The following is a 141,129-nucleotide window of genomic DNA, read 5'->3' on the forward strand; positions in this document are numbered from 1 at the left end:
TTAATACTCTTAAATGTTATTTTGGGAGATGTTTTTTTCTAGGAATGCTGACATACATCTGGATATTATTCATGCTATGGATTCATCTGTCCAGAGGCCTGAGGACAAAGCCTCTGCTATGGAGCTGTCTGGCCTGATTGCTGCGGAGCTGGCAGGTTCCTGAGGGATGGTCCAGCTCCTGCCCTTGGTCTGTCAGTTATTGCTGTGCTGTTGTTGCTGTACATTACAGTGTTGTTGTTGCTGTGCCATTGCTGTGCTGCTGGTTTTTCCCCTTGATTTGTCAGTTATTGCTTGCTATCAGTTTCCCTTATCCTGTCAGTTATTTCTGCTAAACACTATGGGTATCTTCAAGACAGGTTACAAAATGCCATGGTTATTCAAATTAAAAATTAGATACTAAGGTTAATCTTAACAGACTTCTTGATACAGCTGGAGAGTTGCGCCCCTGCAATCCCAGATTATTAAGCAATTGTCTAGTTATCTTCAAGGTAATTGGACTGGAGAACTTACTAGTTCTTGTTAAAATCGAAAAAAGGGGGAATAATGGAATTGCCCCCGATGCCAAGAATGGCTATTGCCATGGCTCTGTTCACTATAAATTTTTTAAATGGCAGCACGGCCTATACCATGGAAAACAAAGACCCTCAATCAGTTATCTACCACAATGGCTACAGCCCTGGATCAGCAGGCTACCATAGATACATCTATTAGAGATAAAATAATGGTTCTTAATCAAATAATTGACTTAGTACAAGAACAGGTGGATATCTTATGGCAGCTGCCCAATTGGGCTGTGAATGGAAAACTCCAGCCTTATGTGTGACCAGTGTACCATATGAGAACTTTATAAAAATGGCTAACTTGTCCCGAGAATTGTCTTTGTATCTTACAGGAGAATTTTGATGATTTGCTGTCCTCCTTGAGACGGTCCATCGTGACAATCAACTCCACGCGAGTGGACATAAGCCTGGCCAAAGAATTCCAGTCCTGGATTGTGTCCTTCATCTCCTACTTCAAAGAATGGGTGGGGGTTGGAATGTTTGGAACGGTCCTACGCTATGGAATAGTGTTTCTCCTCTGGATGGTCTGCTGACTCAAATCCCAAAGCCATAGGGATAAAGTGGTTTTTGCTCAGCGCTGGCTGCCCTAGAACAGGGAGCCTCTACTGATATGTGGTTATCTATGTTAAAGCAGTAAGGTTTAAGTCAACCAGCTCCTGCACCCCTAGGACTGTGGTCCATGGCACAGGGTGGAGTGCTTGGCTTAGCTAGCCCTGAAGGTTGTCGAGCTGAAGAGCATCGCACAGAGAATGGCCCTCTCTGAGAGATAAGTCGCTCTGCATAAGGGTTTCCTGCCGTATATTCCCTTTCCCAGAAAAATGGCAGAGGGCAGGCCGGATAGGTTCCAGGTGTCATGAGCCTAGGGGCAGATTCCATATAAGCCCATTTTAATGTTTCTATTTTGGGAAGTGCGACCTCTATCTTTACCTTCCGAGGGAGTTGCCTTTCTGCAAAGAAGTAAAATTAGGGGGAGATGTAGAAGGCCGCAGCCACATTCTCCATTATCAAGATGGCGCTGACATCCGGCTTCACCACCAGGTGAACGCACATGTGCTCGGTAATTTCCCACTGAGTCCCCGCCTACTCCCGAGGCATTCACCTGGGATTATGGACAATTGACCAATCCAAGAGTGACACGTTCCGAAGCAGGGTCTGTTTCCTATATAAGGGATGGGTTCCATCTTATCTGGGTCTCCGCCATGTGGCTTATGCTCTAGCTCCCAAGAGGATTAAAGCCTTTCTGCAGAAGTATCCTATGTGTCCCGCGTGGTTCTTGCAGGCTTGCTGAGGATGACTCTGAATTCCAGATCCTCCAGCCTCTAACTCCCAACTCCTGGGATCACAGGCATTCACAACCATGCTGTTCTATGTGGTGTTAGGAATAAAACTCAGGGGTTTGTGCATGATAGATAAGCATTCTAACTGAGTTCCATCCCCAGCCCTGGACTTTTAACTTTTTAAGAAAGATACCAATGGCTAGACTGTGTTAGTCACACACATGTAACTACATGTGAACATAACTATAAAGTCTTTAAATTATGTTTAAGGTTATTTTCTTGCTGGTCAAACTGTCATTCCTTTTCTGCAATTTCAGTTATAGTTTACAGTCTTTTTTTCTTTTATCTTCTAAGTCAAACATTTGCCGAGGAGTGAAATTAAAACATTATGTGTAGGTAATATAAAATGCAGGGCAGTGCTCCGAAAATGCTGCGTTTTAGCTGTTTCAGGACTAACTTTAGAAGATCATCCATCACCTGACTGCTCACAGCGTTGGAAGTGCTGCCTGTAATTAGGTTACAAAAGTATCAGCAGAGATAGGCTGTGCTTGGCAGATGTGTTATTTTGTTTGTTTGTTTATTGGTTTTTCAAGACAGGGTTTCTCTGTGAAACAGTCCTGTAGACCAGGCTGGCCTTGAATTCAAATTTTTTTTTTAAAGTATCCATTGGAAAATACTGTCTATTTCAAAAATTTGCTGGGGACAAATAACTTCACCAGGCCTGAGCCCACAGCACACAGTATTATTATGTGATGAGTTGTTGCTGAGTGTGTGCCAACCTCAGAATCAGCCTCTTACAGCCCGGGACCAGGGATGATTGTTCAAAACAGTTGTACACTGTGTGTTCTCTCTGTCTGTCTGTCTTTCTGTCTCTGTCTATCTGTTTCTCCATCTGTCTGTCTGTCTCTGTTTTATGCTTGGTTGGTTTTGAAGATGGTGTCTCACTACGCGGCCATGGCTACCTGGAACTCATGATATAGACCAGGCTGGCTTTGAACCTGGGGGAAACCTCTTGCCTCTGCTTTGTGAGGGTTGGGATTACATGTGTGTGGCATTACTCCTGGCCTTAAAGAAGTTGTGGTTAAGAATTAAATGACCTTAAGAAGGTCATTTGATGTTAATAAATTAACAACTAATATTCTCCAGTTATCTGTGCACAGCTGAGCTAGCTGGTATCACACACACACACACACACACACACACACACACAATTTCAGAAAGGTTTTATGCTCATTATAAAGGGGTGCTCTGGTTAGCCACTTCATCTGTCTCCAGGCATAGTAGAAAGCACTGAACTGAGAGGAACTTGGCTTGAAAAAGAATGTACTTGGGCAAGACATTTAACCTCTCTGATTCTGTTTCTCTCTTATAAAATAGCGATACTATCTGCTCAGAGGTACTAGAGACATTAACATTGTAAACAAGATTACTAATTTAATGGTATAATATAATGACATGTACACTGTGTAACAATATAACATGCTGTATGGTAAAACACTGCATAAATCATTGACAAGCAATTATCTTCTCATTTTCCCTTAACAGCTTTGCTAACTTTGAAGAGTTAGTCCTAGAGCCCAGGGGAATTAGAGGCTGATTCCTAAGATCACAGTTGTTCAGCACAAAACTGGTGCTTTATACCGCTATGTGGTACCTTGCATTGATCCTGTCCTATATGGGTGGTGTTTCTCACAGAAGGCCTAGGCATCAGAGAGACCCAGGGGAAGTTATTCTCTGACTTTGCCTTACTGCATCTACCTCATCACAAATACATGTTTAGCTGGGGATGTAGCTCAGCTGTTGCTTGTATAACATCTATGGGTTTGATCTATAGCACTTTATAAATTGGAAACGGTGGCACATGCCTGTGATCCCAGAGGCAGGAAATCAGACATTCAGATAGATATTCAATCTCTCTCTCTCTCTCTCTCTCTCTCTCTCTCTTTCTCTCTCTCTCTCCAGGCTTTCTTCTGTGTAGACCAGGTCTTGAACTCACAGAGATCCATCTGCCTCTGCCTCCCAAGTGCTGGGATTAAAGGCGTGTGCCACCACTGCCTGGCTCATTCTTTTAAAATGATCTATTTGTTTTTATGTTATGTGCATTGGTGTTTCGCCTACACGTATATCTGTGTAAAGGTGTTGGATCCCCCAGAACTGGAGTTACAGACAGTGGTGAGCTGCTATTCAGGTGCTGGGAATTGAACCCAGATATTCTGGGAGAGCAGCCAGTGTTTTTAACCACTGAGCCATCTGTCCACCCTTCAAGGTCATCCGTGATCCATGGCAAGTCTCAAAACACAAAACAAAAACCATCCCTGCCTTCTTCCCTGACCCTGCAATGTGTCTCACCGGCTGTGAGGTCAGCTTCTAGGCCTTTTGAACTGTTTTCTATTACCAAAAATACCACACTGACTTTTTACTTCTGATCCCTCTGTAGAATGGCTTCCCTTCTCCCCTCCTCCCTGCAGACCACAACCTTATCATCCCCCAGGAAGGCTGGCTTCCCTGAACCCCACGCTCGAGCTCGGCGAGGTCTTTCTCAGCTAACCCTGTGGTGGCTGGACACTGCTCATCACTGGTCTCCACTGGTCCCATTGCTATAGTTTAGCAGGGAATGTTTCTTAAAGGTCTATGTATTAGAGTCAGCTGAGCACTACTGGCAAGTACCAGACACTTAATGGATGGGGATTAAGGGGTCATTTTACATCATTGAGGGTATGCTTTGTAATGGACTGTGGAACACCAGTCCTCCCGTGGTTTTTTTTTTCTTTTTCTTGTTTGTTTGCTTTTTGCTGGCTGCCCCGAGCTGCAATCCACCCTACCATGAGTTCTTTGCCAGGATCTACACCACTGCCCAGAGAGAAGGCCTATTAACTGTGTACTGAAATCTTCCCTTAGAAACAAGCAAACAAGGCCGGGTGGTGGGGGTGCATGCCTTGGGAGCCGGAGGCAGAGGCAGGCGCATCTCTGTGAGTTCGAGGCCAGCCTGGTCTACAAGAGCTAGTTCCAGGACAGGCTCCAAAGCTACAGAGAAACACTGTCTTGAAAAACCAAACCAAACCAAATAAAACAAAAACCAGACGTGTGTGTGTGTGCATGCGTGCATGTACACGAGCTCATCTCCCCACAGTGTCTGTGCAGGTGGCCATGGAGGCTATAAGAGGCATCAGATTGTGAGCTGCCTGATTCGGATGCTGGGAACCAAACTGTGGTCCTCTACAAGAGCAGCAAGGCACTCTTTACCTCTGGGTCCTCTCTCCAGCTCCCTTCCCTTTTTATGAGTTGGTTATCTCGGGTATTTTGTTACAGCAATGGAATGTTGACTAACATATCCATTCTAAATATTTTGTAGTACTTTGGGGCTTAGCAAGTACCTGGAACAGAACTTTGTGCACCTCATAACTACCTTCTGAACAACATATATCCTATATCCTATAAAAATTCAGGTTAGGAAACAAGCTGAGAGGGGCCAGTGATTTGTGGAAGGTACATAAATCCAAGTAGAAGCACAATTCCTTTGGAACCAGTTTTGTAAGTTTCTCAGGGTTTACAGGGTTGAACACAGTGAAGGGATACTCCACATAAAAAGCATTTCTACTTTGATTTGACTCGACTATAAACCTCTGCAAGGCAGGGATTCTAATTCATAGGCACCATTACCGCCGGCACAAAAAGAGAGCGCGCTAATGGGGGTGGGAAACCAGTCTAGTATCTCTGAAGCCAAGGGCTCCCTCTGCTCTCAGCCTCTGAAATCCGACCCACAGTGCCACGGCTCATTTCTCAACAGATGTGTTTACTGGTCCCTCAGGTGGGTCCTTGCTTGTCACGCATTGGCCGCTTCCCACATCGGAGGTGGGACTGGGGCCACAGAATGGGGTCCAAGAAAACGGCAGAGGCTGCTTTTCTGATGAGGCACACAGGAATGCCAGTCATCGAAATAAACTTCCACTTTATTTTACCAAATATAATTTATCAGTTAAGTCGACATTTGTCAATTCAGTTATAGCAACTATAAATAATTCTCTTAAGACACAGTTCTGTAATTTTTGAAGGATATGAAAGTAAACTAATTTTGTTTCTTCCAGTCAGGCCAAAAGTACATGCAATAGGTGCAACTGGGGGAAGAGATGAATCTTGACTGAAGTCAACTTCCCTCTCACGCCAGTCCTCCTCTGCTCACGACTGCCGAGTGGGTGTGCCTACCTTTCTGTTTTCTGGACAAAGAGGGATGATCCAGTCTCTAGACAACCTGATGCAACACCAGAAATCAGGACAGGGGAAGTGGCTGGGGAGCCTGGGGTCACAGTCTCGGGGTTTGGTGCCTATACAAGCCTGTGTTTTGAGGTGGAGTTAGGCCAGAGGGAAAAGCAGAAACAAGCCCAGATAGGTATTATTCTGCTCGACAGAACTCCAACTAGAAGACCCTCTACGATTCCTTCCAATTCTAAGGTTCTATAATTCCAGGTGATGTGGGAGGAACGAGGGTGCGAAGTTTCTGTAGGTCCAGGCACAGTTTAACCCTTTTCATGCACGGCGATCCTTAGGCTGCACAGGGGAAGTCTATGAGCTCCCGACAAACAGGCCAGTGAGCAGCCCAGTTGCTGAGCTGTTTGGGGCAGTGTGTGGGGAAGGGACTCCAGTTTCCTTCTAATCATGTACAGGCAACACCAAAGCAGCCAACTAATATCCAGCTTGCTCGTTCCAAACCCTCCTCTGAGTGTGTGGTGAGATGTATTGGGCGGGGGGGGCGGGGGGGGAGGGAGAGGTTATTTAGGACACGAAACTGCCGGAGCAATGGGGCCGGTAATCACTGCGGAGTCCGTGTCTAAAGAGGGAATGAGGCAGACCTTGCCTTGAAGTAGGCACAGATACCTACAGCGAGGGAACGTTTACTGCCAGACTGAAAGGGGCACATGGCCTCTGTAACCTAGGGAATGAGGTGAGGTTAGGGCTGTGATCCCCTTAGCACTGGCTAGTCAATGCCTGGCACTGTACCTAACGGTAGGCACCCCATGGCTGTTGCTCAATGGAGAATTATCGCAGGCCATGCTGCGGACAGGCTCATGGAGGCTGAGATTTGCTGAATGAGTGAATGGGTAACGAACGTCAGTGGACAGGCGCCCAGGGAAAGGCCGACTGACCTCTGGAGTGACAGATCGAGTGCTTCAGGAAGCAACAGAGGCCAAGACAAACCATGTGGATAAACAGTGGTGAAACACCCCAGACTGCACCGGTCTCATTTGCCACATTTCCTTGTCCTGTCCTCAAACTTGGAAGCCATCATCTGGCAAGCTGTGGGGAAAGGGAGTGCTGGGGACAATCAGAGAGGAGGCCCGAATGGACACTAGGGTCTCTAGACTCAGGGGGCCTTTGGAAACCTGCGGATGACATTGATCCATGCAGAGCCCAGGCCACCGCCCATTAGGCTGGAAAGCAATCAGGCAGTTGGGCAAGGCACATGTACGCAGACGGAACAGTCGGTTCACCTGACTGCGTGCAGGCTAGCCTGGAACAATGGGGCTGTGATTCCTAGGAGCTGAAGCGGCTTTCTCCTGCCCAGTGCTTTGAAGTTGGTCCATTTCTATAGAAGTACATATATGTGTGGGAGTGTTAATTATCCCTCATCCCTCTGTTCAACCAAACTGAAAACACCCCAGAGCCTCCTTACAAAGAGTTTCTCGTTAGGGCCAAGGCTGAGGTTGCTAAAGCTAATCCAAAGGTCCCCAGATGCCAGACAGAATGCCAAGGTCCCAATCTACCTCGCCAGGAGGCACCCACCATGGAATTGCACTTGGTGATTGTCTCAAAAGTCTACTTTTCCTGCTTATTTCAGTCCATCTGTCCTTCCTGAATTCTTGCTATCCAAACTTGGCTCAATGTATAAAAATTCCCATTGAAAATAATGAGAATTTGGTATCAAAGTGAAATCCCAGAAAGATGTGGGAGTGTAGTGTAGGGTGGGGTGGGGAGACAAAAGGGAAAAAAAAATCCAAATAGAAAGTGCAGAGGGGTGGGGAATGGGCTGAACGGCTAAGCTAGTCCCCAACATCTGTGTCTCTGTCCCCAATGAGCCAGAGGACATGGAAGCTGAGTGCTAGGAGCCCAGTGCCAAGCAGGTCCCCCAAAGCTGTCAAGTATGGGATGGAGAAGTTGTCCGGGTCCAGGCCCCGACCCCACATCCAGTGCACCATCCAGTCTGCGATGTATAGGAGAATCAGCACCTGGAGAGACAGAAGGGTTCTGCCTGTAACCACCCTCCACCTGCAGGGGGAGCCACAGGCCACATGACTGACCTGTTCAGTGTATCCCAAGGCTGGGCCAGTCACAACCTTTTTGCCAGGACAGCTCACACTAAGCCAGGGGCTTTCTAAACTAAATCCTGCCCTTACAGAAACTCTGTCCTTGCCTTTAATTCTAGATCAGACCATTCTCGAGTTACTACAATTCCTGCCATGCTGGCCTCTCCAGGAGCCTGGTAGGGGCTGGCAGTTAGAGCCAGTTTCTCGCACAAGCATCTTCCTCCGTCACCTGGGTAACAGCTGACTATCTACGCTGCTTTCTCTTCACCCTTGCTAACCTGTTGTGGCCTCAAACAATCTAAGTTTATTCTAATGTTCATCTTTTAAAAAGGTTTATGAACAAATCAGCTAAATATAAAGTCAGTAATAATGCATAGCAGTTCAAAACTTGTTTTGGATTATCTACTACTTTGGGTTTTCTGTACCTTTTGTACCTTCTCTAATTACAGACAGTTGAGAATAGCCAAGGCCAGAATACTGGGTCCAGAACCAGTAGCATCAGCTGCAGTGGGGGGTGTCACAACACCGGGATCAGCTGCAGTGGGGGGTGTCACAACACCGGGCCTTCTGAACAGGAGTTTGCGTCTTGGTCGGATTTACAAGCACTCTGCCACTGGAGCCGCACCTCATCTAGAGCGATAGTGCCTGGCGGAGGGGCCCCCACATGACCATGTCTGTATGAGAATGAGATTCTTTCTTTCCTTCTTTTTAAATTATTTATTTTTATATGCATTACTGTTTTGTCTGCATGTATACATGTCTGTATGAGGGTGCCAGGTCCCCCAGAACTGAAGATACAGACAGCTGGAAACCGCCATGTGGGTGCTGGGAACTGAACCCAGGCCCTCTGGAAGAGCATTCAGTGCTCTTAACCGCTGAGCCATCTCCATCTCTAGAGTTCTCCAGCTCTAGAGAACAAGACACTTTCTAATGGTTAGGCTCTGCCACGGCCAACTGGGAACATTTATTCTTGTACGTTGTAAAGACTATGGTATGCAAGCTCTGCCTTAGGGGACTCAGGTGCAGAAACCAGAGATTGCTATTCTAGGGTCTTTCACATCCGCCCCTGCGCTGTGCACAGCTCCCTTGGATTCCCGTGGCCCTGGCCCTGGCTTTGCAGTCCGGCCTCCCTGGAATGTCACAGCCCTTTTGACAGCTGCAGCGGAGTCCCACATTAAGAGTGTGACGAGATGCACTAGGATGGAAATGGCAGCAGCTGTCTTCACATCTAACCTCCTGAGTCGCACAAGGACACATGCCAGGACAGGTGCACAGGGACCTGGCAGAACTCTGCTTCGCCACAGATTTAGAGTAGGAAGCACAGCTAAAACTGACCTTAGGGCATTCATAGGGATGAAGGTCTGGCCTCGCACCTGGGTGAAGGGATGAACTGAGACAGCCAAAGCAAGCCCTTGGTATACCTATGCTCCTTTCCCGTCACTGGTGCACCTGATGACATTTGCAAGGAGCAAGGTGATTTGGGTAACTCCTGCTGGGAAACAGCATATGGCTCTTTCTGAGATTCCTAACACACAGCTTTCCTAAGGACTGAGTCGGGGGTTTGGAGAGATAACTGTTTACAAACAGGAGAATGGCTTAATCAAATCCAGCAATAACACAGGGAGAAAGTAGCACAGCAGTACGGAAGAGCAAGGCTGGGTGAGTCTTGAATCTGAATTTGTCTCTAAAGTGGTTTGGAAGCTTGTTCTAGCTGTGTAGTTGTGGAGTCCTTTATTTAAACGAAACCCGGAATGCACAACAGTCAAGTGGAGTTTTGTGGCTGGCCCAGCAGGATGCAGGTGGTGCAAGTCTCCCTGTCAGGCACCCTATAACCACCTGTCTGAAAACCCTGCCACTGGTCCATTCCTCTCTCTTTGAAAATGTATCACTGAGGCTGAGAAGGGACTCGACTAGGCTAAAGTCACACAGCCTGGCAGTAATTCTTCCAGAGCCACTGCCTATCCTCCTGAGTCCTGGCTAGTGGCGGTCCAGATACAGAGACCATACCTGGAGCAGTGCAGCTGTCATGTAGAAGATGATGAAGATGAGTGTGAGCGTGGTGTGCCCACCCTGCATACAGCTGATGGTGTAGAGGAACACCAGGTGCCCTGGGACCACGAGGAGGAAGAGGACCCGGGCTGAGCGTGAATTCACGTCTGGAAGAGGAAAGAGGAAGACAGGAAGGTCACAGGATGGTCAATGCCATGTTCTAGATCAGCACACAGTTGCGTCTCCGGTGTTTCAGGAGAAGACAATGTCTCCTCCGGGCCCGACTCTTCAGAATAGCAGGCACGGCCCAGCAGAAAAGAACCTTGAACCGGGGGCCCCAGGTGACTGTCTGTAGACCCCCTTCCTCGAAGACAGGAATGGACCCGGGAGGCTGAGATGCTGTGCTTACCAGGGCTGAAGAAGGTGGTGCACGGACTGGGGCAGCGGCGAGGAGTTGGCTCAGAGTTCTCCCCGGGCATGCCATTCATGTGGAGGAAAGTGGAGATGCGGCTGGCCTGCACAGCCACCAGGTTGCCCCCGACACCTGCAGAGAGACACATAGGACTCAGACGTGGAGTAGGAAGGACTGGGAGGAAACCACCTTGTTCTCTGTCTTTTATCTGCAGAGGCCCTGTCTTCTGCTTTCATTAGAGTCGATGCAGACATTGCCCTTGCCCATGTGCCAGGAGAACAAAACGTGACGGAAGAAGACAAATATTTCACCGCTTCTTAGGAATCCTCTAGGCTCTCGATTTTCCTTACGTGCAGGCGTGACGGTTCCACGTGCCCTGGAAGTGGCTCTGAGTGTGTTGGCAGGGAGATAGCCTGACTGTGTAGCACAGACACCTGCTTGCTCTGGAGCTGACCCAGGCACCCAGTGCTCACAGACTCAATAACCAACTTCCAGTGGGAAGTGTGACTTCTAATCTGATACTGTCCCAATAAACTGCCAGTTACTGTGACTTCTAATCTGATACTGTCCCAGTAAACTGCCAGCTACTGTTTGCCTCTAACGTCACACCCCACCCTAGCCTCTGCACTTCTCGGCTTTGCCCTGAGCCCCGAGCGGTGGACGGCTGCAGGCCTCACCCCAGTCTCCCACGCTGGATGCTTTTACTTCACTCATGCAGCGGGAGGCACCAGGTGAACAGTCAGAGGGGGCTAGTGGTTTTTCTTCCCTAGACCCTATCCAGCTTTATGGCAAGAGCTTACTCTTGCAAGGGGCATCCTGGAATTCTAACTGGACCCACAAGATGATTTCTGGGTCCCCTTGGCCCTTCATGCCTAGAGACGTCCATGTTGATAATTTCTGGGGGCCTCATGGTCCCATTGCTCATTTTACCCCGCCTCTGTCTTTAAGTTTTTTTCTTTCCGAGTTAGATTCTCTAGCCTGCTGGAACCCCGATTGACACAGAGGCTGTGTCCAGCTGTCCTCCAGCAACTGATGCTAAGGCCTCACCGTTAATCACAGGTGTGAAGACAGCCATTCCTGCAAAGTTGGGGTCCGAGACAGTCTTGTCCAAGATGAGGCCGCCCACACTAAAGAGACACAAAGACAAACGACCTGAAGACCGCTGCAAGGTTCTGCTCTAGTCTCTAGGATGAGAGCCATAGGACTATCTTTTTTTTTTTTTGAGTTATACATTTTTCTCTGCTCCCCTCTTTTCCTCCCCCTCCCTTTTCCCCTCTCCCGTGACCTTTATGCTCCCAATTTACTCAGGAGATCTTGTCTTTTTCTCCTTCTCATAGGTCTATCTAATGTTGGGGACAAGAGCAGCCAAGTGGCTTCCAGGAGTCTCTCCTTTCAGTCTTGGGTTTTCTTGCAGGCAGCAGTAGCTGCTCATAATCTCCTGACTTGGCATAGTGACGCCAGTACAAGGTGTGAGTGGAACCACCTTCCCGTGAGGACCACGGTCGCACGCCTGTTCAGCACTGATTCCTTCTATGGTAACGGCACTGGCTCCGGCTCTTTCACTCTGTCACTGTGGTCCAGGTAACGCTGCTGCAATTGTGGCTAATCTCCCCATCCAACCAGACAGCTGCATGTCCAAGACCGAATGACTGATTCAAGGACAGAACTGTGACCAACTGAACAGGAAGCAATGACATTCTATACTCGCTCTTTGTGCATCTGTTGGGGGAAAGCCTCTCTCCTCTTGCTGGAGCTGGGAGGAGCCAGAGGGTGGAAAGCTGGATTGCTGATCACCACAGGGAAGGCAGAGTGGTAGAGTCCCAGAGTCTCGATAGTACTGCCTATGCCCCTGGATACAGCTGCCTTTTGTAGTTCCCAAGGTCAGTACGTCCTGCTTTGGAACGAAGCCTAAGAGACGGTTCCTGTCACTTGCCATAGAAGGACACATGCCTGACACTACGGATGCATTTCCAGTATGTACTCCACTTTTCCTGCCCTGGGATTTCAGATGGGGTCTACGGTGAGGTGGGAGGGATACAGGGGGTACACTCGGGGCCCCAGCCTACCTGCTGATGGCCATGGCAATGATGACGGGCTCCCAGCCTGAATACAACACCTCCCGTGTGGCGGGGCTCCTTCGGGCCAGCATGACCCAGATAGGCAGCAGGGCCACGAAGAAGGCACACACGAGGGGGTAGATGTATCGCCAGTGCTCTAAGAGGGTGGAGAGCAGAGGGAGATAAGTACCAGGGCCCAGTCCTCAGCTCCCCCAGCTCAACCCTTCAACCGTAATTCTACCCCGGATGCCTGGAAGTGCATCACCCCATCTCATCACCACTGCGCACCGAGGAGGCAGCGAGGCCAGAGGAAGAAACGAAGGCAGAGAGCTCTCATTTTCTATCTGAGACAAGGCCTTGCTACGTAGCCCAAGCTGGCCTTAGTCTCATTCTCTTCCGGTTTTCATCTCCGAGTGGCTAGGACCATAGGTGTGCGCCATCATGACCAGCTCGGGCAGTAAAGTTAACAGAGGCAGACGCCAGACTGTGTGTGTCTTGGTCTGATCCCAGAAATCCCTCCCCTCCCCCTGCTTCGGTTTACAAGCAGATTTTAGTCTTCCATTCTTTTCTTTCCCCTTTCCACATCTCGTCCCTCCAAGAGAAACAAAACCCCTAGGATGAAGCAGGGATGAGTTCTGAACCTCTCCCTCCTGCTGCCTGCCTATGAACTGAGATGAGAGGACTCGGGGGTGTGACAAACTGTTAATGCAATTAACAGTACGGCAAAAATCTTCACGTGTTTGCAAAATGGTCCCTATCTCTTCCAATGCCACCACGGAGTCCGCCCAAGCCATTCTCAGTGGCCTCAGCCTTACTCAGTTCCAGGTAGAGTCCCCAGCTGATGCCTGAAAGGAGTGCCAAGGTGATGAGGTCGCCCAGGCTAGCAGCGATGGGCGTGGCCACGTTGTCTGGGTTGATCCCAATTTTTCGAGACCCAATGATAACTCCAATCATGATCATACCTAGTGAGAGGCAGGCCACATGGGGTGAGGAGAAAAAGAGGAGCCCCAATCAACAGAAGATAGCACCGAGATGCCGGGCAGAGTCAACACCCTGGGAGCAGCATCCTCACCCCTGTGCCTTCTTTCCTTTCTTACCCAGCACCAAGGAGGCAATGAAGGCTGTGGCCACGCTGCTGGCACACAACAGGAAGGCATGCGGGATACTAAAGTGGCCATCGGGGATCCAGCCAAAGACAACGGCGGCGATGGATGCCAGAAAGCCCACCACCGTGGCCTGCACCTGGGGAGAGACGTGGTCACGTGGAGAGCCTGGAGCAGAGTTCCTTGGTTGAGGTCACCCAGTGGACTCTTCCTAACTCTTAGCAAGCAGGCAGGACTGGACTCTACAGTCCTTGCAGGTTAGAAGGAAGCCTTTATTTTGTTTAAGTCCTGACCCTAGTACAGGGTAGTGCACTGTGCAAAAACTCAAGATACGCTACTGGCTGATTGGAGATAGGGTGAGAATCAACAGCCCAGAGATCTAAGGGGGAAGACATTAGATCTGTGTGGCCTCCGGGGAGATGGGACAACACTGGCAGAGGACACTCCAACACTCAGGAGTCTGATTCTACTGCAAAGACTGGTGCAGGCTCAAAAGCCCCAGAACCACCTAGAGCCTAGACATGTGACATGGAAGCTGCTGAGGTCCTCCCTATCTTGGCCATTTTCCTGAGTAACTAGTCACCTCCTAGCCTACTTTGCAGGATGCTGGAGAGCCACTTAGGAGCCTGCTGGGCTGACCTAAGCGTTTCAGGGATTCCTGACTAAGGGGATGTTTAGCCTATTGTCTCTGGTGCATGTTTTTTTACCTGGATGAGGGCCATATTCCCCGTGATCATCCGCCAGAGTTCCTTAGGTGTGTCCATTTGTCCAATATTGGCCTGGAAGAGGGAGGGTAAAGGGTTGGAGCTTTCTGCATGGGACCTGGGGTTCTATCTGTTATCTGCATGATGCTGCTGAAGCAGCTTGTTCTCTTAGGGAAGGCAAGGTCAGTTGTTGGTCCAGGCCTGAGGCTGCCAGTATTTGGATGGCACCAGCCAGAAGAAAGGAAGAGCAAGGGGTGCGTTAGGCTGGCTGCCCTCTACACTGTCTTCTCCAGAACTGGTCACAGATGGTTATGCCTGGTCTCCTGACTTCTAACCCTCTTGCCTCCCAGCCAAGGCCGTCTATTGGGCCTAGCCCACGAATGGCTGTGGCAGATAGGAAGGACTGTGGGAGATGGAGATGCCTATTCTCTTGCAGAAGAAGCTGCGATGGGGAAGGGGGATGGTTTGGAGGGCTGCGGGGAGGGCCTGGCTCTGCTCCTGCCCAGCTGCAGAGTAGGGCTGGAGATCAGAGGAGGCCCCCACCTGTGTGGCTGGAGGGACCAGCGTGATGCCTGCCTGTCAAAGCTGCACAAACAGTCACGAGGCAGGTTGCAAAGCAGGAGGTGGGGGCAGGCATCCAGGGATGGCTGGGACATCCAGAGTCCAAGCCTGGGAACCATTCTGGGCAGGGAGCCCCTGCCTGGGGACAGGACACCCAGTCTGGGATCTCCTTCCACGGCTTCCCTTCCCTTCCCAGGCCCGGGCAGTCATGTGGACACCTAGTAGTCTCTGTGTTACCCATGATCTTCTCCTTGCCCCTCTCCCCTGCTCCCCACAGCTAGGACACTCACTGCAGTGGACAGCCTCGACGCCAGGGTCATCTCCAAGTTCCCTTTGAGCCCCAGCAGTGCAGGCACCAGGATGAAGACCTCTGTCACCTTCTGGAAGACCTCCCAGTGCTATAAGATAAACACAGAGCCCAAGAACCTCAGTACCTCAAAGGAGCGGCATTGAAGCTGAACAGAGTGTGGGGTCAGGGGACAGGAGGGAGAAACAGGACCAGCAGGGGCGAGCACACAAGGCACCTGAGCTCCCTGCGAGAGGCCTGGGAGTACAATAAGCCCAAGAATTCCAGGAAGCACAGTCCAACTCCCCCCAGAACAGGAGAAACTCCTAGTCTGGTTGTTCCTCCTGTATGCTTTCGTGGGGACACACAGGGGAATCACCCCGAGTTGGCTTTGCCTCAGAACCCCTTGGGAATGTCCTTTCAAACAGCGCTCTGCAGCCCCCTTGCCTTCATCCAGTTTCTCTGTGGCCTCAGCCTTGGGAGGTGTTGTCTCAGCTGTGGAGAGCTGGGCTCCACAGGACTGGGGCTGGGGTGACTAGAACGTTTGTTTGGTTTCTGTTTCCAAGGGCTTTGGGACTTAGCCACAGTGACTACTTTCCTTAGCAAGCTCTGCATTTAGAGGGTGCTTCTCCTATCGTAGTCGGCAAGAGATTTTTTGACTCTGCTCTATGCTCCCATTATCCTAGCTAACAGAAGCACATATACCCCTGTTGGGAGAGACTGGGCCTCAGGAGACGTGGGTTCTAGTCCTAGGTCAGTTGGTCCTGGTTCTCCCACCGACTTCTTTGGCTGACATATGTTAATGTATTTTCTTATCTAGTCACCTCAACAAGCCAATGAAGAGCAATTTTTATTCCCATTTTGCACATGAGAAAACCAGAGGTTCAGAAAAGTACTAAGAGGCAGCTGGATCTCTATGAGTTTGAGGCCAGCCTGGTCTACAGAGCAAGTTCCATGACAGTCAGGGCTACACTGAGAAGCCCTGTCTCAAAAAAAACCAAAACCCAAAACCAAACCAAACCAACCAATCAAACAAACAAAAAACCAAAAAGAAAAAAAGGAAAGAAAGTTCTACCCCAGTTACTGTAGGAATCCAGGCTGGCGACTAAAAGTCCCCTTAGCTGTAATCAAAACTAAGGCTTTCCTAAAGAAGTCCAGGTTATACCTCCCTTCCTGGCCCTAAAGGGCTATGGGCTTTAAGAATGGAAAGTCTGCAGGTTTGTAAAGGGAGGAGGGCGAACAGCAGGTGGATGAATGAAGGCTGGTTTGGGTGTCTAGAGACAAGGTGTTGTAAGGGGCAGGAGCACAGAAACAGGCGCACAGACACCGGCAGACAGATACAGGTGCACAGGCACAAGCACACAGATACAGGTGCACAGGCACAGGAGCACAGATACCGACAGACAGATACAGGTGGACAGACACAGGCGGACAGATACAGGTGCACAGACACAGGCGCACAGATACAGGAGCACAGGCACAAGCACACAGATACAGGTGGACAGATACAGGCAGACAGATGCAGATGAGCAGACACAGGCGGACAGATACAGGTGCACAGGCACAAGCACACAGATACAGGTGGACAGATACAGACGCACAGATGCAGGCAGACAGATGCAGGTGGACAGACACAGGCGGACAGATACAGGTGCACAGGCACAAGCACACAGATACAGGCGGACAGACACAGGTGCACAGGCACAAGCACACAGATACAGGCGGACAGACACAGGCGCACAGACACAGGGAGGGTTCTCATGCTGTCTTCTCAGCATGCTTCCTCACAACGGCCAGCTGGGCCCTCAGGTTCCGAAGGCATCAAGTTCTTGCTCGCGCGTTCACTTCAGGGGCCGGACTAGAGCCCAGCAGGCAATCCCAGTCCCTCTACTCTAACGCTAAAGAGCAAGGCTGTAAATCAAAATCACAGTGAGATGTCACTGTATACCTGTTAGGACGGCTAAGAGGATAACACCACGGACTGTACCGACATGGAGATCAGAACACATCTGCATTATTGGTGGGAGTATAAAATATAGCTTCTATGAAAACAGCATGGCAGTTCCTCACACGGAAAATGAGTTGTATGTGGTGGATATGCTTGTATCCCCATCTCTGGGGAGGTACAGGCTTTGCTGAAAGCTCAAGGCCGGCTATCTACATAGCAAGATTCTGTCTTAAAAAATAAACAAGCATGGTGCATGTCCTTAATGTCAGCACTTGGGAGGCAGAGGCAGGTGGATCTCTAAGTTTGAGGGCAGCCTGGTCTATAGAGTAAGTTTTAGGACAGCCAGGGCTACCCAGAGAGAAATGCTGTCTCCAAACCAAACCAACCAAACAAGCTGGGGAGATGGCTGTCAGTCAGATACCTGTTGCACAGGCCCAAGTACCTGAGTGTGGATCCCTAGACGCACATAAAAAGCCAGGCAGTGTCGTGTATGTCCATAACCTCAGTACAAAGACTTGCGGGGCCTTGAGGATCACCAGCTTAGTCAACCAGTGAACTCCAGGTTCAATGAGAAATTCTACCAAAAAAAAAAAACCCAAAAAACCAAAAAAACGTGGAGGCAGTCTGGAGAGGTGTGACTAAGAGCACTGACTGTAATTGCAGAAGACTCAGGTTCCTCAGGTTCTAGTCCCAATAGCCACATGGTGGCTCACAACCGTCTACAACCCCCAAAATTTGACACCTTTTCTGGCCTTTCCAGGCACAAAGCATACACGTGATACAGACATAATGTAGGTAAAACACCCACACACACACACACACTACAAAAAAAACCCAAAACCAAAACCAAAACCAACCAAACAAACAAACAAACCAACAAACCCAACCACAAACAGGTGGAGAGCAGCAGAGAAAACGTCCCATGTTGACCACTGGTTTCCACGTATGCACACATACCCATATAACATGTACCTAATTCATATAATACACACACACACAGTAAACCAAAGAGTGATTGTGAGCTAGCAATCCTAGTACCTCCCCTGACTACTTTTACCCCCAAGTTCCAAGTGTTTATCCAGAATAACTGAAAGTGGGATCCTGAAGGAATACACTCCTGTTCAGGACAGTCCAGAGGTGGAAGCGATCTAAGTGTCCATCAGCAGCTGAGTGGGCCTAAGATACGGCAAACAATACCGAAGTATGACTCAGCCTTGAAAAGGAAATCCTGTCCCGTGCTACAGGAGGACTCTTGAGGACATTATAGCAACCAAACCAGCCACAACAAGGCAAATATTGTATGATTCCACCTATTCCACGCTGGAGTAGTCATCGAATTCATAGAAATAAAAAGAGAATTGTGGTTGCTAAGGACTGAGGGCCTGGAGAAGGGAATTATATGGATGCAGAGTATACGTTAGAGAAAAGGGAACTGAGAGCACTTTACACAAGTCAAGGTCAGAGTGTAGTTTCACGTTGTGTGACTTCCTGCAACATTAAAAACAAACAAACAAACAGGGGCTGGAGAGATGGCTCAGAGGTTAAGAGCACTGACTGCTCCTCCAGAGGTCCTGAGCTCAGTTTCCAGCAACCACATGGTGGCTCACAACCATCTTCAATGAGATCTGGTGCCCTCTTCTGGCACACAGACAAAACACACAGATAGAGCATTATACACATAATAAATAAAAATCTTAAAAACAAACAATCTAGATGGTATGTCTGTAATTCTAGCACTCAGAGGCTCAGGCAGGAGGATTGAGAGTTTGAAGACAGCTGAAAGGACAAAGACAAGAGTTTATCTCAGAAAACAAAACAAAGCTGGGCAGTGTGACATAAGCCTTTGATCCCAGCACCGCAGAGGCAGGCAGGTATCTTCAGAGCCAGCCTGGTCTAAAAAGTGAGTTCCAGGACAGCCTGGGCTGTTAACAGAGAAACCCTGTCTCGAAAAAAAAAACAAACCAAAACCAAAACCCAAGTTGCATGAGGCCATCAGAATGGACTGGGGAGAGGGAGCAGAGGCTAAAACACTGGGTGGCTCTGTAAGGCAAAGACCTTGACTTTTTGTTAGTGTCATGAGGTGTGTGTGCCGTGAGTAGGACCCAGAGAATAGTTCATTTCTTCAGGGCTAGAGCATTCCCCTGTCTGAGCTCCTGGGCCCAGGATCCTTTTTAGCTTCTCCTGAGGGACCTAGGCTCTCTGAAGACTCCTGTGGGGGAAAAGCACTCCCCTCACCCCCCCCACCCTCCCTCACTCCCCTCCACAGCAGTTCCCACCTTTCCACTCTTGCCTTTCAAATGCTAGGGAAGGTGAGTATCTTCTCCTGCCCAGGCAGCCCCTGGGAGGTGACTCATGAGTTCTGGGAGTGTTACTCTGGGACAAGGCTGGAACACCCACCCCTACGGATTCAGCTTCCTTTAGCTGAGGCCCAAACAGCCTTGCCCCTCTCAAACTGGATAAGCAGCTCCAGAGAAGGAAGAATTCTTCCCCTCCCCTGACAAGTGTGCTGACTGTGGGCTTTTGGAGCGCTCTCAGAACACAGCCCCACACCTTATCCTCACCCCAAATGCTTGCCTACCTGTGCCCAAGCTGCTAGCTCTCTGGAAGCTCAGCTCTCCAGACAGCGAGGGCGATGGGCATATGCCAGTAAGGGAGAAAAGTACCAGAAAGGAATACCCAAAGTATATGCAAGGGACATTTTCTGAACTGTCTGTAAGGAGTATAGCATGTCTTTATTTTATATATATATATAAAGGTGCGGCGGGGCCTGGTGGTGGCATATGCCTGCCTGTAAGTCTGCCATTCAGGATGATGAGGAAGGTTGTGAGTTTGAGTCTAGCCTGGGCTACACAACAACACGATCCTGAAGAAAAGAATGTATAAAGTTCAGTTAACCTGCCCCTAGCTGCCACCATGAGCACCCCTAATCTTCTCCTTCCAATACATGTGTGCTCTCTGCTTTTAACTACAGGGGGATCTAGAACTTGTGGGGGTTTTGGAAGGGATGAGATGGGACAGATGGGCAAGGAAAAGGACCAGGACCAGTAGAAGTTTTCACACTCACAGAATACAGCTTAGAACTCCCAAGACCTGACCTTTTGGGGGCTGGAGAGATGGCTCAGTGGTTAAGAGCATTGCCTGCTCTTCCAAATGTCCTGAGTTCAATTCCCGGCAACCACATGGTGGCTCACAACCATCTGTAAGGAGGTGCCTTCTTCTGACATTCAGAATATTGTATACACAATAAATAAATAAGTATTAAAAAAAAAAAAGACCTGACCTTTTGACCCAGCAAAGCCCTAAGCTGGCACTTGGGACAGAAGAGCCAATCCCTACATCTATTTTTCCTACCCACAAAACCCTCTTGAAAATGTACGCCTGTATGGATACATGGGAAGCAGAGCCAGCCAGAAAGCACGGCAGTCCTGAGGTCAGGGGCTGAGGACGGAGTGGTGTCGATGAGGGTGGCTTTTCTTACTTGCGCGGCCTAATTCAGGCTCATCCTGTTCACCCTGACTTGGAGCACCTGCCCCTGAAGCCAAACCAGTCAGCTAAGCTGTCAGTCAAGTTACCACCCACACCTCCCTGCATCAATGGGGAAGGAACACGGTCCAGCAAGCTGCTTGGCTTGAAGGTTAGAGAGGAACACTTATGGATTTTTAGTTGCTCCTCAGAATCCGAGCCCCTCTTCTCTTTGTTCTCTTCGACCCCTGATATGCGATGAGACAGCAGCCCCCACACTCAAAGCTCACCCTGACCCAGAACAGTGGCCAAGCCTCACAGCTCACAGGCCTTGCTGTGACTCCTTGCTAGGCCATCCAACCTGCTCCTCCACCTGCAAACTCATCCGGTAGAGCCTCCTGCTCTGGAAACACACCAGCAAGAAGCAAAGGCAGGAAGAAAAGGAACGAAGGCATTCAATGGGCCCAAACTCTGATTCTAGGGCCAGGCACCATTTCAGGTCAGGCTGGACCATCGCTTCCATCTGCTAGAGCCTTTTCCCGGGCATTCAAGCAGAGGGCCTCAGGGCACTGCCTGAACGGACAGAGCTGTACACAGCACACAGTGTGACAAAAGGAAATGGCCCTGAGAGCACACGGGAGGCAGAGATGGGCAGAGCAGAGGTGATCAAGGGAAACAGGATCTGAGCGTCCTGCCCAGGGGCTCCAGTCGCCTCCCACACCTCTTCTCCAAGGCCAAGCTGCCTTGCACTTCCATCTCCGAAGATACTAGAGAAGGGGCCTACTTTCTGTGGGTACTCAGCAAGTAAAGACTGCGTTAAAATGAGAGGGAATCCCCCTCTTCTATCTAGTTGAGAGGTCTAACGGAGATCACGCACCGCCTCCTGCCACCCATTCCTCACCAAGGCTGAAGACACTGGACGTGATGCCCTGCAGGAGCCCAGGACAGAGCTGGGGGAGAGTCACAAAGCACGGGCAGCTTGAGGCTTCCATGCAGTCTTTTTCTGAAGCCAACACTGGGCTTGGTCCTACTTCCCTTGCAGATACCGGCTGCAGTGGGCAAGTCACAACAGACTACAGTCTCCTTCTCCTTTTATATTCTGGAGAAAAACCTAGGCTCCTTATTTCACTGTGGAGGCTACACGGAGTGAAGCAAGGGGTCCGACAAGAGATAGGAGCGGGTCTTCTAGGAAAAGCCCAGTCTTGGTTGCAGTGGAACCTTGGGCCAGGGAGGTATCTGTACTGAGGTGCTCTGAACAACAGGGACCTTGAACAACCACCAGAGGGCCCCATCTTGGGCCCTTCTAGACTGTCTCACAGCAGGTTATTTTATTCTGTGAGGGGAGAACACAGGTGTGACTCCTGTATCCAAGAGCATCTGTCACCCCGTCACTACCCTGGATGTAGAGTGGCTCCCTGTCCTGTCCTCCCATTCACCAGCTCCAGACATCTTGCTGTGCTCATCTGTGGGCCCTGCTTTAGCCCTGCTGTGGTGGGACTGGAGGGGGAGGGGCCCAGGAACAAGCTAGTCTTTGCCATCGACAACAACTGAACCCTAGCTTTTATATGAGCCAAGATGTCACACCCAGGGAGATGTCAGCCCTCTGTGGGCATGCTGGGGGGTTTCCAGGTTCCCCTACTACCTAAGTCTCTCAATGTCTCAGGTCCATGGGCATAAAGTGAGACATCAGAGGACTATTCCTTTTCTGGAACCTTGACATGTGGGAGGGCAGGGACTGATCCTCCCGGCCCTTTGGCTCTGGTTCACTTTAAAAGCCAATACCAACTGTCCTGGTTCTCAGTCTGCCCTGCTCTTCAAGATAAGACAAAAGCAGCAGGCGCCTCACAGTCTTAAGCCAGGTTGCAAATTCCAGCCATAACGAAGGTTGCTGACATAGGCTCTGGGGGAGACGAGCAAGCAGCGTATCTATGGCTCAGTTTCCCATCCAGAGAACTGAGATCGATGCCTTTTGCCTGCTTTTTAGGCTTACAGAAAAGCCCCCCTAACACCCCATCTCACTATCATCATCATTATCCAGAAACTAAGTGTCTCCTTGTTCACCCCAGGATGCCGGTTCTGTAGCCCCCTGGTTTTCGCCTTGCGGTGCTGGGGATGGAACCGGGGGCTTTGTGCACGCTGGGCAAGCACTGTACCACTGAACTACACTGACAGCCCTGCAGCTCTTTAGGGGACTAATCTAGAACTCACAGAGTGGTAAGAATGAGAATGAGGGCCTCAGAAAGGAGAGGTGAGGCAGACTCCAAAACCAGTCTCATGTCTTTCCTCCTTCTTCCTCCTCTTGCTCTGGGTCCCAGGAAGAAAAGCGACCAGCAGGGGAGGATTGGCCTCCTAACCTCCGTATAGGAACAGTTCTCACAATAACAGGTCTGAGGAGAGGGGAGGCAGCCAGCACCAGGCACTCTCGCCAGCTACAAATATCTGGCTCATTCGCTTCCAAAGCTGGAAGGTTCTCCTCGAAGACTCAGGGTCTACAGGCACATTTTAGACAGCACCTACAACCAATCTCCTTCAGCCCCCTGAGACGGGCCTGGGGACCCCTACAGCAGCCTCTGGGTGCACGGTGTGCAGCAGGAGCTGGGTGCATGGGGACGGCATAGTGAGGGAAGCCTGGATGGGGGAGGAGTGGTCCCCATGGACACGGGCCTAAACACCTGCCTCTGTACTTGGATAGAGCCAGTATCTAGCAGCCACCAGCCATATCCTGACTAACTCAGCCGAACTCAGCACTGGGTAGAAAGCATAGTATGCCTCCCTGAGCTTCAAAAACTTTTACTTAGAAACAAGACTTTCTCTCTCCAACCTGGAGGCTCACTGGTAAGCCCTGACTCACAACACACTCAATACAGAGGGCCCCTGCCATGGTTCTCAGCACCCAGGTCCTACCAACTCTTACTGTTCCTTCTACCCTGTATCCCGTGTGTCAGACAAGGAGAGATGGTTCTGCCCAGGTCTGGTTCCGTTTCGTTCCCATCCCCAGCACTTCAGCCTCTTCAGATCTCGTGTCACATTCCCAAACCATCCTCACTCACCAAGGAGACCATGCCAAGGATGCACGAAGATAAGCAATACAAAATGCCTTAAGAGCTTTCCCACTGGATCAGAGACTCTCCTGACAGCTGAGTAAATTCCTGCCCAGCAGGGGAAGGGAAGAGAAGGCTTGAAAAGGCGCTTTCTATCACGAGTATCCTTGAAACCGCCAATAAGGGGACGGGAAGAGAAGGCTTGAAAAGTAAGAGAAAGCAGACATAAAGGGAGAGCCATCTCAACAGCTCTGTGGGCATCATGGCAAGCAACAGCACTGCCCCTCTCTCCTCCTTTCAGCCTGAGAACTGGAGTTTCATCTGTTACTGTTAGGCAATACTGCCCTGACCCCCTCCCTGGGGCTACTTGGCTTCTCTGTAGAAAGTAACAGAACCAGCGATGAAGCCAAGGGTGTGATCCAAAGGGAAGCAGTATAGGATTCTAGGAAGCAGCAGCTGCTTTTGACACAGAGATGAAGAGGAAGTTCCAAGAGTCAGGTTCCCAGAAGGCCGAGGAAGCGAGGGCTCGCACGAGCAGAATCTATCCTCCTCGGGTCTTACCTGCACAATGTCCAGCACCATGCCAGCGGCCACAGTCCCAAACCCCGCCAGGAGGAAGGGGAACAGCACTTGCAGGCCAATGGAGAAGGAGGTCTCCTTGAGCGGGGAGGGTGGCGCGGGCCCCCGGTCGGTGCTGACGTCGTCACTTTCGTTGCTCTGGCTCCCATTCTCCAGCAGCGCGTCCTCCTCCCGAACTCCCTTGGCGTTAGCTCGAGACTCAATCACCACCACCTCCACCCCAGCCCCATCGGGCCCCAGGAACTCTGAGGTCCCAGCCAAGGGCTCTCGCCCAGGGCCATCTGAAGAGCAGGGTGAGGGAGTAGGGCCAGTACCATTCGGCTGGTGGATGTCCTTTGGCTCTGGCTTAGAGGACATGACAGGCAGGGAGGAGAGGAGGGGAGAATTATTTATTTTTCTTTCTCGCTCCGACTCTAACTTGGGAAAGAAGTTAGTCTTGGGTTGAACCCAGGCTTGAGTGCCGCAGGACTTCTTCCCACGGCTCTCCACTCCTGCCTGGCACTGTAAAAACTGATCGACCAGAAGGCAGCCCCATCAAGCAACGCAGCCCGGGGCTGGAAGGAAACAAACTCTTCACTCCAGACACAGCAGCTGCTACTAAGGGGTGCGTGTGGGTGCCTACCCTCAACTCTGCACTATGTTGGGGAGGGAATCTTTGGTTCTCAATGGCCAGCTCCTCAGAGCAGGGGCATGCAGAAGAGAAGGGCTCAACCTGAGTCTGGAGTGCCTGATACTGCAACCCTCTCTTGTGAACGCTGAATGAGTTCCGATTGTTCAGAACACAGCCTCAATCTGGGGCTGAGGCTTCTTCCCACTCCTGCTGGGTGCCTTCAGCTTCTTGCAGCACCTTGGGCTCGGCTGGTCCCAGGACAGTGTCTGCTGTCTTTCTCCTCTCTCCCAGAAGGCTCCTCCCTTCTTGAGAAGATCTTGTACTTTCTCAGTTGCCTGGTCCTTAAAGTCACAAGAATTTGTGTGGAACACCTTATGTGGGAGGAAGGGAAAGAGAGAGAGAGAAAGAGAGAGAGAGAGAGAGAGAGAGAGGAGAGCATGTCAGTACACAGCAAAAACCAGTTCTTACTAGGACAAGATGTAGTCTGTTACAGAGGTGGCTATTTTCTCCTTTTTCCCCCCCACTAAAATTACGCTGTCCTGCCCGCTTCACGTGGAGGCCCAATAGGTTCTCGTCCCAACAATCCCCCGCCAGACAGCAAACCATGACTCCACAGGAAGATGCTGTGTAGGAGACTTTGGCATTGCCTTCTGAGCCACCTGGGGTGGGTAGAGATGTTCTCAGGGGTTGTCTTCCCAAATCTTGATCAGAACTCAGTGTTCAGTGTAGCTAACTTACTTACCTTAGCGGTAAGTGACAACTCCCCTACCCCAGTCACTATTCTGTGAATGACTTATCACAAGACAGCAGCGGCAAGGCAGGGCAAGCAAACAGGGAGACTGATTGGCCAGAGAAGCATCCCCAAACCTCTAATTGCCCTGGCCCCCAAGAGGGAAAATGCCAGCAGGACTCACCAGGCAGCGGGGCAGGGCAAGCCTGCCAGACCAAGGCCAAGAGCCAGAGGCCTACTTACTACCTACTCCTGCCCTTGAGAGTCAACAGCATTACAGAGACCTCAGAGGCTGGCCTTGGTCTGGGCTCTTGTCTGTATTTTTCTCTCTCCCTCTATGCTTGGCCGAGTGAGCTTGTCAGCTAGGACAGGGCAGTTAACTTGGTTGAAGAGACAGGGGGTAATAAAACTATCGGTTATTACCTGCATGTTTTGGTTACCTAGGCTCCCCCAGTTCCCGAGAGTTACTAACAGCTGGACAGAGTGCAATTCTTAAAAACAAAAGTATCAGTAAAAGGTGGAGAAGGAGGAAAGAAAAACAAAGGAAGGCAAATCCAAGTGTCACAAGCTAACTAACAAGCATTCACTCCCAAATCATGTGTCTGTCTTCCCTGCTCCACTTTTCTTAAAGGAATCCCCAGGCCTTGATTCCAACTTGTTGCATTTCACCAGCATGGCTCTCAAAAGAAAAAAAATTCCAGAGGGTTTTGCAGGTATGATGAACAGGCTGTTAGTATTCCAAACGCTCGCGATTAGTCAACTCCGGTTTGGTTAAGGCTGACTCAACTCCAGGGCCCAAGTTATGAGTCCTCCATCTACTCGGTCGCCAGCCAAGCCACCTTAACACAGCACCGTTGTTTTCAAAGATCCTCACTGTGAGTCCACAGCGCCCATGCCAGAAAAGTTTCTGAGTTCGTTCGTTAAAACCTGACACCACTACCCCTCCCATCTCGCTGGCAGGCCACTTTGACCCGAAAGGGGGCTAGCAAGGAGGCATGCCAGTCCCTCAACTACATCACCAGTAAGGCCACTACCGATGGGCCCGAAGCCCTAGGACGCCCCATCTCCTTCCCAGGCGGGGATGGACAAAAAGACCTGTTTGGGCATCCCCAACTACAGGGGTGGGAAGGAAGAGTAACTGGCCGGCTTCCGCCGCCTCCCAGCAACTCAGACTCTGCAAAGGCGCTGCGTGCTAGAGTCCCCGCTCTCCCCCCACCTAACCCCAGACCCAACAACACTGACCTCAGCCTCGATGGGGATGAAGGGCGCCTGGAGAGTGGCAGCAGGGGCCCGTGGTATCGGGGGGTGCAGGGTACCCCCTCTTCTCATCACTCCTCCCCCTCAGCCGTCCTCCTCGAGCCCCAGCGTGTGCCCCGCTACACTCCCAGCTAAGGCGAGCGTCCAACCGCGACACCCGGCTCGCTACATTTCGCTTCTGCCTTGCTGCGAGGCCGCCGCTCCGATTCCACGATGGGGAAGTGGCCTGGAGTGCAGGATATTCCGCCTCGGGCCGGCGAGGACCGGACGGGGCCTGGGGTGCCGAGCTCGCTCACCCCCAATCGCCTCTTGCCCACGGACTTGGACAAGAGTGGTTGGCTGTCGGTGGCAAACGTGATCTGGGGCAGAGCGGGTGGCACCCCCCTCCTCCATCAAAAAATAGATTCAGGATAGACAACTGCATCAGCCAATCAGGGCAGGAAGAGGGGCGGGCCCCGCCCAGGCCCCGCCCATTTCCCGCGCTCCGTGAGCGGGGGCGGGGGGAAAAACGCAGCAGAGCTACGGGAACTCAGGGTGGCGTGGGCTCACGGTGCTCGGGCGCGCGGGCCGGTGGTGCGCGCCTGAGTTCTCGTGGCCTCGCAAGGCGAACGCGCCTGTACACAGGTACCCCTGCATCTTGACTGTCTCTCGTGAGCCTCTGGCCTTCCGGAAGACCCGAAAACCATCCCCGTTGGCCGGCCAGCTGGCGATCGCCCGTGCCCGGCAGCCATCGCGTGTTCCTTCCCCGCGCCCAGTCCCTACCTTCTTCTTGGGCACAGTTCCTTTTCCTCAGACTCGTCATCTCTCCCTCCAGGTTCTGGGTTCCTCTCTGGGCGTCTGGCCGAACCCTAAACGAATCTGCTTTAATAAAGTTTCAGCCTTCAAAGGGGGTGGGGATGGGCAGGCTGGAGGGAAAAATTTGTTAGACTCACGGCTGGGGCCACACACACCACCCGAGGTAAGGGTGGAGGGAAGCAGGTTTGCTTTGACCAATTCGTGGCCCCATGGGAGAGATGGCTCCATCCCGGGCGAAATGAAGTCCAATTTTCCCTGACGCACCTTGTGGGATCAAAGAGGAAGGAAGGAGAGTGTTTTCACCCTCGCCTTTTTTGCCACTTCCTCCCTGGGGTGTCTCCACCTCATCAACCCCAAATCAGTATTAGTTTTCTTTGGGATGTTTTTGTGCAGGGGATGTGACCTCGCCATAAAGGAACTCCCACTGACAGGCTTTCCCCTCTTGTAGGTGGAATCTGTGACCAGTGGTTCCTACCTGCCCCCTTCCCCTCTAGAAAGGAGCTTGGGGGTTATTGAACATACCTTTGAGTGAGGATAGGAGCAGAGATTATCTTGCTGGCAACCAGGCTTTTGGCACACATGCTCTACAGCAACCTAAGCAGGCATTTCTTAAGATGATGATGACATAGGTATCCACAAATCCTGTCCCCACCTGCCAAACTGCATCCCTGCCTCAGCTCAGCTGCTGGGATGTCAGAGCCCTACATTTTTTTAAGCACCCAGCAAAGCAAATGTCACTGTAGTCGAACCCCAATTTTTTCTTAAAAGCTGAGCCTGTGTTTGGATACAGAAGTTATTCCTTAACTGGGCAATACTAGGTCTCCTCACAAAGGATCAGCCTTGGGAATAGTGAGTATAGATTGGGAGGGAAATTAAGACTGGTTGATGTGCCTGCCCAGCCTGGTGGTGAGTGTTGGTAATCATAGCCCTTGGGAGGCAGAGGCAGGAGAATCTCTACAAAAAAAGGTGGGGTGGGGGGCATTGTAGTCTACAAAGAGAGTGCCAGGATAGTCAGGGCTATGTAGTTGAGATTCTGTCTCAAGAAGACTAAAAATTTAGTCACAGTGGTGGCGCACGCCTTTAATCCCAGCACTCAGGAGACAGAGGCAGGTGGATCTCTGTGAGTTTGAGGCCAGTCTGGTCTACAAGAACTAGTTCCAGGATAGGCTCCAAAGCTACAGTGAAACCCTGTCTCGAAACCCCCCCCCCCAAAAAAAAGTAAAAGCCTTTACCCAATGACAAACAACTTACAAACACAATCTCTCTCTCTCTCTCTCTCTCTCTCTCTCTCTCTCTCTCTCTCTCTCTCTCTCTCTCTCTAAATCCCCTCACTTTTTATCTGCTTGAAAAGTCTCTCATTTCAGTTGGAGTAAACCAAACATATGGGCAAGCACATAAAACCTGTTGTATAGAACAAGTTGAGACACAGTGAACAGGCTCATGTAGCCACCACTGAGAGGAAGAATTCAGTCATCACGGCCACCCCAGAATCCCCCTCGGTCACTGCCTCACCCGTCTCTCCCCTAAGATAGCTTCAGTCTCGCACCATTAGCTTTGTCCTCCAGCTTTTGGACTTTATGCAATGGAACCACTCAGGAGAGATGAGTGGTGTCTGTGCCTGGTTCCTCTCACTCCTGCAGCCCCACGATAGCATCAGGGAATTCACCTTTATTGCCGTGTAATGCCACTAAGCAAGCATACGCGATTTGCATCTCTTGATGGACATTTAAGTTGTTTCCAGGTGTGATTATTACATAAGTTTATTATGTGACTATTATATGGCATCTGGATGCCACTGGGTGCACTCACATTCTTGTTGGTCTGTTTTTGCAGCAGGGTCTCTCTGTGTAGCCCTGGCTAACCTAGGTCAGGCTGCCTTGAACTTCCAGAGATCGGCGTACCTGTGCCTCTGCCTCTTATGTGTTGGGATGAAAAGCACGTGTGCCACCACACCCAGCCTGCACTTGCACATTGGAACAGGATGGAGTCACAGGGCAGGCAAGCGTTCAGCTTTAGTAAATGCTACTAAGTGATTTTCTAATGTGCTTTTACTAATTTATAGTCTTGCTAGTGATGCCTTATTGCTTCATAACCTTATTAATACTGGTACTATTAAGCTGAAAAGATTAAAATTGTAGCTATTCAATCTCAAAGGCCAGGACAAGCTGCTCTCTATGGGTTCAAGGCCAGCTTGGTCAATAGAGTGAGTTCCAGGTCTGCCAAGACTACTGTGATGAAACCCTGTCTAAAAACAAACAAACAAACAAACAAACAAACAGCACAAAAAATTGTAGCCATTCTGGTGGATGGGTGGTGGTAGTTCACTGTGGCTTAAATTTGTATTGCCCTGATAGCCAATGAGGTTGAGAACTTTTCCCACATATTTCTTTGTCATTTGAATAGTTGTTAAGTATAATGTCAATTTTCCACTGGGCTTTTTGTCTTTTCACTTGCCAGGAGTTCATATATTTTGCATATGAGTTCTTATAAACATCTTTTTAAGACTTCAAGTACAGAAGACCTTACTTTGGTCAGGACCGGTGGGACAAGATTATGACCTCCATGTTTTGATCACTTATGTATCTCTGGTACCTGGCACACAGTAAGAACCCAGTGAAAATGATGAATGACTGATGAATGAGACAGAGGAGATTTGCCTAGCTAGCGTGGCCTGTCACACTGACTCCTAGGGTAAACAGCAAGAGGGCCTGGGGGAAGCCCATTTCCTTCCAGTCCAGCCAGCTGGAACCTTGGGAAGAGGAAGGCATCTCACCCTTCTCCACTGAAAGAACAGAAATAGCTATAATCTGTGAAGTGAGAAACACAGATGTGGGGGGGGCAAAGGTCACAGAGGCAAAGACAGGAATTAGCAGCAGGTAGCAAGCCAGCCAGAGTTCAGGCAAGACCCAGTCATGAGTGGCAGGAAGATGGGAAGGTAGGTCTCTGAGCAGTCTTGCAGCCCTTTGTAAGACAAGAACCTCCATGTGCACAAGACGCTCCCATGCTCCTCATCTGGCCTTGTGGATGTCTCCACTCTTGGGCCAGTGAAATGGCTCAGTGAGTCAAGGCCCCTGCTCCCCAAGCCTGGTGGCTGAGTTCAATCCCTAGAACCCATGGAAAGGCAGAAGGAAAAGGACTGACGTTACAAAGCTGTCCTCTGACCTCTGCACACGCACCTACCCATATACTAATAATAAATAGATAAGTTGAAAAGTCTGTTTTTAAAAATTAAAGTGTTATTTTTATTCAAAATTATGTGTTTACGTGTGTGTGACTGTGTGTAGGTCTGAGCCTATGTAAGTGTAGGTTCACATGGGGTCCAGAAGAAGACATGAGATCCCCTGGGGCTGGAGTTACAGACAACTGTCAGCTGATGTGGGTGCTGGGTACCAAAATCAGATCCTCTGCAAGGGCAGTAAGCAGTCTTCAGAGCAGATTCCCTGACACTTTGGAGACTGTCTCAACACGGCCTCTCATTGGAGACCTCCCTTTTTCCTGTTTAGATCTGTCTTTAGCTGCTGCATGGCCTATAATGTTCATTCTGAATGAAGAAGCCCATTACTTCCTACAGAGTCTTTCCGCAGGCCTGCTGTCCTGTGGAGCACTTCTCCTGGTGCCTTTCCCTCCTGCGTCTCTTCCTCCGGCTTCAGCGGCAGCACTGACACAGGTCTGGTTTGGAGTCTCTGAGTCGTCCCCGTCACTGTGGGATTGAGAAACTGTCCTACCAAAATGCTGGGATAAACTCTCAGTGTCCTCTGCTGAGGTCCTCGAGAAGCAGAGTGGCATTGATCCAGAGGCTAATAGTAGCTCCAGAAATTTTCAACAGGATGAATTTGGGACAGCAACTATGTTGAAGAGAGGTGTCACGGCATTGGTGTAGAAAGCACAGAGTTTTCTTTTGGGGGCATGGGGAGGCTTATGGGGGAAACAGAATTGTTGATCACAGTTAGGGTCCTGTGAGGAGCCCACAAGGGGAAGACGTCTTGGAGTAGCCTTCTTCAGACTTGGCACTGGTCCTAATACATGGCGCATTTAGCCTTCTGTTCTGCGGTTCTCCCAACACCACGGTTTTCCCTGGGTCCAGATGCTGACCACTAAGGGCTCCTTCAAGACCAACTTACAGAGTCATCTTGAAGCATCATAGCATTCCGGAGTCCCTCGCCAGTGTGCCATGGTCACAAGACCAGCCCGGCATGGCTGGAAAGTTTCCTGACTGTTGTTTGTCAGAGCACGTGTGCCCCCTCCCATTTTTCCCCTGCTGCCACCCTCCCAGAGGTCAACTTCTTTCCTGCCGCCTGGAGCTGAGGTGATATCCCCTTCCGGCTCCATTCAGTTCTAAAAGGATGTAGGAATGCGGGCGTATGGGGAAGTATGGCCATCTGTCCTCAGAGCTGGGTGCTGTCACGTTTACCTTGGCTTCAAAATGAACTCTGGGTTCCCAACCCCTCCTTAATACCCACACAGAGATTTCTTCAAGCAGAAGAGCTTGAGGTATTTTACAGCATTTTATTGAGCACAGCAGGCAAAATTGTTCAGTGACTTGTAACAGGAGGCCGGAGGCCATGTTGTCGTTTGCTACACTAAAACAGTGTAGCAGGGCAGAATGTGCCACAGCTCTGAAATTACCTAGGTTGAATCATGCTTAGCCACATGTTAGGTATGCGGTTTGAGTGAGCGCCTTTATATTTCTGAGCCACATCTTCAATGGGGAGACTTGACTGCCTTTCTCAGAGATTCTGGATCGGTGGTAACTTTGCATTTGGAAAATTCCCTCACACAGAAGGATTGTTCTGATATCACTAGAAAGAAAGAGCCAAAAGCAAGCATGAGACATCAGGAAGGGTCAGCTCACACTCTCTGAGCTTCATGTTGAATTCTAAACTTTGCAGGGTGCAAAGAATTAAGGATGGATGGTCTCAGAATATGGGTGCTGATAAGCACCTAACGGGTCTGCACTCCTTCAGTGAGTCACAAGCCAGAAATGGGAGACATCAAGAAGAACATATCCTGCAAATCAAATGATCTAGTTTCAAACTATCCTCCGTATTTATTCTCCTTTACTTACCTAGCTTTAGTTTACTAAACTGGCCTGGTCGTAGGAGTCACAAAATAGGCACTTGTTTTAAAATAGAGATTTCTGACTTCCCGAAAATTTTAAATTTTGTTTATAAAACTTTGGGGAGACATACCAGAAAAATCTATTCTTATAAGGTACCCCAGATAACACTCACTCATGATTTGACTATTTGGATCTACTTAGCCCTTGCTTAGTGGCTCTCAGTCCTGACTTCATATTAGATTCCCCAGGGAACTTTCAGAGAAACATCTTTTAGGAAGAAACCCTTGCCTGTGCCTGGGAGGACTCAGCCAGGCTCAGAGAATTTCCGGTGGCAGAGTGGCTCTCTGACCAAATCTGACAGCGGTGGTTCATGTGAAAACCCGTTGCTCTCAGTAATCACACTATGACAATGCTTGCTGCAGAATAAGGCACAGAAAATGAAGTCAGCGGTTTGAAAACAAGATAGGTAGATTTCAAGAGTAATTGAAGTCAGTCATTACGGAAATGCAAATCCAAACCACAAGATAACACGTTGCATCCGCTACACTGGTCATCTAGGTCGTGGTGGAGGAACAAACCCCAGAAAGTCACACCTGCCGGGGCAGTCTTCTGGGCAGGTGATCTGGTCTTGGCTTCTGTAGTGAACACGTGGTGTTTTCCCAAAGTTAAGCACAGAATTTCCACGTGACCAAGCATCATTTTCACTCCTAAGTGCCTGCCGAGAATTGAAAGCGGTGGCGGGGGGTGTCATTCTGGTTAAAAGGAAAATACTGATGACAGGCAGACAGGCAGGCGGGCAAGGGAGAAGGTGGCAGATGCAAGGGGCAGCGTTGAGTGTGTGGCCGGGTGCATGTGGAAGAGTACAGATGCAAGATGGCCACTTACACAGCTCAAGATTTCTCTCATAGATGTTTCTTCTTCATTCCTTCCTTCTCCCACTCCCTCCCCACCTCTTCTCTCAGTTGCTGGGGATTGAACCCAGGGCTCCATGCATGCCAGGCAAGCATGTGTGTGTGTAGGAGGCTGGGCACAATGTGCCACACTGTGTATGAAGGTCAGAGGATTACTGTGGGATTGAATTCTCTCATTCCATCATGTAGGTCCTGGGGACAGAACTCTGGTGGCAGAGCGTGGCAGGAAGCACCTTTTGCCCACTAAACCATCTTGCTGGTCCATGAAAGTCTTGTTTTATTACATTCATTTTGTTTCCCAATCTACATTACAAAGTCTTCGAGCATAGACATGCATATATTTTATATTGTGTACATTAAAATTTTTATAATTAAAATTTTCCGTGACGTCATTTTTTGAGTCAACAAAAAGATGTTTGAACACCTGTTGTTTTCATTTCTCTTGACCACATACTTTGAAGGGGAATGGTGGGGTAATATGGTAGTTCTCTGCTTAGCTTTAGAGGGAACACCAACCGTTCACAGCTGCTGTACCATGTCACATTCCCACCAGCGAACGCACGAGGTTTCCAACTTCTCTACATCCTTGCCAACAATTGTTATTTTCCACTTTTTTGATTGCGTCCAACCTGGTGAACATAAAGCTCACTGCAGTTTTAATTTACATCTCCCCAGCGACTAGCAACGTTTACATTTACAGATCTCTTTCTGTTCCACTGCCTGTTTCCCACTTGTTACATTGTAACAGCTTACTTCCTACATTAATTGTATCAGCACCTATTGCCTTCATATATCACAGTGCCTCATTATAGTAAATTCTGTACAAGGATTAGAAAGAAGGACCTGAACTAGACAGGACCCAGGAAAGGGTCTTTGCTGCACTCCCCCCGACCCCCAACTTAAAAGGCCCACACTGGTGTCATTCATTTTTCCGAAGGCCTCACATGCGCATCTGCTTCAGCATCTTAGCCTGCGCTTGCGGTTCTTTGCCTGGTTCTCATTCAGCTCTGAGGTCTCAGCTGCAATAGTGAGCTCTTCACTGTGGTGGCACCGTGACACATAAAGAATAGGACTTTGTGGTGGCGCACACCTTTAATCCCAGCACTCAGGAGGCAGAGGCAGGCGGATCTCTGTGAGTTCGAGGCCAGCCTGATCTACAAGAGCTAGTTTCAGGACAGGCTCCGAAGCTACAGAGAAACCCTGTTGCGGGAAACAGAAAAAAAAAAAAAAGAATAAGGCTTTATCTCTTACTCTTGGAACAAAAACACCTCACCTGGGCTTCTTGCTTTAGAATGAGTCATATATCATAGCCCTGATGTGTCTAACACTCTGTCCCTTGGCACTTAATTTTTGGTGTTGATAGAGCAGTTAATAACTGCTGAACATACATTCCTGAGAGATTAGGAAAGATTTCTTTATCTTGCCCTAAGTCTTCATTTAAATTGATAAAATAGGATATATTTTGGTCTATCTTGTAATGTTTTGAAGTAGGTATACACTAAAAATAAGAGGGGCTGGAGAGATGACTCAACGGTTGTGCTCTTCCAGAGGACTAGAGTTTGATTCCCAGCACCTAACTTGTGGCTTATAACTATCTATAGCTCCAGTTCCAGGGGATCTGGTGCCATCCTCTGGCCTCTGCAGGTACTGCACACATGTGGTGGGCAAGCATCCATATACACTAAATGCCTATACATATAAAATAAAGGAAAATTAATTTTAAAAGTAAGGAATATCTTATAAACTCCACGCAATCCTTGCAGGGTGGAGGGAGGCACACTAATCTTTGTTGGCATCTGAGTTTGGTGTATGTGCTTGCCAAAGCAAGCATGCCCTTCATCTTCAGCAAAAGTTGATGCCTGGTTGTCCTAAAGGCTGTGGGTTGCTGTGAACTAAAGGCAGGCATGGATTTGGAGTACAAGGTAGATCTGAGTTGTCAAAATGCTTAGGACAAAAGGACAAAGGAAAGCCTGTCATACCCTCCCTTTGGACAGAAAGAGGGCAATGATCCTTGTGTGACATGTTACTTGCTAGTAGTACTGAACGTCCACTGTCTTGAAGGGCTTTGAGTTCTGATCCCTGGTTTGGGGTACTCATGAGTTAGTGTAGTTTTTACACTATCGCAGAATGGCCAAAGAATATTTCTTAGTATTAAACAATTTATTCAATTCTGAAATTTTTATATTAGTAGATCTCAAGGTAACATATGCAAAGGCGAAAAAGAAAAAAAAAGGAAAAAAAGAAAAAAAAAGAAAAAAACATATGCAAATGTGCAAGTTCATTCTTGACAGTGTGCTGGACATCAAACACAAGAATTTCAAGTTGTTTCATTTCAATTAAAATATTTATAGTTCCAAAAACATTTGGTGAAATGTTTAGCTCTTATTGGAAGAAAAGAATACTAAATCAGAGGTGGTAGTGCATGCCTTTAATCCCAGTATTCAGAAGGCAGGACAGTAAATCTGAGGCATTCAGAAGGCAGAGGCAGGAGGATCTCTGTGAGTTTTAAGCCATCCTGGTGTACACAGCAAGTTCCTGAACTTGTCTGTCTTCTGGTCCCCCCTTCTATCTTTTAATGGGGTACTGTGTGATATTTTGACACATGTATTCACGGGCGATGTCCAAATCAGTTTAAACGTGTCTATCTCCTCAAACTCTCTTCTTAAAAAGTCATCAGTAAATCAAGGATGAGGCTCAGCCCTGAGGGCCTTGTCTAATCCTAACAACCCCACAAAGACAGACCCTAATCGGTTAGGTTTCCTCCCTCGGGATACTTTTCTCATAGGATTAAATTCACAACAGACAAATGTGGGGGACACACTCACGCCTCAGTGGTTGTTATGGGAATTAAATAAGACATCAGTGGGGAGGAGGCGATGCAGGGTCAGAGGATAGTGGGGAGTGTGGGAGCCAGGTGACGTGGGTTCGAGCCACTGTTTCCAGCTAAATGTGTAATCCACTCAGGATCAAGTCCTTCCTCTGTAGGAAGGAGTAACAACAGCATTGTCACAGGGCTGAGATGAGGTGTAGGGAACTACCCTGTACGGCTCTGCACCAAAGTGAAGGATTATTTTTGCTCTTAAGCTTGCCCTCCAACAAAAGCTGAATAAGTACTGAATTGGCCAAAAAGGGAGAGTGAGGGAAGGAATGTGAATCTTAGCAGGAGTAGAAAAAAAAAAGCTTGAATAATTCGCACCCTGTTTCTAACACTGACAATTAAACCAGAGCTGCAAGGAGCAGTTCACATCCATGGGAGGAAGGTAAGGACTCCAGAGGGAGGGAGATCTGGGCTTCTGAGGGAGCAAGGAAACCCAGTGCTATCAAGCCCACAGGAGACATGGAAAGTCTCGCTCGGAGAGGGAAAAAGAGGGAGTCTTTCAAGTCCCACTTCTGTGTCTCCCCTTGTGACCTCGACTCCCTTGTGATCCACAAAGCACAGATCCTGGCCCTGAGTCAAGAAACGCTGCTGCCCAAAGCCCCCCACCTAGCAGCTACTGGACAGAACCAAACTGCCTAGGGTTGGAGTCCAGAGAGAAGGCAGGAGCTCTGTTATCCACTAATGAAGGCTCCTCACCTTGCCTGTCTTACCCAGGGAAGAGCAGCCCCTCCAGCCACCCCCACATCACCTTGCCCTCCACTTCCCCTTGGTCATTCTGAAACAGGATATAGTGCCAGGGCCAAGGCTCTGCTGGTTCTGGGCTCCAGTGAGAGGCTGTGCCAGGGAAATGTTTCCACACATTAGTGCCTCCTGGGGTGGGGTCACCATAGCAGGTGGCAGGAACAGGGCAGGGAAGGGAGCAAAGTTCCAGGAACCTAAGGAGAGCAGCTTGCTTTTCCAGGCTCCAGCCTCTGGACTCAGGGGTGTGGGGTGGAGACTGTGAGAGACACTGGTTAGAAACCAGCTGACGCCACACAGGCTGACAGTGCTTGTGGGAGCTTCCCAGTCTGACTGAGGTACTCAGATGTGGAACAGACTGGAGAGGGGAGGAAGGTAGCAGAGACAGGAGAGGCAGCTCCCACATCCAAGAAGAGAGTGGAGGTCAGGAGAATGGAAATCCAGGAAGGCAATCCAGCTCAAGCACCCTAAGTTAACATTCTATCTAGATAAAACTTTCCTGAGATTTTTCCAAAATCTGCATTTGTTAAGGCAGGCTGGGAAAGCAGACTAGTTAAATAGGCGGCATGAGACAGGCCAACACCTTCTATGGCAGGACAGAGGCAGCTGAGGCCACTCGGTGGGAGAGGGCAGGCTGGATTCTGCTCATCTCCTCCTCCTTGGAGCTTGGTCTCTGGAGAGTGGAGGAGGGAGTCAGGCAGATGAACTCCTCGTTGCAAGGTGTTTCCACCAAACCTTTGGTCAATACCGGCTCTGTGTCTCCCTGTAGGTTAGTTCTGTCCAGTGTTGGGCATCCCTCACCCAGCTGCATCCTGGCCTCAGAGTTCATGCAGATGAGGAACTGGCTCCTTGTAGGTGTCAGCATTCTGGATCAACTCAAAGATGAACTTCACCTGGTTCTCGTAGTTCCGCACGGAGATTTTCTCGTTGATTCCATGGATGCTGAGGGAAGAAGCATTTTGTGGGGGAGGAGATAAGAGTCAAATGCTGTAGCAAAAAAGCTGGTCCAGAACACCCTTCCTGGTCTCTCCCCGCCCATGACTGATCTTTGACTCTCCTGAGGGCCACGGTGACAAAAGTCATTAGTCAGCTCATGTGTGACACACCCATTATTTCTCAAGGACCCCTGCTCCCGCACGGGGGTGGGGGGGAACAGTGAATAACTACTGGGGAGTTTAGCCTAGTCCTCTCTTTTGAGGTCGGTTCTCCTATGGTAGAATTATCTTCCTAATTCTTATGTTCTTGGAATAGAGTCTCCTGCTAGAGTTTTTCCTGAGGTTTTGCTCACTAGGGATAAGGGAGGGCAGGAAGGCAACAGCTCAGGGCACCTCTCCAGCCTCTACCTAGGAATGCTGCTATAAGATCTCATGTTTACCCCCAAAGTGCAAAGATGGCAGGAAACAGAGAGGACACTTACCCCCAATTTTAACAACTCCCCAAACATAAACACTATGCTTTTTGTTTTTTTGCTTTTGCTTCTGGTGTTTTTTTTTTGTTTTTTTTGTTTTTTTTTTTTTGAGACAGGATCTTTCTATATAGTCCTGGCTGTTTGGAAGTTTGCCATTAGACAAGGCTGGCCTCAAAGTCACACAGATCCTCATGCCTCTGCCTCCCTTGCCATGGACTACCATGCCTTGTTTAGTGAGGGCCTTTTTTTCCTCTTCTCTTTCCTTCCTTCCTTCCTTCCTTCCTTCCTTCCTTCCTTCCTTCCTTTCTTTCTTTCTTTCTTTCTTTCTATTTTCAAGACAGGATTTCTCTGTGTAGCCCCGGCTGTCCTGGAACTCACTCTGTAGACCAGGATGGCCTGGAATGCATAGAGCTCCACCTGCCTCTGCCTCCCAAGTGTTGGGATTAAAGGCATGTGCCACCACTGCCCAGTATGAGTGCTATTCTTAAAATCACATTCAAACATTTTTATTCTGTTTCAAGTGACTTGTGGTGAGGTCTGAGGTAATAGATTGCAGAAGGCTAAATGGAAACTATCTTCTCAAACTTTGAGAGTTAAAATTGCCTGAAGAATCAGAATAACGGTCGTATTTGACAGTTAAAATCGATACTCACATTTTGGATTTCCACAGTATTTCTTCTGAGAAGGCCAGCTAACATGCTCACCTTTAAACTCGTATGTGTTTGCTTATCAAAGAATGCTGGAGGGTCTCCTTATTTTATAGGTGGAGGAAGTGAGGTCCAGGGATGAGCATTCTCTCAAGGTAAGAAAGACTACCTAAGGATCCCCTTCTTTCCCAGACATGGTTTTGTCACATAGCTCAGGCTGGATCTACGTTTGGCAATGCATTAGGCTGGAGAGATGGCTCAGCAGTTAAGAGCACTGGGTATTCTTCCAGAGGACCTGGGTTTGAGTCCCAGCACCACATGGTGGCTCACAACCATCTGTTCTGGGGTGTCCCCTCCCGACCCTTAAAGGCAAGGCATGCAAATGGTATACAGCTATACAAGCAAGCAAAGCATTCATGCATAAAATAAGAATAAGTAATTTTTTAAAAAAATGGCCATCCTCCTGCCTCAGTCTCTTAAGTGCCAGGCTTATAGGCTACTACATCCAGCTTTACCCAAGGATCTTCTTCCCAACAAGCTCTCATGAGTCACTTGACTGTCTCCACTTGTTAAGAGAGGAGTGTGCATGGGGGCAACCCTCTCGATTCCAGGAGCCATGATGCCAACTCGGGTTCTAGAATCTCTCTAATTTGTCAAAACCTGGCTTTTCTCTATTCTGTAAGTCACCCAAAGGGGAAGGGACAGTTGAGATACATCTCTGGTAAGCCTTGCGGCTTAACCCTGTTCCACTTACCTACTGAAGCCCTGAGGCTGCAAGAAAACGGGGTTGAACAGATAGATGCCGTTGGTGAGGTTGGCATAGTGCCGGCTGTCTGTATTGGCGATGCAAATACCTAGATGGGGAAGAGTAAGGGAAAATGGGCTTCGTGTGAGCCACCTGTTCAGTGAAGTAGGGGAAGCTGGGTGACTGACTGGGAGCCAGATAGGACCTTGGGTCACTGTAGAGTGATAACTGGGATGTCCTAAGAGCATCTGCCTAGGACTCCCCCCCCTCCCCGCTACTCCCCAGATAGGGTTTATCTGTGTAGCCCTTGCTGTCGTGGAACTTACTTTGTAGACCAGGCTGGTCTGGAACTCACAAAGATTCACCTGCCTTCGTCTCCCGAGTGCTGGGCCTAAAGGCATGCACCACCCAGCACCTAGGACATTTATTGTCTAAGTTGCCTCTTTTCAAATCCTTACAAAAACTGTAACTGTAACCAGGAACATAGAACCTCCTGGAAGTACGGGTGAGATATCCTCAAGTGACCCCAAACTAAGCTGTTCTCATTAAATGATGGCCAGGGAGGCTTTTCATTTTGTTTCCACAGCCAAGGCCATTTGCTGTGTGAGGACTCATGAGTTTAGAGAGATCATTTGTTCTGTATTCTGCATCACTTAAGGCAGAAGCCAACGACTGTGGGGGCATTTTACTGAGGTAAAATGGAGCAAAGCTCTGCTGGTCTGTGGGAAAGTCCGAGGAAACTCCCTCTGGATGGGTCCCCCAGCTGGGCTTGGATTTGCCCTGGATAGGCAGGACCTCTGGGAAAAGCCATTCCCAGCCTCAGTGCAAGGGTGGTGAGATAGTGCAGGATGGTATTTTGTGTTTTGTTCTATTTTCCTCTTCTCATTTTCACTGGGTACCTGGGTCTAATCCCATGCGTTGTGGATTTCTTCCTGTTGGCTTTCTCTACCCCTATTGCAGTCTGACCCAACTGCAGGGATGATGACCAGGGACAAGGATGGGGTAGGGAGAGCCTTCGAGGCTGAAAGAGGAAGATGTGGACTGTGAGAACCAGGGTGCCTAGATGTTCACAGAAAGCCACAAGTAAACCCGCATAGAGGGAACTGGACATATGTCCACACATGGAGACCAGAGACCTGGGGACTGCTTGGTCATCACTACACCAAAATCCTCTGGTAGCATCTTTCAAAAAGGCAGATTTCTGCTGGAATATGAGAGTGGGCCCAGGTGTTCTACATTTTATGAAGTTCCTGGGAGGACCACTGCCAGATTTAGACGGCATTTGCACAGGCGGGGGAAATGCAGAGGGGCCTGCAGGCGTTAGACCCAGGAGGAGCTCTGGTATGGATGTCATGGGCTCAGAGGCTTTTCTGGGCGGTTGTTCTAAGTCCTGCTACTCAGCTGTTATGCTAGGTCGGTGACAAGGTAACTCCTCCAGGAGAGGTATATCTGAAGCCAATCCCTCCTCTATGTCGGAGGGACACAGAACACTACTGCCCTAGGTTAAGCAAGGACCCATCCTCGGCTGACCTAATTTATTGTTTCTGTCCTTTTCCTGTTTCCCTTCTCACTTCCACCCCGGGGGGAAAGTACAGTTCCAGGGACAGAAGCAGCCAGCTGTTTCCAGGATGAATGGCTGGGTTGGGGGCAGGGAAAGGAACATCAGATAGGAAGCGGTCCCGGCCACCACCACCCACCAGCCACAGCTGATGAAGTCATTACCGGGGACAACAATATTGACTTCCGGGAAGACGGACTGTATGGTCTGTTGAAGCAGCTGGTAGCCTATGGCCGTGGCATCGGAGGGGCTGACGGGCAGGGGCTCAAAAGACCTCAGCACATGTAACTGGACTCGGTCATCAGCCACGATGTTCTTGACAAGTTCGAGGACCTTCGGGGTAGAAACCAAGAGGGTTACAATTCTCGTTGATCTGCTACGTAAGCACCAAGTTCAGATCTTTCGTTTCAGCAAGGTAGCACTCTAGAGTTTAGAGCCAAGACTTGGTTTTTGCAGCGGGACCCAGCTTTTGCTGCCTGGCTGTGAGTGATGGAGGAGCTGGCACTTCCTAGAAAGCATGGCAGGATTCAGCTAAGTGTTTAGGAGGATTGTCTTACAGCTCTGAGTCAGACGGGGAACTGGATAATCTGGAAATTGGTTTCTTCCCCCTAGGGTCGTGTGAGCCATGGGCTTAGGTAAAGTATATGAGATAGTAGGCTGAGAAGAATCTCAGCCATCTCGAGAGGATGACCCTGCTCCAACCTGAGAGCCTTGGCTGGTGACAAAGGGCACAGGTTTCCTTTTCCTCTCTTGAGCTGCTGCCTGTTTGTAACCAAACACACCAAGCAGAAACAGGAGCTCAACACACACAAGATCAGGAGTGCGGTGCTGCGGCTGAAGGTTTTCCCTTTGTCTCTTTTTATTGAGAAGGACCACGAGGAAATTCCCAGAAGAATCGAGCCTGAGGTGACTAGGGGGTATCCAGTGGAAATCTCTGGTCCCAGGAAGGGTGCAGAATGGACCCGGAGGCTTCCAGTGGTCCCCAGCCAGCCCAGTCAGCTGCAGAAGGAAAACCTCATTTGAGCAGCGGTTAGTTTGAAGCTGCTCCTGTTCTACGAAGGGCTCTGTGTCACCGCTGGAGAACACCCACATGGGAGAACTCATTTTAGGCCCATGGCCCCTAGACGTGTGACAGAAGCTGCATGTGCAGCGAAGGCTCCCACTTCTAGCTCAGAAACTCCATCGGAATCAAAGCAAATGCCCTTCGGGGAGGGGTGAGGCTTAGAAGAACTCATTTTCAGCCAGAGATCAGTTTCATCCCAGCACTAGTGAATTCACCATGGGTATGGCTCAATGGTAGAGTGCTCGCCTAGCATGCACAAGGCCTTAGGTTCAAGCCTCAGTACCTTAAAAAAAAGTATATCTAGTCCTCACACATTGTTTTGTCCAGGGCAAGGCTCCTAAGTTATCCCCTGTGCAGTAGAGAGAGGCTGTGCCTGCTGTTTCTTGCTTCAGCCACTCCAGAGGTTTCTGCATCTGGAAACTGAAGAAGGTATGATGACTGAAAGGTTCCTTTCAGTGAGAGGCCGGGGCCTCATTCAGAGGCAGGGACCATGTCAGCCTCACTCCCTTATCTATAGTATTGAGCAAGTAAAAAGCAATAATGTGGGCTACTTGAGCTATAAAAGACAAGACCCAATGAAAATGATAAGAGGCGTTGTTCCCCTAAGTACCTGGCCCACCATATACAGTCAGGAGTACTGGGATGAGTGTCTGCCTGATTGCCTAAGGAAGGTGCTCTGCAGAGACCCGAGCACAACCTGAAGTGAGGATTAGATAGAACAGCATTCTTCTTAGGTGTGTAGTTTGGTGTTAGGAATCTCGAGTCTGAAGAGAGGATATAGTACTGGTAGGGAAAAGGCAAAAAAGATTCCTCAGGTGGAGAAGGATGGGTTAAAAAAAAAATGAGGCATGACAAAAATGTTGGTCTCTGGATAATTCTTCACAGTGGTGTGGCTTTGGGCCAGGCCCCCAGACCTCTCTGTTATCAGGAGCTGAGACTCTTCTGTGGTTAAGACGGGCCTAGCATTACGTCCTGCTTAGTGCAGTGTGCCCAACGTGGACGAGAGGAATGGGGCCAGGTGTTACAGGAAGCCACGCCCCAAATTCAGCACAAGGAAGAGATTCATAATCAGGATGCTAGAAAAGGGGACGGTCTCTGTCGAGTGGCAGCTTGTCGTGGGTCTTCTTCCAGTAAGCAGTAATACAGCTGGATGGAGGCTGGACTCACACCAGAAAGACATGATTAAATTTTGAGCAGTCAGTGTTCTTACCATCAACAAAGAGAACACACAAACAAAAGGGAAACATCTCGACACACAAAAGAGACACCATAGACTGGCAATGTGCCGGAACTGTAGATGGAGAATTAAAAGGTCAGGCTCTATAGCACCCTTGGAGGCCGCTCTCTCCATTGGTAGTCCCTTCTTCTAGTCCCGTTATTGTGCCTCTGATTATTGCTGGAGGGGTCGTGTTCCTTGATTGCAAACAGACACAAACAATTATTATAGTCCAGAGTAGCCTCTGACTTACTATCTTGTCTCAGACCTCTTGAGGACAGGGATAAAGGTCTCTTCTGGCTGGGTGTGGTTGAGCATAGCTTTAATTCCAGTGGAGGCAGGAGGATCTCTGAGTTCAAGGCCAGCCTGATCTACAGGTGACTTCCAGACCAGTGGCAGGCTACATAGTGAGACCTTGTCTTAAAAAAAATGGCCTGTCAATATGTCCTGCTAATACTTCACTGCCCCTGCATTTAACTCTGCTCATGTTTCCACTGACACTCCACAATCACTGTGTGACCCAGCAGCCTTTATACTACTTAACAGCTTATGTTACTCTGTTCATTCGTTTGATTGCTTGCTACTGCCCCTTCTCACTGGACCGCAAGTACAATTAGAGTGGGAATCCTGTCTTTCTGAATTACACTATCCCAAGTGCTGAGAAGAATGTCTAGCTGGGTCTAGGGGTGCAAGCCTGTAATTCTAGCTGCTTTGGAGGGTGACAAGTTCAAGGCCAGCTTGGGCAACTTAGCCAGGCCCTGTTTCAAAATAACAAAGTTGGAAAAAGTGGGGCGGGGTCTTGCCTGTGCGTGTGTGACCCCAGCCGCCTACCTCTACCTTGTGAGGTGCAGACAGAAGAGGAGAACTGTGGCGCCCACGCGTGTTCCCACTGGACCCAGCATGACGCTCTGAGCCTTGGCCCCTGGACAAGAGTGACCAGGATAAATGGGTCCTTTGAGCTTCCTAAAGAATGGAGGTTTTCCAGGATAGCCAAAACAATCCTGGGCAATAAAAGAACTTCTGGAGGCATCACAATCCCTGACTTTAAACTCTACTACAGAGCTACAATACTGAAAACAGCTTGGTATTGGCCTAAGAACAGACAGGAGGACCAATGGAACTGAATAGAAGACCTGGATATCAATCCACACATCTTCGAACACCTGATCTTTGATAAAGAAGCAAAAAATATCAAATGGAAAAAAGAAAACTATTTAACAAGTGGTGCTGGCATAACTGGATATCAACAGTAGAAGAATGAAAATAGACCCATATCTATCACCATGCACAAAACTCAAGTCCAAATGGATCAAAGACCTCAACATAAAGCCAGCCACACTGAACCTTATAGAAGACAAAGTGGGAAGTATACTTGAACACATTGGCACAGGAAACCACTTTCTAAATAGAACCCCAGCAGCACAGACACTGAGAGAAACAATTAATGAATGGGACCTCCTGAAACTGAGAAGCTTCTGTAAAGCAAAAGACACAGTCAAAAAAAAAAAAAAAAAAAAAAAAAGCAAAAGACAAAACGACAGCCTACAGAATGGGAAAAGATCTTCACTAACCCCACATCAGACAGAGGTCTGATTTCCAAATTATACAAAGAACTCAAGAAATTGGACACCAAAAGATCACATAATCCAATAAAAAACTGGAGTACAGACCTAAACAGAGAATCCACAACAGAGGAATCAAAAATGGTTGAAAGACACTTAAGGAACTGTTCAACATCCTTAGTCATTAGAGAAATGCAAATCAAAACAACTCTGAGATTCCATCTTACACCTGTAAGGATAGCCAAGATCAAAAACACTGATGACAACTTATGCTGGAGAGGTTGTGGGGAAAGAAAACACTTCTGCATTACTGGTGGGAATGCAAGCTGGTATAGCCCATTTGGATGTCAGTGTGGCAATTTCTCAGAAAATTAGGAAACAACCGTCCTCAAGACCCAGTAATACCACTTTTGGGTATATATCCAAAGGATGCTCAATTGTGCCACAAGGACATTTGCTCAACTATGTTCATAGCAGCTTTGTTTGTCATAGCCAGAACCTGGAAACAACCTAAATGCCCCTCGACTGAAGAATGGATAAGGAAAATGTGGTACATTTACACAATGGAGTACTAGAAAACATTATTTTGAGCAAGGTAACCCAGACACAGAAAGACAATTATCACATGTACTCACTCATAGGTGGTTTTTAAACATAAAACAAAAAAAACCAGCCTACAAATCACATTCCCAGAGAACTTAGACAACAATGAGGACACTAAGAGAGACTCACATAGATCTAATGTACATGGGGAGGAGAAGTAGAAAAAGACAAGATCTTCTGAGTAAATTAGGAGCATGGGGGACCTTGGGGGAGGATTGAGAGGGGGAGGGGAGAGGCAGGGAGGGGAGCAGAGAAAAATGTAGAGCTCAATAAATATCAATAAATAAAAAAATCTCATAGAGGTGATGAGTGAAAAGACCCCCCCCCAAAAAAAAAATAGAATGGAGGTTTTCCAACCTCACTGGGGCAGGTGGTCAGGATGAGTTCAGGAGATTCCAGGAATGTCATCAGATAGACCAGGAGGGAAGACCTTTTGGCTAGGAGGACAGAGTGTGCCAGGACCAGGGAGATGAAAGCCCTAATGGGTGGAAAACGGCCTTTGGAAAAGGATGGAGTTTGAATGGGCTAAGGGAAAAATGGGTGGAAAGCTCAGCTGACTAAATCCAGTGATTTCCTGAAGCTACAGCCTGCAGGGAGAGCACAGGGCTGGCACCTGCTGAAAAGCAGCCAGATCCAGGATTCACACTGAGCTCAGACCCCTTCCCCGTTAGGCAGGCTGTTAACCCACTCCTGAGTCCATGAGATCGCTGGGCCTATATAGTTGGCATAGATTCTTGTATATAGATACAAGTTAAATTATATTTGTTATTTCTGTTTACAATATTTATACACCTATGCAAAGTTATTTTGTCAGATTGTATACATGCATGTTTCTACTTCTGTTTAAGACATTTTATATATTGATACAATTTTTAGGATATATTTATCATATTATATAATATATTTCTATCACTGATCAAGATACTTATACATTGTTTACATTTTAAGGTTATTGTCCTCATTTACTGCACAGTTGTTTACAGATTATTTAATATTCTGATATGAAGTCTTAGTCTTTAAGTTATACAGATATTAAGTATTATAAGTCAATAGTCATTCATGTTTGTTATACATATAGTTAGATTAATTAGGTTCTTTAAATACATAGATTGTATTCTGAATAGATAGGTAATCTTCAACCACTTTAAAGAGATATAAAACATGGCATTTAAATAACTTAGGGTTTTGTTGACACAAGACACAATTGCTCCTGACAGCACCAATCTATTCCCGAGAGAATGTTGAGCACCAAAGATACTCCACTTGGAGTTTCTTTTCTTTTTGCCACAACTGGTCTTTGGACAAGAAACTGCCCATGACTCAACCACTGACAAAGTGTATGGTATCCGTACTAAATAAGCAGGATACATACACACACAAAAGACTGCCAAACCTTACCAAAACATGGTAAGACGGTTCTAAAAATTTCATGTCTCTAAAAATGGTCTATCAGTTACTCTAGCCCTTAGCCAAAGTTGGTTGCTTCAACATTGCAAATGAGACTTTGGGTGATTGCCCAAGTAGCCAGCTGTCTCTGTCATCTACTGCACATTTTGGAAGCTGCTTGATTGCACTTCCTGCCTACTCAAGTAATATTATCTCCCTTCTCAGGCCTTCTATGGGGTTAAAGATTAGACAGATGTAGTTATCTTCCTTTTGTGATTTAGCCAAGTTATTTCCAATGCAAGACTTAGACTCCTTAGGATAAAACATTTAGCATATGTTCCTTGCTTAATATTGTTTATGCTGGTTGTAATCCTAATTTTATACTTGATATTTGTTCCTAGTATATATCGTTTTGTATTGGGTTTGGAACTCTCTTACTTAGACAAAAGGGAAAGGTGATGGGGAACCTCCTTTAGTCAATGACCTTTAAGAGGTTGGACCAGGTTAGAGTGTGACCTTTGGGTACCCAGAGAAAACCACCAGCCCGCCCAGGGCTCTCTCTCTGGTTCCCGTGTTACACATCTGAGGTTGGACTTCTCGTTCCTGTTCCATGAGTTTGCCCCTTATAATAAAGAATTATAACTGGAATCATTTGGAGTTAGCTTGGGATTCTTTGACTAGCGTCCTCACCCCCTTCTCAGTAACAGGAAGAACTCTCAAAAACTAACAAGTAGGAATCTAGGTGTGTCTGACCCTTGAGGACATGGGCCAGAGTCCCTACTGTGTTCTAGAATGTATTATCCATCTCCCAGATGCTGGGTTGCCCTCTTGGGGTTTTCTTTCTTGCTGTTGTTATTGTTATTTTGAATGTGTGCGTGTGTGTGTGCGCATGTGCATATATGTTCCTGTGCGTGTGTGATATACAGATCAGAGGTCAATGTTGGGTGTCTGTCTCTATTATTCTCTGCCTTAGTTTTTTATTTTATTTTTGAGACAAGATCTTACTATGTAGCCTTGTCTGGTGTGGTTGTTTTAATAAGAATGATCTCCATAGGTTCATATGTTTGAATGCTTAGTCATCATGAGTGGCACTACTTAGAAGAATGAGGAGATGTGGCCTTGTTGGAGGAGGTATGCCACTAGGCCCAGTGTTTCTCTCTTCTGTGGATCCAGAGGTAGAACTTTCAGCTATCTCTCCAAAACCATGTCTGCCTGTGTGCCACCATGCTTTCTGCCATGATGAGAATGGACTAAGTCTCTGAAACTGTAGGTGAGCCCCAGTGAAATGCTTTGTTTTATAAGAGTTGCAATAGAACACTGATTAAGAAAGACATCTGGCTTGGGACTCATTATATGGACTGGGCTGGCCTTGAATTCAGATTCACCTGCCTCTGTCTCCCAAGCACTGGGGTTAAATGCACACACCATCACATCCTGGTCCACCTTATGTTCTTAGGACAGGGTCTGAACTTAGAGCTCACCAGTTCAGCTAGACTGACTAGGTAGCTAGCCAGCTCCAAGGATCCTAACTCTGCTCCTCAAGTGTTGCATTAAGGGGTGCACTGTTTACCCAGTTTTTTTCTGCGGGAACTAGGACTCCAAACAGATCCGTAGGCTTACATGACACATACTCACCCACTGAGCCATTTCCCCACCTCCTGTTCTGCTCTTCATTGAGCTACTTGGTTTTTACTGAGAATTTCATATGAGTCCTGTATTTTTATCATTCCACCCTCTGACTCCTCCCACATACCCCCACTCTTTTTCAAATCCACGCTCTCTTATTCCTTAATTACTATTGTCTTACATACTCACCCCCCCCCCACACACATCTACAGTCAGCTGAGTTCATTTAGAATTGCCCATCTGTGCTGCTGCTACTTTTGAGGCAAGGTCTCTAGCCGCGGCTAGTCTCAAACTCCTATTTTCTCATTTATCCAACTCTTCTTGGTCTTAGCAACATCCTAAGGGTTCTTTAACACCCAGTTCAAATTTCTATTGTAAGGAAAGGCCATTTTGGCCTTGGAGGTAGCTTTGCAGGGCTCCTGGGGAGACTCTTCACCCCGACTATTACGGCAGCAGCAAAGGGTTGCAGATGGTGGCAGCCTCGGAGCCAGATTGTTGGATGTGTACTCACAGGCACACGGCCTACCAGCTCTGTTGCTCTGCAGCCCAATTTCCCTTAGCCGAGTGAGGACAGCAGAGACCCTACCTTACTGGGCGGTGTAAGTGCTAAGGAGTGAGAGTGTGCATCTGTGTACACAAGGATGGAGCCAAGCACACAGCAAGCCCATTATAAATATTTACTACCATTTATTTGTCCTTGTGTTTCAGCCTTAGATTCCAAGTTTTCCCAAACCAGACATGTGCTATCCTATGTTGCTGATGCATAGGGGATTTTGGGAAACAAAACAAAATGAAACAAACCTCATATGGTAAGGGTCCTACTTCTTGATGCTGGATCTGCTCTTTGGAACATGGGTACATACCTCACGAACTGTCTGTGAAGGGTGAATCCGGAAGTTGATTGTAGCCTGAGCCAGCGGGGGGATGACATTCACCTAGACAGGGAACCAGAGATCTGGCCTGAGCCCTCCTCATGTCTCCAGAGCTGGCCCCTGCCCAGGAAACACTAACCAGGAGGAGGAGAAGCAACTGCTCTGGTTTAAGGAGTCAGGGCTTCATCCCAAGTCGGCCCTTGATTTCTCCCGGCCCTCCACCTGCTGGCACACTCACTTTTAGGGTCTCTGCTTTAGGTGAGATCTTTGTGTTTCTTGGCCCTGGAGGGGTCACAGAGCAGTTCAGAACAGGACTGTTTTGCCTGTGACTGCCCAGACGATTCTCTGCTGTGCCATCGGAGCCCTATGTGTGTGTTCCCAGGACACCCTGGGAACTTCCGTTAATATTGGGGCTTATTTGTGGTGGAACACCCAGGGTCTCAAAGGTCTCCATAGCACACTGCGTTCAATCCCTGAAGGGATGGTAGTGGTGGTTGTTTTGCATATCTGGGTACAAAATCTACCTAGTTTTTGTCTGAACCTATGATTAGTTGGAGAAGACAGGCTACAGTGGGATATTTCCTTGATGTTTTGAGAGAGATTTCCTTTATCTTTCTTTGAACTGGCAAGATGCCCCAAAGCACCAAATATAATAACATACTGGGCTGTTGCAAACTGGCAGTGTGATTTCTGAGTAGCTATTACTTCACTGCAACTCTGCTTCTCCAGCTGGTAGCTGGAGCAACGCTACTGCACAGTCCTAGCGGTGCTCCCGCACCGTCCTAGTGATGCTACTGCATAGTTCTAGAAGAATCAAATGGATATCCCCCAGCCCTGGTGGACAGAAAACCACAGGTCAAATGAGGAACGTAATATGCTGGTGCTAAAGCAATAGCTGGACATGTGTGACTATCCTGAACTGCAGCTGGGGAAGATTATGCGGGCTGGCTCTGGTTTGTTATGCCAGAAGTAAATTTGGAGGCATCATCTACTTCTATCAGAATTTGAATTTGGGATCATGTGTGGTGGCACACGCCTTTAATCCCGGCACTCAGGAAGGAGAGGCAGGCAGGTATCTGTGGGCTTTAGGCCAACCTGGTCTACATCGTGAGTTCTAGGTTATCAAGGGCTACACAAACAAAATGGCAAGCCCAAATCATCTTCTTTTCCAGATTAAGACCATATTGTACTTGAGGAAAATGGTGGCCCCTGAAGTTGTGCTGGGGTGGGTCTAACTTCCTTTAAAGCCCTATGCCTCCTTGGGCTTGGTCCTTTAACAAGAGACACCCCTTAGTAGACAGGGCAACTGCAAGTGGGCCAATTTACCGAAAACTCAAGGCTTTCTTTATAGAATAAAAGCTTATCACATTATTGATTCTTATTTCTAGAAGAGTAAGGCTCATATAGAAATGATAGTCACTGAGGCAGACTTTGGGAAAGGATATAGATTTTACGAGTGGCAAATGAGTGAGTGTGTCTTTGAACTTACACCAGGGGAACGCAGATCAATCACCCATCGAATTAGTTCAGTGGGTAAAACTTTAAAAAGAGACACTTTTAAAAAAGATTCTATGGCTGGGTGGTGGTGGTACATGCTTTTAATCCCAGCACTCAGGAGGCAGAGGCAGGCAGATCTATGTGAGTTCGCAGCCAGCCTGGTCTACAAGAGCTAGTTCCAGGACAGGCTCCAAAGCTACAGAGAAACCCTGTCTCGAAAAAAAAAAAATCTATTTGGCCAGTGCTGTTGCTCAGTGGTAGAGCATCCACCAGGGAGAAGGCTATAGGCTTGATTTATAGCATTACAAAAAGTAAATGAAGAACCAAAAATAGAGACCTTTGATGGTAAAAGGGTTTGAAGGTTTTAGTCTATATGACCAAAATGCTAGGAAAATATAAAGCATGCAGAATTACATTCAGGGCATGGGTTAGGAGACCCAACCCCCCAAACCCTCTCTAGACATGCATAGATAGATGCCGCCACACTCTTAGTGGGGTGTAGACTTTGGCTGGAGCCTTTGCTCTTGAGGCTGACCCTACTGAGGACAGAACAGTGGCACGGGACGACACTGCCCCTTCCATTACTATGGCCACAGCAGGAGAGGAAAGCCCACATACAAACTCAAGGAACCGAGGTGCAAGGGCAGCTGGAGGAGCCAGATGATGTTACCTTGACTCCTGCATTGAATATGGTGAGGGCGGTGGTGGTTCTGACCAGGGCGTTGGTTATGTGATTCCTCTCCATTAGCCTAAAGCGAAAAGGCTATGGTTAGACATCGGGAAGAAGTCATGGAATGTCACTCTCTGTCCTAAACCCTGGAGACCTTTAAGGCCGAGAGAGACATCAGCCTATACGTTAATAACACGAAATATCTATGACTGAAAGATGACTGGTCAGGCCAGGTAAGCCAAGAAATGGGGGGGGGTGGAGGGAGGGCATCTGGGGAGGGAGATTTCGAGGAAACAAAATACGTTACCTGCTTACAATGGGCTGAAACAGCCACAGGTTCCCAAAGAGTATATTGGTGGGGAAGGAAAACTGAAAGGGAAGGAACAAGGTCAGCAGGAGCGAAGGGGTTGGCATGACAGGGCCGCTGCTGCTGAGGCCTGAGTCTCTACTCCAGGGCACAGTGCTCAAGCTCCCCTCCCCCACCCCACCCCAATCTCTGCTGGAGTGAGGTGTTTCCACCTGGGTGGGCATATATGGCTATCCCGAACAATTGCTCAGCAGTCACAAGATGCATGGGAAACAGTTTTCGAGGGAACCTGGGCATGCTAGGACCTTGGATAAATCCTATCAGCTTCGGACAACACATCCCTTCTCGCTCAGCCGCTGCTGGGACTGGGTAAGAACAGGCAGAGACCTGATTGACATGGTGACCCTCTCCACAGCTCCTTCCCACCCACTTCTGCTCCTCATCTATAGCTGGCCGGGAGCACAGACGTCCCTCCCATACCTCTCTCGACAGCAGCTTCAGTGTCTGCTTCAGCGGCCCACTCCCAAACATATTCGGCATTGGTGTCTGCTCCAGTCTGGAAGAGAAAGAGTTCTCGAGACCAGGCCTCCCCCAGGACCAAGATCAGTGTCCTGGAGCTGAGGGAGATGGGTGCAAGCTTCAACGAGCCTGCCCAGTTGTCCACCTGCCTACCACCGCCAGCAACCCGAGGTGAAGACCCAGAGCATCAGCAGGAGCTGGGGCCGCAGGGGTGAGTCAGGGCCTCACTCCTCTCTCACTCTGCTCCTCTGCTTTCTTAGGGCCAGGGGCCACCTCAAGGGTTACTGTATTCCCTGACACAAAGCAGCTCTCTGTCCTTCCTAGTTAGGGTCACTATCGCTATGACCAAACGCCAACTGGGGTTTGAACGCCACGATCCAAAGCAACTGGGGGAGGAAAAGGTTAATTCAGCTTACACTTCCACATTGCTGTCCATCCTTGAAGGAAGTCAGGACAGGAACTCAAACAGGGCAGGACCCTGGAGGCAGGTGCTGATGCAGAGACCATGGAGGGGTGCTGCTTACTGCCTTGTTCCCCATGGCTTGCTCAGCCTGCTTTCTTATTGAACCCAGGACCACCAGTCCAAGAATGGCCCACCCATCATGGGCTGGGCCCTCTCACATCAACTGCTAATTAAGAATATGGCCCACAGGCTTGCCTACAGCCCCATCTTCTGGAGGTATTTTCTCAAGTGAGGCTTCCTCCTCTCCAATGACTCTAGCTTGTGTCGAGTTGATAAAACCAGCCAGCACTCTTTCTTTTTACTTTGCTAAGAGAACCTAGATACAGGTAAGTGGTGTTCTTGCAAACCTTGGTCTCTATCCACAGCCAGGGCCCCTTATTTATCTTTGTGCCCCTGCCAGATCAGCAGGAGAATTAAGACAGTGTTACCAGTCCCTGGCAACTTGTAATTCTAACTGCTTGGCCGAGCTCCGGACTACCCTGTGCTCTGACTTGGTTTTTGTCTTCTGGCTCCTGCACGTCCTCTAGTTGTACTGACAGATCCTCCAGTCCCAGTCCTGTTCTGAGTATTGGTGGCCTTGTCCCTCCTGCAGCCTGCACCTCTGTTCCTCGGGCCAGCTTGATGGCAGGAAGCATAGGCAGGCTGGATCCTCAGTCTCAGAGTGGCCAAGTGCCAGGTCGTCCATCCCATGCAGTCCCGGAAGAGGAGCCAGGAGCTGCTTACCGGCTGACAGCGGCAGAAAGGATGCCAATGCTCGTCTCCTTTGGGGGAGCTGAAGAGTGTCCTGGAGTCATGTTTACTTGCAGCATGAGATCAAGGGCACCCTTCTCTGCAACTGAAATCCTGTGGGAGAGGATCAGAGAGGAGTCTTCAGACTGCTTCCCACTAAACTATTCCGTAGACCCACAGGCTCATCTACACGGTGGCCTGGTGGTCTGGGAGGCTAGCTTCATGCTGTCTGAAAACAATTCAACACTAGAAGAAGGCTATGGGGGGAAGCCCAGGACATGGTGGTTAATAGAACAGAATATCTGAGTGTGCTTACAGGGGGCAGGCTGGATAATTTCAGATGCAGTGATAATCTTTCAGGGTGGAAGGTGCGGTGCTTCACTTACATAGCAAAGGGCTTCTTGAGGTTCGGAAGAAAATCTTCCATGATAAAGCTCCCTTCATCCACAAGGAAGGCCAGCCGAACGCCCCTAGCCTGTAGGAGTGCTGAGATCTTCTGAGCGCCCTTTATCCCAGACACCTATAGACAGAGAGCCCAAAGTACAGTCCTTCTCAGCCAGGAACGGACAGACAGACAGACAGCGACTGTAGGCTCACTCAGCCAGGAACGGACAGACAGACAGACAGTGACTGGACTCACTCAGCCTGCCACCTTCCTTCTAGTCTTTTTTTTTTTTAAATGGGGCAGGGCCTGAGATAATTCTGTCTCACAGAATTGTCCAATTTCAGAGTCCTGCTAATTTCACAAGAGAAGGAACTGGGAACAGTGAAGGACTGGGTAAGGTTTAAGGCAGGTGGCATCACTGTGAATGAAACACCCAGTTCTCTTTCTGTTGTTCTTAGGTTTCCTGGGGTAGAATTGCCAGGCTATCTTTTGGCTTAGATAGTACCAGGGAGTTTAATGCCGGCACACAGAGAAACTGGCAACAGCCACAGGATCTCATGGAGCCCCTGCATCTGATGGACATACTGGATCCAGGTAAAGCACCCCACCTCTAAGAGACCCTGAGACAGGTACTGGGCAGACAGCTTACCTCCTCATCGTGGCCCAAAGCAATGAAGAAAGATCTTCTAGGGCTATAGTTTCTGATCAACAGGAGCTCCAAGGCCTGCAGGATAGCCTGGGATTCAGAAGAGGAGGAGGACTCACTATCGGAGTAGGCTGAAGTCAGAGTCATTCATCACTAATGGTGGAACTAAGATCAGATAGACTGGCTTTAGAGAGAACAGCTTCAGGTGGTTCAGAGCTCGGTAGAAAACCCTTACTCCCTGAGAAAAGCACACATTTATCTGTGCCACCTGAAAGGTCCCTGTGCAGCCGCGGGTTATCTACCGCCAACTCCTCCACGGTTGAGAAATCAAGGCCCAGAAAATGAAGAAATGAAGGGAAAAAACTGATAGCTGTCATTCAGGCCTTCTACAGCCAATCCATGTTCTCTCTGTCTCTGTCTGTCTGTCTGTCTGTCTGTCGGAGACAGGGTTTCTCTATGTAGTCCTGGCTGTCCTGGAACTTGTTCTATAGGACAGGTTGACCTTGAACTCAGAAATCTGCCTGTCTCTGCCTTCTGAGTGCTGAGATGAAAGGCATGGGCCACCACTGCCCAGCTCCAGCCAATTCTTTTAACCATAATCTCCTCCCTCTCCCAGAGTCGTCCAAATTCTCCCACCCTGGAGCAACTTTTGGGCTCTAAGGAAGTTATTAAGCACAGCACTTCAGACCATCACAGAGTTCTTGTTGTCCAGTGTGCCCCGGCCATGGATGAAGCCATCACGCTCCAGGCCTGAGAACGGGGGCACGTCCCATCCTTCTTCAGGGGCTGGAACCACGTCAAAGTGAGCCATCAGCATGTAGGGCTGCAAGCTGGGGTCCGAGCCTTGCACGGTAAGCAGGTGGCTGTACGTCCCCACGACTTCATGTCGGATAAGGCTGCTGTGGAACACTGTCGGGAAGACTTGAGGCAAAGGAAAGGGATGAGAAGCGGTGAGAACGTCAGGGCCGTAGTTTCCTTCTGGTTCCCTCCCATTCCTTGCTCCTAAGTCCTTTTCTTTTCTTTATTTTTTGAAAATGAATTCCCCTTACAGATATAAATCCTGATCTGTCTATTTAGTTTCTGAAATTCTTCTTCTCTCTCTCTGTGTGTACATTATCATTCCCTCCAGGATCAAAGCCTTCCTATTTTAATGTGCTATTTAAAATTGTACCATTAAATATCTGGAGATATGGCTCAGAAGTTAACAGTATTAACTGCTCTTGAAGAGGATCTGAATTCAATTTATAGCACCCATATGGCGACCCACAATCCTCTGTAACCCCCGTTCCAAGGAAATCTGATGCCCTCTCCTGGCCTCTGAGGGAACTGTCTACATAGTGCATAGACAAACATGCAGGGGAAACCACCATACCCTCTCTCTCGCTTTCTTTCTCTTACACACACACACACACACACACACACACACACACACACACACACACAATGGGTAATAGCTGAAGATCTGGCTCATTCTAGCCTAACATATTGACATCTTTATAGATGAGGGTTGTGTTAAAATCTGAATGCAATAGTTCCTAATATCCAAATTATTTAGAGGAAAACATAATCACTATCTCTTTGAAAAATTCTAAGGTCTTTTCCTTTTAAGAAAGCACCATGGGCATGTACCTGCAGGAGGCTGAGGAAGGAGGGCCTGAGTTGGAGGCTAATGGGCCACAGAGACGGATGCACGCAAGTATCTAGTTAGAGCTACCGTCGCTGTGATGAAAGGCCACGAGCAAAGCAACTGGAGGAGGAAAGGGTTAGTTTGACTTAACTCTCACATCTGTGGAATTTGAAATTTGACTTTCACTGTCCATCACTGACGGAAGTTAGGATAACTCAAGCGGGGCAGGAACCTGGAGGTAGATGCAGAAGCCATGGAGGGAGCTGCTTACTGGCTTGCTCAGCCTGCTTTCTTTTCTTTTTTTTTTTATACTTTATTTTTATTCATTCTTCATGCCTTTCATGTCATGCTTCCAAATCCCACCTCCCCTCTCATCATGGAGGCTGCAGTGGACACAGTGAGTCATGCAGTATACCCTTTAGCCATCCTTTTTTTAAAGTTTTTCAAGACAGGATTTCTCTGTGTAACAGCTCTGGCTGTCTTGGAACTAGCTCTGTAGATCAGGCTGGCCTTGAACTCACAGAGATCCGCCTGCTTCAGCCTCCCTGAGTGCTGGAATTAAAGGCGTGTGCCACCACCGCCCAGCTACAGCATGCTTTTTTATAGAATCCACAGCCCAGGAATGGCACCACCCACAATGGGCTGGGCCCTCTCACATCAATCACTAAGAAAATGCCCTACAGGCTTCCTCACAGCCCAATCTTATAGAGGCATTTCCTTTTTTTTTTCCCAGGGTGAGAGGGGGTTGAGACAGCGTCTCTCTGTGTAACAGCTGTCCTGGAAGTCCCTCCTTAGACCAGGCTGGCTTTGAACTCACTGAGATCCGCCTGCCTCTGCTTCCCTGGTACTGGGATTAAAGGCGTGTGCTACCATCACCACCTACAGACATTTTCTCAATTGAGTTTCTCTCCTCTCATATATATCAACTTGAGTCAAGCAGACATTAAACTATTCAGGACGTAAGATTTTCTTTCCTTTTCTTTTTTGAGGCATGCTTTCACCTCATGGTCTAGGAACCCATGATCCTCCTGCCTCAGTACTCCAAATTCTGGGATTACAGGTGTGAGCCACCATGTCTAGCTTCTTTATAATATTTTCAGTCAAAGGTTGGTTGAACCCATGCATGAAATCCATGGATACAGACAGCTGTGTTTAAGATTTTAAAAATTATTATTACTTTTACTTTTTAAAGTATATGTGCATTTTGCCTGATTGTATGTTGGTGTGCCTGCCACATGTGTACACCTGTGCCTGGTGGTCATGGAGAGAGGAAGAGGGTGTTGGATCCTCTGAAACTGGAAGTACAGATGGTTGTGATTCACCATGCGGATGCCGGGAATTGAACTCAGGTCCTCTGGAAGAGCAGCAAGTACTCTTGAACCACTGAGACATCTTTCCAGCTCCTGTACTTTGCTTTAATTGACCATCTGTGAAGTGATGAATATTTGGGATTTTCCATTTGAGGCTATTACATATCATATATTTATAAAAAATATATAAATACATAATGCTGCCATGAAGAAAGAAAACAGTGTTTTCAATATTTGCATTTTGTGGAGATAACTCTGCTGTGTCCGGCCATACTTCTTTATGTGGGAGTGGATGTTCTCAGTGCGGATTATTCACATTACTGGCAGGCCTCAGTACAGGTGGTCTAGCTAATCCCCCCTGGGCTGTCTGGGAAGCATGCACTTACTCCTTTGTGCACATCTAAATACACACACACACACACACCAGACACACAAAAAAAAACCTGAAGAAGAGTGTGCTTCAGTCTGTCACCAGCTTATTTAGTTTACTGTCACTGTATATATTAGTTCTCGAAATTGTTTTTATTTTTAGAGAGACACAGAGAGAGAGACAGATTTGGGATTGCATCCAGGGTCTTGCAAATCCTAGGCAAACACTCTACCACGGAGCTCTATCACTAGGCCCCTAGCTTATTCTCCCTCTCATTCCCTCCCTTCTTTGATAATGACTTCTTGCCTGACCTCTGGTTTGGTGACAATGTTTTAGTCCCAGATCCATTCGTCCCAGCATGTTAGAGAGGGGACTACTTGATGCTCCGAAGCTGGCTTCTCCCACCTCTGACATCTTGAAGGGGGGGGGGGTCCTCCCTATTCTCCATTAGATTTTTTTTTTCACTTTAAGATTCTAACATCCTCCCCAATCCTTTCTTCCCAGCTCTGGGCTCCACGGTCATAGGGATGAAGGAAGGGGGAGGTGCTAGGATAGGTGAAGAATGCTGGCTGCCAAGAGGCTAAAGAGGGTGTTAGTAATCAGTGTAAATGAGCCCACTAGGTGGAGGGCCTTGAGCTGTATGAATGGGTCTGTGGGAGGAGGAGTGGGAGGTGCTGGAGCAGAGTTCTAGACATTTGCACACGAGAAGGAATCCCTTGTTTTACCTACTAATGTCCAGATCAGACAGATACATATGAGAGAATCACAGCTAGTTCTCAGTTCTTCAAAGGTGAATTACATTACAGTCCTCACTTTATCCTCTGCTGTGTAACTTTCAGAGTCTCCCTTTCAGACAGCCTATGTCCAAAGTAAAAAGCACCCCCGCAATGTGACTGTCTTCTATTAGAAACAAAATGCATTTCCTGTCACTTTGTCAAGAACACAGTCTCTCGTGTGTGTGTGTGTGTGTGTGTGTGTGTGTGTGTCTCTGTCACCCGTTGCCCCCAGTTTGCAGCTGACCTTTACGCATGTATTCTCCAAACTCAGCGAGGGCTGTGGTGTTGGATTCCTCATGGCTGAAAGACACCGTGGGAATCTGGATGGCACCTGTCAACAGAGATGGAGGATTCAAGTGGATAAAGGTTGGATATTTCTAGTAAAAATCTGAAACCACCAGGTGTGGTGGCACACGCCTTTAAAACCAGCACAGAGGCAGAGGCAGGTGGATCTCTACATTCAAGGCCAGCCTGGTCTACAGAACTAGTTCTAGGGCAGCCAGGACTACATAGAGAAACTCTGTCTTGAAATCAAACAAAACCTGAAACCATAGCCCGAATGTAGCAGTGCACACCTGTAATCCCAGTAGGCTGGGATAGCAGAAAATGTCTCATACAGAAGACAAAAAAAAAAAAAAAAAAAAAAAAAAAAAAAGTCGGGCAGTGGTGGCGCACGCCTTTAATCCCAGCACACAGGAGACAGAGGCAGGCAGATCACTGTGAATTCGAGGCCAGCCTGGTCTACAAGAGCTAGTTCCAGGTCAGGCTCCAAAGCTACAGAGAAACCCTGCCTCAAACAAAACAAAACAAACCAAAACAAAACACAAACCAAAACAAAACAAAAAACCAAAAAAAAAAGAAGACAAAGAAAATGAAATAAAATTTTTTTTTTGAGGGTCAACATAACATTAAGAAAATTTTGGATTTTAAGTCACTTAAGTTTTGTCTGAAAGACACAGTCACCTCTAGCTAAGGATGAACTCTATCACACCACAGCCTACTACCCAGATGGGGAATTTTAAGTCCAAAAAGATTAAATTGCCCCCCTGAGAGCAGATCCAACATCTGACCTTCGATGCTTTGCATCTTGTTAAGGAGTTCTGTGCCATGATGCTATGAGGTCCTGCTAAGCTTTTGTTTTCTTCTGTGCAAAGGGACTCTGCCACAGTCCACCGGTCTGCAAAGGGCTATGGGCACGATGGGAAAGCTCTTCCCAGGCCATTCCAGGTCACTCCAGGATAAGCACAATTCATCTCCCACGTGGGGGCTAGCATTTGGTCCCTGTGTCGGCCTGCACATGTTTGCGTATGCAGGTTTTATTAATCCAGTATTTAATGAACGGAAAAGAGGAGTTGAGCCCAGTGGTCACAAAGCATTACGTGAGCTCACATAAATGCTCCTCTTTCCTCCTGAAAGGCACAGGCCAATGAGTTGGTTGCCTTGTTAGGTTCCTCGTATTAGGGGGCAACTAGATACATATTACACGGCAGGAACAATGCTTTCCCCTCAGAGACAGCGAGTCCCACGGATTCTTAAATGTTGTTACCCAGAGCCCAGTCCTTGCCGGAGTCCTGGGAAAGATCATTTAACAAAGCAAATCACTTTTAAGATACCTCGGAGATTTAACAAACATGATACCTTTCAGAGGTCGAGAGAGCTACAAACCACTTGTCTGAGGCAGGCAGGGGTAGGGTGGGTGCGGGCTATGCCCAGCGGAGAGAAGCTGGAGCCTCCAGGCTAGGCAAGGGGACACCGACGAGAGGGGCGTGCCAGACCCGTGCACCGTGTGCCGGGACGTGTGCGGGAACGCTGACCCGGCCAGCCCGCGGTGTGGCGGGTGGAACTCTAGCCTGAGCAGCGGTAGATTCCTCTGCCAAGGGAGGAGATAGATAGTCCGGGGATGACTGGGAACTGAGGGACCCACGTCTGAGCCCAAGGGGGCGGAGGTTCACCTTTCAGCGCCTCTTTAATAGCGACGCGCTCCTCCTCGCTGAACTGGGAAGGGATCCGCGAGGCTCCCCAAATTTCCCTGCTGCTAGGGCCGGTAGATCCAGAGACGGTGGCGAGTAAAATCAGGAGGGCAGCTATCAGGGCCCGCCCGCTCACGCACCGCCCAGCCATGTCTCTCCCGAGGCCTCGCCAGTCTGGCCAGAGTTTGGACCTAAAAGTCGAAAGCCTGACTCGCCGCTGACCAATCATCGCTTGATCTGGACGGCCGCCAACCAATCAACAGAAGGGCTCCGCCCCTGCTCCGCAAGGCCTTTAGGGGTGTGTGTTTTCCCAGGGTAGGCGGGAGTAGAGTCAGGAAGCAAATTGAAGCAATACTGGGCTCTAGGCAAAGGTTAGGTCTTCACTGCTCTTGAGATACTGCTTGGAGATGCTGTGAATCTTCTGTGTATGAGAGCAAAACAGTTCAGTGAGTGTGTCAACCAGGTTTATTAGACCTCAGTCTCTCTTTTTAGATTTATATTTTTGACTTCTAGTCCCTAGGTTCTGTGGAGGAACCCGGTGGTTTCCGGTTTTAATTTCATCAAAACCTGCCACAGCATGGCTATTAACGGATAGTGTTTTGACATACCAGCTTGGGACAGTTTGCTCCTGTTTAGGAACCTTGCTGGAACTGTTTTAAACCGTTTCTTAGTGTAACTGTACACAATAATGTGCAAACAATGGAACCTACCTGTAGTTGGAGATGTGACCTTTGTTTCTCCTTATTACGCCCAGATCACGGAGCTCCTCCTCCCCCAAACCAACTAGGAGACCGAGTCCTGTAAATAAAAGCAAAGAGTCTTTATTCTTACACAAGTTTGCAAACTCAGTCTCTCCTCCATGTGTCCAACGTGATAGGAGTGATCGGAGAGCCCTGAGCTCAGAGTTGGGCTTTTATAGTAGCAAAGGTGGGGGTGAGGGATTGCTAAGGTTCAGGACCCCTGATTGGCTGATATTTGTCTAGGGGTGTCCTAGTGAAAAGCGAAGGTGTGTGCTGGCAGGTGATCTTATCTACAACGGTTAGAACGTTAGGAATTTCCTTTGGATGGTCTATTCCTGGGTGGTGCCTGGGTAGTCTCAGTTTGTGATTTTTTATCAGAACCAGGTATTGCCTGCCTCAGTGCAAACTACTGAGACTCAGGCCTTTTTTGAGCTTGTGGTTGTTGAGTCCTACACTCCTCAAGGGCTAACCCCGGGCAACAGGCCCCTTCCCCACAGCTTTGAATTTAAGCTTTCCTGGGGTCTTCCTTTAAAATTCTCCAGCTTCTGTGTGTGATGGTTCTTAAATTCTCTTTTTAATGACACCAAGAACCCCAGAGGAGATTCGAATTTCCCGGGTATGATGTCTCTGCTGGGGCTCTGAAATTTTTCTGGTAACAACTCTTTCCTTCTTTTTAATTCTTAATTGAAACTGGGCTGTGGTGGTGCACGCCTTTAATCCCAGCACTCAGGAGGTAGAGACAGGAGGATCTCTGAGTTTGAGGCCAGCCTGGTCTACAAGAGCAAGTTTCAGGACAGGCTCCAAAGCTGCAGAAAAACCCTGTCTCGAAAAACAAAACCAAAACGAAAAAATAATTCTTAATTGACAGAAAAAATGAAACCCTGTCCTGTGCCCCTAGATAGCATCATATAGGCTTCATTATGACACTTTATACATGTATATAATGAATCTTGATCCAGTGTATTCCCCTGACCCTTTTCTCCCTCTCACACCCCACCTTGTTGTCCCAACTAGTCTGCCTCTGGTGTGTGTGTATGTGTGTGTTTGTATGTGATCCAGTGAGTTTGATTAAGGCTACTCAAGGAGCATGGGCAAATTACCAGTGAATATCCACCTGAAGAAAATTTCTGTTTCTTTCCTAGCAATATTGACAGCTTATAACTTCTCAAGAAGTGGGGATCCTGCATGAATCCCTTCCCCCTCCATGTCAGAATGCGTGTTGCCCAGTTCTGTGCAGGCAGTCTGCAAATGCCGACTGGTTCAGAGTGCAAAGGCCGTGTATTGCCGGGAAGAGAGCATTCCATAGCACACCTCCCTTCCCCCAGCTCTTACGTTCATCTCCATAAACACATTTCTTACAGGTGTGTATTGTATTTTGAACATAAATATCTCCTCTCCGGTACTCTCTACCCTCTATTTTCTTGTTTCTCTGATCCATTGATCCCCATAATTTCCCTTGACAATCTCAGTTCTTTCCTTTAGTCTATACATACATGATTTTATGAGACCATACGAAATGTAGAAACCACAAATGAGAAATATATTTATATTTTTGAGACTGGCTTAATTTGCTCAATATAATTACCTCCGGTGTTAATCTCACTACGACCACAATTCAAAGCCAAATTTGAAGCAAGTTTTAATTAAATACTGACCAGGCAGATGGACTCTGGCCAAGCCCAGAAATGGCCCAGAATTAAGTAAGGCATGGATTTAAGAAGGAAAACCTATAATTCATTACATTTCCCCTCAGGCCCAATCTGGGGCAAACATACATCCTGGTAGACATCTAGCCTACATCCAATCAGGGGCAAGCATACATCCGATGGCCATCTAGCCTGCGTCCAATCAGCGGCAAGCACACATCCTGATGGATATCTAGCCTACATCCAATCAGGGGCAAATCTTGACGTACTTCCTGCCTGTGAACCTCCTGCTCACAAATGATCAAGCACATCTGACGCTGAGGATTCGAACAAATTTGTATGAGGGAGTGAAAACCCTGTGGCTTGTTATCTCCCATAAACAATAGTCTCCAGCATTTCAGGAATTGCCCGTCCTTGGGCAAGGGGCTTGCAGAACAGAGGCAAGTTTCACGGATGTCTAAGGCATAGTAATTCAAACTTAAAATGTAGCTTTGGCGCTCACACCAGCTGCATCCATTTTCCCACAAATGATATAACTTTATTCTTCATGGCTGAAAAAAATCTATTTTGTGTATACATCTCACTTTTCACCCATTCCTATGCTGTTGGACATCTAGGGACTGTCACTTGTGAACGTTGCTGCAATGGGCACTGCTGAGCAGGTGTCCATGTCCTCTGTTGATTTGCTGTCTTCCAGGTGAAAATACTCAGGAGTGGTATAGCTAGGCAATGGAGGAATCTATTTCTAGTTGTTTGTCTATTATCAAGCCAGGAGGGTCCCAGCCCTGAGAGGGGGAAGTGGACACAGGAACCCACCCCTAATCAAGAAGCTATTTGCAACTGATCCCCTCTGGCAAAGGGAAAGCTAGTCCCCCCCCCCCCCCATGGAGTGATCCAGGACAGGCCCCAGCCCCAGAAAGTTAGCCAACATAAAGTAAACTTAATGCTTCTTTGTGTGTGTGTGTGTGGTGTTTATTTGGGGGGGGCATTTCTTTGTTTTAGTGTTTTTTTTTTGTTTCTTTCGATTTTCATTTTTGTGGGATTTTTTGTTTTTGTTTTTGTTTTGAGATAGGGTGTCTCTTTATATCCCAGACTGGCCTTGAACTCCCAGAGATCTACCTACCTCTATCTCCTGAGAGCTGGGATTAAAGACGTGTGCCACCACACCTGGTTTTTTTTGGAGGGGAAGGGGTGAGATGGAAATTCAGAGCAGTAGACACTCCTTGGAATCTATGAGGGTGACCCTAGCAAAGACTCTGAGGAACGGGAGATGCGGAGCCCAAACTGGCCATCTTCTGTCACCAGGCAAAGCTTCCGTGGTGGGTGGGCCTGGACATCAACCCAGCCATGAAAACTTTGATGTATAATTTGTCCTGAAAGATATGCTGGGGTAATGGTGGTGCAGAACTGGTGGGAGTGTTCAGCCAATGACTGGTCTAACTTGAGGCCCACATCATGAATGGGAGCCCATGCCTGACCCTGCTTGGAGAGTCAGAAATCAGAGGTTGCATGGTCTAGAAACCTAGGATACAACCAAACATGACTAGTAAAAAAAAAAAAAAAAAAAAAAAAAAAAAAAAGCAATGAAACGATTCCTAATAAAATACTGCTATACTCATAGATTGGAGCCTAGCCCAGTTGTCATCAGAGAGGCTTTATTCAGGAACTGATGGGAACAGAAACAGAGACCCACAGCCAACACTAGGCACAGCTCAGGGAGCCAAGCGGAAGAGGGGGAGGAAGGATTATAGGAGCCAAAGGGGTCAAGGACAGCATGAAAACAGGGCCCAAAAGGATCAGCTAGGCAGGGCTCATAGAGACTCATGAGACTGATTGACAGTTAGGTCCTCTGTAAATATGTTTGACAGTGTAGCCTGGCGTTCTTGTGGAACTCCTAACAGTGGGAGGGGGTGTATCTCTGACTCTGTTGCCTGCTCTTTGGACCCTTTTCCTCCTGCTGGGTTGACTTGTCCAGCCTTCATATTAGGGTTTGTGCCTAGTCTAATTGTAGGTTGTTATGCTGTGTTCAGTTGACATCCCTCGGAGGCCCTCTCTTTCCTGAAGGGAAATGGAGGCGGAGTGGAGCTGGGGGAGAGGAAAAGGGGGAATTAGGAGGAGTAGAGGGAGGGGGAAACTTCAGTCGGGATGTAATACATGGGAGATGAATAAATTATAAAAAAGGTAAAAGAAAAAAAACTCAGCAAAATTAACAGAGAGAGCATAAAGTTGAATGGGTAGGGAGGTAGAAGGGAATTGGGAAGGAGTTGAGGGAGAGGAAGGAACATGACCAGAATATAAAAATATATTGTATAAAAATTAAAATAAAAAATTAGATTTTTTTATTTTATGCATATTAGTGCTTTTCTTACATGTATATATATGCAACATGTACATGCTTGGTGCCTGAAAAAGTCAGAAGAAGGCATTGCCTACCTTAGAACTGAAGTTATAGGCAGTGTGAGGCACCATATGGGTGCTGGGAATTGAACCATGGTTCTATAGAAAAGCAGTCAATGCTCTTAACCACTAAGGCATTGCTGCAGCCCTTATTTCTAGTTTCTGAAAAATCTCCACAGGGATCGGACCAGGTTACAGCGTGAACCACATGCATGGCGACCACTGGTGCTTGATAAAGTTCCAGCATTCAGAATTTGTGGATCACAATTCTCCAGCACCGTTTTACTTCCATTTTTAATAATTCTCATTATTATGCCCTTCCCTTTGGGAAATTTTGTGTGAGCTTTGAAGGATGAAGTTGGATAAAATGGCAGCCACTTTAAACAAAATAATTCTTTGGGAAAAATTCCTGCCACCCTGGAACCATATGGTGTGATAACTGCCTACTCCACACAAGTTAGCACCAAGTTGCTAAAAAATAAGTAACATAAATAAGGTGTATTTGAGGATCAAGATTTATAAATTCCTAAGGTCTACACAGGTTCACAGTAATATTTGTCTGGCTTCGTCTTTGCTCACTTTAAGCTTTAGCTATTTGGATAAACTAAGCCATATAAAAAGCTGCAATATTCTATAATAGAGTCTTATGCCCCAAGAAAGTCCTTTTCCCAAGGTCAAGCATTTAGACAAAAGTCCCCATTCTCTCAGGGGCTTGAAGAAAGCTCCTGCTGGCTAAAAAAGGAGTCATTCTTATCCCTGGCGAGAGGAATTTAATAGATTTTCTGACCGCTCCCCCAACACTGTAATATGTTTTCTCCACCAACACAGTAAGTCAGACCAAGCCGAACCGAAAAAGTATAGCAGGTTTATTTGAGCAGAGCAACTCCTGGATGGGTTCTCCAGTCCCAGAGATGAAGGCCAGAGAAGCCAGGCCCACAAAGAAAAGCAAACTGGGTTTGTGCACAAGTGTGGTCAAAAGATGAGTGCTTTAGGTAGCTTCGGCAGCTGGCGACTTGGCGGGGGAAGGGGGGTGGGGGCGGGGGGGGGGGGGAGCCACAGTAGATGCTAAGAATGGGGAGCTGGGCTTTTTGGAGCCTTTCCTTTGTTCAGAGAGTAAGTGGGTGGGGTTTGGAGAGAGAGAGAGAGAGAGAGAGAGAGAGAGAGAGAGAGAGAGAGAGAGAGAGAGAGAGAGAAGTGGGGGAGATAGGGCTTCCTGGATCCTGTAGGGATGATATAGAGGTTCCAGCAGAACAGAATTTTTGGCCCTTCAGTTAGCATATGACTGGCGCTTCCTCAACTCCATCACAAGCCACACCCGAGCTCATATGCCTCTTTTCTTCTGTTTAATCCTTTGTATAATTACAGAGTATAAAAAGGTGCAACCTTTTTTCAATAAGCAGGCAGCCATCCTGATCTACTCTCAGATCCTGTCAGTCTCCTCCTTCCCCTCAACACCTCCACACCTTCTCACCTTCTCATCTGGACCTGAACGCCCACAGGAGCTGGGCTCTGGCAGGTTTACATTCACACCAACAGTATAGAAGGGCTCCTGTTTGCCCATATTGAGCCATCGTTGTTGTTGATCCTTCCTTCCTTCCTTCCTCCCTCCCTTCCTTCCTTCCTCCTTCCTTCTTTTGTTCCAAGATAGAATCTTACTATGTAGCCCTGTCCTGTATGTAGGCCAGGCTGGTCTCAAAATCACAGAGACTTGCCTCTGCCTCCCTAGTTCTGGAATTAAAGTTGTGCACTACCATGCCCAACTCATATTTTCTTAATGGTTGGGGTAAGACAGAATCTCTCTCTCTCTCTCTTCCTCTCTCTCTCTCTCTCTCCCCGCTCACACACGTGCGTGTGTGTGTGTGTGTGCGTGCGCGCGCGCGCGCGCATGCGTGTGGAGACAGGGTCTCTTTACATAGTCCTAGTTGTCATGAAACTCACTGTGCAGACCAGGCTGGCCTCAACTCATAGAGATCCACTCGTCTCTTCCTCCCAAGTTCTGGGATTAAAGGCCTGCTCCAGCATACAGGCTGTAAAACAGAATAATGTTAATGTAGTTGTGATATGCATTTATGCATTTCTCTGATGGCTAGAGAGCTTGAACAGCCTGCCACACATGTGAGGTCCAGGGCAGTCTGGCCACATATGGGGCCCAGACTAGACAGCTGCCATAGCAGGCATCACTGGGTTCCAGGAAAAGCCATAAGCTGGCACCATCCAGGAAAGGACCATCCAAACGAAATTTCTAACACCCACAAGGACACCCCTAGAAATTGACAGCCAATTGGGGGTCCTGAACCTTAGAAATCCCTCACTCCTACCTTTGCTCCTATAAAAACCCAACCCCAACTGAGCTTGGGGCTCTCCAATCACTCCAATACATTGGACACATGGAGAGTCTTAGTTTGCAAACTTGTGTAAGAATAAAGACTTTGCTTTTGCATACAGGACTCAGTCTCCTAGTTGGTTTTGGGAGACTCCATGATCTGGGCATAACAAGGGCCATTTGTATTTCCTCCTTTGTTTACTTTCTATTCATTTTGTTAGCCCACTTACTGATTAGATAATTTATTTTCTTATCGCGCGGTTTAAAAAAGAGTTTTACTGCTGTGTATGTGTACAAGCGAATGTTTTCTCTGTGTGTGTGTGTGTGCGTGTGTGTGTGCGTGTGTGTGTGTGTGCGTGTGTGTGCGTGTGTGTGTGTGTGTGTGTGTGTGTGTGTGTGTAGACTGGGGGTTGACACTGGGTGTCTCCCTCTATCTCTCGCCACCACTGAGGCAAGGTCTCTAATTTGAACCTAGAACTCCTTGATTTGGTTAGTCTAGCTGGCCAGCTTCCTTCAGGGATCTCAGTCTCTGGGCACCATTTGTAGTGAGGGACTGCGGGCAGGTCTGCTTTTCGTCCCGCCTGGCTCCTGCACGGCTAGCTTAGTCCCAGAAATAACAACACACAAATTGTATTCATTTAAGCACTGCCTGGCCCATTATCTCTAGAGAGTTAGTTACTGACTAACTCTCATATCTTGATATTAACCCATTTCTAATAATCTGTGTAGCACCACGAGGTGGTGGCTTACTGGAAAAGATTCAGCATGTCTGACCTGGTGGCTGGCTCCATGGCATCTGCCTCATAGTCCTCTTCCCAGCATTCTGTTCTGTTTACTCTGCCTACCTAATTTTCTGTCCTATCAAGGGGCCAAGGCAGTCTCTTTATTGACCAATGAAAATAACACAATAGACAGATAGCCCTCCTCCATCACTCAGGAAGAATACAAGATGAACAAACCTCTGCACTGTCTTGCCTGTCACACCTGGGCAAGTAGAGTTCTACTCAGGAATTCCTTCCAGTGCCCATATCTTGAAGCACTTCCCTCTTCATGCCTTTGCAGGTTGAGAGAAGGATCTAGTTTGAGTCTTCTGTATGCAGATGTCCCATTTCCCCAGCCCCACTAAAGAGATTGTCTTTTCTCCAATATGTATTTGTTTTCTGACTCCGCCAGAAGTCAAATGGTTGTGGTTGTGTGGATTCGGATTTGGGTGTCTACTCTGTTCCGTTGATCTGCATGTCTTTTTCTGCCTGGGCTGTGTTTTTTTCCTTACTACAACTCTGTAATATAATTTGAAATCAAGTATGGTGATAGCTGTAGACTTATTCTTTTTGCTCAGGATCACTTCAGCTATCCCAAGTCTTTTATGATTCCTAATGAAACTCAAGACTTTTTTTTCTTTTATTTTTGTGAGAAGTAGTATTGGAATTTTGGTGCAGACTGTATTGAGTCTATAGGATGCTTCAGAGACCTGTGGCATGGTCTCATGGCGTGCCCATCTGTCTGTCTCTCCTCATGGGACTCACTGCCCCTTGTGGCCCACTGCAGCCACTTGGGGAACTGCACCGTCCCTGCCTGGGACTGGCTGCTCTCATGGCCTGCTGCCCCGCTGCAGCCTCTCGGGAACCTGCAACATTTTTACTTAATTCATTACATTGGTTCCTTGAGACTTGGGAGGCTCTTTCACTCCAAACCCCTCTCCCGAGGTCGGGATCTGGAACTGGGTATTCTTTTCATAGCAGACACGTGTTCCATATGCCTGAGCATGATTTCTATACACACCATCAGCTTCAGTTGGTGAGTCTCCCCCATTCTGGTCCGCTCAACCATTTCTCCAAACCCGAGGAATTGACTGTTGAGCTTCCAGCAATCTTCTGGTATTCCTAGAAACAGGGTTGGGGGACAGCCCCCAACCACGGTGTGTCTTTATAGCCATGGTTGAGCCCTTTGCTGACAGTCATCTCTGGATTGCTTCCCTTAGCTAAAATCATGTTTGGACAACCTGGGGTCTGTCCTCTTGCGACTAGGGGCCCAGGGCCCCTCAGATTGTTCTTTCTCTTTCTTTTCTTTTCTCCCTGCTGCTTTGTTTGTTTTTGTTTTGTTTTGGTAAAGGCCACTCATAGCAGCCTCTGGCCTCTCTGGCTTCTGAGTCGCCCCAACCGGATCCAGTCAGGCTGTAGCAACCCACCTGTAGGCAGAGGACGCCCTCCTATAGGTCCTGCGGTGTTTGCCACCGATTTACACCCTACCTATAGGGGGAGACGTCCAGTATTGGCTTTGCTGTGTTGCCATTTTGCAGGTTTTCACAGTTTCAGCTACGGGTAGCAAGATATCCATGTCTGTCCCCCCTGGGATGGATGCTTTTTAGAGGCCCTGAAACCTTAATGCCCTACTTCTTCAGCTCCTACCCTCACTCTGCTGGTGTCTTGCTGGCTCCACTTTTACAGAATCTTTCTAACTACTGTCAGTGCACAGGCAAAAGAAAGGAGTTTCCTCAAACTGCCCCTACCACCGCTCCTGCTGCCAACAAGAATGGTCGGATCCAGCCTTTTGCTCCCTGCTGAGGCTTGTGGCATGGCAGTTCAGTAGCAGGGCAGACCATGCCTCTAGGTCTCTCTTATTATTAAACTTAAAATCTCTGCAGCTCAAAATTTGTGATGTTTTTTCATACAACATGTGACCGCTGCCATTTTGACTAAGGTCAGGTGACCTTATCACCATCTTAACTGAGGTCAGGTGACTTCGCTGCCATCTTGGCTTAGAGCCAAGTCAGGTGACCAAGTCTCACCGTCTTTACTGAGGTATACCCTGCCTGATCCCCTGGTTTACTTATGTTTTTGTCTCTAAATTCCTCTTGTTGACTGTTGCATGTGTGTTTTGTGCACGCCTTTGGTAGGGCTCACCAAGAGTATCCACTTTACCCAATTCCTGTTTACTCTGTATGTGTGTGTTCATACATGTAACTTAAATACACCTATGTTTACTGTTAAATGTTATAATTGTCTGTTCATTGAATCTCATTTCAGACTACAAAATAATAAATCTCATGTTTTAAACTGGTATGTATTTTAAAGTACAAAAATATTTTATAGTTAATCCAACCCTCATTTAAAATATATTAAGATGTTCTCTACTATTGTCTGTTCTGCCATTAACCTTATATTGCAAGCAGTTTTTTCTTTTTTCTGTCTTTTTACAAGTGTAAATCTTAAATGTTAAGTTGAGAGCCAGTAGAATCAAGCTCAGACCCAGCTCTCTAGACAGATTCTATACTGTAGTTACAACCAATAAACAGTCCTCAACTGCTCAGAGATCTGGGGAATATGGCATTTAAATATTTAATTATTAAAACACTTTTCATAACAAAAAGAGACAGTTTGGTTCCTAGCAATAGACCTCTACTTCCTTCAAAGAAGACAGAAAACAAATGGTTATAGAACAGCATCCATCAGCAATTTGCTTTAACTGCCAAGTACTGACCACTGGGAAAAACTGCCTTTCATCTAAACTGAAGATCTTCAGACAGTGGACAGAATTGCTGGAATCGACACCCTAGCTGCTCAGGTCAAGGTAGGCTTGTCTTCCTACAGACTTCTTAGCCCACAGGATCTTCTGGAGTCTGGCAGGCCCTGTGCTAAACAGCAAAAGGCAAATATGACCCTCAGCGACCATGGAGGACCCTGAGGAGGGACCCTAGGTGCCAACCAAGTAAGTTCTCTGTTATTTATTAATCAATAACTCAAGTAAAAATTTATCCTTCTCAAAGATCTCTGATGCAGTTTGACAGCTGAGAGGTTTTGTTAGTTTAAAAGGACAACCTCATCAAACAAATTTCAGTAAAATACAAATACAAGACCTGCAAGTTATAAAGGTGTGAGGACAAATTCAAGTTATCAAATTTCTCTCTTATGCTGCCTTCCATATTTTTAAAAATACTTTTCATTGGCTTGGCAGTGTTGGTGCACGTCTTTAATCCCAGAACTCGGGAGGCAGAGGCAGGTGGATCTCTGTGAGTTCAAGGCCAACCTGGTATACAGGAGCTAGTTCCAGGAAAGGCTCCAAAGCTACAAAAAAACCCTGTCTCGAACTCCGCCCCCCCCAAATTACTTTTCATTGTGGAAAAATATCTGTCACAGTCATTCTGGCATAAATATGTTACTGTATATACAATGTGTATGTCTAAAACTTCTGTTTTCACAAACCCAAAGAATTCTTGTGAGTTCTAGGGAGCCAAATTGGGGGATCCAGCTTAACAGGTCAGATACACCTCTCTTAATTCCCTGGTCCTAAAGTTTTTTTTTCTTTAACTTAACTTTGTCCTCTATTCTGCTAATACCTTAAACAGGTGTGAGAGACACCAGATATTTTTATACCACAAACACTGGACAGGAACAAACAGACCAGCTATGTCAGGTTGTGACTAGCACCCAGGTTTCTCAGGTTTCCCCTGACAAGATGATGCCCACAAATAAGCAGGAAGCAGTCTTGAGAATGTAATGGTCTGCTCTGTCCCTTTAAGAGACAAGCCACGCCCACTCCCTCCCCCACCCGCTGAGGCAAGCTGATTTTCAGCTTCCAGCCTGAGTTCCTTCTCTTTTAAGTCTCTCCCCCAAAGAGGCAGCTTCTGCCTTGTTCCATTCTCCCCACTTCTCCCTCTGTCTCTCTCTGTTTCTCTCTGCTCTTCCCCCTGCTCCCCTTACCCCCTTTTCCCTTCCCTTCCATAACCCACTAAATAAATATCCAACCCCACTCTGCATGGCCTGCCTATTCATGTTTCTGTCTCTTGCCCGCCACATGGCTCCCTGCCTGAGACCAGACACCTTTGGAGACCTGCAGCATGGTCTCGTGGCATGCCCATCTGTCTGTCTCTCCTCGTGGGACTCACTGCCCCTTGTGGCCCACTGCAGCCATTTGGGGAACTGTGCCATCCCTGCTTGGGACTGGCTACTCTCATGGCCCACTGCCCGCTGTAGCCACTTGGGGACCTGCAGCATTTTACTTAATCCATTACAGTAACATTATAGCAGCAGTGTAGGCCTGCTCAGAGAAAACTGTTTGGTCAATAGAATCTCTGACCTGGGTGGGGAAGTAACATTTCAGATGAACAAGGTTCATGGCCTGGCCAGGACTGCCCCGGGTAGGTGGGCTCACCTTAAGCCAATCTCTAACTTTTTTTTTAACTTAAAAATGTATTTGCATATCTTTTTTTGGGGGGTGTGTGTGTGTGTGTGTGCACATGCATGTTCATGTGTGGGTGCATGTCTGTGTGGGGGTATTCAGCATTCTCCCATTCCATGTCCTCTCCTTGCTCCCCATCCTCTCAGTCCCTCTATCTAGGGTTTAACTATCCATGATTTTATTCACCCTTGGTCAGTTGTACAAATGTGGTGATATCTGTTTGTATAAATAACGCACACCTGAAGATCAGAGGGCGGAGCAAGCCACTAAGTCACCACAGAGGTCTGGAGGTCTGGACAGGAAGTGATATGGCAGGGCAGAAAGAGGAAGTGATAAGGTGGGAGGAGACAGGAACTCAGTCTCTTTTCTGCTGGGAAGTTGAGAGGTAAGGAGACTGTGGTTTGGCTCCTTCGTCTCTCTGATATCTTAGCATTTTCTCCAATGTGTGACTCTGGGCTTTTATTATTAAGACCTATTAGAACTGGTACTACATATTGGCACCCAACTTAAAGGCAGAAATTCACTAAAAAGTCACTTTCCTGTGGCATTATAGCCTCCAGCACAGGCTGGGCTACACGGACCAAAAATGCAACAACTAGTTTTAAATATTTTATATTGGCTTGAGTTTTTTGAATATTGATAAAAAGTTGAGATTATTTTTATTAGAATATACTGTACACACATTTCTAATCTTGTTCAAGGTATGGTACCTATGCAACTCGTTTAAAAATATATTGCAAATTTCTAGTCCTTGAAACTTATTATTACCAACTATTTAAGATAATAAGGTTAGCAATTAGTCACCTATTACAATCAAACTTGTAGTCGTATTAGATATATTTTTAAGGTCAAAAAGAAATATATTTTAGATAGACAGGTCATCTTCAAACACTTCAGAGATCTACAAAAAAATGACATTAAAGATGTCTTAATAACATAGGTTCTTTTCTTTTTTTTATGACAATGAGACATATCTGCTTCTGGCAGCACCAATCTACTTCATAGAAGATGATGGGCATCAAAGAAACTCCACACGGAATTTACTTTCTTTGTGGCAAAGGTTAGCCACTGGGTAAGAAAGTATGTTTGTCTTGACTGCTGACGGTGGGCTGTACAAATTGGACAAGCAAGATACAAAAGAAAGTGACTGCCAAACTTTGCCAAGACAAGGTAGAACAGGCCTTTAGAATATCCTGCTTCACAGAGAAGTCTGTCAGCTATGCTAGGCCTGGAGGCCAAAGATGGATGCCCCAACATTGCAGAGGAACCTTGGGTGACTGTCTAGGCGGCCAGCTGTTTCTGTCATTTCTCACATGTTTTGGAAGTCACTTGCTTGCATTTCCTCTTACTCAGTTAATATTATTTCCCTCTTGGGTCTCTGATGGAGTTGAAGACTTTATAGTCATAGTGATAGTTTTCCTTTTTACCAGATTCAGAGGAGATTCACTAAAGAAATGTAAGGTGGATAAGGTTGAGAGACATAAAAAGATAGTTTTATAGAATACAAGTTAAAACAGGAAGCGAATTAGGTACAACTTTTGGACTCAAAAGATATGAGAGATATGGAGTATTTTCTCTGAATTTTTCAATTGTTAATGGACTAGACATTGTTGATCTATGCATTGCCTGTATATATTGTATATAGTCATTGTACTTATTGTATATTGTTTTCTTTTATTAGTTATAATCTTATTTTTAATTTCTAGAAAAAAAGGGGAAATGTGGGAATATCTTGTTTTTACAAATAAAGCTTGACTGAAGATCAGAGGGCGGAGCTAGCCACTAGCTAACCACAGAGGTCTGGAGGTCTGTCCAGACAGACAGGAAGTGATAAGGCTGGTGGAGAGAGAAAGTGATAAGGTGGGAGGAGACAGAAACTCACTTTTTTTCTGCTGTGAAGAGGAGAGGTAAGGTGGGCGTGGTTTGGCTCCTTGGTCTCTCCGATCTCTCAGCATTTTCCCCTATATGTGACTCTGGGCTTTTGTTATTAAGACTGATTAGAACTTGTGCTATAGCTGTACAGTTTACAATTTGTATTTATATACCTTAAACTATGTTTAGACCTTTACAGCCTGTATAAACCCTAATCCTTTTTCTCACATACAATTATTTGCCATTAGTCACATTGTTACTGAAAACAGTCATTGCAGCATGATTTCTTTTAAATACAGGGGCTGTAAAAAGTTATGTCTGAAATCTGTTTATCCTTTCATATGAAGCCTGTTAGCAAGGGGAACCTGTCTGTGAGTTTGCCTTTCTTCATCAGGAGACCCAATAGCTCTAGAAAACCAAGGACTATTCTCATATGAAACACATTGGCCAAGCAGCTGTACCCTTGGGGGAGATACTCGGTACCTGACAAAGCTAGTTAGCTATTAGCACTGTCAGAAATCTGAGAAGGATAAATTATAACAGGAAGTATAACCTAAATGATCTCTGTATCAATTAAAATGACAGAGACTTACCAGCTAACTGGGTTATCCTAGGCTTCTGTGGTCTTGATGGCTTCCTTGTAGGGCAGAGGTTATAGGTCTTTGACTGTTACATTGGACAGCATTTTATCTTCACTTGCTGCACAGGACAGAAAAATCTATATATAGGTAATCTTAAAGGAATCATGAGATGTGGCCAATGTGTGTCTTGTCACCGTCCTAGCTGGTGACCTCATCATAATGTAGGCAAACACATGGTGAGCCCTGAGGCTCTCTTTAGGAATTCCAGCCCTGCCACACAGTGCCAAGCCTCAGTTACCATCCATTCACTGTGTTATGAACTTTAAGCTAATTTCTTTTCTTCTCTTTTTCTTTTTCTTTTTCTTTTTTTTTTTGAGACAGGATTTCTTTGTGTAACAGTTCTAGCTGTCTTGGAACTAGCGTTGTAGACCAGGCTGGCCTTGAACTCACAGAGATCCTCCTGTCTCCTGAGTGCTGGGACTAGAGGCAGAAGCCACCACCGGCTTAAGTTAATTTTTTTTTTTTGTTACAGATTTCTAATCACACCCAATAAACTTATATTTTTTTAAGGTTTATTTATTTATTTATTGTATATATAGTATTCTGCCTACATGCATGCCTGCAGGTCAGAAGAGGGCATCAGACCTCATTACAGATGGTTGTGAGCCACCATGTGGTTGCTGGGAATTGAACTCAGGACCTTTAGATGAGCGGTGCTCTTAACCACTGAGCCATCTCTCCAGCCCTAAACTTACAAATTTTGAGGTATAGAAAGTTCTCGTAACAGTCTTACAAATCTTGAGATAAGTTTTCTATCTTAGCAAAAGTTTTGGGCAGTTCAATGAAACCAATAGTCTAAAGTTTTTGGGTTGTTCTGCTTTGCTCTCTTTTCTGTCACAAGATCAGGTGATTCTCCTGACATAGGACAGAGAGGAAACTTTAGATGTGCATGCTAGGGTCTAGAGAAGAGAGAGCCATAACTCAACTCCAGAGCCTGCTCTCCAATAAAGTACAACAGCATAAAATAACTTTAATATTCTCCGCACCCAAGAGATATTTGACTTTCTACCAAACTGAGTCCAGTGACCAGAAAAGCCCAGAGATACGAAATTCTGAATGGTCAGGACCATTGAAGCAGCCATGACAAGTGGCTTCAGTGGTGGCCAGGGGCTGGTGGTGGCAAAGGTAGCAAAACAAATACCAAAAAACACAGAACACAGAAAGCTCATGTACCCTAAGGAGGCCAGCCAGAAACAAAACTCATACATTTAACTGGGCCTGACCAATTTCCAACTCATCTCCTCGTATTCAAGCAACCAGAGCCAGGCTGGTGGTGTGATGTCTCAGTATTTTGCTCTGGATGGGAGAGTATTAGGTCTCCTTAGAACCCTCCTCATCCCAGATCTGGATCTCAGCAGAACAAGGAAGTTACTATGACAACCAGGGGAGGCCTCCATAGACGGCTGCTGTTTTTCTCAGCTTGGCAGTTCACTCTGATAGTCTGAGAAACAAAAAACACGGCCTGGAGCCTTGGTATGTCTCAAGGTGCACACCTCCTGAGGTGGCCCTTCATCTGAGTCCTGGAGTGAAGGTCTAGCTTTAGAATCTGGGTGGGTCATCTGATCTTGCTGGGGGCCTCCAGAAAATGCTAATACCACCGGGCAAAAATAAGACCACTACCACAATTTTTGAGCCAAATTTGAAGCAAGTTTTATCAAATATTGGCCAGGATGGTGGACACTGGCCAAGTTCGTACCCGAGATTACCAGAATATGGGATTCAGGGGCTTATAAAGGCAAAACGCAATGTTTTTGTCCAACCAGGGGCAAGTGTACACCCTGATGTGCCTCCTGCCTATTGTGATAAAGCACATATACTTGGTGCAATTGTTGCAACCAAGCTTGTTATGGAAGTGAAGACACAGGGCTTGTTATCTTATGTGAACAGCTCCCAGCATTCCAAGAGTTATCTGTCCTTGGGTAAATGGGGCTTATAGGGTAGAGGCATTTTGTTTTCTAGATCTCTTAAGCACAGCAATTTAAGCGTGAAGCATAGCTTTAGCCATCACATGTCCACACTGTATGTACTACCTGCCCATCAGTGACTCATGGGTACTTTCACTTGTCTGATTGACTGTGGTGGTTGCAATACTTCAACAAGGGAGCACTTACTTTACTTAATAATGGCCCCAAAATCAAGGATAGTGATGCTGGCAATTCACACACACACACACCCACACCCACACACACACTCACTCACACACTCACATACATATACACACACTCACATACACTCACATACATATACACACACTCACATACATATACATACACTCACATACATATACACACACTCACATACATATACATACACTCACATACACACACTCAACATACATATATACATACACACACATACTCACATACATATATATATACACACTCACACACACACTCACACACACACACAGTCATATGCAAGCACACAAAAGCTTGGCATATAGTTTGGTGGTAGAGCACTTGTTTAGCATGTACTGTTCCCACCATCTACATACAATCACCATGAAAGTAACACGTGTTGTTACTCACGTAACACGTGTTCTCACATACACTTTGCTTTTGTTGATCCTCCCCCATACTCCTCTCCTCCATCTGCCTTTGAAATTAAATTCCTATCATAATGTTATTTTTTAATGTTTAGTAATTCTCCCCCTGCCCTTTTAAAAGTTATCACCATGTAGTCTAGGATTGGCATCAAATTCAAGATTCTTCTGCGTCGGTCTCCAGAATGCTGGGATTGTAAGTGTGTACCACCATGTCACCATAGTTTCAAAGAATAGCCCCATTCCTTTAAAGCTAATCTGTCTGATATGAGTACAGCTATCCCATGTGTTTGGTTAGTGTTCATCTTGCCCAGGGGCAGCACTACTGTGATGTGGGCCAGGCTCTCCCACGTCAATCATCAACCAAGACAATGTCCCCCTGACAATGGGTACAAGCCAATCTGAGGGAGGCAATTTTTCATTTGAGGACTTCTCTTTTCAGGTGTGTTGGAGTTGACAACCAAGATTACTTACCGTAAAGACTGTCCCCTAAGATGCTTCATAAAAAGTTATGTGTATCCATAGAGGAGAGAAATGAGAATGAAATAATGAGTAAAATATTAACAACTGAACTAGGGCAAAGTATTTCTTGTATTACTCTTGGTTTTGAAACTTTTTTCCATTTTTTTCTATTAGAAAATTAAAAACAAAGCTGCCTTTAAAAATTGGTAAAGGAGCTGGGTGGTGGTAGCGCATGCCTTTAATCCCAGTACTTGGGAGGCAGAGGCAGGTGGATCTCTGTGAGTTCGAGGCCAGCCTGGTCTACAAAAGCTAGTTTCAGGACAGGCTCCAAAGCCACAGAGAAACCCTGTCTCAAAACAAAACAAAACAAAACAAAAATTGTTAAAGGAAGTCTAAGAAGTGGGAGGAAATTGTGAATTTGTTATGCCATTCAACCTTAGAGTCTGGAGATCTTCCTGTCAGTGCGTATGAACCAGCTTCTGTAGCTGGCCTCCTCTGGCAGCATTGCCTCGAGAGAATGAGTCTGAGAGGGGAGCCACGGTCTTCAAAGGAATCCATTCCAGTTTAGTACAGTACCTGGGCATCTTATAGAGGGTTTAGCTGTAACACCTAGAAGACACAGGTTTTAAAGATGGAAAGATAAAAGAGTGCATTGGGTTTTACTGCCGCTGTGTGCCCCCTCTGCAGAATGAGCATTCTAACCTGCCAGCGCCTTCCTGGTGGATGTCTTTTCAGGGGACACCCTCGGAAGCCATGCCCCTGCAGTCATTGCAGAGTTCATTCCTCCCCCACCCCCACCAGGCACTGCATTGCTTGCTTTTCTGTTGCTGTGAGAAAACACCACAACCGAAAGGGACTTCTAGGAGAAAGAGTGCATTTTGGCTTATGGTTCCTGAGGAGTAGAGCCCATCATGGTGGGAAATCATGGCCTGACAGTAGGAACAGGAAGCTTGCTGATGGCAGTTTCAACCCCACACAGAAAACAGAGAAAGCAGGAGGTGGGGTGAGGCTATACCCCCGGCCCAAGTCACCTCCAGGGATGTGCGTCTTCTATCAAGACTCTACCTCATAAAGGCTTCATAAACACCCCACTAACTGGCGACCACATGTTTAAATACACGAGTCTGTGAGGGGCATTTCCTGTGAGAGCCACACCATCTGCCCACGACTAATGCGACAGTTTGCTGCCATAGCTCCAGAACCTCTGGAAGGCGGTGAGGAAGGTGGCGGTCCCCAGCAGGCTGCACCAGTGACTCTTCCTTCTTCTGATGTCTTTCCCTCCACTGCTGTCTCACTCCCAACTGTTTCCCGGGATCCCAGAAACAGCCCGTGCACCACCTTCGGCCTCTGGCAGAATGGTGGGAAATTGGGAGAGAAAAATATACTTGGGTTTCTTCTTCGTGGGAGAATTTGGCTCAGATCAAGGCTAGAAGAAAATCTAAAACTCAAACAGGGAGGATGCTGATTGGTAATTCACTGAAATCCCACAGTCCGGAGTGGCAGAGTAAAGCAGGTCAAGTTTATAGACGTCAGTTAAGGACGCACGCGCCTCCTGCTTCTGCAGCGCGAGTCCTCCCTCACCGGGCTCCTTACTTCGCTCTCTCCCGCTCTTCCCTCGTCTCTCTGCTCATCGTGTGGCTGTGCTCCCTTTGCTTTGCCATCTCCTGGTCCCTTTGTCTCTTCCCGTCTCCTCTCCAGCATCACCCCGTCCTTCCGATCCTCTCATCTCCTTTCCCCCACTGTTAGTAAACGAAGTTGGGGGCCAGTCTAGCTCGTTGGACCCAAGCCCTGTTACCTGTGTCATATTTCACATTTGGGAGGGAAATCAGGGTTAGATCGTGCCCCTCCTGAGGGCTTTGCTAGGTGGTGGTGGTGGTGCCGATCTCTGATAGTCATTCACAAATGGAGAAGAGTTGATGATGGGAGGGTCGGCAGAAGGTATGAGGAGAGTTGTGTGTGTGTGTGTGTGTGTGTGTGTGTGTGTGTGTGAGATGTAGCCGAGGCTGACTTCAAGCTCATTGTGTAGCCAAGGATGGCCTAGAACTCTCACTCCCCTTGCCTCTTCCTTCCAAATACTGGGGTTACAGGTGTGTGCGATCACACTAAACTGCTCAGCCTCCTTTTGTGGTTACAGAAGCACAGAGCTGGTTGGCAGGACTGACACCGAGTAAGTGGCCCCTCTGCTCCGTCTCCTCCCTCCAGTCTGCTTTTTTACTGGCTCAGGTGAATGCATTCATTGCGAGGAGTGGGCAAGCAGGCCTGGGGGCTGTCTAGAGACGCCTCAGAATCCTTCCGCCTCTTCTCAGAGTGGCACGGAGCAAAAGTCAACCGTTTGGAGGACTCTTCTCGCCACTCTTTAAAACCACGTCACTACGTACGCACAACCACATTTCAAGACCAGTTTATTACCAAAACGCACAAAGGAGACTGGCATTTAAATAAGTTATACAAATATCTCAAGAGGTAAGGTTCGCAGCCCTCCCGGGATCCTGTCACAGGTCAGTGTCTGTAAGAACATCCGCAGCTGTTGAAAAATCTGGGGTCTTCTGTCCCCTCGTCCCCTCCCTTCCTGCCTCAGTCCTGTCCAGAGCCGCAGTCTGTGTGATGCTCACATCCTTCCCCAAGAGCTGTAGCTGTGGAATTCTCTTCAGCACCTTTTTGGTGCCCCTGCCCCCTGTGTTTCTAATTACACCTTTGCCTTGTGGTCTGTGAGAGAACATAGCATGCGGCAGATCCTTGCTCGGCTCCCAAACAAGCCCAATCCCCAGGCCATCGTGAATCAGTAACCCCTCTCAGTCCCGGGCCTGACCTGCAGGTTAATGGGATCGAGACACTCGGTCCAAAGGGGACTTATAAAATGTCCTGGGGCTCTGTGACCTTCCAATACTTCTTGGACTTTGGAGGAGGCGGAGTAGGGGAGGGTAAACTGTCATTGGCTGGGGTTCTCTTCCTGCTGGAATTTGGCACTTTGAGTGCTGGGTACAGTGAATCCCAGATAACGTTGTCTTTCAGCCTTCCAAGTTCTGGGCTCCATTGGCAGCCAGATGGCATAATGGATTCACGGAGAAGCAACAGCTGCGGCCAAGAATGTGCTGGCTGTTTGCCAGGGCCCTGTGCTTTAACTACGGAGGAGACTCGCTCGCTCACTAGCTTACTTAACACATGGACACATAACAAAGGTCAGGCTCAAGTTAGTAAGTGGGATGCTTTCCTAGGTTGGGCCGGCCCAGCCTGAACCCAGCCTGTTGGCACAGGGGTCATTACTGAAGGATCTTGGAGAATAATGAGGAGAGGCCAGATTTTCGGTGTACTTGTAAAAATGGTAGTTTTATAAGATCGTGTGTGTGTGTGTGTGTGTGTGTGTGTGTGTGTAAGAAAGAGAGAGAGAGAGAGAGAGAGAGAGAGAGAGAGAGAGAGAGAGAACCTATTTATTTTCAAGTCAGTGGTGGATGTCTCTAGTTACCTCCCTGTTTTCCTGAGGATTTAATTTCTTTCCTGGGGTAAAAAGGTCCTGAGATGGCTAAGAGCTCCCTGTAGAGGGAGATCCAGTCTAAACTGGTCCTTCACATCTGTACCCAGTTGGATGCTGCAGCTAGAACCTTAGGACTCCCTCATCGGTGTCAGGGCCTCCCCCCCACCACTCCGGGCTACAGGCTGATGAGGAAGAGTTCAAACGCCTGGCTCTTTCCAAATGAACTTGGCCATGACAGATTTTCCAAGGAGGGGCAACACGGGCTCCGAGGTCAGGTGGACTGTCAGGTCCAGGAACCACCAGTTTGCCCCGAGTCTGCAGTAGCACCCCCTTTCCATGTCGCTAGTACAAAGAGGGATTCTGAAAGATTTTGTGCAGAATGGCTGCCGCCGTATCGCTGGAGGATTCTGCTGATCACCTGTTCCCCAGAATGGGGCAGCATTCAGGCGGGGATGATTCAAGAGGCCAAGTCTGCCCCTCGGTGGGTTGTCCCTGGAGAGGTAGCGCTGACAGTCTTGCGGGTCCTGCCCACTGCCCACACTGGGGCTGAAGTGCTGGACAGCAATGAAGGCCTCAGCGGTCTTAGGACACTGAGAGAAGCGGGCACAGAGACAGAGACGCCTGGATTGGGGACAGTACTGTGTCTTTGAAGCACAAAGCTGACAACTATAAGGCAGTCGGAGGGACAAGCTTCAACACTCTAACCCAGTGCATCCCTGAATCCCAACGACAGCCTGAAACCTCCAAGGCCCCAACCACCCAGGCCACAGACCCGTTTGAACTGCACTCCAGCTCAGCACAGCTGCCCTTATCTTTCTGTGCTTGGCTTGCTCTTAAGACCGGAAGGCAAGGTGTCCATCAGCTGCCATGGTGGGGCATGGGTAGATGGGCAGAATAAGCTCACTGCCCGGCTGGGCTTGAATGAGAAGGGAGGAGATGGGGTGGGTTCACCAGACTCTCGCGCTTGCCAACCCTTGTCAGGACAGGTTCTTCTGGCTGCAGAGGCCGAGGCGACTCTCCCCCAGGGAGATGGGGAGGGAGGAAAAGTCAGGAGAGAGGACAGGAGTTGAGAGAGGATCGAGAGCCTTGGCGGATGGACATACTCTTCTTTCTGTCCCTCCCTGTGGTCCTGGGCTTATCGTCCGTGGAAATCCCAGGTGCCACGCGCTCAGGAGGCAGTATGGGAACCAAACGGGCCCTCACAGTGCAGTCAGGGTCTCTGTGTGAAACATGCTCCCGAACATCTCCTGCAGAGACCACAGGGAGGAAGGGTGAGAGCGAGGGAGTGACAGACCTGCTGGAATCAGACAGGCTGCCACCGAGAGGCCAGAATAAAGCACACCGAGCGAGACGGTATATGCAGCTAAGCAGAGGAAGGGCAGGCTAGCATAAAGTGTGAACTGGTACTGGGCGATGGAGCAGAGGAGAGGCAGGCTAGCATAAAGTGTGAACTGGTACTGGGCAATGGAGCAGAGGAGAGGCAGGCTAGCATAAAGTGTGAACTGGTACTGGGTGATGGAGCAGAGGAAGGGCAGGCTAGCATAAGACGGGAACTGGTATGGGGTGATGGAGAAAGTGTTAGTAGCATCTAATTGGGAATTGTGTCCCGTTGGCCTGTGCTATGTGGTTTTTCTTTTTTACACTTTCCTCTCTGAGTGTTGCCTCCTTATTTATTTATTTATTTATTTATTTATAGCTAGGTAACACCAAGGTCAAGATTACAGAAGCTGTATTATTTCTGTCCCATCTAGGTATCTAGGTTTTTAATTTTTTGAAAATGTGCTGGAGATTCCAATGGGGCACAGAAATCAGCCTGGTAGCGCTCAGGTGTCCCTCATTTGTCATCAACACTTGGGGTGACACACTCAGAGGATCGTGGAACTCAAACCAGAAAAGAATGGGAAGACACATGCTGTTTTTAACAGACTCAGGTCCAGATTTCTCTAAACTTAGTCACTTGCTTTCTTTTAGCTCAAGGGCCTGGAATGGTGATAAATCTCACAGGCCCCAAGAAGGCAGTAACAGCTTGTACCGCATAGCTGTTAGTTCTAAATGTTTAACCAGTGGTGGTGATAATTCATTTATACCCCCAAACATCAGTTCTCCCAGAATGCAGCTTCCAAAGAACAGGGGCCTTTGTTCACGGCTGTCTGCCCACCTGCAACAGTGTTAGGCAAGCAGTGGGTGCTCCACAAACACCTCATGAGTTGATGAAAGATGAGTGGCCCCTTCAGTCAGTCCTGGGGGTGGGGGGGGACAGATTAACTAAATATCTCTTACTTTACCGATAATATCAACAGACCCTGTGATGTTATGCGGCTTGGCCATGACCACAGGATTGGCACACTGGAGAGTTAAGGATAGATAGCAATTCTCTAGGACTTGGTCTAGAGGCTCTCTCATTCCACAGGATGTCTCTGTGTGTGTGTGCATGTGTGTATGAGTGTTTGCATGTGCATGTGTGTGTGTGGGGTGCTGATGCTGAGAAGAATCAAGATCTGTTCTTAAAAAGAAAGGTGAAACCTTGCCACCTTCAAGGTTACTGCTCTGAACCAGAGGAGACAGCCAACAAGCACCTTCTGTAGAAGCCGGTCCTCCTCCCTCTCCTCTCCTCCCCCACCTTTTGCCCCTCTACTTACCTGCTCTAAGTCCCAATAGCTGGGACCGTCCTCTTCAGAATCATACAGGGAGAATTCAGTGTCTCCTGGAGCCTGAAGGGAAGGAAGTGGGTGCAGGGTGAGTCCGGGTGTCAGAGGTGGGTGCACAGTGGCGGGAAAACTGTTTCCCTCACCCCTTTCCCTGGCCCTCCCCTGCCGGCCTCATGAGACAGCACAGCAACAGGCAGATGCCCATAGGACCTGGCCTCTCTTGTGGGTGTTATAGGCAGGGAGGCACAGGGATTCTGCAAAGGCAGGATCATCAGACTCCTTTTTCTGTCTTTCTCGCTGCCCTGCTTTAAGGAGTGTGTGTGCATTGTCTGTGTAATTTATAATAGGTAATAGAGAACATATGCAAAATACATTATTTATAAATAGTAAAACTAGGCTGGAAGAGATGGTTCAGTGGGTAGAGGAGGCATGTGTCACCAAGCCAGAGAACCCAAGTTTAATCCCCAGGACCCACATAACTGGGTATTATTGGTGTAATGACAAAGAACAAGAATTCTCTGAGAGTCCCTGTGGGCAAGGTTCATGAGTCAGAGCGTTCTGTTAGTCTCCCAGGGCCTGCAAGTGAGGGGAGGCTGGGTCTGGCTTCTGACATTTTAGACAGTTGTTTGTATCTTCCTCTCATACTGTTCACTGAGCTAGTAAATTAAATGCCAAGACGCAGAGATAAAACTCAGCTGCAGCTCCTCCATCCATCTCAGCCTGAAGTCTCTAAGCCGGGGCACCCACCACTACCACAAAACAATCAAGGGCAATGGTTGATGGTGTCCATTCTACAGATAGGGAAACTGAGGTTCAGGAGCATGAGGTGGCAGAATTGGTGATAGAATTCAAACCATTTCCTGGTCTTTCTAACATGCACTGGTTCTCCTGTTTGTGGGAGCTGGAGCCTAGGGTTCTTCAGGTGTGGGGACCTTACCCCTTGGAAGCTGCGTGCTGGGTCTTCTCTAGTGTTTGCCTGGGCAAAGAGGACTGCATCATGAATGCTGGGGAAAACGTGATTGCGCTGGACACACCCATCTTCAAAGATACCTCCATGGCTGATGTCATTGTACACCTGGGCTGGAAGGAGGCGGGTGAGGTGAGCTGGCGGGAGGCACTGGTGAAGATAGGACGACTGACCCTGCAATATCAGTTCTAGACAGCAGAGGGCAGTATGATCTTAAAAATGCTGAGCCCTCAATCCGGTGCAGAAGGAAGCCTTCGGATTTGAGAAGTTGTTGCTTGTCAAGGAAAGGTTAATACAGCACATTCTGGAGGTGGTTTTCTGGGAGTGTTCATCGAGGGTAAGAGGAATGAGCATGCACATCACGGGGCCGGAAGAGTCCTGCCGGGTGGGTCTGGATATGTGTGCAACCCCTTTGTGTTTCTTTTGGGCCCTTCTGTGCAGTCTGTGCTTGGCACATGTGCAAATTCAGTGAGTGTCCTTTGCTCTGAGGCATGTCCTTGGGGCTGCTTAAAGCACCCTTTGGAGACAAGTCCCTGGAAGCTAGGGTCTGTGGGCTTTCTGTGCTTCTCCAGATCCGTGGAAAGGATTCTAGGTTCAACCAGCCAGCCCTCCAATTTACACGGGTGGAGATGGACCCCAGACTGTACAGTGACTTGGCTAACTAGAGTCAGGATACACACAAATTAGTGATGAGCAGATTATAATCCTGTCTGCTCTCAACCACGTGAACACACCCCACCCCCAGGATGCTCACCAACCGGTCCCCACTGCATCCCTTCTCCAGCCTCTGGTTCCTTAAATGCTCACCCAACCCCCACATTTCTTACCATGGATGTTCACCAGAAAGATCTGGACTCCAATCTTCTCATAGGTGGAGCTTAGCTAGAGGGGTTGGGAGAGGAGGGGAGGGGAAGGAAACGGGGAAGAAAGAAAGGAAAGGAATGTTCTGAGTGGATCTTAAAAGTGACTCACGAAACACACTTCAGAGGCAAAGGAAAACAAACAAGCAATCCTGAGGGCCCTGGCAGCCACAGGCATGAGTGGCAGAGAGCACCCCACGTCTCCCTGGAGTGTTGGCCCAAGGCCTCTCTGAAAAGTGGGGCGGAAATGGGGCTTTGCCAGTGTGGCGGGCACTTAAAGTTACCATGGCCTTTTTTCAATGCTCGGGACCAAGGCTCAGTTAGACAGGCCAGCGACGTCTGGGAATCCAGGTCCAGCCTAGAGAAGCCAGCTGAGCTCAATACCCGAGAAGGGCCTGACATAGTCTGTGCTCCCTGATCTCCTAGGCTGCCTCTGTCTGAGTCCTTTTGAGACTTGCTGCCAAACTGACTTTCACAGGGCCACCGAAAAGTGGTCAGATGGGTCCTTCTGTCCATGGCATCCGCAGGCGGCCTGTTTGGCTTAAGTCTGAGACACAGCAGTGTTACGTTTTCCTCCCTGGTGAGTGTAGGAAGGGACAGCAGAACCAGGGGCCAAACTGGACTCACTCAGAGGGCCCAAAGTGGGTTCTGGGGACTGATGGCTTGAGAAAGAACCCAGAATGGCCTTGGTGGGTTGAGGCTCAGGAAGTTTGCTCCAACACCTCATTGCCCTGAACAATGTATCCACCCTACTCACGTCTGGGGCAAGGGGTCCCTAGGGTCTGGACGCTCCCTCAGCTAGTCCCAGGGAAGGACGTGAACAGGGGTAGGGCACACACCCTCCTTACTGCCCCACGAGGCCTCACCTTGGCTAGGGCTTTGATGCCCATCAAGTCCACAAAGCTGACTCCGCTCATGTCGAGGATGAGGGTGTGGAAGGTGACAAAGGGCGGGACACTGGCTAGAGCATCACTAGGCTCCCTGGGAGACTGAGCGGAGGTGGGCGGCTCACACGGGGCAGCCGCTGAGGTCTCTGGGCTGAAGGTGATGTAGGATATGTTGGCATCACCTGCAGGAGCTTGGTTGTTGTTGGGGTCAGTTGAGGGAGCGCTTTCGAAGTCCTGTTGGAGTTCCTGCAGAGAGACCGTCTGTGGGCGGGAAGGGGACAGTCAGGGACTGTGACAAGAAACCCCAAGCAGAGGCAGGTACTATTTCAGTAGTGTATACAGACAGGCTTCCCCTAAAGCCCCTTCCCATAGGAGGCCTGCTAGCTTCTCTCTCCCAATCCAAGTGGTGTGTGGGAGAGGAACCTTCCAGTTCTCTGAAGCCTCCGCCACACTGCTTGAGAGGAAGGCCCTCTAGGGACAGTAGGATTCCCTGTGCATTTGCCTAAGCCTGCTTCTCCCACCCTCTCGCCTTCACACAGCCTGAGCACCTAGGAAACTCCCACTGGAGATGGGGGCCAGTGGGTCCTCTGGGAGCTGGCAGCCTTCCCCTAGGAGAGTGTCCAGCAGTGCTCTCGGAGACTTCCTGCCTGCCTCTCAGTGTGCTACTGCAGTCTGGGAGCCAGGGGCAAGACCAGAATGGGCATGGAGGTGGTTCTAGCCTCAGTTCACCTTGGTTTTCATGAAGAGGGACTTCCTCTGTTGTGTGGGCTTCACCGTCCTCTTCTCCTGCTTCCGGAGATATTTCTGCTTGGCGAGTAATATCTTCTGGGGGTCCATACCTGTCTGTGGGAAGAGGGCCAATAGCAACCTTGACCTCTACCTTTGTGGGGTGGTCTGCCCTGGATGCCCAGCCCCTTGTGAAGTGGCCTGCTCTGGGCACCTAGCCCCTTGTGGGGTGGCCTGCCCTGGGCGCCTAGCCCCTTGTGGGATGGCCTGCCCTGGGTGTCTAGCCCCTTGTGGGGTGGCCTGCCCTGGGCGCCTAGCCCCTTGTGGGACGGCCTGCCCTGGGTGTCTAGCCCCTTGTGGGGTGGCCTGCCCTGGGTGTCTAGCCCCTTGTGGGGTGGCCTGCCCTGGGTGTCTAGCCCCTTGTGGGGTGGCCTGCCCTGGGTGTCTAGCCCCTTTCTGCTTCCATCTCTGGCTACTCTCTCTTCAGCCCTCTGGTCAGCAAGGATGGAGCCTTACCTTGGCAATGACTTTTTGCCTGAAGATCTCTGAGTTGGCAAAGTAGAGAGGGGAGCAGTAAGTGACAATCTTAACCCCCTCAATTTCCTGGACCTGTGACAGGGAGACTGAGCTCAGGTCGCAGATAGGTCTTGGGGAGGGGACAGGGTGGAGCAGGGAGGTCCTAAGCTTGAATCACGTACCCTGTTGTAGGTCTTGGGGTTCACGTAGATGTCCGTGTCCATGACCTGGGCTAGTGTGGAGCCATTTCGACTAGATGAAGGAGAGAAGGATGGAGAGTAAGCATGCTAGTAGCTTGGAGTGATGCTAGGTCGGGGATGAGAAAAACCAGCCAGGACTCCTGTTCTTATGCAGTCTTTCTGCCCTGGGGTCGTGGCCCTGGTGGTCTATGACTGGTCTATAACCAGGCATGTGCTGGTGTAGCCCCCAGACTGGGGCTCGGGGGAGAGAAGGAAGAAGGGGTACATGGGTACAGGAAGCCAGCACTTCCTGATTTCTCCTACACCCAGCATTGTCCTTACCCACACCCCAATCTCCTCCGAGGCATCCTCAGCCTGTGCTAATGGCTTCTTTTGGAGGAAGAACACAGAGTTCATGCTCTGACCTAGAGTTTTCCAGGGATGGGCCCCACCTGAGCTGAGGTTCTCACAGAGCTTCTGGAAGGCGAGTGGGAGAGCCCACTCACCCTTCCTTGTGTGCTCCTCCTCCTCCCCAGCCCTCTGAACCCATGCTGGTTTACTCTGGGGTTTTAGGGTGCAAAAGTCAGATAACTTAGTCTATGCCCACTGTCCTGGCTAGGTTATGTACTTATGCAGTCTGACAGCATGTCCCTGCGCTGGCCCCAGAAGGCAGAAGCTACAGTGCACTATGCTAGGCCTTGGCATGGGAGAGCTCTTGCAGACTGGTCCAGTAAACCCATACCGGGCCAGGGAGGGATGAGATTGTCACTTACAATTGAGTCTGGAAGATCACAACCAGGATGGAGAAGGCCACACCCACTGCTACGCCATAGGGGAGACTCAGGAAGAATGAGGAGAGGAAGCTGACCACCCAGACACACTGTGAAGAGAGAGAGAGAGATATTAAAAGGCAGTGTGAGGGAGAAAACCCGCCCTTTGCAGGAAGTCTCCTGGGATTAGCCAAGGCCCTAGTTGGCCTGCCTAACTCAGATCTCTCCTTCCATTCTTATTTCACATTTGCAGCGAGTCACGTGCTGGGACTTTGTTTTCCTTGCCCATTTCTCTTACATTGAGTGCAGCTCTTGAATTTGCTTTCCCCCAGAGCTGGGGATTGAATGCAGGGCTTCACGTCCCAGACAAGCACTCTACCATCGAGCTCCACCCCCACCCCAGTTCTCGGCCTAGTTTTAAAAATAGAATTCGAGCCTTCTATTTTAAGAGATGATGGAAGCGTGCACCGAGAGACGGTGTGAGCCGAGAAAGAAGAGTATGCACTTGGGTCAGAGGCACCCAGGTTCAAAGCTGGGTTCTGGACTGTGTGGCTGGGGGAGCCAGTTTCCTGGTTCATGGTGGGGGGGGGGGGAAATGAGGTCCATTCTGCAAGAAGACTGAAAAGTCAGAGAGTCATGGAGTGTGCTCCCGAGTGAATGGAGCCTCTTCCTGTCTAGCAGTGGAGTGTGTGTGGTTTGATGGGAACTCAACCCCTGAATGGAGAAAATGTAGATCAGGGGTGCTGATTGTCCCCCAAACAGCTCTGGAGGAGCCAGCCTCTGCTGGGATTTCTACAGAGACACGCAGCGAAGATCAAGTCACAGGGTACCATCTGGCTACGAAGGACTGCGGCCATTGCTGGGAGGTGGGCACCATGTGGTAAAATCAGATCATGTGCTGGGTGGGAGCATTTCGTTTCTTCCCGTCTCCACCGCTAACTGGAAGTCCCCAGAGGGACCACACAGTTCCTGACATAAAAGATTTCCTTCCATAGGTGGTATGGCCAAGCCTCTGCCTGTGAGTGGCAGGACAGTCCAGAAGCCTGGAGCCCAGCAGGGTTTCCAGTCAGACTCCGGCACTCGCTTCCTGAGATGCTTCTGATGACTTTTACCGAACCACGCTGAGCCTTGATTTTTGTCGTCCTCCGCGGTGTTTAGTCAGTCTCCCCTCTGGGCGCCTGTGGGTGCGCTCACGTGGACCCGAGGCAGCCCTGTCAACACACTGGAGCCCTCATCGGTGCAGCTGAAGCACGAAGCCACAGTTGCAGGAGGCCTGTGTAGCATGGCACGTTCCCATGCGGATTTATCTTCAGGGCCAGCGCCTGCTGCAGCAACACAGCTCCATCCCACAGGCAGATGAGGAGGTAGAACTCAGGAAGAGGCTAGATACTTTGTCAGGACCCTGGTCTTCTGACTTCATGTTCTAAGTTTTCTTACTGAACAGGGAGGTGTGGGTAGTAAATTATAAAAAGAGTAGCTACTACATTTCGTTGATCACACAGGCAATTCACACAGGCACATGGTTCTCTAATCCCATCTTCTTAAAGGTCATCCTGAAGTCGAATGTGCCCATTTCACAGACACGGAAGCTGAGGCTTAGAGAGGTAAGGGAATTTGCTATTGGCGACAGAGCCAGGGAGTGGTCGAGTTAGGCTTGAGCAAAGAATGGCTCTCTCCAAAGCCTGCTTCTCAGCCCCTGGGGACTAGGGAACATCAGAGCACCTTGCATCAGGCCAGAGCTGCGGACTGAGAGGAGGGCAGGGGCATCTGTGGGTAACCAGAGGGCACCCCACACTTACACAGTCCAGCTTGCTCTTCCTCCACAGGTAGTAGGGGTCGCTGAGTTGCTTGAGGGAGTTCTTGAGGTTGACAGCTATCAGGGCTCCTAGCACAGCCTGGAGAAGCAGAAGAGAAGGAGAACATTGTGTCATTTGAGGCGTCCCCTTCATCTTGTCCTTCCTACACACAACTGACCCTGGAGCCCAACAAGACAAAGCTAGAGTTCCGGGGCTCCTTTCCTAAGCTCCTCCTCAGTTTTAGGATTGCGAAGTGAAGCCTCTTGAGCCACACCACTTATTCTGGGGCTGCCTTTATATTTCCCTCTCCTGCAGCCCTGAGCGGCTCACACCTTACATCCTCGTAAGAGGCTGTGCGGTGCGGGTGTGCTGCACTCCCAGACACCTTGCCCTTTACCCTCCAGCCTAGGGATCCAGCTCCCAGAAACCAATCCTACACCGTGAGCTGCCTCACCAGACAAGTCAGGCTGTTAACCTCAGTTTCCTCGACCAGTAAAAGGGAGGAAAAAACGCTCTATTGTTTACTTCATAGGGCAACTAACAGCAAAAGTGACAGTGGGGGCATGGAGGCATCACGTGCTCCTCCCACTTCCCAATCCATCAAGTGCTCCTCCCACTTCCCAACCTATCATGTGCTCCTCCCACTTTGCAATCCATCAAATGTTCCTCCCACTTCCCAACCCATCATGTGCTCCTCCCACTTCCCAATCCATCAAATGCTCCTCCCACTTCCCAATCCATCACATGCTCCTCCCACTTCCCAATGCATCAAATGCTCCTCCCACTTCCCAACCCATCATGTGCTCCTCCCACTTCCCAATCCATCAAATGCTCCTCCCACTTCCCAATCCATCACATGCTCCTCCCACTTCCCAATGTATCAAATGCTCCACCCACTTCCCAACCCATCACGTGCTCCTCCCACTTCGCAATCCATCAAATGCTCCTCCCACTTCGCAATCCATCCACTCCTCCCACTCGTAGGGGTTATTCTTCCTGGAGGCTGTCATCATCCCCTGCTCTGGGTTGGGCTCTTACCTTGGGAAGAGGGTACAGATAGGACCCCAGGACCAGCATGGTGATCATCACCACCAGAGACACACACAAGCTTGCCACCTAGTCAGAGAAAGAGCTGGGAGTGAGTGGCTACAGACGTCTTGTGACTCAACTGTTTTCCAGGGGATGAAAACTAGCTGGGTGAGGAGGGCACACCTGTGGCATCTGGAATTCTCTGGCATTGCTCTGTTTCCACTCCTACCCCGGTCCCCTGAGGCAAGGCTCACCTGGGATTTTCCTCCAGCCCCGTCCACAGCCAGGGTGACAGAGAGAGCACAGCAAATGACATGGATCTTGAAAAAGGAGCCGAAGAAGTTGCTACAGCCCAGGGCAATCATCTCCTGTGGAGAGAGGGCAGGGTTGGTGGGGAGTAGGGGTCAGATGTGGGCGGTCATCTGTGTGAGGGGGACTCTGAGGCCTGGTGTGGAAGTGACCGTGATACCGCCTGACCACACACGACCACTCAAAAGGTCAGCCTCAGGGTTCAGCTGGTAAACACTACTGCATGGGCGTGAGGACCTGGGTTCAGATCCCCAGCACCCCTGCAAAAAATGTGAACCCATAATCTCAGTGCTGAGGAGCCAGAGGCAGGAGGATTCCCAGAGCTCACTGTCTAGGCAGTGTAACCAGGCAATGAGCTGTGGTCTCCAAAAAAAAAAAAAAAAAAGTGTTGAGAAAGATATCAAATATTAACCTCTGACCTCCACACACATACATGTATATGAACTTGCATATACATGTGCACACACACAAACATGTAAACTCTCCCCACCCTAAGACTCCTCACAGAAAGAAAGAAAAGAAAAAAGAAAGCTAAAACCATAGGTCTAGTCCGCCAACCCTTAGGTCTAGTCCCCCTCCCCAAACCTTACTGTCTCAACTCAGCACAGAGCCCCAAGACATCTTTATCTCCCCTTTTTGAGGAGCTGGGTGTAACCCAAGGCCTCTTGTGTGCTAGGCAAGGACTCTACCAAGGAGTCACATCACCACCACCCCTGAGCTGTCGTCGGTAGATTTCTGTGGGCCCACTACCCCTGAGCCCTGCCAGGGCAACCGGAGATACCTGATTAGAATCCACGTCATAACCATGCTTGCCGGCGAGGGTCCGGCCCATTGCTAGATTGATGACGTAGCCCACGATTGCCAGGGAGAAGGCTGTGCCCACCATGTCTTTCCACTGCGAAACCACCGGGACCACTGGAGTGGGAAACCTGCAGAGGATCCGAAGAGAGGCAGGGGTCCAGGAGTGTGAGAGGAGGGGAGCTGAACCCCCACCGTATGCCAGAGTCTTATTTGGGTGGCTTGTCCCATGTGATCTCACACACTCTAATCAGAAGGCAGGTCCTATCTCTCTTGATTCTGAAAGGAGGAAGCCAGGGCTTAAGAGAATGAACTTGTATAGGTCAACAAGTCAGTCAACTGGAGGGCTTCATTTGTTTGTGTCCAGATCCTGACTCTTTGTCCACTAGTTTTGAGACCCACAGACCTGCGGTGCTGTGAGGGCTTGCTCCCCCTCCCCTGTTTCAAGCCTGCAGGGCAAGTCTTGTCCCAGCCGTTCTGGATCCAGTATGGTGCCTGACATAGAACAGATGCTTAAAGAATTTGATCGACCTCAGTGGCTCCCTTTCTGCGTGCGTAAAAGATTATGCACGAGAGCAAAGCTGAAAGCCAGCGATGAGTGGGCCTGAGAGAGGTTTGTTTGACTGCATTCAGTGCATGAAACTTAGGGGCTGGGAGGGTAGCATTTGGGACTCCTTTTCCATGAAGTGGCCACTATGGGCTGGTTATGTGGCTTTTTTGAGTCAGTTTTCAATTAGGTTTCACTTGGGCCTCTCATCTCTATCAGGACCCCAGCTCTGGTGGAGAATAGGCTGGGGTTGGTCTCTGAGTGATCTGGACTCACCCATGTTGGATCTCTCCCACGATCTGCATGTGATATTTTTTTGGCATCTTGTAGCTCCCAGAGATAGCTGTCGCCACTACCACCTGCAAACCCCAAAGTGGAGAATGGATATTGATTCTTAGTAGGGGCTAAATCAGAGGTCTTTTCTAAATCTTTTCTCTGGGACTCCCAGATCCTACTGTCTTGCCACCTTAAGGCAGTGTGTGCATGAGGCAACCTGAGGATTCACATAGAGGGTCATGCAATGTATTCACATGTGACTTCCTGTCTCGCTGGCTGCCCGAGGAGTGGGTAGAGGGATGGACAGGGGCTCCTCTACTCACAGCCCCCCCCCCCATCCTGACCTTCAGAACCCCATCTCCAAGGCAGGCAGGATTCTCACCACGATCATCTCCGTAGGGATGGGGAAGTGGATCTTGTGCATGTACCGAGCGTTGAGTTCCTTCACCAGCACCAGGAAGACAGCGCTGACCAGGGCGAAGATGAGCGAGGCGATGTTGGTGTGGGGGAGGTTTTTGCAAATGTCAATGAAGGTCTAAGGGAGAGAGCATCACAGGCTCCCATCCTTTCTTCCCATACTGCCTTGCCCTTGGGTGCCTGGCCCAGGGGAGACATGCCGCTGGAGACATACAAAGGCAGAACACAGCCCTGGTTGTGGATACCATCCTCTCTCCAACTACCCTCTCCCAAAGCGGGGGTGTCAGGAGTGAAGGCTAAGGTGTTACATTTTCTCATATTATTCATGTGTGTGTGCATGTGTACGTGTATGCCACACATGTGTGGGTCCCTATGGAGGTGAGAGAGAGGGTCAGATCCTCTAGAGCCACAGTTACAAAGGCTAGTGATCCACCTGATGTGGGGGCTGGGGACTTCAAGATGATATATTTTCTTTCTCTTGTCAAGAGTTTAAACTAAAAAGAGAAGGGCCTCCCGGATAAAGGAGTTGAGGCCTTTGAGGAATGGGGTCTCCTGTTCTGCAGGGATTGATCAGAGAGAGCCCTAGTGAGTGCGTGAGGGTCTGTGTTAGACCTCTTTCTCACAAGGAGAACCCATTGGGAAACCCTCTGCTCAATGGCCCAGCCAGCTATCAGAACAAATTAGTCCACCACCTCCTAAGGGTGTGAACTCTGTTCCCAGCCTGCCCCTTCCCAAAGGGTGTTTCTGGACTCACAAAAACGATGGAGCCTGGGCCGGTGTAGGAGGGAATGGTCAGACCAAAGATGTACTTGAGCACAGAGATCAGGATCTGCAGGCCAGCGGCTGTCATGAAGCCCCGGATGAAGGATTCAGAGAGGTAAATGGCAACAAAGCCAAACTGCATGAAGCCCAAGCCCATCTAGAAGGAAGGAGGTGAAGAGTCCGCAGTGGGTCGTCTGTTCCAGCCGCCAGACACATCGCCTGACTGGAAGCCTCATGCAACTCAGTGACAGCAGGGACTCAGGGGAAAGAGATCCCTGCAACCTTTCCCTGACATTCCCTGTGACCTGGGCGCCTGCCACCAAACCTTAGTTCCCTCAGCACACAGCCTCTCTGCCACTTCACTACGCTGGCTTCCGTTCCTTTATCTTAATATAAACGTGGTCCTCCCCCGGTGCCACCTGTTGCCTGACTAAAAACCCGGGACTCACACCGCCTTTCCTCCCACAGGCTGCTAACCATGAAGAGCTGGTAATGCTCTTGGCAAAATGTTTCTTCCTCCCACCCACATCTCCCTCGCCGTGGCCACCACTCTGTCCCTCCTGCGTGGGCCTCTGCACAATCCCTGCTTTGGTTCCACCTGCCAACCATCTTTATGAGCAAATAGGACCCAAACTGCTGCCAAGAGGACAGACTGAAGACTTTACAATTGGGCTCCTGCCTACCTTTCTGGCTTCCTCTGACCCTCTGCCCTTGAGGCATACTAAAACTCTTCCCAGTCAGGCTTCACCAGAGGCCAGGCCCGCAGTCAAGGTGAGCTTCCATTTGACCTTGCCTTCTCAGGTCAAATGTCCCCTCCTCTCTGAGGACTTTCCTGGGTTACTACAGTCACTGTTCTGGGTTCTACTGTGCCTCTTATCTCACCGCGGCACACAAATTTATCTGTTGACAAGGCCACTTCCTCTGTCCCGCTAGGAGCCACTAGTGAATCGGGCCTCTTTCTTTCACTTATCTTTGTATCCTCAGGCCTAGCTTAATTCCTGGCAGAGCAAAGCAATCAGAAAACATTAGGTGAATGATGACTGAACGATAGGTCTCTAAAGTGGCCGGTGTCCTTGCAATCTGCCCCGCTGTGCCTCTTTCAGCAACACTGGAGGAATTCTTTGCACCCCTGGTTAAATGGTTGGCTTATGCATGTACTGCAACTGGGGCCAGGGCTGGGGCAGAGGAGGGTGAAGGGCAGCAGGGATACTGGCAGAGATCAGGGTTTCCCCAAGGGGCATCCGAAGGTCTCTGGGCAGACTTTATGTTCAAGATAGTTCCATCGGTGGCATTGGCACACACAGGAAGTGGAGAGTCTAAACTATTTTAAGGCCCTTCTGGTCCCTAGGATGGAAAGGATAGTTTTCGCCACACTGGGGGTTTGGAGGTGGTCTGTCACGCCCTGAGGTAGACTCACTGGCAAGGCTGGGAGATGTGCCCCTCACCTGGATGACGGCAGTCAGGCAAGCAAGTGTAGCCGACACATGCAACCTCTCTGCCTCCATGGCTGCTGTGTCCACGTAGCTCTCATTGGTGGCATTGTTGAAGATCTGGAATTTTGACTCTGGGGCCAGCTGCAGACAGATGTTACCCACCAGGATGCTGATAACGGCAAAGGTACCTGCGGTGCCCCACCCAGCCAGCAAGAGTCAGAAGTTTGCAGCATGCCCTTGGAAATGACCAAGGGGTCCAGCCCTGGAATGCGCACCAGCCCCGGAGGAATGGTTCCCTACGCTGGTCTCGGCCAACAACACCTCATCAGCTGCCACACCTAAGCTGCCAAGGACACTTCCCCAGATCAGGTACATCCTTGTTAACATCATCTCCCTGGACACCAGCTCAGAAGTGCCAGCACAGCCTTGCCCAGAAACTGCGTCTGGGTTCTCTTCCTCCTTCTCACTTGGTGCTAGGCAACTCCGAATCTCCCTGCAGTGGCCTGCTGAGAGCAGTTGTGTCTCAATCTGTTTGGTCTGCATAACATATGGCATATAATGTTCTGTCATACTTTGCGCTCCTTCCTGGGAAAAAGATGCAATAGGCCATGCTGACTGAGCTCCCAGGGTGGAAGGATTTCTCCAAGGTCACCGAGGACCTAGGACTGATGCAGAGATCACCCTTTCAGGTTGGATCAACATCAACTCCAGGAGAATAAAGGTAGAAACGGAACCTCCTTCACCATGCTCCGTGTCTTTGGAGTCTAAGTCATCATGCTTAGTGGGGGAGGGATGGGGATGAGGGAGTAGGGGAGGGGGGAGGGGAGAACCCTTACCTGGGACCATCTGGTGTATACCCCCTAGGAAGAAGTAGGTCAGGAGGGGGAAGAAGGAGGAGTAGAGACCATTGACTGCCGGAAGGTTCGCCAGCAACGCAAATGCCATGCCTGCAAGAGACAGAGAGGGAGTCTTCGCTCAGGAGAGCATCTGGCTCACAGAGGTCAGAGGGTAGAGAAAGAACAGGAGGGGTTGGCCAGCTAGGCCTGGCTTGGGCTACTCTCACCTTGTGGCACCTGTATACAACCCCCACTGAGTCCACCCAGCATGTCTGGGATGATGTAGTCTTTGATCTTGTACTTGGGGAGCCAGGAGAGCACAGGCAGCAGCCCCAACACAATGGCTTTGAACTTGGTCGAGGAGCACCTGTGGAAGAGGGCAGGTTGCAGCGAGATGCCGGCACCGCCATCCTTTGGCTCACTCAATCTCAGTGCACAGCCTGTGCCGCAGGACGCAGGACGTTGTGGAGGGAAAGCTGTGCTTTAAACTGGAGAGCCCAGCAACACACGCCGGGCATCGTTGTTGGCCCTCCACTTGGGAATCCACAAGGCTGGGCTTCAAGCTGTTGATTTAATGGTAGCTCAGCCTTCTTGGGGTGTCAAGTCCCTTTCTTTTTGAACATCACAAAAAGGCAATCTCTGTTGTCCCTGCGAGGCGCACTCCACCTACTTGCTGTCCTCTACATACGGTGAGTCTAGTGTGGGTGTTCACCACTGGCAAAGCATCAGAGCGAAAAGGAAGATGGGAGAGCCGTTCCTTGGCTGACAGGGTAAGGAGTATTGATCGTTACTGTTTGTGGAACACCCTGAGATCCTTTCATGGAGACTCATGGGTAGCAGGAACAAGGGCTTACAAACCTGAGGGTGACAGCCAATGGATTGATGACTTGGGGTGGGTTGCTTTTCTTCTCCCAAGTGAGGGAAGTCAAATGCCCTGGGTTCCTCCGGTGACTCACGGGCCTAGACTGATTAGGCTTCCTTTCTTGCCCCGCACCAATCTTTACTCTTTGTTGTTGCTCAACAATAGTTTCCCTGACACTGGGGCCCCTGGATGTCACCCAAGACTGAAACCAACACAGACAATGCTTTGTATCCTGGAAAGTCCAGGCAGATTTTTCTTTTGGTCCCGATTAAATACTCGGCAGAACGGCATCTCCACCAGCCTGTCAGTCCAGCCTCTTCTGGGGTCTGCGGTGCTTCTTGCACCCGGGAAATGGTGAACGGCTTCATGCATACCTAAAAGCCTTGTGCTAGGAGGCAACAGCTCTGCAGGAGCTCTGACAGGTTTGCTTATGGCAGAGAAAACTGGACTCGCCGGTAGAGAGCTGGCGGGGGGGAGGGGGGGGAGGAACACGGCTCACACACCCAGCCTTCTTGCGCCTCTGCCATATGTCAGGCAAAGCAACCTGAAGTCGGAAAGAAGCGCTGGAAAGAGATGCCAGACAACTTATATAGAAGCCTCAGAGTCCAGGACAGGATTGGAGGGCGGGATTAGCTCTGTAGACCCTCATTCATTCATTCATTCATTCAACCAATGTTCTTTGGAGTACCGCCTGTGTGCGAGGCCCTGTTCAAGGCTCTTGTGCCAACGTCACGAGAACCGTGAATTTTCTCCTTCTCTGTACAGTTCTCATCAGCCCTAACCTTCAGGAACATCAGATCCTCCATCCCACCAGCACACAAACAATGTAAACGTAAACTCCTTGAACACAAAGACTGACTGCGCCTGCCCGTCTGTCTGAGAAGCACAGCAGCAAGGCCAGGGCCCAGACACTGGGCTCACAACCCCTGAGTGTCGCTGAGCAGAGACGGAACCTCCCAGGAGAAGCAGGGTTGGTCCAGGGCTTTAGTAAAGACTCTAGTGGGTGATTCCCTGGCCTCAACCAGTTCCACCTGCGGCTCCACTTTAGCTACTGCCAGTGACCTCAATCCAGGTAACTGAATCAGCTGTTTCCGCCGGAGAGCAAGGGAGGGTGAGGTCTGCCAGAAGTCTGGGGAGGGGGCAGGGAGCCCGTGGCTTCAGGCTTCCGAGGTATAGGTGTGGGGCACTTTCCTTCGAGGCAAGATTGCACAGACCACTACCACAGTTCAGGGACCCAAGAGTGGGAGGAACCCCAAGGCTGGTAGGGTCTCTTAGAACAGCCTAGGAACTTAGGGCCTCCTCTAGGAATTCTTTGAACTGGATGGAAGAAAGACAATCCATGAGGGATGAGACATGGGGAGATGGTGCCTTTTGATACCCAAGGATGGGGCATGGAGGAGGGGCTCAGGTGCTCCCTGCCACTCCATGGCCTATCATAGCACATCCATCCAGAGGTCCTTGAAGACCTGAGAGATGATTAAGAGGACTGCGATTTCAGGAGATGCTACTTAGGGGATGGAAACACCACCCTACAACCTTCTGAAATGGCTGAGTGGTCCTCATTCCTCCTCTCCGTCCTCCTCAAGGATCTTGGGGTATATGTGCTTGCAGGCTCTTGTATTCGGGTTTCAGAACCTGTCCTCCCCTAGGGCTTCCCTAACCCTTTGGGTACTGGTCCAGGAGCCCTGGCTGGAGCAGGATGGATTTTGGTGAGGAACAGAGGAAAGAGGAGTCTGGGCTCTGGGCCACATTACCTGAAGGTGTTGCGAAGTTTCTCTCCCACCGGGTAGGTGCGGTCCTTTTTCTCAAACTCATCATCGAAGAGGGTGAGGGAGTACGCAGCTCTGTCTACCACGTAGCGGGGCCTGGGCTGGCTCATGTCTGGGGCATTGACAAGCTTTAGGAGAAGCAGAGTATGGGCAAGTGAGGGGCATCCCTTCTCAGTGCCTGCTAGGCCCTTCTCTCTCTGGTCCTCTCTGCAGCAGAGATTTATCCCAGTCTTCCCGCCCCCATCCAGCAAGGTGCCTCCCTTCCTCAGTCAGGCCTTTCCACCAGACTCACTTCTTTTGGTGGCCTTCCTTCTCAGGCACTGATGATACACACACTCGCCCTGGCTGTTTTGCTTGGCACCCAGCACGTGGCTGGCACTCCGCACCTGTGACATCACTGTCACTCCTGCTGAACACCAGGCAGAGAGGAGGTGGGAGCACAAGGACAAAAGTCACAGCTGGTTTCCACACAGGAATCCTGCTCCCCTGAGGCTGGGGTGGCTCCACAGACTGTTTCCTGCCCTAGGCCTCTGTTTCCCTGGCAGAAAGGCTCACGGCAGTCAGCTGGTTAGCTTGGAACAATCGAGAAAACAGCCTACCTAGAGGCAGGGGGCTAGCCAGCGCGACCTCAGGAGGACCTTTGTTGGATAAGACTCCTGCCCACGACTTCACCAACAGGTTTCCCCAGGAAGGACAATAGTGTGCTTGGGGAAGTCTGGACGGTCAGCTTTGGTTCTCTCCCACAGCTTCCTGGGCCTAGCCTATCCTCCACCCTTGTGTACTGGTGTCTCTCTCTCTCCGCCTCGCGCTTTGCGCAACCTGAGGTTCCAGGAGCTGAGCTGGGCAGAGCTTGGTGCCAGGGCCCTTGGGGCCCGGAGGAGTTCCCTGTGAGAATCCTTCCTTCACCCTCTTCTAACTCTGACCCCCTCTTCTGTTCCTCAAGCCCAGTTGGCAAGAGCTACATAGAGGCCCTCAGGCGAGGAAAAAGATAGGGTGGCCTGAGAGAAGACTCACATTTGAGAGGTCCTGGGGAATCTGGGGTGGCTGTAACCACAAAAGGTTTACGATAGGGTTGAAGATGTGCAATCACCGAGGGACCCACCCCACCAGACTTCCTAGGTGAAGGCCTCAGGAAGTGGGTTAGCATACGCGTTTTTTGGAAGAGAACACTGGTAAGAGATGGGAATCCAGGGACCAGAGATTGTTCTGGCTTTTTTTGGAAGAGAAGGGAAGGATGATACCACCTCTCTGAACCTCCAAGCCCTCGCCAGCAATGTGGGTTAGGCTGCTTACTTCACGGGGATGTGTGCGTGATGGCCCAGAAGGAATTAAGTACAGTGGAAAGGACGGCGACGCGAGGGTCTTGGCTAAGGAAGTTGTGCTTGAGTTGGTTGGTGTATCCATTCCTTTGGTCTGGGGGCTGAGACAGCCTTCCAGAATGGCAGCTAAAGGTTAGCCTGTTAGTGAAACCCTGTAATGATGCCCACCAGAGGGTAAAAGTGGGTGGACCAGCCTACCCGCAGAGCCCCTGCCCAGCTACTCGCCTGGTATTTAGTTCCTAAGAAGTGCCTGTGGAGTGAGCCATCCCGTGGGGCTTTGGAGGAGACATGGAGAGACGTGAGCAAGGGCCATGGTATGTGAGACATGAGTGGGAGAAACCAAAGTGGCTTCAAGAGAACAGCCCGAGTTTTCGAGGCAGAATGACCTGGGTTCAAAGACGCAGTTTCTTCATCTGGAAGTGGGGATAATAACCGTTCCAGGCAGTTGCGGTGGGGATTAAATGAGCTTTGCGTGATGCGCCAGTTTCCTAGGTTCCCAGCGAATGCTAACGACACTGATTATTATTATTATTAAGATGGGAGGGTGCTTCCTTATGGGAGATGAGTCTCCAGCAGCCGGTCTTCATGCCCCGTGGAGCGGCATGGCTTCATTCTTCCTCCCAACCTCCCTGGAGTCTGCTAGGGTCTGGCTTTCTGGCTGGTTTGCTTGGCAGGCTCTCTGGGGGCAGCGAGTGACCAGTAAGACTCCTTAGAGGAGCCCATAGTGCCAGGCTTCAGGGTTGCTTGCCGTTTGGGGAGTGTGTCCCGGGCTACTGAACTGACCAAAAGAACTGGCCAAAGATTGCAAGGAGAGCTGACTGACGAAAGCAGAGCCACTTAGATAGGGAAGGGATCTGACTTCTGTGCTAGCTGGTAGGGTGGGGGTGGAGGGGGGATGAAGGATCGCCTCAGGTTATTTTTAAAGACCATCTCTTAGGCTAGTTTTGTTTGTGGCGTGCGATATCCCAGGGGTGGGATATCCCATGCTATCATCCCAGAGGCTGCCTTCAGCTCTTCCATTTCCTCAGTGGTATCTTTCTCCCTGCCACCCAGTCACTCTGTTCCTGCCACTTGTCCCCCACCCCCAGTTAATCCTATTGCTTCCTTTTTTCTCCCCTTTTCTCCTGTGTGTGGCCTTCACCCTGCCCCCGTCCTCCCATCCGACTTCACTCAAGTACCATGCTTAACTGAATGTTTGGCCACCAGCTCTTCCACTGGGCACATGTGTCCTGCTGGGCAAAGCCAGTTGCCATTTCCAGGAGGACCAAGCCCAGGCTCCTCTTTTAGGCCTCATGTTAGACGATCCAGTTGCCTGGTACCTCTGTCCCACTCAGGCAGGTTGTTCACCCCAAACAGGCTTGGGTCTCCAAAGTTCCTCCTTAGCCTAGGTGCGCTGACTCATCGCTGCCTTTCTAGACCTGCCTGTCCTCAAGACCTGCTGGAATTCCTCCCCCCCACCCCCATCCGGAAGCCTTTTCCACCACCCTGGCCTAGAGAGACCGACTACTCTTTCCCCTCAGTTCTCCTTCATGGCTGGTCTGGCTAGCGCTGTGGTGGGCTCTGGCCATTCCTGGCTGCCTGTCCAGGAATGGGAGGAAGAAAAGGGGCAGGGGTGAGAATCCTTTGGGGAGAAATGAACGTGACTCAGCCAGTCTCTGCCCCTCTGGGCAAGGCATGCCTGCAACCTGAGCTCCGGGAGTCCCCAATGACACAGGCTAGCAGAAGGAAAAGTCCCTTTGCTTTCGGTAACCCCAGCCTTCCCCTTTCCTTATTCCCTGACGAGGGTGTCACAGGGGACCAGGGCTTTCACAAACCTGTTTAAAAGAAGGGGAAGCCAGCAGTGGGTGGAAGTCAGGGAGGTGTGTCTAGAAGGGGATTCGAGGGCTGTACTGGTTCAATTCTCTTATTTCGTGCGTGAGGAAACTGAGTCACGGAGAACAGCAGCTGTGTGTGAACTAGGCCTTGACAGCTACTCAAATGCTTCTGTGGATAGGGCTCCAGGACTCCAGGGGACAACACTGACGTGCGGGCTCTGATGACCTCTGAGCAGACAAGACTTCTGGGTTCTGCTTCTCCTCTTGGAGACTCTGCCTGGGTGCTGTCTCCTTTCCAGGTCTCAGTTTGACTAACACAATGACGGAGTTGCAAGAGTAGGCTCAGGGGCAGCCCTGACTGCTGAAGAGCAGGCACCTTCATTGTAACCTTCATTGTACTTCCTGTTTCCAGGAAGGGAAGGCTGGGATAGGTGGGGTGGGCATAGCAGTGATAGTCCCTTCATCCCCACTCAGTCCTTCAGACCCTGGTGCCGTGGGGTAAAGGGGAGTGTGAGAAGGGAAAAGGGGTGAGCTACTGCAGTGTAGACCTGCGCCTCTTGTAGATGGGCCTTCGGGGTTCTAAGAGAGCTAAGAGAGCCTTAAGACGCTAGGTTGGGTGGCAAGGTAAAAGAAGAACAAGAGGCCAAAGAGATGGCTTGGGGGGTTAAGAGCACTTGCTGCTCTTGCAGAGACGTGGGGTTTAATTCTCAGCACCCACATGGTGGCTTACAACCCCTAACTCCAATTCTAGGGAACATGACAGCCTCTTCTGCCTCTGCAGGCACCAGGCACACACATGGTTACATACATACATTCATTCATACATACATACATACATACATACATACAGGCAGAACACTCATATACATAAAATTTAAACCTCTAAAAGGAACAAGACACAGAGAGCTATCAGGAACGAGATGATTTGACCCCTAGTTAAACATAGTCCTGGTGGGCCAAGGGTTTCGTGGTCATGGCTGTGTAATGAGCCCCACCCCACACACAGTGTGTAACTCCTCCACATCAATAGATTGCAGGTGCCTTGTGACAGTGCTGAGGAACCGAAAGGTGACTCTCACAGTGGAGAAAGCGAGGAGGGCATTCTGAAGAGCTAAAGGTGGACTCTTTAGGACTCAGAGTCACATAAGCAATTCCTAAATCTGGGCAGGGAAGAAATAAGGTCAGCCTGAGGAATCTCGGGCTCTTGTACAGCCCAGGAGCTGAAGGAAGGGAGAGAGACGGACCCTGTGAGGACTCCTCCAATGAGCTCGCACAAAAGAAGTGGGCACTGGACCTCCTCCCTAGCTTGTGTTCAACTGGGTCTGTGGATCCCTTAGGATGCTTGTTTAGGGGGGCAGTGCCCAGGGAAACGAACAGCGGGGAGCCTGGCCCTGGGAAGCGTCGTCACTTCTGGCCATTATTATTATTGCTGTCACGTTGGAAGATACCCTTTCTAGCTCTGCCACTTGGCCTTCCTTTTCCGACCTGATCCTACGCTTCCGTCACAGGCCCTCCCTCACACTCCCGATATTTTCTGGACTAGTGGAGGGAGACAGAGTCTTTTCTGAGGAGGAGGGACATTGGGGAGCAGAAAGGCGAGGGCCGGCTCATGGATTTCTGTACCACCTGGAGGTGACCCTGTCCCTGTAGCCCAGAATGACTTCCTTCTTAAGCCCTGGCTGGGGGGAGGGTGCCTTGGGGGAGTTGTTCCTTGACACACCTGTGCCAGACACTGCAGCAGCCTGGCCTGGCAGATCACAGGTGTCCTTATCACGGCTCTCTACCTGTCTGCTGGCTGCGTTCTGGGGAGTGGAAAGGTCACCTTGAAGTCCCCTTAGCTTCAATTACCCCTTGCCTTCCTCATCTAGGGCAGGTATCCCAAGAAAGGGGAGTCTCTCTCTGGCCAAAATAGGGAGGTAAGCTGGTTGTCAGGACAGAAGATTGGGGTTCTGGCTGGAGACTGTGTCCCTGACAGGAGGAGGGGCCCTAGAAGCCTGTCACCCCTAAGACATTTTGAAATACTCTTTCTATTGTCGCTGCCCTGTTTCTTGCACAACCTGAACTCCCCTTCTAGCCCCAGGTCCTCCTTTATGATGTACGGGAGGATGGACTCAGCCTGTTCTGGGACTGCAGCCTGTGGAGGGGACTCATTGCTGTGACACTCAGGTCCCCATTCCTTATCTCTAAGCCCACTTGGCATCTGCTCGCCCTGTTGAGAAGGGAGGAACTGGGACCGAGTCCCAGCAGAGGGACTAAGTGAGATGCTGAACAGCGAGATTTGCGCCAGGCCACAAGATCCCTGTAAGGATACATGGGGTTAGAATCTTAGAAATCCCTAAAGAGACCAGCGAATCCAAGGATCCAGGTCAAAATTCCAGGTGGCACTGGTGGAAGCCTGACTTCCCGGGGGGATTTTATCTCGCAAGACCTGACCACATCGCCCTCCATTTGGCTCATGTCCGGCAGGTCCCGTCCCTTTAACAAGCCTTCTCAGGCTGTTTCATTTAGGTTGACACACTCTCACTGAGTATAGATTTTATGTCACTCTGCCGAAGCCTCTGAGCTAAGAGATAAAGCTGTCAACTTTACTTCAGGATTCTGTACAGCGAGCCCCAGGCCAGGACAGACCCCGGGATGTCCTGAGAAGGCTGGCGTAGTGGTGGATCTGCTTCTGGTGTGTGCTGTTCTTCATGCTGTACAAGCAGGCTCTGGCCAGGTTCTGAGAGCACGTGTATGTGTGTGTGTGTGTGTGTGTGTGTGTGTGTATGTGTGTGTGTGTGTGTATGTGTGTGTGTGTGTGTGTGTGTGTGTGTGTGTGTATGTGTTTGTGGCGGGGGGGGTTGCTGCAGGGGCTCTGGGAGAGGATTGTCTTCCAGTAAAATCCCATAAGGAGAAATTTCTCTCTCAGTCTGTCCCATTTCAGGGTGGGGAAGGCTTTGCCACTCCACAGGGCACATCGTTAAATCTGGTCTTCCCCAAGCTCGACTGAGGAGTCGGCGCTGTGGTGAGAAAAGATTGGCTTAGCTTAGTCTGGGGAGAGACACTGTCCAACGATGCCTTGGGACCCCTAAGAACTATGAGGCGGGAAGTTCAGAGCTAGATGCTTGTGGGCCGGGCTCCTCACCTCACTCTGCACTAACCCAGATCCTTCCGTGTTGCCCCTCTTATGCTCCACCTGCCTGATGGAGCCTGCTCCTTGCTTGCCTTCTACTCCTTAGCTTCCTTCATGTCTACCTCTTTGGGCTTCATAGAAGTAACAGCAACTAAATAGGAGCCCATGCAGCTAAGCACCCTGAGCTCGTAAGAAAACAATGAGGGATTCCGGAGGATGTCTAGGGGCAGAAAAGACGGGACAGAGTCACACAGACAGACAGACATACCGAGAGCTCTCTGCTCCCAGGACTTGGAAAGAAGTAGAGAGTGCAGGTAGCTGCTTAAGAGACCCAGGAGGCCCAGGAAGGCCCAGGCTCCCTTCTTTTTCCTGGAGGGCCTTGTTTTGCTCCACTCTAGTTGAGTGTGAGTGTCACCGACCTCCTCCAATGCAGGGTCTATTCTGTTTTCTCCTGCAGCTACACCCAGCCTAGTAGCCGAGGTCTTTACAGTGGGCTCCACACAGGGTAGGGCTGGAGGGCTGCTCAGAGACGCTGGTCCACAGCGTCCTTCTGACTTGTGCTCAGCTTGGCAAACCCCCCACCCTGTCATCTTCATCTCTCTTTTGGAGGTACCCCTGGGGCCAGTCCTCTTCTCTGGATAACCCCCAGCCCTTAGGGTGGGTTGGGCTGGGTGGGGCTTACCTCTGAGTGAGCAGAGCTGGCTGGGCAGGGCTGCAGGTGTGTCCGGGCAGCGGGCAGCAGGCAGCAGAGAGGTGTTCCTGAGGTGTGTGAAAGGGCTCTGCTCAAATAATCCAGGGAGGCGTTTATAAATAACTTCACCTCAGGGCCACGGGTGAGCCCCGGCTTCTGATTGGCTCGGAGGGGAAGTGGTTTTGAACACTACACCAGAGCTAAGCCTAAGGAGATAGGAAAAGGAGATAAGGGGGAAAAGGTCCCAAATGAACAGCCCTTTTTTGTTTTACCCAGGGAGCAGGGCCGTTTGATGGGAGCCTGGCACTTCCTAAATCCACCCTGAAGACAATAGGTCACATTCAACGGGGCCACTACCCCACAAGACTCTCCCAAGGCAGTCAGCAGAGGAGGGGCACCAGGCAGATTCCTCTTTGAGCCTGTTGTCCTGCTACTTATGGGGCTGGGGGTCAAGCCACAAAGCCTCTTGGACAATGGGCACTATTGAAGGCACCTGAGGGGTGGGACTCTGAGGCTCTTGCTTTGAAGGTTGGGGAGCTGGAGGTGGGGGACAGTGGACCTCTGAGCACCCTGGGAAAGGGCACGAACGGTGTCTGGAGGCCCTGAGGACCTTGGAATACTTGGAGCTGAGGTGGAGATCTGGTTTCCAGTTCTGTCTCTGACCTTAAATCTTTGTGAAATTTGTCCCCGTGTAGTGGGTGCAGCGTGCTCTGAAGCGTCAGGGACGCACGGGACTCAGAAGCACCATGGTAAAGGAGAGAAAGCGGAACTAGAGCAAATTTAAGCTAGTGTTCTGGAAGGCAGCAACTCTCAACACCACAGGCTCCACCCCTTCCAGGAGCGATGCAACAGAGCCAATGGCAATGCTTGGGATCCCAGCATCCTTTGCGGGTTCCATGGCCAAAGATGCAGCCAGAGACCTCTGAAAGAGGTGTGGAAATCCACCATGTGGGACTCCTGCCTGATGCTAGGTGGCTTTTTTCCAAGACATCTTGTTCTAGACTGTCCTAGCCCTGAATTGTCCTTCCATCCCTCTAAGATAAAACAGAAGTTCGGAAGTGTGATGGAGTCGATAGAGGGGGGGCTTCAGTGACGCGCGGTTGGAAGTGTCCTGGGGAAGGCTAAACGAATTTGCTTCAGTACATAACAGGGACTCGACAAATATTTGTTGAATGAATGAACGTACGAATTGTCTGCAGGCCCAACCCAAGGGATAGTTTGTAGATGCATTGCTTGTGGGGACTGGGGAAACTCCCAAGGTCATTCAGAGTTGTCAAGGTATAACCAGACAACTTGCTGAAGAAATCCAGAATGCAAAGAACCCAAGCAAGTGGGCCCCACTTAGGGGAGGGCGGGACGTGTGGGTGGGCACTGTGTCTACGAGCCCTTTCCCATGCTCCTGCACAGACAGCATGTCTTATTCCTGCAGCATTTCTTGCCATGGTGTCATAATATGGAGCATTGCCACTGGGCGTGATGTGCCCAGTTGTTAGTCTTTCAAATACACTTTACCCTGTGAAGATGTCGGTGGGCAGCTACGAGCTTGTTTACTTTTGCATTTTGATCGCCTAGCCCCACTGCGTAGAAGTGAGACTTCACTACGAGTCTGTGAAATGGATGAATGACTATATGATGGAATCTTTGAACAAAGCAAAACCTGAAAACAAAACTCTTCCCATTGGCATCCAGCACCGTCCAGTGCAGTGGGCAGTCTGGCCTGCTCTGCATTTTGGCCAGGAAATTCCTAGAAAGCCGATGAGTCATCAGACTCCTGCTGTAGCCAAGTGACAGTGGCCATCAGGATCAAACCGTGGGTCTCTCTGCTGAGGCACCATGTCCATCAGGGAATTTTGGGCTATACTCTTGGGCAGAGAGGGTACCGCCCAGTTGACGGGACAACCAGGGTTATCTGCAGATATCCCTCCTCTTCTAAATGAACCCCAGATATTCTGGGCTACCAACCAGTCTAGTGTGAGTTTCATTAACTGTCCCCTCTGAGTCCTGTCTGGCTTGCTGTAGTACCTCTCAACTCCCACACAGGCTATCTGATTTAATTCTAGAACCAACTATGTGGTATCTACATGCTACTCGTGTGTTTGGGCGAGTAAACAGAGGCTGACAGAAGGGAAATAAGCTGCCCCAAGATCACAAAGATCTTCATGGAAGAGATGGGAAGTGTATTTGGTTAAGTGTATGCTTGTTATATCACTTTGCCTTTGAACCTGTAGAAGCAAGGGTGGGTTGCTAAGTCACACCCACCTTTTTGATACTCTCAGCCAGGCTTTTGAACAAGCCCCAAAGGGGGGCTGGATGCAGATAGCTGGGGCCTTCAGAACAACTTGAGAGCTCTTCGGCTCTTCTCTCCAACTTTCTCACAGTTTCAGAAAAATTCCAGACAGGGAGGCTTTACCTAATTAGACAGGATAAGTGATCTCAGAGGCCTTTGAAGCTGAATCATAGGTGGGAGGCCCAGATGGAGGGACCCGGACCCAAAGTGAGGAATCAGAGGTGGTTCCAGCGGACAAGTGGCCCTGGAGACTGAAAGGCATCTTGGGAGCATAATGGTCATAATAAATTATGGAACAGTTAGGGTTGAGTAGGGACATGAAAATATAGAGAAGCAGCCATGGAGCTGAGCTAAAAGCACAGAGACAAAGAAATAGAGACAAATTCTCCGAAATAGAAAGCAGTGAAGACACTCACACCCGTAGCATCTCAGCCTCAGCCTTGGGTTTCATTAGCTCTCTGTCTGTTTTCATGGCGAAAGCAAGCCAACCGCAGCCCCTCATCTCCCTCGGCAGCAGGGCAGATTCTTTTCCGGAAGTCTCTGTTTTACTCTCACCTTAGGGCTGAAAGTTGTATTGGTCTCTCCCTCCCTCCCTCCCTCCCTCCCTCCCTCCCTCCCTCCCTCCCTCCCTCCCTCCCTCCCTCCTTTCCTCCCTCCCTCCTTTCCTCCCTCCCTCCTTCCCTCCTTCCCTCCCTTCAAAACTGCTTCTCTAGAGCTAGGAACTTGTCTTTTGAATACCAAGATAATTAGGACAGAATTCCTTTCATCAAAATATCCAGTCTATTGAGAGGAAAGCTCAACCATAATCCCTAGGGGGTCACTTCCGGGAGACTGGATGTGTGATGCTCCTCTAGAGGGCTTTTCCAGATTCTTTCCAGTCCTCTGTGATGTCTGAATCAATCCGAGGGCCTCTACATTAAGCCTGTCCTTGGTTTTCATTGCACATGTGTACACCCACATAAACACACACCACACATACACACACACACACACACAAACACACCACACACACACGCACATGCTCACACGGCTTGCCCACACGCCATACTCACATTAAACAGGTCTGGGAATTTCTGAGTTATGCAGAGAATGACACAGTGTTCACCAGGTACCCTCTTGGCAAACCTCATCTTTGAGCTGTTCCTGCTAAGGAACAACTATTTTTCAGATGAGTAAGCTGAGGTTAAACCTGTAAGTCAAACACTAGATCTCCCCGAGCTGACTGTCCATCCTTGGGCCTCTGGCATTGTGGCTTCTTGCATGAGTGCCTTGTATGGAGCCTGTGCCAAGGGTGTGGGCAGGATCATGTTTTGGGCAGAGTGGCCCAGTGACTTAAACAAACACCTCAAGGCCAAAGACAGACAAGTCTTCACTCCTGCCCTGAAATGCAGGATCTGACCTGAGCCTCAGGCTGTCAGCTTCAGGAGCGCATAGGAACTGGAGGGATGCAGCGCTTCCTGCAGGAAATCAAATCCTCAACTCTTCCCAGGGAAAAGAACTCAGGGACTTAGCACCCCAGCTGGGGGCATCATGGTCTGGTCAGAATGTGGGGGAAGGGAGTGGGGTGATCAGGGTGATGCTTGCTGGGGTTCAGTCTGTTCACACAGGAAAGCTGAGCTGATACCATTTGTCTGACATGCATAGGCACGCAGGATCCAAAACCCAGTAAAAACCAGTACTGAGAGGTCAAGACCCTGACAGGAGCAGACAGAAGAGGCTTCCAGAATATATGTGACAGAGCTGAGGAATACTAGGCCAGAAGGAGCTTAGAGTGGCCTTTGAAGTGGGTGATCTGGTCAGGACCTGACTGGATAGGTTATAGTCCCTAAAGTCTGTCACTCAAACCAGCTGTCATAGAGCCATGCAGCGGGACATGAGGAGAGGCCTCAGGGTTTATCTGAGGTACCGCCTTCCTCATTTTACAGACTAGAAACCCAAGTTTTCTCTGGCACAGAGAAGGCAAGCAGTCTTCCTGAGGTCCTGGGCTGGGGGCTAAGAAGGCAGCTTAGTTGGCCCCCACAGGACACAGGACAAGTTTCTCTTCCACAAGACTTTCCTTCCACTTCTCATGTTCTGCACCACTCAGTCCATTTTTCTCTCCCGAGGATGCCCCAGGTCTCCCTGCTGACTGTTGGGAGGGGAGCAGGTCTGTTGGGCTTGGGAACCTAGGGCCTGCCTCTCTAACTGGGAGAGTTCTGCAGCTTCTGGAAAGAGTAGGCTGGGCGAGACAGTATAGTAGGTAAAGGCACGCTCCAGAAATGAAGTCCTACAATGGAGCATAAACTGGGCTCTGTTCTCTGAACAGGAGACATGCAGAGAAATTACGGAGGAAGTCAGCATATTGGTACTAAATGGGAGATGTCTTCTGTCATCTGTCCTTTCGCCTTAGCGCTCTGGTAGAAAGAGAGGGATCAAGTCCTCAGTGTGCACTGGCTGCTAAGCCTGCTGACTTCCATGGTGGAATGAGAGAACAGCTTTCCACTGACCTGTGTGTGTGTGTGTGTGTGTGTGTGTGTGTGTGTGTGTGTGCATGTGTGTGTGTGTGTGTGTGTGTGCATGTGTGTGTATACATATACATAATAAACAGATAAATAAACAAAATGAAGCGAAAGAGGTAGTGATACTTCTCAGAAACAGAAGTTGGTGGCCTAGGTGGGGGTGTCAAAGGCAGCTAAAGCCAGCCTGGAATGCTGAGACCAGGCGTGAGGACAGGTCTGGCGGGTACGAGTTCTGGGCTGTTGGTGGTACCGGACAGGCCTCCTGACGGCAATTCTGACTCTGGGATTCTGTACCTTAGTAACTGGGTACAGGGATATTTTCAAGAGCAGGAAGTAGGGAGCTCAGTCCTCCAGCTCAGGGAAAATTAAAATGGCTGAAGAAAGACGAAATTGGCCGTCTTGGTTTCCAGGGCGGCCGCCTGTCTCTACATCTGGCTTGGCTTGGGCAGCGTGGGATTAGATGGAAAAAGTGTTTGTGATTTGGGGTGGGAGGAGACAGTGTCTGTCTGTCTTTCCTTCTCCAGTCTGCACCCTTAGCAAAGAGGGTAAGCCTAGAGGTGACTTATCACCCGCTATCCTCCCAGGGTCCCGTGACTCTAACCACAGACCTCTGCCAGTGGGAAGTGCTGGGCTTTCCAAGGTGAGCAGTCTCCCTACAGCTACTTAAGGACAGGCCCAGGAGGCATCAGACGGACTTCAGCAGATGCCCAGGGTCCTGATACTTACTAGTCATGTGACCTTAGGAGCAGCATTAGCCTGCTTGAAGTTCAGCCTGTCCATCTCTGAAAGGCGACTCGTGGCAGAAGGAGGTGTGGTAAAGCAGACTCCTGCTCTGAGGTGATCACACACTGGCTGGCTACTGGCCTATCTTCTCCACCCCTGGTATCCCTCAGCGTTCTGCCCCAGAGAATCCCAGAGATTCTGCCCAGCCAGGTGATGCCTTTGTCCTATACAGCGGATGACTCCCCGAAGCCAGGATCACAAAGCTCCCTCTTGCTAACCTTCCCTCAGAACCTCCGAGGCTTGCAGGAATGTGTCAGACAGCTTCAGCAGGGGCTTCCCTGAGCTGCCGCAGCAGGACAAAGCCACACATGCCCTCACTCTGGTACCTTGGTCACCGGCCCCTCTGCCTTCTCTGTTTTGGGGGGAGTGCGTAGTGGCGAGGGTGTGTGTGTCCCATGTGTGAGTGTTGGTTAATGGCACTGAATGAGAAGCCTTTTACAAAGGACAGGGACAGAGGACACACAGCTCACCTGTCCCCTTTGCTCCTTCCCTAGCCTTCACAGGTTCCTTAATGAGCTGTGATCTTGGCAGCTCTTAGTGAGACTGGCCCCCCACTTGGTTGGAGTGAGCTCTCAGGCCTGTAGAAGCCTGCTGTGCTCCTGCCTGGAATAAGCCAGGCTCTTTGGGGTGGCACCCACCCTCTGTGTAGAGGGCTTTGTGAGAAACCCTGCACCTGTGCTCCCAACGCAACCAATTTACCCCGGAGTTTCCTTCAGAGGCTCTGCTTAAGGGGCACAAATCTGTCAGCTCCTCCACGCCCCCAACAAAGTAAACATATTGCTGATTTTTAAAATTTTTAAAAATTATTGATTATTTATTTTTACCCCTGAGGTCAGGGCATTTAGGACTCAGATCCTCCGTCCCTTTCTTTTCAGAATTCTTCCCCAAACCATCTACAAGGCTAGAGTGGAGGCAGAAGTGTTGTCGGCCCTAGAGGAGGGCAAGTCCATCCTGAGCAGGAGCCTGGGACAAACTCGGGGTTCCTCAGACTTCTTGACTCCCCCTGACCAGCCTCAATTCTACTTGCTTTCTGGGAGTCAGGGGTTATATGATGTGTGTGGGGTTCCTAGTGAGGTGGATTCAGGAAAGGTACCTCTCTGGGCCCCCTCAGTCAGCAGGCAGGACCCAGGTGAGGGGTGGACAAGGGCTGCTTGGGTCTTGTTGGAGTCCATACTTCATATACAACTCCACCTCTGGAGTATAGGGCAGGGCCACTGGGAGTGGCTTTGGGAGTTCTCTTGGAGGCTTCCTCCCCTGTGGGCCAATTCCCACCATTTCTCCAGGACCGGGCTCCAGCCGGGGTTGCTCAGTGTTCAGCTTCTCTCAGCCTGCTGGTATAGTTGCTGGCTATGATTCCAGTCAGAGACATCTTCAGGGTGCAGGCAGGGTGCCAAGCTTGTGGGCAGGATCTGGACTGCTCTACTGAGCAAGAAGCTGAGAGGCAGCCAGGGCTCATGTCAGACTGGGACGTGACCACCAGGGCTGCTCGCCAAAGGCAAGAGGCATCTGTAGGCATATGCGGCAGGCAATGCCACCTCCGCCACCTCTGCCACCTCTGGCCCTGGAAGGGCTCTGAGCTTGTCAGTCTCTGCAGCCAGAACTCCTGAAGACTGGCTCTGACTTTCCCCAAGGAATGAGTGTGCAATTTGTACTGTTAATGTTTTTGAGACAGAGTCTCTCAAGGTAGCCCAGGCTAGCCTCAAATTCTCAGCTCTCCTGCCTCAGCCTCTTGAGTCCTGGGTTTTATAACAGGCATGTGCCACCACCCTCAGTTTAAGAAGTTCCTGAACTTTTCTAAGCTGTTTCCTCGTCTGCAAAACGTGGGTAGCAAAAGCACCTACCTCAAAGGAATGTGGGGGAGATTAAATGTGATCATACCCAGGAAGCACAGGGCTCAAATCACTTCCTCCACCCAAGAGCCTGCCCCTCCACCCCTGTGCCCCTCTCCTCCTTCCCCCTCCCGCCTCCTGCTCAATGACACTGCCCTCTCTCCAGTTATCTGGGAATGTTCTCCCTTCCCCGTTTCCTAAGACTGCTTAGCCGTATCTCCAGGACGCCTGTCTGCTTGCTTAGGCTGGCCTACCTGCTCACCCTAGGCGGTGGCTTCAGCTGATACTTGGCCAGGTGCTATCAGGGCCTTGGCTCTCATGGTCACACTGCTCCTGGGGCTCATCCCTTTACCCCTGGCACGTAGGAGTTGGGCACGTGCTTTCTCTGTTTCCTTCCTGGACCAAATGTACGAAGCATGTTGGCGTGGTGTTTTGTACTGCTAGTCAGCTTTCTGTGCCCCAGAGAAGATACCAGGAGAACCAACTGGAACGAGGAGACATTTATTTTTAGCTCACCATTTCAGAGGTTTCAGTACATGGTCAGTTGACCCCACTGTCTTTGGGTCTGTGTGAAGCAGAACCTCCCGGCAGACACTGCATGGTGGGACAAAGCCACCAGGAAGCAGAGGGGGCTGGGGAAGTGAGTCACCCAACAATCTTCTCCCAGGCAGGCTGCACCCCAGCAGTTTCTACCATCTTCCGATAGCATCCGCCATCAGCAGCGGAACCAGCCTTAGCATATGAACTTTGGAGATACTTAAGCTACAAGTTGTAACATCTGCTAATGTCATTGGCATGGCCGACCTGGGTCCTGCCTCAGAGCAGTTAGAAGAAGCATAATTAACTCGGCTACGCGCTGTGCAAGGCCAAGGGTTCCCACAAAGAACCTGGGTTGCGGGCTGCCGCACTGGCTGGGAACCTCATCTTCTTGCCCGTCTGAATCTCCCTTGGACTTAGAACTGTAGTTTCCTGGGTTTAGGTTTGAGATTCTCCATTTTTTCTCCTTCAGGCTTGTTTGGTTTGGGATCTGAGGTTGAACCCAAGGCTGGGTATCTACCACTGAGCTACACTCCAGCCCTCCTCAACCCAAAACTGGTTCTTGAGGTTTTGTTTGCTTGTTTGTTTGTTTGTTTGTTGTTGTTGTTCATAAGTCGCAAAGCAAGGGCATCTGGAGAACCCTGCCCTTCTGCTGTATCTTGGAGCCCTAGCCCTTGAGAGACAGTTGTCTCAGGAGACACATGGCCAGGATCTACATCACCATGTACAAAAGAAGCATGGATGTTGGATTCTGTGGTGCAGATTGCCAGTTTTTATCATCAGAAGTAACACCACAGCGAGGGTGTTAGGCACAGCCTCCCTTCCCTATGTGACTGTGTCCCCGCCGATGGGGAGACAAGCCACTTCTGTGTCCTGGCTTAGGTGGTGGGTGTTGCTTCTTCCTTGTTTTCTCCCTGGCCACTGGCTCCATCCTACCTGCTGACAGCGGCCTGGCGAATGCGAAGTGGGTCAGGGGAGTTCTCTCTTGTATTATAACCCATTGCAATATGGTTCCCTTCACAGCAGGAACCGAGTCTCTAACACACACCTGGTTGCAAATCTCACGTAGGTCTAGGTGATAAGAGCTGGCACCACTTCTTGGAGCTCAATATGACAGAACCCAGAAGGGTATCTGGGGAGAGAGGCCATAGAGGGTCTCCTCTTAGACACTTGCTTTCCCCTGAGACCTGTGATTTGGATGTACCAGACTCGGCTCTTAGTCAAGGTGAGTTGGGATTCTAGCATCACGTTGAGAAGGACTTCCGGCTTGTTGCTTCTTAGATGTAGGATAAATAAGACGGGCAGAAGGCCCAGCCATCCTGTCTCCAGGACGAGCAGCGAGGGTGCTTGGGATTAGGAGAGAAACCAGTGGCTTGGTGGCTTCTAGGTCACTCTTATTCTCTTCCTGGAAAGAGTAAGTGGGTGGTGGTGCTCACAGAGACTGAACACAAACACACACACCTGTAGTCAGTGCTCTGCAGGCTCTCGGAACAGAAACTCCTGGCTTCCCTGGTTATATTTTGAGTCTGAGGCTAGCCTGGGTTACATGAGATATCATCTCAAACAAACAAACAACAGCTAGCCAGTTGTGTGTGGTGGCTCCCATCTTCAATCTCAGCGCTTGGAAGGCAGAGGCAGGAGGATCTCTGTGAGTTCAAGGCCAGCCTGGTCTACAGAACGAGTTCCAGGACAGCCAGAGCTACACAGAGAAAGCCTGTCTTGAAAAACAAAAGCAAAAATAAACAAAGCAACAGCAAGGATCCCGGTGCTTCAGCAATGCATCTGGGTTTGTGAGTGAATGACTCTCGCTGTTGTGAAACCCTAGACTTCACAGAGAGCATCCGGGCGTGCGATCTCATCCAGCTGTGCACGGCTGTGGGATGGGGGCAAGGGCTATTCATCTCTGTCGTTCCTGTGTAGATACCAAGGGTCTGTCAGCCGCAGCAGAGAATCCCAAGTTTCTCTGTGTAGTGCCATGCTGGACAGCAGCGTGTTTGTCTTATGTTCAGAGAGCGTGAACCATGAGGATGGCCCCAAGAGGAGAGCCTTGGGTTGATCCAGGTATCAGGGTCCTCTGTACATTTGGGGAGACCTCTGGGTAGGGATACATCATTTGAGAAAAGTCCTCAGCCCAACAGACTGGGTGACTGAATGTTTGCCCTTTTACCTACAGTGACCTGGCCACACCAGGTGACAGGGTGGAGTGCAGGGCAAAGGGCCATCAAGGAAGAAAGCCTGAACTGACCCCGGTGCCCCTGATTTTTCTGCCCCACTGATTGCTTAGACACAGCATGGACACAAACACATGCGTGTGCTCACAGTCATAGGCCCCAGGTTCCATGGGCTTCTGGAGAAAGGCAGAACGTGTTTAGGGCTTAGGTGAGACAGGAAGGAAGATTTCTCAGGGGAATCTAGAGGATCATGCCAGACAGTGTGGATCTTCAGAAAGATGTCTGACAGTCTCCGAAAAACGGGAGAGCACTATTTTTCTTTCTGATAGTGGGGATGGGAGTGGAATCGGGGGACTTTCCAAGCGGATGAATAAGGTATGAAGTCACTAGTCCCCAAGCCTTGAAGCCTAGGTAGGAAAACAAAGGAAGAACAATGCAGACACCCTGACTGCAGGGGAACAAGGCTTGGCTGGCTCTGAGCCCTGGAGGGCTGGTGAGGGGCAGACGCCCTGGTGACCTCAGGGCCAGAGAATGGGGGCTAGTCCCTGCTCACTCTGCAGGAACTCTCAGAGTCCCAGGGGCTGGAACAGTCCTAGGAGGTAAGATTTTTTTTCTCTCTCTCCATAGTTTATTAGGAGAGTGACAAACATGTAGAAAACCCCCAGAGCCATGTGCCCAAGACCTGGAATCTTCATCTCTTAGACACACTGCCCACTGCCCATGTCCCAGCTGCCACCAGCCCTTTCTGGATGAACTTCAAAGCAGGGTGAGGCCGTTCATCTCCATTTAGACCAACTTTTTGGTGCCAGGTCACTGACCAGTGGCCAGCATTTTTCTCAGCTATTTTGAGGTAAATTTTATTCATAACGAAACATACCAATCTTCCGTGTAGGACTGTATTCCCAATTCCATTGCACAGCTACCGTTGGCTAACCCAGACTCCTATTAACACCCACAGTTTATTTGTTTGTTTGGTTTTTTTTTTTTTTTTTTTTTGATTTTTGAGACAGGGTTTCTCTGTAGTTTTTGGTGCCTGTCCTGGAACTAGCTCTTGTAGACCAGGCTGGCCTCGAACTCACAGAGATTCACCTGCCTCTGCCTCCCAAGTGCTGGGATTAAAGGCGTGCGCCACCACCGCCCGGCTAACACCCACAGTTTATGAGGGCGAATTTCCCTGGGAGTCCAGTTCCAAGAAATCCTCATCCTGGTCTTACTTCGCAGCTGTTCCGAGTTTTTCCCTCTCTGATTCAGTCTGGCTGTTCTGTCATTCACGCAGGTAAAATCTTACCATTTGTGTTCTTGCAAAGATCCTTCCCTTAGCCTTTGGGTTCTGTCTCTGAGAACAAATTTGCTATATGAAGTCGGTTTCTCTTTGTTCAACTCTTTGAACATCTGTCAAATTTTGTTGTTGTTGTTGTTGTTGCTGTTGTTGTTATTGTTGTTATTAAGAATGGAACCCAGGCCTCACACAAAGCGCTATCTCCCCAGTCCCGGACATTTTTCTGAACCACCAGCGAATATATCCCCCAATACGCTCTCCATTAAACAAGGAAATGATACGACTAGCACCTGTGTGCCCACTAGTGATCCCCTGAAGGTCAACAGGGTTGGGTGTAGAGAGATCTGTGAGGTGGGCAAAATATTCAGACCCCAGCTTTCACTTTCTGCTGGCAGAAGTCCTCCTCTCTTGGGGGCAACCAACACCGTTCCCCTCCAGGATTCTTCTACTTCCAAATACTTAGGGCTCAAGCCCTCCTGCCTCCCAGACAGAAGCAAGGGGATCTGATAAGCAGCCATTTACACAGGACAACTGCAAGTCAGGTTTCTCTGTAACTGGAAGCCTCCCCTGAGTTGTTCCTCTGCAGCTGCTTACTCCTGTCTATCTCCCAGTGGGCTGGTAGACCCAGTGGCCTCCAGACTCCTCTGACAACCCCTCAGGGGAGGGAGCATGAACAGTCCCCATAGGTCCCAAGGCTCACTTCACCTCTCCCGTGGACACAGATTCCTTTAAGAAATGTCACAGATTTTAATTCCTCTCAGACTCAACCCTGGAAGTACCGAAAGCTTCAAGCTGTGGTGCTGTGGAGGGGACCTGGCAGTTGATAATCAGAGCGGTCACATGGAAACAGCCAATAGACAAGCAATAGCAGGAGTGAACATATGGGAAGACCCGAAGGAAGCGATGGGAAGACCTCCCATCCCAAATAACAAGGATTGAGAAAGGGGGAGAGGGGAGGGCAGGCCGCTTCAAGGAGCCACGCCATCGTCATCCTTGCATGTGATGCAAGAATGCCTACACAAGAAAGCACCTTCTCCACACCCACACCACACCCACCCAGGCTTATCTGTGAAAAGCCACCTCCCCTGATCGCCCCCTTCTCCCCAGTTCTTTCTGTTCACTCCTCTCCCTTCTCCTGGTCCCAATACCATCTTCTGCCCCCCTTTGCCCTTTCACCACCCTCCCTTCCATTTCCAGGCTCCATAGGACATTATTTTCCGGACTTGGGGTTCTTTGGACTATACACATCCTGTCTAGGCTGAGAGGTATGGCTTTTCCTAGACCTTTTAGTTGAAATGGCCCAAGAGGCCCAGAAATTTGTTCTTAGCACATCCCCATAGGGCAGAGCAGGTTGCTCCCATCAGAACTGGTGGGAGGGTGGGAGAGAGCCTGGGCGCCAGGCTGGGTGCTACTCTAAGACACCCCACAATGCACACTACACCTTCAGGCTGTGCCTGCATGGCTCCATTTTATAAAACAGCAGCATGCTCCATTTGGAGCCCTCGCGTCAAGGCAGACGTCAAAATCTAGAATGACTCCGGATTTTGTTTATGCAAGTAAACAACCACTATCGGCCCAGCGTAGGTCACAAGACCTAGACGGATGATAATGTATTTACTTAAATAAAGTATTCCACCTGACAACTTATCAATCTAAGTCAGGAGCACATGAGTACATGGATGTATCACAGTCATGCCAGGAAGCTAGGCTGAGGCCATCAGGTAGGTCCGCGGGACACACCAAGCCACACGGTGCAACTCCTTCCTCAGATCATAGAAAAGGAGGGGTAGCCAGCCTTGGGTGCACAGCACCCATTGGCCCGCCATCAGACCCTCTGGTGCACATGTCATGGGACCCTAAGATCCCAATAATTGATTGGCAGGTGGCAAACTCCTGCCTCTATCTCTGGAGCTTCAGCTCCACACGATGGCCTTGCTTGACGAGGCCCACTTAAGTGGACTAGTCTGAACCTAGCATGTCTGCTCCAGGGTAGCTCTGTGGCTGGGCTGTGTTCATCTAAGTCCTGTGATCCCTCTGCTCTGGCTTCAGCTTTCTGCCCTGCCTTCAGCAAGACCCCTTTGGATCCTGGCGCTGCTCTTACCCTTTTGGCACCATTAACATATGACCTGGGAGCTAATGTTCGTCATGCAGACAGGAAGAAAGGAACCTGTGCTTGCAGCAGCTATAAATACTAAACAAGGTTAGGAGAACCGGTGAACTACAGCCGAGGAAGCTGACGTAACATGATTTTATTCTTATTCAGTGCGTGCATTGTGGAAAGACACAGATGTGTCTCTGTTTCTGACAGATCTTTCATGACAGGGTGCCCTGCTCCCGGGAGACCAGCTGAGCCGTGGAAAACTTGCTTGAGAAAGTGCTCAGAGTGAAGGAATCTGGGTTTTTCTTGGCCACTGGTCAGCATCAAGGGCCACCATAAATGGCCTCAGAACTGCCGACACTCAGAAGTTCCCTTCCCAAACCTGGGATCCCATGCCCTGCTGCCCAAACCCCATGTTTCTTCACCCAGATTCATTCTCATTTGAATAAGTTGTTTTTTTTTTTTCCCAACTTGGCTCTACCTGAGAACCATCTAGAAGATTTAAAAATAAACTCACAGTCCCTAGGCTGTGTTCCTAGGAGTCCAGATCCATTGCACAATTGTCATTCTTCTTTCCTGACAGCTCCTCAGGTGACTCAAGGACAGCAAAGCCCCACCTCACCTTAATCTTGTTTTCTTCCCCAAGTACACATCTCTGTTTCCCAGCACAGATGACTACATACTGACGGCAGACGGCAACTTTTCACTTCAGTGGTTTAGACTAACTTTCTTGGAAACCTCCGGCTGTCTATCAGCTGTTCTGCCTGGCTCCTGAGACCCAGCATCTTGACCAGTGATGCCAAGTGTGTAAATCACGCCCCTGTGTCCTGTGCTGCCCCTAGCTGGCAGAGGCTTTAGAAAGTAGGATGGTTTGGGTGGGAGCTGCTCCACATTTTTATCACTAAGAAGAAAAGGTCAAATTGGGGACTGGCTTTTTCTCGGACCCCAGTCTGAAGACTAACCAAGGTCTGAACACGTGGCTTCTCTCGTTCCCTTTCCACCTGCCCTCGCAACCCTGTGTTGTACTCTCTATAATCCTCAAGCTGAGGAGAAAGTACCGTTACTGTATACCATTTCTATCTCCAGCCTTGTCTTGTGGATGTTCCCTTAATAAGTTTCCATACTAAGCAGCATAAACACTGCTGCCATTTTGGGCTCATTCCTCCACAGAGGAAACTGGGTACCGCATCAACAACCCTCATTAAACTGCTGAGTTATAACCCTACTTAACCTGTCAAGGATATCTTTGTGTGTGTGTGTGTGTGTGTGTGTGTGTGTGTGTGTGTGTGTGTGAGAGAGAGAGAGAGAGAGAGAGAGAGAGAGAGAGAGAGAGAGAGAGACTAGGTATAGGATGTGTTTGAGCAGGACCTAACTCCCAACCCCAGGATGAATTCCAACCCTAGTGAAAGGTGAAGAGAAGTTTGCTCTGGGTTGAGGACATTGTTGCAGTTTTTAAAATTGTAGCCATGTCTTAAGGATCGCTCTGAATAGAGAAAAAACTGTGCATGTGTGCACGCCTGAGTGACAGGCCTGAGCCACAGCTCGCAAGTCGTTTCCTTCTTCTCTGACCAAGGACAAATAAAGGATTTTCTACAAAAAGGACTGGAGTCGGCACACAACTCAGGAGACGTTCTCTTTCTATGCTTACTTCTCTTTGCCAGCGACCTCATTCTAAGAGCTCGGACCTTTCATTCTTCCTCCAGTCTAGGTCAGATCCAGGCAGGGGTCATGAGGCTTCGAGAAGTCAGAGGCCAAGGAAAAACTCCCCTCTCCAAGGAGCCTGGAACTTCCCGATGCAGTTGGTGGGAACAACCTCTGAGTTGTACCCTGGCACTGGCAGGGCTTGGGCAGCTTACTCCCTGGGGTTGAGGGAGCATCATGGTGGAGCATCAGCAGAGCTGAGGGGCAGTCTCCCGCACAAGGAATGAGCACCTGGCTCTGCCTGAGCTAGGCCTGTTGCTTCTTCAGTCCTGGGGTCCGTGACAGCTCCCTGCTTTTCTCCATCACGGCTTGTCATATGACCCTTCCCTGATTTTATGTTCCCATGTTTCTCAGACTTTCACCAGACACAGAATATTCTTTACTAATCACACACACACACACACACACACACACACTTTTTGATTCTGAAACTAATTCTTTCTCACTACAAAACTCAAAGAAGACAATAATGTACCAATCAAAAACTAGCAAAAATCTCCATTACAATATTTTCCTGAAATAACTGGCTTTAGTAGCTAGGTGGAACATTTCTAGATCCTTCTCTAAGCATGCACAGCTATGAGAGCCATGCTTTCTACACCTTTACTCTTAGGGTCTAATCTGCTACCTGGAACATTCCGTTTTCTGCTTCTGCACAGCCTTCTGAATAAGGCACACCTCCTGCTGTCCGACCCTCCCCCCACCCGCCGCTCCCCTCTCAGCCTTGACCTGGTACCTCTCCTGGTTCCCCAAGCCCCTGCCTACCTTTATTATAGCATCTTGTGCAACAAGTGATCAATTGCTTGTTTTTCTGTCTGTCTTATTAGAGCACACATTAGTGGCTAAGAGGTGAGGGTCAGGGTAGACCCCAGTGGAAGCCACAGCCCCTGGGCTTTTTTGGACTAAACTATTCATTTCTATATCTCCATGATCAACCTAGTAGCCAGTGCAGAGTACCTGGACATCACTCAGGAGGAAGACTAATTAGGTCTATTTTTAATACATTTTTTATTGATATTTATTGAGCTCTACATTTTTCTCTGCTCCCCTCCCTGTCTCTCCCCTTCCCCCTTCAATACTTCCCCAAGGTCCCCATGCTCCCAAATTACTCAGGAGATCTTGACTTTTCCTACTTTCTATTTCCTATGTAGATTAGATCTATGTAAGTCTCTCTTAGTGTCCACATTTAGATCTATGTAAGTCTCTCTTAGTGTCCACATTGTTGTCTAAGTTCTCTGGGATTGTGGTTTGTAGGCTGGCTTTCTTTGCTTTATGTTTAAAAACCACCTATGAGTGAGTACATGTGATGTTACCTAGTAATACCACTTTTGGACATATATCCAAAGGATGCTCAATCGTGCCACAAAGACATGTGCTCAACTATGTTCATAGCAGCATTGTTTGTCATAGCCAGAAGCTGGAAACAACCTAAATGCCCCTCAACTGAAGAGTGGATAAGGAAAATGTGGTACATTTACACAATGGAGTACTACACAGCAGAAAAAAGTGATGACAGCTTGAATTTTGCAGGAAAATGGGTAGAGCTAGAAAACATTATTTTGAGTGAGGTAACCCAGATACAGATTAGGGCTATTTTTATCTGGAAGTCAATGGCTAGTAGCTTCACTCCATCCTCAGAAGGAGGTGGGAAATCACTCCATAGATAAGGCTGGTTTGCAGCAAAGCCAGGGTACTGGACTCAGGTTGCCTGCCTTGGAGTTCCCAGAGGTGGAAGGGGCTGGTACACAAGGAAGCCAGCTGAATCTGGGAGTCTGGTCTGTAGGGCTGGTGAGTCAGAGCAGCGCTGCTGCTCAACAGAAAGCTGCAGGGGTACTGGAGGTGGAGAGCGCTCAGGGGCTTCCCTGAGCTACCGGGAAGCAGAGCTTGTGGAGCACAGGGAAACCGTATAGATCACCAAGGTCCCTCTCTCAGGGCAGAAATCAGCCGTCACTCTGCCTTTGCCCTATTTGACACAGTGCCCAGGTATCTTTATGAATGAGACATCCAGGCTGTTTGGTGTCCTGGGATTGAGTGAACCATCTATCCCTGTAGAAGCTGGCCAGGTCAGTCAGGCTGTGTGTTTCTGTCTCTTCTTTAAGACCTCTCTGCCTTTCCCTCCTCTGGCCCCTGGGTTGGGGATGGTGGAAGAGCCTTCCACTCTTCTGTGGTGGCCAACGCTAGGGTCTTGACTGTACACTGTCCCCACCTCTATTTGCCTGTTATGGGTGGCTTAGCTCTCACCAGGCCCTTGGCTTCCTAGCCCAGGATTGTCAGCCCTCTCTGGGGGCTTGGTTAGAATGAGCTGGGCAGTCTTCACCCCAGCACCATGCAATCCATGGGGTCTAGGGCTTAGGAACCCGGATTCTGTTAAGTTCCTCAGAATTCTTAGGAACAATCCAATCCCCAGCCACTGCATGGGATCATGTCACTGTTCCGCGCTAGAGAGGATTGGTCTCCTCGGATGCCAGGAAGGAGTCTGGGTTGGTGGCGGTGAGATAAGACTGGTTGCATGAGCAGAAACCCGGGCAGGAAGGCATTTCCCTGGCCGGATGCCCTTGGAGCTGACAACTGCTTTCTCACCTCTGGGTCTGGGGCGTTCCCACCCCCACTTCTCAAGGGCTCTCTCCCATCATAGACCAACCAGGAATGCAGAGTTCATGCCCAAAGAGGAAACCTGAGGAAGGGCCTGGATGTGGGCCAAAGGAGAGTGAGGAAGGAAGGGAAGGTTCTGTTTTAGGGTTACTAATTCCAGAAAAGAAAGAGGGGCTCTTTATCACCATCTTAGAACTTGGGGAAACTTGTTAGACTTCTGATCAAATAATTGGAGACGAAAGGTCGGTTGAAAGGAAGGAGGCTCCATGAGACAGGACTTCTGAGGCCCTGACCCTGGTCAAGGAAGACGACTATGGAAGCTTCTAGTCTTGGGCTTTTTGAGGTTAGTTTTACTCAACATGCATGCTTAGGGTCTGCTAATGCCTGGTTCCTAGCCAGTACAGGGGTTAGAACCATGAACATGGACACTGGATAGTTCTTTCACATGTCGAAGGTCACACAGAAGGTCATAGCCTGCCTGCCTGGCCAGCCTCCTTGTCCCTATCCAGGGGTGGCTATCTAGCTGGCATGCACAGGTGCAGCTCTTGCTCAAGGCTGGCTTGAGCCCCAAGGGGAGTTGTTGTGAGAAGAGGAGAAGATGTGTTGGGGGTTGGATGGGAATGGGAGGCGGGGCTTAGCAGGCTGGAAAGCCCTTCAGTGGAGTTCCCTTCCTCCTTGAGGTCCCTGTGTGTGCCAACTGCCTCCATGGCTCTCTCTCTCACACACACATCTAGAAAGCTGACTGGCTGCCAGTCTTCTAGTATGTCACCACATTTCCACAGGAGCCTCCCACATGACTCAAAAGCCTGTCATGTGGCCAAGCTGAGTAACCCAGGATATCACTGGCGTTCTGATGGTCTTGTTAGGGAAAGCAGGAGTTTCAGTCCTATTGGTCAGGCCTATGAAGCATTCCTTTTAGCCTTGTGGCTCCCATAGACACCTTGGTCCTCACTGGAAACCTGACCTTTCAGGTGCTCAGCTCGGGACCCTTTGAAGAGACAGTGAAGACTATCTCTTAGCACACTGACCCACATTTTGTGTGTGTGTGTATATAGACCAGCACCCCTGTGGGAGTAACACAGAAAGGGTGTCTGCTGTCACCTTGTAGAGTGGCCTGAAACTGTTTACATGAAGCAATGAAAGAATGATTCAAACCCAGGCCCAGGGGAATGGGAGTAGAGACTTGGGTAATTCAGGCACGTGTCCAAGGGTTTCTGAGTCAATGGTAACCTCAGAAAAATTCTGGAACCCCTGAGTTCTTCTTCAAAATGAGGAGATGATCTGTAGCTCCCAAAGTGAGGCAGTGGAGAGGCGAGGGCAGGCCAGGCGCTGGGAGCTTGATGTCCGTCACCTTGTGCGAGCCTCCCAGCCTGTGAAGCAACACCGCCGTTAGCGCTGTTTCAAAGGAAGAAGAACTGAGTAACTTTCCAGTCAGGGATATACTTAGCTACAGCCTGGCAAAGTCCTTCCTTTGGTAGTTGGGAAGTGAAGCCGCAGGCAGGGCAGCATGGCCCAACCGTGGCTCTCAGGCCCTCGAGCTTCCTGGAGACTGGACCCACCCACATCCTCTCACACAGCGCCTATGCCAAGGCAGCAGCTGGGTGACTGAAGACCGTTCTGTTTCTCTTCATGAGGCTGCTCACCCCGAGCCAGGTGCCAGGCTGTGCCCTCTGCATTACCCGCCAGCTCAATCCCCACGTCCATTTCACCCTTCAGAACAGCCACTTCTGCTGTTTGTCCAGTGCTGCTCTTGCCTTTGGCACGGGAAGGAATGGAGGCTGGAGTTGGTTCTGAGACTCACGCAGGGTCCTGCAGTTGGGACAGTGCTGTGCCTACCAACTGAGGTGTCTATGGAAGGCAGGGTCCTTCTCCTAGGGCCATGCATGACCCAACACCATTGGAGTAAGGATTCTGAGGACCCAGGAATGGGGCATAGTCAACGTTGGATGGGTGGGCTATCTACTCTTCTCTCACTCATTCGCTTATGTTAACTAATTCAGTCAGTCACTCATTCATTAATTCATTAACTTAACTTATTCACATACTCACCCACTCCGCCATCCACTCACTCCTCATTTGGTCTGCACTCACTCCTTCCTCACACACTCATTGGCTCTTACTCACTCATCAGGTTAGCCCTGTTTTTCCGCCATGTTGAGGATCTGTGCTATCTGTGTAGACACAGTACTGAACTGTACACAGGCGCTCAGAGGTTAGGACACTGACCTCGAACAGAAAGCAGGAACCGAGTGGCAGTTACAATCATAGATGAGAGGACTGAGGGACACCTAAATTTTGGAGGCTAGGATACCCCTTAAGGAGATCTTCAGGTGAGGTCTGAGTTAAGACTCAAAGCGTGCATAAAGGGGCTTCTGCAGAACGAAGGCTGGAAGACAAGAATGTTCCAAGCGGACAGCGGAGAGATAGCATTCTGCGATTGTCTTCTCCGTGCCATCCTAGCCTCTCACCTTTGACCTTTTTGGGTTCTAAGCAATTGGGATCTGGGTTCATCCTCAGGGTACTCAGCTCCCATTTCCTCTCTAGTGGGTAGCCCTGGGGTGTGGGCACCATTGCAGCTGCTCTGCCCGCTGCCCTGTAATCTCCGAGGTTCATTCCCTTGGGCGGTAACTGGAGAAGAGGTGGCAGGTGACAGAGGAAGCTGTGAGGGACATCCTGGCACTGGGTCTGTCCTGGAGACCACGGGAAGTCTTTGTCCTGGGGGCCTGTAATGGGTTTCAGGAGAGAGTTTCAATATTTGATGCAAACAGAGACAACAAAGGACGTGGAGGGCCATTGTGAGCTAACCAAAGAGAGCTGATCCTCCTGTTAGGAGGGATTCAAGTGGTTGGAGGGCGCTGGGGGGGGGGGGGGGTTGCTGTGTACCAGCAATTGTGAGGAATAAAGGTGCAGAAGGGAGACAATCCCTCCACAGAGAGAGGCAGTGGGGGGAACTCCCTGGAAGGTAGGGGGCATGGAAAGGGACGGCACCTGTCTCACAAGCCCAGAGACACAGAGACACTCCCTGCACCCCCATGCCCCTGGGCTCCATGCCTGCAACAGCAGCTCTCTCCATGAAATCCGGGTTGGTTTGTTCGCTGTCCTTTCCTGGGGTCACCTGTGCCTGGATTTGCAAATGAGGACGAAGGTCAGCCAGGCCTCTCGGGCCTCTCTCCCCTCTGCTGCCCTCCAGCACTTTCTCGATCTCCTTCAGATCTGGGGCCAAGAAAATGGAAACCAGCTGCCCTTGTACACTGTTAGCATAAAGGCTTGTGTAGCAGGAGTCTATTCTTAGCTCTTCCCTCCCTCAAATCTGCCCAATTATCTCATCTGACGCCAAAATGTTCTGTTCAGTCACCAGGACAGAATCTTTGATGGAGGTCGTTGGTAGAGGGGTTTCCCTAAGTCCCTCCCAAGGGTGGGTTACCGTGAGAGTGAAGTAGACCAAAGGAAGACTGGACGCCTCAACTCTTGAAGCTTTATTTGCATTAGCTTTGTGGACTCCAGCTGGAATTGACTCATCTCTAGACTGCCTCAGGGGTTAAAAATTTGGGGGTTGTAAATAAAGAGACAGAATTGTAGCCGGTTTGCATAAATTTGCATAATACTGTATAATTTGCTCTGTTTTCTAGAAAATTTCCAATTCAACGTTTTCCTTCCTAAAAGTTCTCTTTGTGGTATTTTTCTTTGGATTTAAGAAATTTTAGTTTATTTTTATTATAAGACAAGGTCTTATCTCAGGTTGGTTTTGGGCTCGTGGTGCCTCAGTCTCCCAAGTGCTGGGAGTACAGGGATGTACCACCCTGTCAGATTTCTTCTGAGTCTGGTTAGCTTCCTCCTGCCCTGTAGGGAGAGAGGACAGCAGGGGTGTGATGAAGGGAGCGGAAGGAGAAGGTGTGAAGATATCTGAGCGGGGAGAAGGGCGGTGTCTCAGGAATCCCCTGCAGTCCTAGGACTCCGAGAATGAGGCAGGGAGGGTGTTCTCAGGACCCCTTCCTTTTCTAGAGGCAGTCACACAAAATCCCCAGGAGCTCGACTCCCAGGCCTCACTGTGGCAGACATCAGTCTACATCTTGGATGCAGAACCCAGCTTCAGGGAGGAGGGGCTGACTTTCCCTGCACCTTCAAACCGCTCCACTGCCCCTGGCAGCAAAACGATGGTCTCCCTGGCCAGTGTCGTGGGAAGAACTCTCGCCCCTCTTACAGGGAAGGGCTGGAAATGGATCTGTTTTTTTTTTTTCTACTTACAGCCAATGACCATTGTATGGAAGATAAATGAGGCCCTGCTTCAGCTGAAGAGAAACACCTGCTAGAAGGTCCCTGGCAGCTGAAGGACTTGTTCACCCCTTCTCTACTTCCTCTCTGATGGCCTGGGAGTATTGCAGGCTCTCCCCATCCTTCTTTCACTCACATCGGCATAACTATTTCTTGCACACTTCCACGCTAATTGAACCATTATTAGTTATAATACCCCACCAAAGCAATAACGGCTGCCTCAAATGTACACCAGGCCACATTGCTCCACTGTCCGGAGGGCTTCTTTCCCCAGTGCGCCAGACCCTATGTGGTATATGGGTGCAGGCTTCCTCCTCACCTCTCTCCCTGTCCTCCAATCTGCTCTTATCCTTGGGGCACCTCCTGCTTGCCTGGGAGTCTCTCCAACAACTTCACATCTCAGGCCCTTTGCCCTTCATTCAGGAAATCTTTTTATTAGTAGTAGTATTTTTATTAGTATTTTTAATTGTTTTTATTGAGTTAGACATTTTTCTTCACTCCCCTCCCTTCATCTCCCCTCCTCTTCAACCCTTTCCCATGGTCCTCATGCTTCCAATTTACTCAGGAGATCTTGTCTTTTTCTACTTCCATGTATTAGATCCATGTATGTCTCTCTTAAGGTCCTCATTGTTGTCTAGGTTCTCTGGGGTTTTTCTTTGCTTTATGTCTAAAAGTCGCTTTGAGTGAGTACATATAATATTTGTCTTTCTGGGTCTGGATTACCTCACTCAATATGTTATCTAGATCCATCCCTTTGCCTACAAATTTCAAGATGTCATTCTTTTTTTCTGCTGTGTAGTACTCCATTGTGTAAATGTACCACATTTTTCTTAGCCATTCTTTGATTAAGGGGCATTTAGGTTGTTTCCAGGTTCTGGCTATGGCAAACAATGCTGCTATGAACATAGTTGAGCACATGTCCTTGTAGTATGATTGAACACCCTTTGGGTATATACCCAAAAGTGGTATTGCTGGGTCTTGAGGAAGATTGTTTCCTAATTTTCTGGGAAATTGCCATACTGATATCCAAAATGACTGTACCAGTTTGCATTCCCACCAACAATGCAGGAGTGTTCCCTTTATTCCACATCCTCTCCAGCATACGTTGTCATCAGTGTTTTTGATCTTGGCCATTCTTACAGGTGTAAAATGGAATCTCAGAGTTGTTTTGATTTGCATTTATTTGATGGTTAAGAATGTTGAACATTTCCTTAAGTGTCTTTCAGCCATTTTAGAGCCATTTTAGCTTCCTCTGTTGAGAGTTCTCTGTTTATATCTGTACTCCTTTTTTTTTTTATTGGATTATGTGATCTTTTGGTGTCCAATTTCTTGAGTTCTTTGTATATTTTGGTGATCAGACCTCTGTCTGATGTGGGGTTAGTGAAGATCTTTTCCCATTCTGTAGGCTGCCGCTTTGTCTTGTTGAGCGTGTCCTTTGCTTTACAGAAGCTTTTCAGTTTCAAGAGGTCCCATTTATTAATTGTTTCTCTCAGTGTCTGTGCTACTGGGATTATATTTAAGAAGTGGTCTCCTATGCCATTGTGTTCAAGTGTACTTCCCACTTTCTCTTCTATGAGGTTCATTGTGGTTGGTTTTATGTTGAGGTCTTTGATCCGTTTGGGCTTGAGTTTTGTGCATGATGATAGATAGGGGCCTATTTTCATTCTTTTACATGTTAATATTCAGTTATACCAGTACCATTCGTTGAATATACTTTTTTTCATTTTATATTTTTTGCTTCTTTGTCAAAAATCAGGTATTCGTAGGTGTGTGGATTGGTATCTGGGTCTTCGATTCATTTCCATTGGTCCTCTTGTCTGTTTTTATGCCATTACCAGGCTGTTTTCAGTACTGTAGCTCTGTAGTAGAGTTTGAAGTCAGGGATTGTGATGCCTCCAGAAGTTCTTTTATTGTACAGGATTGTTTTGGCTATTCTGCTTTTTTTTTTTGTTTGTTTTTTGTTTTTTGTTTTTTTGCTTTTCCATATGAAGTTGAGTATTATTCTTTTGAGGTCTGTGAAAAATTTTGATGGAATTTTTATGGAAATTGCGTTGAATCTGTAGATTGCTTTTGGTAGGATTGCCAGTTTTACTATGTTAATTCTACCTATGCAAGGGCATGGGAGATCTTTCCGTTTTCTGGTGTCTTCTTCAATTTCTTTCTTCAAAGATTTAAAGTTCTTGTCATACAGGTCTTCCACTTGTTTGGTTAGAGTTACTCCAAGAAATTTTATGTTATTTGTGGCTATTGTAAAGGGTGATGTTTCTCTGATTACTTTCTCAGCCTATTTATCATCTGTGGGCTACTGATCTTGTTTTTTTAAGTTAATCTTGTATATTGCTACATTACCAAAGGTATTTATGAGTTGTAGAAGTTTCTTGGTAGAATTTTTCGGGTTGCTTATGTAAACTAGTATACCATCAGCAAATAGTGATAGTTTGACTTCTTCTTTTCTGATTTGTATCCTCTTGATTACCTTTTGTTGTCTTATTTCCAAGAACTATATTGAATAGATATGGAGAGAGTAGACAGCCTTGTCTTGTTCCTAATTTCAGTGGAATCGCTGGGAGTTTCTCTCCATTTAGTTTGATGTTGGCTGTTAGCTTGCTGTATGTTGCCTTTATTATGTTTAGATATGCTCTTTGTATCCCTGCTCTCTCCAAGACCTTTATCATGAAGGGATGTCGTACATATTTTGTCTAAAGCTTTTTCAGCATCTAATGAAATGATCATGTGGCTTTTTTTTTCCAGTTTGTTTATATGGTGATTACCTTGACAGATTTTCGTTTGTTGAACCATCCCTGCATCTCTGAGATGAAGTTGACTTGATCATGGTGGTTGATTTTTCTGATGTGTTCTTGGATTTGGTTTGCCAGAATTTTATTGAGTATTTTTGCATCAATGTTCATGAGTGAGATTGGTCTGTAATTCTCTTTCTTAGTAATATTTTTGTGTGGTTTGGGTGTCAGGGTAATTCATAAAAATAGTTTGGCAATGTTCCTTCTGTTTGTATTGTGTGGAACAATTTGAGGAGTATTGATGATTAGTTCTTCTTTGAAAGTCTTGTAGAATTCTGCACTGAAACCATCTCTCTAGGGAATCTTGAAAGCCGTGTCTTCTCAGCTGCTCAGGGCTTAGCTACGATATTCCTCGCTCCCAGAATCTTTCTATAGCTCACAGCCTAGGTAGGACCCCCAGTTTATACAGCGACACCTGTCTTATTTATGTGGTGACTCATCTATGTGACTTTTCATATGGCCAAAGACTTCTGCTGCTTTGTTCATTAGTGTCTCCAGTCTCTGGCACAAAACATTAGAATGTAGCAGATGTTCAAACACACACACACACACACAAACACACACACAAACACACAACCCTCATTGAGACAGTATCTTGTTATTTAGCCCAGGCTAGCCTTGAACTTTGATCCCCCTTCCTCACCCTTCCAGCACTGGAATTGCTGGTATGCATCACTACACTTACCTAAGAAATGCTTGATGGTTGAATGAAAAAGTGTGAATGAGTCGGGCTAGGTGACAGATCAAAGATTTTAGAGTCAGAGAGTTATAGCAGTGACGGTGTCACTCCCTGACGGATAGTCATGGGCAAGTCATACACTTCTCTCAGCCCCTGTGCCTCCCTTGACAAGGACAGTATTAACTTTCGTGTTGAAAATTAATGCCAGCACCTTGCTCGTGTCTTCCAGTGCCAGGCATTGGTAGGAGTTCATGAAATGGTTGTCACGAATGTAACAAGTACACGGTACTTCATACTTACTACACCAGCATCTGTTCTGCCCCAGATGTCCAGTTTATCCAATGACACGGAGATCTGCAAGCCATGAAGAAATCATGGTGGGTATAGATGACCAAATGCATAAGAACAAAGTGCTATGACCATCGAATTCTAGAATCTATCCTCTGGACCAGCATTTTACAGTTTATAGACCATTCCCACCTAGCTCAGTTCATCACCTCCTGAGTTGCTGAGGTCAGCAGGACAGAGAGCAAGGGCTGAAGAGGTGGCACAGGGTGACACTTCTCCCTTGTTCTGCTGGCTCCTCTTTCCTAGCTCTCCAGCACGTGGGTCCCTGTGTGGTTGCAGGAGCAGCAGCTCTAGGGCGCTCTGCCCTGCTCCAGCTTCCTGCTCCAGCTCTTCCTTGCCAAACCCTCTATTAGTCTACGGAGGAAAACAAATGAAGTTAGGAGAAAATAGCAGTTGCTGGGCTTCGAACCTCTCAATTGGGAGGCAGCCCTCGGAGTTCAGCCCTGTCACACACAAACTGTGCAAACTCCAGGAAGTTATTTAGCTTCTCTGTGCCCTACTTCCCCCAGCTGCTTATTGAAATGATGCTACACAACAGTTCGAGGCACTGTTGTGAGGCCTGCTCAGAGCAGCACCTGGTGCATCCAATAAGCCGCAGCACGCATTTGATCCCCAAATTGCTACTTTAATCCCAAACCTAGTGTCCTTTTCCATAACTTAAGTATAAAAGTTCATGGGTTCTCAATTGCCAGCGTGTTCACAATTTTGCATATAGACATGTACATACATGTAGAATGTATATAAGAATACATGTGTATGTATGGATATATTTATATATACACTTACATATATATGTGTGTGTGTGTATATACTTATATAAAATCTTTAGAGGGCCTTGTGCAATCAGCAAGCTATAGTCATCACCCTTTCACAGAGCAGAGAACTGAAGCTGGGAATGAAGAGGCCATTCAAAGTCACACAGGTGTAATTTAGGAGGAGGCTGCTTTGCTCACGACTCTGTAGGTAAGTTCCTACTCATATCTGCTCTGAAAGAGGATGTACTTCAACCTTTTCCAGATTTGCAAAATTCACTTAGTTTCCTCTAAGCATAAATATAAGCAAGACCAAGGCTCCTAGTGATTTAGCCTTGAGGAAAACTTCTGATTCCAGAAGGCCCACTTGGAGCTCCCTCGCAGCCAACCGATGGTCTTTCCTTCCATTAAGCAGCTGTTTTGGATGCAGGACTGGGCCAGGAATCATGGGGAGAGGGGAGACAATGATAATTTTTCCCATAGGGATTTATGGTCTAGTTTAGAAATGGGGGTTGGAGCATGCTGCATCTTCTCAGGGTTGGGATTCTCAGGTTCGTGGTTCAGGATTCTGGGAGGCTGTGGGTATGAAGCACACTCTGATTTCAAGTTATCACATTGCTGTCAGAGGACTTGAATCCCAGAGTTATCCCGGGAAGAAGGAGTGGATCTAGGAAGAGAATCCATGGAGGCGTTCATCTGTTTGTTCATTCATTCATTCATTCAACCTTCATTTAGTGTGCCCTTGGTGGACAGGGGAGATCTGAGCCTCATGGCTGAAGTCACAAACATCTAGTATTTTAGTTAGAGAGTGTTAATTTCCATAGTCAAATCCAAATAGCTAAGACACATACTAAACACAATATATTACTCTTCATACATAGACTTAAAACAAGTGCAGCCAGCAAACCTGGGTGCGGGGGTGTATGTCTTCAATCCCAGCACCTGTGGGGCAGAGGGAGGCAGATCTCTGTGAGTTTGAGACTAGCCTGGTCTACAGAGTAAGTCCTAGGACAGTCAGGGTTACACAGTTAGACTCTGTCTCAACAAAACCAAGCAAACCCGAATTAAATGCCCCCATAATTGTTTATCACGACCGGTTGTTGAACACCTACTATGTGGTAGTCATGTTGCACACCAGGCTGTGTGACTCCCAAGGTTAGGGTGTGGTGCAGGTTTGGAAATTGGATTATTTGAGTCATAAAAAGGTCTGTGCACTAACACCCACCCATGATACACAGCTTCATGATAAAATGACCTCATCACCAGCTGAAGTGATATGGCATTTCCACTTGGCCATGTCACCTCACCAGCCTCTCCAGTCCCAAGCCCTGCTCTCCCTTCTTTGACCCCCACTGGCATTTGGGGTATACAACTGCCTTAATTTTATGTTTAGGTTTTGCTTTGTTACATATGTTTTTGACCCACAAGAGAGAAGACCCCATTTAACTTTGCTTGGCCTGGACTTGACCACAGTATTTTACAATGTATCTCCTTCTAAGTCTGTTGTTCTCCTCACTCTCTGAGGGTCACACATCCATGCTCGTGCTCGGGAGGAATCCTCTGTTCATTCTCTCAGCGTGGAATTTCACGAGGGCTAGATCACATTTTATCCATCTGGTTTTCTCCAGAAAGTTTTCTAGATTATTTCCTTTTTTTTTTTTTCTTTTTCTGTTACAAACAAGGCCACCAAAGAAACTCTTGATCTCGTCCTTAGAGGTACCCAGTAGAAGTGTTGTGTGCACAGGGTGGGAACTCTTGCGCCTTTGGGCCCATTTTGCTTAATACAAACTAAAAGTCATTGTACCTGTTTCCATTTAAAACTGGGCGGGGGGGGGGCAGCTGGAGAGGCGGCTCAGCAGTGAAGAGCCCTTGCTGCTCTTGCAGAGGACCTGTGTTCACGCACGGCACCACGCACAGCACCCACTTGGCAGCTCACAACCTTTCGTAACTCAAGTTCCAGGCCATCTGGGCACACGTGTAGTGCCTGAGCACACACACACAGGTAAAGTACCCGTACATGTAGAGCAAACAAATCTTTAACAATTAAGCCAAACAGGCCAGGCAGTAGTGGCGCACACCTTTAATCCTAGCACTCTGGAGAGCATGCTGGCCTCTGTGACTTAGAGGCCAGCGTGGTCTACAAAGTGAGTTCCAAGACAGCCAGGCTGTTACACAGACAAACCCTGTCTTGAAAAACAAAACAACAAAACAAGTCACAAATTAAACAAAACTGAAGGAAATTCTTCTGAAGGGCTACTTTGGGCTCCGGTTAGGGGGCTCCAAGGTGTTGACTGGCTAGCCGTCCGAGAGTGACCTTGGGAGATATCACAGCCTGTCATTTACCTGGTAGTTGAGAGCAGGGCACGCTTTTGATAGTTTATCTCAGGTGAGCCTCTGAGGTCGGAAACACGTGCTGTTATTGACTGACCCTTAGGAGAAGAGAAATTGACTTCTGGTCTGACACAAGAGAACCTAGTAAGGCCGAGGCAGTTCCGCCCCATTGGGAGCTTGGTATTTGTGCCATGGCTTGTGGACTTGGAGAGATTTACTCTTGTGTTCTTTCTAATTAGGATTCAGTTCATCAGCTTTGGCATCAAGGCCATGGCTAAGTCCCGGTGGATCCCGGCCTCTCCTCTCTCTAGTTCTTTTCCCCTCCACTCTCCCACTAATGGTAATTTCTTTCCTTTTGATTTTTGGTTGAGGAACACGTTCAAAGAGTTGGAAATGCAAGAGGAAGGACTGTACGTTGTAAAGACTCCATCCTACTTGCCCAGACTCTCCTGCGAAAGGTAACCCACTTTTATTCATTTCTCACCTGTTCTCCTAGAATTTTCCTTATGTAACTGCTATTTTACAAAGTCTCTGTAATAGACTAGATAAGGTATTGCATACATGATTCTGACACGGAATTCTCAAGTATCAACACACCAGGGGTTAAAAATAGCTGTGTAAACAACCATGATTGCACAGCAAGACCCAGCTAGCCAGCAGCTCAGCGAGGATGGGGCGGGGCAGGGCTCCTGAAATCCCACCACGCTAGGCAGTTAGTGACTGCTGGGGGGAGGGGTGGAGTTAATTTTCTCCAAGGACGCAGCTACTAGGAGGCTGCCCTTCCACAGGGGCAGCACTAGAGGGACTCAGAGGATTTGGAAAAGAAAGCACACGAGGGAGAATGGTACGGGTGAGACACAGGGGAGGAGTGGAAGGGGAGGAATGGGGGTTGGATTTCATCAAAACACATTATCTGAGTGCATGAAATTCTCAAACAATAAATAAATAAACCAGAAATGTTGAAAAAAAGAGTAATAAGTTTTTGGTCTTCATCAAATTTATTTAATTAAAAATAGCTATGTAGCAGTTTGTTGTCTCTGACTAATATTTATTTATCCTCTCCTGTCCACCTCTCTGTAAAGCTGAGTGCTAAGGGGAGGGTTTAAAATGAAGAATTGAAACAGCCCTTCCCTAGGGACTGGGAGCCTGAGAGGCAGAAATATCAAGTTCAAGGCTATGTATCAATAATAACAACAAAAGACAAAACCCACAACCCCCAACTCAAACAGCAAAAAGTACCCCTTCTTCCCAAACAAAAACAAAAATGGGCCCCGCCTTCAAGGAGACTGCAGAGGAAGAATGACAAACAATAGCAGGTTCTGTGCCTACCAGAACTACTTATGGAGTCGCAATGGCTCTCAGCACTGCTCTGGACCTGGGGAGACGAGGGTAAATAAAAGCCATGGAAGTCCCTCCCTGTGGCTCTGGTGTAGCTGACGTCGGTCACTGTGAGAGAACAGGGAGGCTGTTATGGCCTCTGCCAGACTTGTCTATAAACACGGCTGCACCGTGGGTGCCAGGCCAGGTGTCTGACTGCCGGCCAAGCTTGAGAAGCTGCCTGTGACTGCGGGGTAGACAGGCCACCAGCTAGGCAGAGGCAGAAGAGTTTTGTTATAGGGAAGCAAACGGCAGGGAAAACCGGCATTTTCCCAAGTCCTCTCAGGCAGTCTGGGGCCTAGCGTCCAATCCTCGTTGGTTTGATAAGATTTTTTGACTTTGTTTCTTCTTAAGCCTTCAGGGAATATGGCACAGGAGTCCTGGCCCTGGGGTGCTCCTCTGAGCCACCTGTGGTGAGCAGGGTCAATGGGATCAATAGGAAAAAGACTCAGGTCTTTTCCTTGAAGGGACGGTAATAAAGAGGGCCTGGGATGTGCTGCCACAGCCCACTACCTGGGCCTTCTGTGGGTGCCACTGCGGTGGGCCAAAGTCCCTGTGCTTGCTGGCATGGATACTAAGGGCTGGTCTCGAACTTGGTATAGTCATGGTAGGGTGTGGCAGCTCGCAAGGAACTCTCGTTTTGGCTCTGTTTGTGAGCTCAGGTCACTCTGCCCCAAGGACTGGTCCGCACAGTGATCATCTAGCTGTGACAGGATAGTTGCGAGTCTCCAGGCCTACAGGTCCCCACTCCCATTTGGAATGTTTAGCCCATGCTCTGACTCTGAAGAGAATACTGAATGTGTGCCCTGGGCTCTGTGAGGCTGTAGCGGAGCCCTCCCTGTAAGCATCAGGGTGTCAACGCTCTTTAACGCCGGCTGAGAGCTCATTGCGGTCTCAGGATTACTTCGCGGGTGGGTGGCCTGTCTTCAGGAGGACTTGCCTTTCATGTCTGGTGCTGTTGCTGCTGCCTTGAGATTATATTTTTTGAACAAGCTCATTTCATTTCAGTGCCCAGGAAATGGTGCAGCTTTTGGTGACTGCATTTACCCTGGCGTCTGTTGTTTTTTGAGACAATGTTTCTCTGAAACTCTAGCTGTCTTGGGACTCACCCTGGGCCTTGAACTCAGAGATCAGCCTGACTCTGCCTCCCACATGCTGGAATTAAAGGCTTGTATCACCACACTCAGCTCTTTTTTTTTTTAATTAAAAAATGAACGCCATAGTTTCTCCTTATCCAAGGAAGTACTCCTGGACCCACCAAGATGCCTATGACCAAGCTTAAATTAGGTATGGCAAGAGATGAGCAATAATTGATAAGAAAATAAATGACTATGAGACTGTACAATAATAAAAACGATGCAGACGTGTATTTGAAGACTACTGTACCGTTCTCAACCTTATCCTTCTGTGGTCACATGGGATGCACCGTATCTGTGTGCTGAGCTGAGTGAGTGGGGTGAGTGGCGCAGGCATTGTGACACAGCTGTAGGCTGCTGTGGCCGCTGAGACAGCAGCGAGGTGACTGGCGGGTAGCTAGCACACACACTGTAGATACACTAAATAGAGGGACGGCTAGCCAGGGTAGGATGGCACAGGCGTTCATGGAAGGACATGTGATTTGGAGGTTGTAAGTTATTTCTGAAATTTGCTATTAATATTTTTGGCCCCCAGATGACCACGGGTAACTGAGACTGCCACCAGAAAGGACTGTTGTTCCCAAAGGACACACTTGCTAGATGTACATTTAGCTACAGCCCATATGTTCACTGTGAGGCTAGTGCGGACGCACACCCTCACACACACCATGCATCCCTTCCCAGTCCGACTCAAAGGAGAGCCGCATGTGTGTGTGTATGTGTGCATATGCATGCATGTGTGTGCATGTACATGTGTGTGCATGTACGTGTGTATGCATGTGTGTACGTGCACGTGTGTGTGCATGTATAGCGTTCATCTCTGAAGAACACAGACGGTGCTGTGCTACGGGCACATTCTGTTACTGTGACGGTGGCACATGGTGGTTTGCTTTATACTCCAGAGCTAGGTGTGGGTGGACGGGGCCCTTGAGTCCCCGGTTAGTACTCTGATCCTCTCAGTGAATCTTTGTGTCAGGTGCTTCTTCCTATAGTTTCAGATTAACACATTAGTCCTCCCTGGGACTCAGGAAGGAGACTTTTGTGGAGACAGGAAATGCCTGTGGTAGGCATGAGACAAGAACCTGACATTGGAAGACCCTAAAGGTTCATCCTGACTGCCTCCTTCAGACTGAGCCACCCTATCTGTGGGGTGAAGCCAGAAGAAAAAGCAGGTTATAACCTTGAAATGTGCAAGGCACAGAATCTGTATGCTCTCCAGCTACTTAGCTCTGGGATTTGTTTCTGATTTTGATTGGTTGCCTGAATCAAGAATCCTGAAGTTTTTACTCAGGACATTTGAATTCTTACCCAACAAACCCAGGTTCAACATTCCCAGAGCCTGGGAACAGCTTCAACCACCTAACTTGACAAAAAAACAGCTTTTCAAGTGTCCCCAGAACAAACGCCACAGCCTGGAAGCAGAGGACACCTCTGCCCCCTGGTGGTCAATCACCAAATCATCACGGCGCCCTTTGGGAGCTGAATTTCCTTGGACAGCAGCTTTGACACCTCCTTTCATATGGAATACAGCTGTCCATCACCTCAAGGCCTCTCCCGATAGGCTCTTCCTGTAGCTCATGCCATAGCTGTCAGTCCAGTTGTCCCTCCACAGGAAAGCCCTCATGGACCGCTGCGTCTAAATAGCACCTCATTGCTCTGTCTGTCCTGCTCCGTGTCTGCCGACTCCCTTTCTCTCCAGATTTCTTTGGGAAATCGGGACTCCCATCTGTTGTATTGCTACCAATCCTCAGTGCAACGTACATCAAAGGCATTAACAATACTTGCTGAAGGAGTAAATGTGTCTGTCTGCAGCAGCAAGGTCCACAGCACCTAAATGGATCTTCTGGTCCTCAA

General features: G+C 48.9%; 4 protein-coding genes across 9 annotated transcripts in view; all 4 read right to left on the reverse strand.

The window, feature by feature from the left end:
- Positions 1 to 5,769: 5,769 nt before the first annotated feature.
- On the reverse strand, positions 5,770 to 27,701 carry Slc41a1 (solute carrier family 41 member 1). 2 transcript variants are annotated; one of them, XM_048430695.3, is made up of 11 exons: positions 27,638 to 27,701; positions 24,261 to 25,259; positions 15,253 to 15,360; positions 14,405 to 14,476; positions 13,692 to 13,836; positions 13,410 to 13,556; positions 12,604 to 12,751; positions 11,585 to 11,664; positions 10,535 to 10,669; positions 10,144 to 10,292; positions 5,770 to 8,058 (listed from the first exon to the last, which is right to left on the reverse strand). In XM_048430695.3, exons 2-11 carry the CDS (start codon positions 24,633 to 24,635, stop codon positions 7,873 to 7,875), a joined length of 1,545 nt encoding a protein of 514 aa, XP_048286652.1. In that variant the 5' UTR covers positions 24,636 to 25,259; positions 27,638 to 27,701; the 3' UTR covers positions 5,770 to 7,872. The 2 variants fall into 2 exon arrangements, with proteins under 2 accessions (XP_048286652.1, XP_048286651.1); XM_048430694.3 differs by lacking the exon at positions 27,638 to 27,701 and adding an exon at positions 26,861 to 27,261.
- An 8,080-nt stretch (positions 27,702 to 35,781) lies between these two features.
- On the reverse strand, positions 35,782 to 62,009 carry Pm20d1 (peptidase M20 domain containing 1). Of its 2 annotated transcripts, none has more exons than XM_087906530.1 (13): positions 61,922 to 62,009; positions 59,486 to 59,572; positions 55,847 to 56,079; positions 55,162 to 55,248; positions 54,514 to 54,647; positions 54,122 to 54,241; positions 52,897 to 52,972; positions 52,417 to 52,478; positions 52,110 to 52,188; positions 49,934 to 50,005; positions 41,779 to 41,947; positions 40,066 to 40,165; positions 35,782 to 38,198 (listed from the first exon to the last, which is right to left on the reverse strand). In XM_087906530.1, the coding sequence occupies exons 2-13, from the start codon at positions 59,493 to 59,495 to the stop codon at positions 38,075 to 38,077; spliced, it is 1,266 nt and encodes a 421-aa protein (XP_087762656.1). In that variant the 5' UTR covers positions 59,496 to 59,572; positions 61,922 to 62,009; the 3' UTR covers positions 35,782 to 38,074. The 2 variants fall into 2 exon arrangements, with proteins under 2 accessions (XP_087762656.1, XP_048286649.2); XM_048430692.3 differs by lacking the exon at positions 61,922 to 62,009 and adding an exon at positions 61,194 to 61,395.
- A 21,101-nt stretch (positions 62,010 to 83,110) lies between these two features.
- Slc26a9 (solute carrier family 26 member 9) lies at positions 83,111 to 107,898 on the reverse strand. 2 transcript variants are annotated; one of them, XM_085688278.2, is made up of 22 exons: positions 107,799 to 107,891; positions 101,164 to 101,277; positions 100,857 to 100,999; positions 98,468 to 98,607; positions 98,241 to 98,351; positions 97,417 to 97,592; positions 95,964 to 96,128; positions 95,175 to 95,327; positions 94,793 to 94,875; positions 93,953 to 94,100; positions 93,117 to 93,230; positions 92,872 to 92,949; positions 91,837 to 91,932; positions 90,041 to 90,147; positions 89,271 to 89,340; positions 89,089 to 89,181; positions 88,576 to 88,689; positions 87,826 to 88,107; positions 86,927 to 86,981; positions 86,070 to 86,212; positions 85,124 to 85,195; positions 83,111 to 83,731 (listed from the first exon to the last, which is right to left on the reverse strand). In XM_085688278.2, the coding sequence occupies exons 3-22, from the start codon at positions 100,979 to 100,981 to the stop codon at positions 83,684 to 83,686; spliced, it is 2,373 nt and encodes a 790-aa protein (XP_085544404.2). In that variant the 5' UTR covers positions 100,982 to 100,999; positions 101,164 to 101,277; positions 107,799 to 107,891; the 3' UTR covers positions 83,111 to 83,683. The 2 variants fall into 2 exon arrangements, with proteins under 2 accessions (XP_085544404.2, XP_048287061.2); XM_048431104.3 differs by lacking the exon at positions 101,164 to 101,277 and having other exon boundaries at positions 107,799 to 107,898.
- A 21,273-nt stretch (positions 107,899 to 129,171) lies between these two features.
- The window catches only part of Rab7b (RAB7B, member RAS oncogene family), a 30,480-nt gene continuing 18,522 nt past the window's right edge, over positions 129,172 to 141,129 (reverse strand). For 2 of the 3 annotated variants that reach the window (XM_085688279.2, XM_085688280.2), the window contains exons 6-7: positions 133,632 to 133,685; positions 129,172 to 129,422 (exon numbers count right to left, since the gene is read on the reverse strand). In XM_085688279.2, coding sequence (XP_085544405.1) covers positions 129,312 to 129,422; positions 133,632 to 133,685 — 165 coding nt within the window. In that variant the 3' untranslated portion in view covers positions 129,172 to 129,311. Of the gene's footprint in view, positions 129,423 to 133,631; positions 133,686 to 137,741 lie in introns of those variants that run through there. The other variant, XM_048430691.3, reaches the window with a different exon arrangement.

The sequence above is a fragment of the Myodes glareolus genome, chromosome 5, assembly GCF_982192425.1.
Source record: "Myodes glareolus chromosome 5, mMyoGla1.1, whole genome shotgun sequence".
Taxonomy (NCBI): Eukaryota; Metazoa; Chordata; class Mammalia; order Rodentia; family Cricetidae; genus Myodes; species Myodes glareolus.

Excerpts from the sequence above, each read along its gene's own strand:
- Pm20d1 (XM_048430692.3), bottom strand. The coding sequence starts at position 61,362 with ATGGCTGGGCGGTGCGTGAGCGGGCGGGCCCTGATAGCTGCCCTCCTG. Across the intron at positions 54,648-55,161 it reads CTTTGGGCCACGATGAGGAG|GTGTCTGGGATAAAGGGCGC; the intron begins GTAAGCTGTCTG and ends CTCTGTCTATAG. Across the intron at positions 52,973-54,121 it reads CTTTCTGCCGCTGTCAGCCG|ACTGGAGCAGACACCAATGC; the intron begins GTAAGCAGCTCC and ends TTTCTCTTCCAG.
- Slc26a9 (XM_048431104.3), bottom strand. The coding sequence starts at position 100,981 with ATGAGCCAGCCCAGGCCCCGCTACGTGGTAGACAGAGCTGCGTACTCC. Across the intron at positions 95,328-95,963 it reads GCCCAGGCTCCATCGTTTTT|ACCTTCATTGACATTTGCAA; the intron begins GTGAGTCCAGAA and ends TCTCTCCCTTAG. Across the intron at positions 88,690-89,088 it reads GGCAAAAAGTCATTGCCAAG|ACAGGTATGGACCCCCAGAA; the intron begins GTAAGGCTCCAT and ends CTCTTCCCACAG.
- Slc41a1 (XM_048430695.3), bottom strand. The coding sequence starts at position 24,635 with ATGTCCTCTAAGCCAGAGCCAAAGGACATCCACCAGCCGAATGGTACT. Across the intron at positions 15,361-24,260 it reads TGGTGCTGGACATTGTGCAG|CACTGGGAGGTCTTCCAGAA; the intron begins GTAAGACCCGAG and ends TTTATCTTATAG. Across the intron at positions 10,670-11,584 it reads CTTCACACCTGTGATTAACG|GTGTCGGGGGCAACCTGGTG; the intron begins GTGAGGCCTTAG and ends GTCTCTCTGCAG.